The sequence below is a fragment of the Halichondria panicea genome, chromosome 15, assembly GCF_963675165.1.
Source record: "Halichondria panicea chromosome 15, odHalPani1.1, whole genome shotgun sequence".
NCBI classification, from domain to species: domain Eukaryota; kingdom Metazoa; phylum Porifera; class Demospongiae; order Suberitida; family Halichondriidae; genus Halichondria; species Halichondria panicea.
In genome coordinates, this window is record NC_087391.1 from 2,804,388 (window position 1) to 2,946,544 (window position 142,157).

The 142,157-nt window shown below is 41.4% G+C and overlaps 13 protein-coding genes and 1 long non-coding RNA gene across 28 annotated transcripts in view; 7 read left to right on the top strand and 7 right to left on the bottom strand.

The window, feature by feature from the left end:
- Positions 1–229: 229 nt before the first annotated feature.
- LOC135349040 (uncharacterized) lies at positions 230–2,642 on the top strand. The gene is made up of 4 exons (XM_064547488.1): positions 230–424; positions 555–770; positions 881–1,021; positions 2,322–2,642. Exons 1-4 carry the CDS (start codon positions 299–301, stop codon positions 2,460–2,462), a joined length of 624 nt encoding a protein of 207 aa, XP_064403558.1. The 5' UTR covers positions 230–298; the 3' UTR covers positions 2,463–2,642.
- A 9,041-nt stretch (positions 2,643–11,683) lies between these two features.
- On the bottom strand, positions 11,684–31,501 carry LOC135349039 (integrator complex subunit 7-like). The gene is made up of 24 exons (XM_064547487.1): positions 31,227–31,501; positions 28,637–28,766; positions 27,551–27,697; positions 27,319–27,372; positions 26,932–27,062; positions 26,266–26,348; positions 26,083–26,199; positions 25,837–25,959; positions 24,896–25,010; positions 22,866–23,062; positions 21,582–21,678; positions 20,614–20,741; positions 20,369–20,539; positions 20,239–20,286; positions 18,958–19,122; positions 18,676–18,825; positions 18,440–18,543; positions 15,019–15,090; positions 14,825–14,948; positions 14,731–14,772; positions 14,554–14,652; positions 12,238–12,346; positions 12,104–12,180; positions 11,684–12,044 (listed from the first exon to the last, which is right to left on the bottom strand). The coding sequence occupies exons 1-24, from the start codon at positions 31,291–31,293 to the stop codon at positions 11,772–11,774; spliced, it is 2,823 nt and encodes a 940-aa protein (XP_064403557.1). The 5' UTR covers positions 31,294–31,501; the 3' UTR covers positions 11,684–11,771.
- Positions 15,181–18,384, top strand: LOC135349038 (uncharacterized). Its single transcript, XM_064547486.1, has one exon. The coding sequence runs from the start codon at positions 15,237–15,239 to the stop codon at positions 18,303–18,305; it is 3,069 nt and encodes a 1,022-aa protein (XP_064403556.1). The 5' UTR covers positions 15,181–15,236; the 3' UTR covers positions 18,306–18,384.
- A 1,905-nt stretch (positions 31,502–33,406) lies between the features above and the next one.
- LOC135349041 (semaphorin-5B-like) lies at positions 33,407–35,974 on the bottom strand. The gene has a single exon (XM_064547490.1). The coding sequence runs from the start codon at positions 35,970–35,972 to the stop codon at positions 33,594–33,596; it is 2,379 nt and encodes a 792-aa protein (XP_064403560.1). The 5' UTR covers positions 35,973–35,974; the 3' UTR covers positions 33,407–33,593.
- A 90-nt stretch (positions 35,975–36,064) lies between these two features.
- LOC135349044 (dihydrolipoyllysine-residue succinyltransferase component of 2-oxoglutarate dehydrogenase complex, mitochondrial-like) lies at positions 36,065–47,794 on the top strand. Of its 2 annotated transcripts, none has more exons than XM_064547493.1 (13): positions 36,065–36,209; positions 36,341–36,404; positions 37,932–37,995; positions 42,226–42,359; positions 42,651–42,706; positions 43,302–43,566; positions 43,720–43,808; positions 43,960–44,057; positions 44,504–44,634; positions 44,930–44,997; positions 45,779–45,862; positions 46,997–47,164; positions 47,536–47,794. In XM_064547493.1, the coding sequence occupies exons 1-13, from the start codon at positions 36,171–36,173 to the stop codon at positions 47,668–47,670; spliced, it is 1,395 nt and encodes a 464-aa protein (XP_064403563.1). In that variant the 5' UTR covers positions 36,065–36,170; the 3' UTR covers positions 47,671–47,794. The 2 variants fall into 2 exon arrangements, with proteins under 2 accessions (XP_064403563.1, XP_064403562.1); XM_064547492.1 differs by having other exon boundaries at positions 36,066–36,209; positions 42,223–42,359.
- Positions 47,795–47,824: 30 nt separating this feature from the next.
- Positions 47,825–57,384, bottom strand: LOC135349043 (G-protein-signaling modulator 2-like). Its single transcript, XM_064547491.1, has 7 exons — positions 56,574–57,384; positions 52,609–52,696; positions 51,529–51,648; positions 51,321–51,440; positions 51,138–51,257; positions 48,141–49,066; positions 47,825–48,079 (listed from the first exon to the last, which is right to left on the bottom strand). Exons 1-7 carry the CDS (start codon positions 57,281–57,283, stop codon positions 48,043–48,045), a joined length of 2,121 nt encoding a protein of 706 aa, XP_064403561.1. The 5' UTR covers positions 57,284–57,384; the 3' UTR covers positions 47,825–48,042.
- A 919-nt stretch (positions 57,385–58,303) lies between these two features.
- LOC135349048 (aprataxin and PNK-like factor) lies at positions 58,304–73,858 on the top strand. 6 transcript variants are annotated; one of them, XM_064547501.1, is made up of 11 exons: positions 58,304–58,578; positions 67,822–67,936; positions 70,048–70,119; positions 70,208–70,371; positions 71,397–71,739; positions 71,796–71,983; positions 72,209–72,346; positions 72,439–72,497; positions 72,561–72,590; positions 73,456–73,554; positions 73,636–73,858. In XM_064547501.1, the coding sequence occupies exons 1-11, from the start codon at positions 58,496–58,498 to the stop codon at positions 73,752–73,754; spliced, it is 1,410 nt and encodes a 469-aa protein (XP_064403571.1). In that variant the 5' UTR covers positions 58,304–58,495; the 3' UTR covers positions 73,755–73,858. The 6 variants fall into 6 exon arrangements, with proteins under 6 accessions (XP_064403571.1, XP_064403576.1, XP_064403570.1 ...); XM_064547506.1 differs by lacking the exon at positions 58,304–58,578 and adding exons at positions 65,002–65,243; positions 69,671–69,927 and having other exon boundaries at positions 70,048–70,371; XM_064547500.1 differs by lacking the exon at positions 58,304–58,578 and adding an exon at positions 65,002–65,243.
- LOC135349045 (uncharacterized) lies at positions 59,379–64,951 on the bottom strand. 3 transcript variants are annotated; one of them, XM_064547495.1, is made up of 21 exons: positions 64,834–64,950; positions 62,717–64,395; positions 62,529–62,657; positions 62,375–62,440; positions 62,272–62,310; positions 62,124–62,198; positions 61,976–62,029; positions 61,840–61,881; positions 61,692–61,745; positions 61,552–61,644; positions 60,870–60,962; positions 60,754–60,801; positions 60,651–60,683; positions 60,448–60,540; positions 60,337–60,384; positions 60,235–60,273; positions 60,043–60,093; positions 59,913–59,954; positions 59,802–59,849; positions 59,703–59,744; positions 59,379–59,644 (listed from the first exon to the last, which is right to left on the bottom strand). In XM_064547495.1, the coding sequence occupies exons 2-21, from the start codon at positions 64,386–64,388 to the stop codon at positions 59,505–59,507; spliced, it is 2,901 nt and encodes a 966-aa protein (XP_064403565.1). In that variant the 5' UTR covers positions 64,389–64,395; positions 64,834–64,950; the 3' UTR covers positions 59,379–59,504. The 3 variants fall into 3 exon arrangements, 2 of the variants coding, with proteins under 2 accessions (XP_064403565.1, XP_064403564.1); XM_064547494.1 differs by having other exon boundaries at positions 61,964–62,029; XR_010398862.1 differs by having other exon boundaries at positions 59,594–59,644; positions 60,227–60,273; positions 61,964–62,029; positions 64,834–64,951.
- LOC135349049 (translin-associated protein X-like) lies at positions 66,836–67,669 on the bottom strand. The gene has a single exon (XM_064547507.1). The coding sequence runs from the start codon at positions 67,667–67,669 to the stop codon at positions 66,863–66,865; it is 807 nt and encodes a 268-aa protein (XP_064403577.1). The 3' UTR covers positions 66,836–66,862.
- LOC135349046 (kinesin-like protein KIF6) lies at positions 73,705–92,261 on the bottom strand. 4 transcript variants are annotated; one of them, XM_064547497.1, is made up of 26 exons: positions 92,117–92,261; positions 90,667–90,773; positions 84,992–85,066; positions 84,864–84,906; positions 84,456–84,560; positions 84,245–84,354; positions 84,112–84,194; positions 84,015–84,061; positions 82,472–82,590; positions 82,041–82,128; positions 81,898–81,977; positions 81,638–81,701; positions 81,490–81,576; positions 78,771–78,874; positions 78,549–78,654; positions 78,434–78,495; positions 78,014–78,345; positions 77,857–77,953; positions 77,621–77,676; positions 77,516–77,566; positions 77,378–77,459; positions 74,910–75,045; positions 74,624–74,847; positions 74,049–74,123; positions 73,896–73,994; positions 73,705–73,831 (listed from the first exon to the last, which is right to left on the bottom strand). In XM_064547497.1, exons 1-26 carry the CDS (start codon positions 92,174–92,176, stop codon positions 73,819–73,821), a joined length of 2,505 nt encoding a protein of 834 aa, XP_064403567.1. In that variant the 5' UTR covers positions 92,177–92,261; the 3' UTR covers positions 73,705–73,818. The 4 variants fall into 4 exon arrangements, with proteins under 4 accessions (XP_064403567.1, XP_064403566.1, XP_064403568.1 ...); XM_064547496.1 differs by having other exon boundaries at positions 92,108–92,211; XM_064547498.1 differs by lacking the exons at positions 74,624–74,847; positions 74,910–75,045 and having other exon boundaries at positions 92,108–92,214.
- A 23,249-nt stretch (positions 92,262–115,510) lies between these two features.
- Positions 115,511–115,990, top strand: LOC135349261 (uncharacterized). Its single transcript, XM_064547769.1, has one exon. The coding sequence runs from the start codon at positions 115,511–115,513 to the stop codon at positions 115,988–115,990; it is 480 nt and encodes a 159-aa protein (XP_064403839.1).
- A 3,096-nt stretch (positions 115,991–119,086) lies between these two features.
- Positions 119,087–135,748, bottom strand: LOC135349222 (calcineurin B homologous protein 1-like). 3 transcript variants are annotated; one of them, XM_064547727.1, is made up of 8 exons: positions 135,605–135,748; positions 135,469–135,541; positions 127,787–127,864; positions 122,514–122,638; positions 122,396–122,457; positions 119,541–119,582; positions 119,410–119,490; positions 119,087–119,214 (listed from the first exon to the last, which is right to left on the bottom strand). In XM_064547727.1, exons 1-8 carry the CDS (start codon positions 135,666–135,668, stop codon positions 119,158–119,160), a joined length of 582 nt encoding a protein of 193 aa, XP_064403797.1. In that variant the 5' UTR covers positions 135,669–135,748; the 3' UTR covers positions 119,087–119,157. The 3 variants fall into 3 exon arrangements, with proteins under 3 accessions (XP_064403797.1, XP_064403796.1, XP_064403798.1); XM_064547726.1 differs by having other exon boundaries at positions 127,787–127,867; XM_064547728.1 differs by lacking the exon at positions 127,787–127,864.
- LOC135349223 (uncharacterized) lies at positions 127,686–129,491 on the top strand. Its single transcript, XR_010398888.1, has 2 exons — positions 127,686–128,557; positions 128,996–129,491. It is a non-coding gene; the product is annotated as an uncharacterized LOC135349223 (long non-coding RNA).
- Positions 135,749–135,778: 30 nt separating the features above from the next.
- LOC135349119 (son of sevenless homolog 1-like) overlaps positions 135,779–142,157 on the top strand; it is a 44,409-nt gene continuing 38,030 nt past the window's right edge. For both annotated transcript variants that reach the window (XR_010398875.1, XM_064547606.1), the window contains exons 1-4: positions 135,779–135,890; positions 136,080–136,199; positions 140,554–140,817; positions 140,938–141,021. Coding sequence is in view for 1 of the 2 variants with exons in the window: in XM_064547606.1 (XP_064403676.1) it covers positions 136,110–136,199; positions 140,554–140,817; positions 140,938–141,021 (438 nt within the window). In the remaining variant the exon portion in view is untranslated. The remainder of the gene's footprint in view (positions 135,891–136,079; positions 136,200–140,553; positions 140,818–140,937; positions 141,022–142,157) is intronic.

Below are 142,157 nucleotides of genomic sequence, written 5' to 3' on the forward strand. Positions count from 1 at the left end.
AACTAGGCCTAGCCTACAGTTGTAATAGTTGGGCGTGGCTCAACCGTCGCTGACGGAAGGGACGGTCGGGCCACGCCCAACTACAGTTGTAGTAGCCTCGATTCCAGGTCGCTCTCATTTGAGTGAAAGGGCTGGGATCTAGGCTACAGTTGTAGCCGCTGCATTTATGGGCGTGGCACACAGATCTATTTCTCAGGGGGGTACAAGACACGGTATCGCGCCTTGATTTTGCCCCCGAGAATTGAAAATCTGGCCATATTGACATTAATTTTGTGTATAAAGATTTACTGTCCACAAAATGGATAACGTTTCTGGTGCTGTAGCTGGTGCTGCTGTAAAGTCGCTCATTCAGCCCCACCCTGGTACTGGAATTTTTAAATCCTGGCAGGGCATAGTAGAGATTGTTCTCAGAATTGTCAGTTTGGTAAGTACAAAGATATTATAGGCCTAAACATCATAATACTTTTTGTAGGAGTGTGCGGAGGTTTACTTATGAATCTTACTAGTCCTTGATTAATAGATGATGTGGGCCATAGCTTGTTTCTTTCTCTAAGGTTCTGCTGTTTCTCCTGTTCATTTGCTGTTGTGTGGTGTTGGGAAATCTGAATAGCACCTCTTTGAGTACGTCAGGGATTGCATCTTATCATGCTGCACCAGGTTGGCTCCTGTTTGTGGTCATAGTTACCATGGCAGTTGAGGGACTGATTCTTGCTAGCCGATTCCTTAACTTCGGATTTGTCACAAAGTTTAATACAATTTTCCATATTGTGGTAAGTAATTATCATTGTCAAGTTTGAATTAAAGTGGCGTAGAGTGGCCTGAGATCCTAGGTCATAATAAACTATCATTATAATTTACTATAATACTTTTTTTTCTACAGGACATTGTTATATGTTTTGTCACTGCGGTGGCAATATTTTGTGGCACTATTCCAAGTGCTGTGTATGCAGGACGGCTTAATGCTATTGGTGCTGCTGTTCCTGGTGCTGCTGCTGCTGGTGGAGCAATGGGTGGAGTTGCTGTAAGTCAATTATTTTACATACCGTTTACGGTACTCACCTGAAAATACGCCTCCCATTTTGCGTAGAACTCTTGCATCAAAATCATGGGCTTAAATACAGCTCACACACGTTATGAATAGTACCACAAGACATCCTGGTCCAGTGCAAGTAAAATGATACAAAAATGAACTACAAAACACATGTTCAAAGGGGAGACAAAGCATAAAGCTGATCAGTCTGTTCCGAAACATGCTGGAACATTAAGCTTGAAAGCTTTGTAGCTTTTTTTCTGAGCAGTCTTTTGTGCAACATAGAGCTTGAACATTGTAACGTCGATCTGTAGCTAGCTAAATGATGCTTCATTCTCGAGTTATGCTTAGTTTTGGTTACTTGGAATGCCATTGCAGCCTTTTCAGAAGAGTGCGTATCAAAACTTGTCCATAGAGTGTTCCTACTCTACTTAGTAGTTAGCTCTGCACTAGAACGCTAGCTATTGGTAGCCTCAAGAGTGAGAAAAAGAGACCTGCAGGGCTCTACTAATGCAGCAGCCATTCATTAACTATTGGCATCTTTTTTAGCATCAATCATGGTACCTATTCTTTGAGTTTCCTTGTGATTAACAGATTAGCCTGCACAACAAAATTAATGCAAAAATGTTCATCATGATAATCTGGTGTATCGACAATAGCTAGTACCTTTATGTTAATTATGTAGCTTTGACACATCCACCGAGGCATCAGCACCTACGGTCCTTTCATTGATTAATTATGGGACTCAGGGGGGCGTATTATTGAGCTAATACTTTAAATACCACATTTCCTGCTCTGGCTAGGAGCTTAAATACGAAAGGCATATTTTCCGGTGTCTACAAAAATGTACAGTATTTCGATTGAAATGCAAGTTTTCGCATGGATCTCAAACAAAAGGTAGGCAAATTATTAATGCATGCTTCGCAGGCAATTAAACGCATCAGGGCTTGTACAGTGTTGTTTGCAAATGATTACTACGCATTCAAAATATATAATATACGGTGTGTGCTTAAGAATAATTACACTGCTTACAATTTGAAAACATATTTACATTGAAAGTATTCAATATTGTATAAAAAACAAACCACGTGGCATGAGTGATGGGGTTTAATTCAAGCCGATCTGGATCTCAGTGAATTATTTGGGGGTTGAGAATATCCTGTTGTTAGCGAAAAGTGTCCAAGAGTAAATCAAGGGATTAACTGACAAGATTCAACCAGGAGTACAATGTACTCCTGATTCAACTAAAAGTCATTTATTAGCTCAAACTTCACGACATTGTTTATTGCAGGCGTTTGGTTTCTTCGCGATGATTGGCTTTGTTGGACTAGGTGTGTTCATGATACTCTCGATAGTACTGAAGTGGCCAAATGTTAACGGAAGCAATTATTCTGTGCCAGGAGCCACTGATGCCAGTTTCGAAGATGAATAGGTTTCGTAGTTATATAGTATAATAATTATACTATAGTTGGTTTTGATCCATGGGACAAACCTTACTTTTTGTGCGTGTACTGAACTCTATATATATACTTATAGTATTGAACCTAGGATGCAGAACTGTTGTTTTATGACTTAGATCATAGATTCATAATTTTATTTTTTTTACAAATTATCAACTAAAATGAGGCATAATTGTGCAGTAGGGTTGGCTCCAATACCAACAAATGACGCAAACAAGATAAGTCAATCCAGTGCTCAGTATATGGCATGTTGCATCACTGCCATGGCTACCATATATTGCACTGGATTATATGCACTTGCACTGTGTGTAAATGCAGTATCCATTTGGGACTTATGCCCCACCATCCCACCTAATAACTCATTTGGTTCCATTTATAGGCTACTACTTTTATAACTACTAGTGGGAAGAAAACCTAAAAATTTACTATGGAATTCAGCAAAACTAATGAACACACTAAATCCTTCAAAACACATGTCTTTTATTACGATTTATATGACCAGTCAGACGAGTTTAACGTCATTGGGCAACAAGTTAGTTATTGCAGGCACCCTCGTGCAACATGCCATATATTGCACTGGAGCAATATAATGCCCGAGGGCATTATGTCATCCAGTGCAATATATGGCATGTTGCACTCTGGCTGGGCAATAACTAATACATGCCATCAAAGAACCGAAGGCTTTATTAGTTAGCCAAAAAGGAGAAGTAGTGCTGTACCTCACTCAAACCCATACCATATTAACCAACCACCAACCCATCATTCTTGTTAGCATCAAGCCAACCCTACAATAATTATTATACCTTCCTCACGTTTTCACAAAACGTTTTTTTTTGTACTTGTTCGCACACTTATCCCCAGTGGTGTACTTTGTGCTTGATCGAATAGCAGAGAGTACAGAGCAGTATTAGTACGAAGCAGGAGCAGAGGAGGGGATGGAGCGTCTTATTATGCATAGTGTTGCAGATTCACTATTGTCTTAATCACATTTCATAATTGCTACATGTGTAGCTGATAATGCTGTGAATAATACAATGAATAATGTTAGCAGCACTTAATTAGCAGTTTGATATACTGATACTGTATAGCGGCAGAGGAGTATCCAAACTAGCAGTTGTAGTGTAGACCACGTTATGGAGGAGTATGCATACCATGTCACTATCAGACCCATCTTAAGTGGGTGCCTAGGTGTAGTGGTTAATTGTAGTTAAAAATGATATATCAGCACACACACTGTGGTTTGATGATAATACACAGCACTGACTACATGTGTGGGTGTTCATCTAGATGCATATTCAAATGACTTGAGGTGCAGAGTGTTGCTACACTACTTAAGTAAACCAATTAAGTAAGAGAATTAATGTACATCAGCAAAAGTACTGTAAAAGAATAGAGCATTTGTTCGGGAGAAGTGGAGATGTCGAGCCAGAGTAGCAAAGGCATGCATGGTCCTCATCCTATGTTAAATCCGTAACAGTGCTACAGATACTCTTTGAAAATCTAGGCACTTACTTAGGAGAAGTTCAAGCAAAGATACACATACATTTGTACATAATTATGAAGCTTGTGGGTAGATCATAATCATGATCAGCTTTGTTTTGTGGTTTAGTGGTGTGAGTACTCATGCACTTCAACATTCAACTTTGAATGATTCGAAAAGTACTGTACCTCCAGGTGAGCTAGGTTCCAGCCCACATTCATGGCTAACAGTTTACACAACTATATACAAGTGTTAGTGACGGATTCAGTCTTAGATTTAGAATGGAATGTGATGGGAGTTGGATACTCCAGTCCTCTTGATGTACTCCTGATAGCGGGTATATTTCGAGGGTATAAATGTTTGTGGTTTTCCCTGATCAAGCATCTACCGTGAACATTTATACCCCGAATTTAATATCGGCATGCATGCATGCTGCAGAATGGGCTGCTATTGCGCGTAAATATTAAATCTGCGGAAACCTTTCTAACGGTCATTCCGCGAAAATTTATACCCTCGAAATATACCCACTATATACGGTATAATTATGGCACGATTTACGATACAGAATCTGCGTAGTAAGACGCTCTATCGGACACGAGCACGTGCACTGCTTGTTGACAACAGGAGCACATAAAGAGAAGGAGCATCTAACTCTTACAGTTACTCAACTAACTGTTTAACTATGTAATAAGTTGTGTAGCACCACAAGCTAACAAACCCACAAGAGATATTATTGTGAACATTTCACATTTCTATTATGCCCTGAGGCGCGGTAAAGCTGACTGTGTTTAGGGAGCGTGCGGATTTTATATTAAAGTGGTAATACCCAGGTGGTCAATGATCGCTTAAATATTAGTACTCGAAACCTTTGCCCCCCCCCCCCTCTGAAAATTACCTGCCATATGGTACTTGGTTCTTAGGCCCACCCGCTTTGTTTTTTGACACTGATGGCTCCTTTTTATTACGATGGGCTTAATTTAAAGACGTCATCATAACAACTGGTTTCTAAAAAATAATGATTGTGCATGTAGGTGACTGATTGAGCTCCAAAAATGTTTCCTCGATCCCAGGCTGCACTTTCTTGAAAAGGGGAGGCCAGTGAAGGAGGCGGATATGTGGTTGCTAATGTTCAGCAACAAATTGTTATAGTGGGAATTGCTTAGCCGTGATATGGAAAACACCAACCATTGTCGGCGAGGCTTTGGCACAACATCAGTGGATCGATAGTTCATGGTTTAAAATAGTTTACGTAAGTACTCATTCACGCTGTTTCATTCAATTATCTCTATTTTAGGTACCTAATTTGGAACTCGGCAAATTTGTCAGCTATTAAATTGTTGTCAATTAAATTGTCTATCGTTCGGAAACACTTTACTTCCAGAGATAATAATTATTATTAAATTTTATAAATTATACATTAATTTTTTTATCACCCCCGTTTTCACCTAAATGATTTCCCACTTAACAATTATTTGGAAATAATGTTTTTGATGTGTTTGTAGCTTCTTCATTCACCTACACAATGCATGGTATCAGCACCATTTCTTAGAAATGTTCCCACCCTAAGATACTATTAAGTTTGTGAGATCCCTCCCAGAGACGGCATGCTGACAATCCAGTACCATCTCCAAGGCTACTGTATCATACTGGTTACTAGGGAGAATTAGGCTGTGTGTGTACAACTACTCAGGTATTCCACTCTCTAGATTACAGGCACTGTACTCTATTGCTGTACCCTAATCCTGGATATAACCACACAACAGACACAGTTAGTCAGGTGTTTTATAATTAAGCGTTCAATTGGAGACGGATCGGCCTGGGAACGAGGCTAGGTCACAACAAGTGTCTACGTAAAATTATAGTGGCACCTTCCATTACAACCTCAAGGCTATGCAATAATGCAGCTTTCTCCAAAACGACAACACTAATTAAAAATGCCTAATGGGCTTTGTGTTTGACGTACAGTACAGGCTATAATAATTATGTAACCAGTGTAGTAACATAGGTTTTGACACAGTTCGTTACTGATCTGTGAGTGAGTAGAGTCTATAGCTGGAACTCCTCATGGATCCGTAAATAAAAAGGGGAAAAGGAACACACAGTCATATACTACATGTAATTATAATACATGTAGAGTCATCTGTACAAGGGATCTGTTAATAATCTTCCTGACTGGGATCTAAATCTTCTGTATCTTCAAGAGTGGGCCCTGCTTGTTGACGCAATATTCGTGTCACCAGCTGCTGCCATTTCGCAAACAGCCACACTCCTACCCAAACTATCAGAGTCATATACAATGGCAGTGAGAGAAGTAGAAAGGCCTGGTGTGTGTGTGTGTTTATGCCTTGAAGGAAGGTATTTGCAATGGTGTTATTCTGCTAATAAATTATCATGCAGACGCATATTTAATGTGACACAGGGGCTACATAGCTAAAAGAAGATTCATAAGGTATACAATATTATTTACCCCAGTAGCCTGGCAGGATGACTCAATGCCAGAGTAGTCCACCGCAGGCAAAGGCAATTCGACTTGTAGCACTGGCCAAGTCGTTCCCCCGAACACAGCAAAGATGATACCCTCAATAAACACAGAGAGTGCGAACATTACATGGATCACAATGTCCTGGGAAAGTTATGGGAAAGTTATGGTGTAAAAATAGTGAACAAAACCAAAGTATCTGGAACGCATGTATAGTACATGTAATGAGACTGATGAGTGATCATATCATGTACCTATTTATCTACTAGCTACTACATTTTTTATATCACGTTGTTAAAAAAACAAGAGCGTAAAAGAAGACATACAGTCGGTCATATATAGAACCTCGAGCATAATTGGTAAGGGGTCGTCATGATAATTATAAAACACATAATTATAGTATGAAAATCCTCTTGTTTTATGCAATTAATATACAGGCAACTTGATCGCCCTCGTGCCTTAAAACAGTTGGTCTCATGCTAATGTTTTGTGTTCAAACACCAAAGGTTGCATTAGCAAAAATCATTAAATTAAGGTGGACATGAAATCAAAATTGGGCCTATTTCCTAGCACAGACCTCAACAATTTTGGGAGTCTTCATGCCAATAAATTCATTGGATATACATGTGTATTGTCGAAACACTCACAGTGATAAGAAAGATACCGATGTATTGATCCAGCACCTCCAAGTTCAAGAACCGTAGTGCAAGTATAATACCCTCATATATCATGCCTACAAAACAACCAAATATTACCCAGCCAGCTAGGCCATGGGTGCTGTCTCTAAGAGATAGAAGGTCAAGTACTGTTGCATTACTGGGATCCGTCGAGACTTTGTCAAAGGAAGTGTGTGTGGATGTAACAGCTGCACAGATAAACACTACAAAGCAAAGCACCTGTGTGTATGTATGAGGGAGACACGCAATAATACTCCGATGGTCATGCCATTATACACAAGAAGTAGTTTGCCCATAGATATAAGAGGGAGGGGGATTAGAAATGAAGCACATGCACACATTCACTTCTGTGTTATGCATGTCAGTTGATCTGTGTTTCACTTCCAGAACCTCCGAGAAAAATGTTACTAATATCATTCATATCTCCCCAATTCACCATGTGATTCTTTAGGACTGCATGTGCATCAAGCGCAGTCTATGTCACCAGTAACAGGGTATTGAAATAACAGTTGACCTTTTTTGTAGTAAACATTTCTGAAAAGCGTGCCTTATTTCCCTCCTCTACTTCAAAATCCTGTTGCCAAGGGTTCCATTGAACCTCCTCTGGGTACGGGCCTAGGTTTTAAACTAGCTACGGAGCTACATTTACATGCCAGTAGAACAGCCGCAGCAAGACAGTAGCAATAGGCCATAGTGAGCCCTGCAAAAAAGCAGCTTGGACGGCAAATTCTTGAGAGCAGTTCCGTATATACAGTTGAATATTCAAGAGTCACAATCATGATAGAGAATTGTGGAACTATATCAAGCCGAAACGATAATTATTGTGTATAATACAACATGCTTTTGAAGCTTTCATGCTAGTATGTAACATTGCCGGCTATGGACACTCAGTTATACAACTAGTACCTGAATGCAAATTTTAGGGGAGAAATTAGGGTCAGAGGGGGATATTCTCCCTTCCCTGGTTAATTACACACCTGTATACAAATCAGCAATTATTTTGTACCAAATACCTTATTGTGCAAGGTACATACTGTATAGCGGGTATATTGGGTTAGGGTTAGGCCAAGGGTATAAATGTTTGCGGTTTTCGCTGATTAAGCATGTACTGTAAACATACCCACGAATTTAATATCACATGCATGCATGCTGCCCAAGGGCAGCAACCTTTCTAACGGTCATTCCGTGAAAGTTTATATCATCAAAATATACCCGATATACGATATATAGAGATATCTACATACATAGAGATATCTGACGATGTTCATATATGAAGTACTACAGTGGCAATCCTTGCAGGACTATATGCCTGCAAGAAGTACATTCTATAGTCTACTGTACTTATTCGATTTAAGGCGATCCTCAAATTATGTGACACCCTCGATCTTAGGCAATTTTCTGAACTTTAAAAGTAGTGACTGCTGCGTTGACATTAATTTTTTCATTTATGTCACATCCTAAATGGATGTCAAATCATTGTTTCGATTCTAGGCTGCTAGAAACAATGTAATTTAAGCGGCCTATAATCGAGGATAATAGAGTAACCTCGACCTACCTCCAATTAGAAGCGACAACAGGAAACCATCATAATTTAACGACCTATGGCTGTATCGAATAAGTACGGTACAATAGAACCTCGAAAATTCAGAAAATGAACGTATCCCTTAAATGCGCATGTGCAGTGCAGCTGTTACTATGGAAACAGGCCTGCTTATCTTCTGCGCATGCGTGCAGACAACCATGTGGCACTGCTGTTTATCAATTAAGTGGGTGTATCAAGGCGTGGTTATCTATGCAGATTTCTAACCCCCGCCCTCTTCAATAATTCATAGTTGGGCATCATAAACTTAAAAGAAGTTACATCATCATTCTAATTATGTACAGTAGACTCTCGCTATTCTGGCTCTCTGAAATATATACGACCACCTCGATATACCGGCCATTATTTTGGTTTGGCACGGATTGCTAGCTAGATGTGTACTGCACAAAACTCACCCTGAAATGTGGCCACTCGCTATTCCATATACTGGCCAGTACTGGCTGCTAGGTTTTCAATGTATGTTTATTACGGCCGAATACGATGTTTGGGTGTGGTTTGGCAGATAAAATTGTTAATAAGAGCAGAATGATTCATTATCCTTCATTATCCTCGAGACAGAACCGCATTAGATTCGAGGTAAGGTCGTTTTTTTAGCCACGGCTATTATTTTTCTGAAATACAGCCACCTCGCTATTCCAGACAAGCTGCACTGTCCCAGATTAACGAGTCTACGTACTGTAATACATCTCTCTAATTTACAGATCGATGTATTACTCATTTAACCTTACCGTACCGTACCATCATTTACTTATAATCATCATTTACTTATAAACCTGGAACTCACAATAGTTACAGATCTCAGCACTATTTCCACAATTCCCTGCCAGAACTTGACTATAGCCAAACTGGGACTGGGAGACAACACATCTTTCATACGCTGCATGATGGAGTTGGCTTATAGTTAGTATAGTAGAACTATATCACTAGCTGGATCAACAGACAGCGCAGCAGATTAAATTATATGTTAAGTTGTAGCTAGCTGCTGATTTTGCAATTTTGTCAAATCCCGCCCCAATTATAGGCATACATACGTGTAAAGTAAACCACAATACCACAAAACAAGGAACAAAGTTTAAATTCTGAAGATTCTATAAACTTATCTTTATGTATATGTGGATATATAGATCTAGCTATACCTACAATATTCAGCATGAAGTACTATAGCTAGTTGGGTAACCAGGCTAATCCTTATCAAGTGGCGTATTATATGTACATGGCAGAGAATTGGAGACTGGTTCAGCATCAGGCGCAGGCTGTTTCTCAGTCAACAATTTTAAGATTGTTTTAAACGAACAGGCAGTGTATGTCGTAATCAAGCTACCCCTATAGCTAGAGCCCATACTTTCCACAAACATGACGAATATCTACTGGTCCATGCGATTACTTGCAGAAAATCCCGGTAGACTCTATGTACCTCAGTGAAATCAGAAAGATCGAAGCTCACTGGGGTAATTACTACAGAATATAGATTAAAGCTATACTCTGTATGATCAAGACAGCTTGAATGGACTGAATATTGGGGCTTCAAAATTTGAACTTTTGTGCCTATAGATGGAGATCTTACCAAGTTGTTGGTTTAGCTGTAAACTGTTAGATAAGTGGTTTTAAGTGGTTTTTTTTTTGCATTTTACAGTAATACTATTTGCCAAAACCTCACGTAAGCTACACCAAATAGCGTGAAAAACTGCAACAACAAAATCTGGTCTATAGAATCTTCTGTTCCAAAATTTAAACATTTCCTTGCTCTATAGTATTGTGGTTTACTTACGTAAACTGTCACACTTATTTCAAGTGGTTTTTTGCAATTTACTATATATTTGCCCCAAACATCCAAGTCAGCTGCAAAAGGCAATAGGTATATCACATAATTATTGCTCCGTAAAACTTAGATAACAAAAGAGAACAGCTGCAGCAAGATGGACCACAAAATACCTTTTTGCAAGGCATGCATGTTTAAAAATTATGCATGTGTGAAGATCGAGGCTAAAAGCAGAACTATACGAGAAGAAGTGAGTGGGAAGACCTGACAATTAAGCTCACATACAGCATTAATTAGCAGCAGTACTTTAGTTGCAAACTTGTTTCAGACGAGAATACTAGCTACATGTATACTGTAATAAGGGAGGAGGCGTTCATTAATACTCTCGGTACATGTATACCATTATTTTGATATGTCATATCCTGTGAGAATGAACTCATTCTTGCAGTATCAGCAGTACGTACCGTATAGCAGGTTCGCACCAACGAAAAAATAAAAAAATAAAAAAATAAAAAATAAATTTCATATTATTATAATTTTTGTACAGCTCAGGATAGTGACGTTGATTTCATTGCGGTAGAATAATTTTATTTTCGTATGATAATAATTATTATTATGCTCTTCAATACGAAAGATACGCCTTACGAAAATAAAGTAGGGATAGAAAAATGGAGCAACCGTATAAGAGAGAGCAACCTCATCACTATATAGATTCTTGTTTTCTCCCCTTACGTTTTATCATAGACTGAAGAGTTAACTCTTCAATCTATGGTTTTATTAAGAAAAAGCGGCCTGATGAAGCTACCGTAAGAGCATGACACTGTCTGGGATGCCTCTTAAAAAAACACCCATGGCCATCTAACCTGAGGATGGTGTAATAATTATAATTAATTATACACTATGGGTGAATTCAGAGGAGGTCTGACACGACTACCTCGTTGGGCTAAAATTGAGGTAATTATAGTAACACGCAACAATGACTTCACTGTTGAATTTTACACGTGACCAAGCCTAATCAAGGTACTCGTGTCGTACCTCCTCAGTGGCAAATAATAATCAGAGTCACCATACTATTGCACGATGACTCTTGCAGAAAGAATCGTAATAAATAACCCTTTGACCTGACAGACCTCTGTACTGATGGAACCAGCTTCCATGCTTGTTACAATTATTCTTCGCCCTCGCCATTGAATGATGATTGACATGAATTTGTTGGCAACTTAAAGTTGGATTATAGCCATGCATTTATATATCGATCAACTACAGTATCTAAGCAGTAAATTCAGTCAGTTGTTCCTTTGTGGTTGTTTAGAGTCTCCGCTGCCAGGTCTGGGAAGAAGGTTCTCCTTTGATTTTAGCTTCAAATTTTCTTCTGTGTTTACCACTACTGGCAGGGTCTCTTTGTGCCCAGTGTGCCACACAGTTCCATGATTGTCGAGCAGACTTGCCTCAATATGAACTACATAGTATCCAGGTAGGGGTAAAGCAAGTACAAACTGGGTTTGAAAATAGTCCTTCTCAACCGGCTCTGTAAGCTCTAACGTCTTAGGTTCTAGAGTCTGTAGACAAGATAAAGTAGTTCTGAAACAATTTTAGAAGCTCAATAGGATTCAGTTACCTTTGTATTATGAGACACAAGCTTTTCTACTTCTGGTTTCACTCTCACATGAACAGCACGCAATGACCTATACATTTCTAACAAAAAAACAGACTCTAAATGGTTATGTTGAGTTAGTATAACTATATACTCACTCTGTTTTCCAGCATGCTGGATGACTCCTTCCACCTTGAGTGTCAGATGAGTGTCCAAGATGAGCGAAATATGCTGTCCAGTGGGCGGAATGGGAGGAGATAGGGCCAACTGCAATTACGAAATTAGCGTAGAAACCTTTAGAGACGGGAACATTTTCGCAATTTTTTACGGATAAATTTTGTGCAATCTGCGATTTTTTTGCAGAATAAAATTATCAATGGTTCTCAAAAATTTGGCACACTGGTATAATACATAATTTGTTACTGAAAATTCATTGCATAAGTAGGGGCTACATTGTTACGTACATGAGATCCACGGAGTAATTACTAATCTTGAAAACTCATGCAGCAACAGCTATAGGCATGTCCGTAATCTTTCTACAAGAATCTCGAACAGCTTAAACTCTTATAGACCGTAACAGGCTGGTTACTAAAATTAACGAGACCACTGAAGCGCTAAACCCTCGGTTGTTGACATGAATATCAAAATCAATATAGATCCGAGGAATTTTATACAATAAATGCAGTAGTATGCCAAATGTACAGTATTAGTATGGAAGCTTGGGAGTAGGAGCAACTGGACGGAGGCATGCTGAAACTTTTGAGAACATTCATGTCTATGCTCAGTTAGCTTATAGGATCACAGCAAAGTCAGCAAAGAAGCCTCGAGTCTTAGACATGTAGCCAATGTGCAAGTTCAAGCTTTGATAACGAAGTTTTAATACTATTATTAGAGCACTAAAGTGCTAACCTTGGATGCTGACATGAATAAATAGATCTATAAAAAGCAGAGGAGTGTTCAGTTATACTAAAGAAGCAACAACCTACAATTCTACTTTCAACGGAGACCGGTAAAGGATCACTTCAGCTGCAAATAGATTTTTTATGTAGATCTACCTCGAATAAAGGTTGCGTGTAGAGGTAGCCACGTGAAAGTTCAAGCTTCTTAGCTTTTGCTCCCCTTTATACGACAAAGAAGCTTTAAGATTGAGATCTGCAACAACTATAATAACTTGTTGTGTGGAAGCTATCCATGCTGTAAACGCATTGCTATGGCATCCAGGTGAGTAGACTCACATAATTATGTCACATACAAATGAACAAACAAACCAACGGACTACTATACCCGTGGCCGCCCACGCACACCTCGGGTAATAACTTGTTGTATGGAGGCTATCCATGCTGTAAACGTAGTGCTATGGCAAGCCAGGTGAGCACTCACTAAACTCGAGTGTGAACACGTGCTATTTTAGCTACTGTGCATGCTCAAAGTTTTAATTTGGGGTGAGCGTATTTTCGAATCAAATACCCGCATGCAGTAGCAAAAGAGGAGAAGGGCGTATTTTCGTGAGGGTATGGTATTGACTTAAACCGTGCATGATTATGCCGCCCGATAAATTTGTGGATACTATACACTATACCTGTAAGTACCGTAAGACACCTACTTTACGCTATGTAAGTACTGTTAGACACTAGTTGATAAGATCTACATGGGAAGTACATGGGAAACGTCCATCAGAGGAGGTATACTATGTGACTTAGTATACATACAATTTACTTAGTATATATACCTAGTATCCTGTTGTCGTAATTGTATTGTAGTCAAGCCTCGAGGGCAAGGTTTGCGTATGTGCACTAGTGTCAAATGAGTATACCGTATTTACTTGATTAAACGCCCTCCTTGAATAAACGCCCATCTCGTTTAAACGCCCAGGGTAAAAGCTCTGTCTTTGTCAATAAACACCCATCTTAAATAATCGCCCATATATGGGGCGTGGCACTGTGGGTGGAGCTGAAATAGCACGTGGAACCCAGTTGCAAGCATGGCAGCATAGAATAATATTTCTTATTATGATGCGTCGATGGCAGAGAGACAGATACCGACACAGAGGGAACTCCTATGACTTAAATTTAAGCTGAGAAATAGATTGATGCTGCGACAGCAGCCCAAGAAGAGCACAATAACTGCTGCTGTGCAAGAGTTTTGGAGTAGACATAACAATAAACGCCCTCCTCGTTAAACACCCCCTCTAAAGACTGCGATCTGAAATAAACGCCTGGGCGTTTAATCAAGTAAATACAGTACATCCCTTACAGAATGTTTAAGTGCAAGTTTTTGTTTAAGTGCATATTAGACACTGTTTTGTCGGTGTCCATGCGATTCAGAAGCCCAAGGGCACTGCTTTAGTATCCTGAGCGTATAGACACCTCCAAAACGGTGTCTAACTAGTATATACCTGTATAGGTATCGTGAGTATAAACCACGATTTTAAGCCTCTGATGTTCAAGGTGGTAACATTTTGCTAGATCACTCACCTTGACCGTGGTCTGCTGTAATGAGACGAACATATACTGTGGTAGACAAACAGGCACACTAAGAAGCATTTGACAAAATTCCTTTAGCAAAGATGAGTGCTGTAGATCGAGAAGATAATCAAAATACACGTACTACTCACGTAACGTATTGATCTTCGATAAAAAATTAATAGTCACCTTTTCCCCAATCGGCAGTGATTGAATGGACTCTCCAGCTGACTGCATGCGTACAAGGAATGGACAGTACACTTTATTAATATAATTGGCTCACTTGAGCTCTCTGATAGACACTCCTGCAGATCTGCCCCAAGAGAAACTTGGTATTAAAATTGTCTGACATCTCAACAGGAGCAAGCACAGGGACACAGCCTGAGCTTGGAGTTGATGGTTTGGGGCTAAAATATTAATATTATGACGAAGCATTGCAAAATCTCTTAAACACAATATGGAGTGATGAGATCCCACCTTACTAATGGTCTGCGTGAGCATGTTATTGATGATATAATACTGGCCATTAGTAGACACGACTGCTGCAAGCTAGGGTTGTCAAGGAAACGTATGTACAAATCATGACATGCACACCAACAATTATACGTCCATATTTGGGAAAAGCCATACAACGATCTACACATACTGGTAATAATTACATGTATTATCATCATTAGTGCTCAAGAGACAATAAGATGATACACTACGCTTCAACTCTATTTCTAGTTGCAATAATTTCCATTCAAGCTAGCTGGGCAGTGAGAGTGTACACACACCTTCTACAACCAAAGGAGAACCCCGACTATGACAGATACAGAGTAATTCATCCCTCTCTGGAGGTGTTTGAACCTCTTCCCCAATTTGCAACTCTTCGAAATCTGCCATCGAGCCAGGCTTATTTGATAAATTACACACAAGCAATCGACAAGTATTGCCTCAATCCAAATACTACCCTTGGAGGAATACTCTGGCCAGTAAGCCCGAGTTTCATGTTTTCCGACAACTATAAAGATTTCATTGATTACATTAAAGAGAAGGGTTTGTACATTACAAGCGTGCATGGATTCAGTCCAGTAAGTGCAGGGTATAGACCTCCAAAAAGCGTGCTGGAGTACATGGAAGCAACACTAGGCAGCCACTGGTTTGGAATAGCGAATGGCGAACAAGATGGGCACTATTTTGGAGCCTTCATTAGAGAGGAGATGCCCCTCAACAACCCACCATTGGATCAGTATTTGAATTTCAGAGACTACTTTGACCGAATGGAGCACATACTTGGTCCAAGACTAACAACTCTTCTAAGCAGCACCTACCCTCATTATCAGTTAAAGACTGGGTTGTACACACTAGCAGGAGCAGAAACCTCACAGCATGGACCAAATGCACAACTAAGGTATTCGTTCATCAGAGGAGCAGGCAAGCAGTATGGAGTGATATGGTTTGGAAATGTCTCAATATACAATCGATTCGGACACAAGGTGTATAGTAAGAAGAAAAAAGCAAGTAAAACATCACACCAAACAACGAGGAAAATCAAGTTTTCGTGTGTGAATTATACATCAATGGAAGGATATGATGTTGACTCCTTCGGTGATCCATTTGGTCCAAGTTGTGGTACCTCACTAAATTTGATGAAGAGGCTCATGTATGCTCAGATGATGTATAACAGTGGATATGTAAGCTTTGAGGGAAACTGGTTCTATGAAAGTAATAAAGGAAATGATCTAAGCCCTATCGGATTGATACAGCACAATGCTTACAAGTGGGTTTCACAAAAGAAGGTGTCATTAGGCAAACATTTAGCTACAGTGGCAATCTACTTGGATTATTTTAATGGCTGGGCATCTCCACGACAAAATAAAGGAGTTATCTATCGAACTTGGATGAACTTACCGTACGTAAATGCTGATTATCTGACAGATGGCTTACTGAGATTACTGTATCCACACTATCAAGATTCATCATACTTTCATGATGAAACCGGAGTTAGCTCCCCTACACCATACGGTGACATAGTGGACGTGATTCTAACAGATGCACCTGTTTGGGTGCTGAAGGCGTATGATACTATTTTCGTGTCGAGTCAGCTAGCTGGAGGAGAAGAAATAGCGAGAAATTTATTTGACTATGTTCAAAGTGGTGGCAACTTAGTGATAACAGCAGGTAATCTTGCCACATTGCCTAGAGGATATTTCAATGTTTCAGTGACTGGTGGATTTAGGGTCATACAAGCAGGCGAAAAGGTCTACTTGCACTCACAGAAGCAGCCTATCACTGAGCGATATAATATGACAGTTCGCCATTTGGAATACACCCAAGGGGCTACAATTTTAGCGTGGTTAAAAGATAGTACGCCTTTGGCCATACAAATTAAGGATACAAGCGGAGGAACATTAGTTGTATTAGCAACTTCTTACGCAGTGTCTTCCACACAAACAAACAAGCCAGTCAGTGAAATTGATGAACCTATAACGACACCATTTCCACTACTAGACCATGCATCATTGATCTTACACAGTTCATTGAGCAATGCGAGTATTATAAAGAGTACCACTAAATTGAGCATTGTCACCAACTATGTTGACACCGACAAGCTATTGGTATTAGTTTCTAATCCTCTACTGGAGCAACAGCCTCTTAAATTTGTGGTGCAAAATGGAGAGATTATAAATGTAAAAGAGATAATCTTGGATCAGTCAGAGAAAGGGCAGATTGGATACTTACCAGATGGCTACGAAAATGCAGACATTGGTAAGAGTACCCCAACAACCATTGCCGGCGGTGATACTAGGCTGTTCCAAGTAACAACAACCCTAAAGATGACAGAAATTGACAAACCTAGTGTTAAGCCTAGACCAATAGGAATTGCACTCCATATTCGTCACATTAGGCTATCCCTTAGACGAGAGATTAATTCTCGGCCAACCTTCTTCCAACACTACGATTCTGTTGTAATCGACTATTCGTATTTGATCACCAAAGACGAGGAATTTCTGGTGAAAGAAAGAAACTGGATAGCAACTCAAAGAGTGAAAGTATACGTAGATGCAACACCGTCGCTTGACCTTTTCCCAACTCTTAGACTAACTAGTGATGCACCAGACTTGTACAATGAAAGTATGAGTTCATTTATTTCACTCCTGAAAAAGATGGCTATACTAGGGTCTCACGATCTTATCCTTTCTCTGCACATCTTTCCAGGAGACCAAAGCAAAGAGTCTACATTCGAGCAATTCAACACCACTCTACAGTTTCTACGTGAACTGGCCAAACCGCTAAATATCACATTGCACATTCTAGATACTCCAAAAAACCAGCTTGAGTTACTACCAATGAGCAGATGGCTGGAAACCTACAGCCTTAGTTCTATCAGCTTTGCACTGAGTACATCAGCACTACTTGCATTCACAGACTACAAGTACGACACAATACTTACCACAAGAACAAGCATGCTGTACATAAATGCTCCAGGCTGGGATTTGTTTGGACTGAAGTACACAAACAATGAGGCAATATCTAAAAATCAAACAACTGAATTAGAGATTAAACAACTCTTGAAACACATATGCTCTCTTGTCTGCTGTCCTTACGCTAAATCTCCGAAAACACAAACACTTGACAAGCTGGCTAAACAACAGAATCACATGTACAGAGGTACACAATGTAACAATGTTTTGCCGTTTGTGATGGACAGTGTCTATCTGAATCAAGATGAAGAATACAGTGACATACGAGCTGTAGAACAGCTTTTAGCACCACAGTAGCTCACATTATAATTATACGCACACACATAATTTTTGATTAACATTACCCATGTACATTTGTACGTACACGTAGTTTTGATACGTACATGTATATTAATAATATAATTACCATTACCCCATGTAGTTTTGGATACAGTGTAACATATTCGAGGGTGGAGGGATCGGCATCAAACAGAGTAGTGTAGAGTTTATCATACATCTGACTCAACAACTGGAACTGAGATACGCATTCTTGAAACTGTAGATAATAATAATACTGTGAGATAGGAATACCTCCATGTATCTAAATTAATATGCGCTGCAGTGTTGGTAACTATAACCAGATACTACAAGAACCAAACACATGCAGGTAACAATCAAAACATGTTACCTTCTTCTCAGTACTTCTACTAAGGTCACTGCTCGGAGGGGGCATGGTAGATAGGCTGACACAGGTGGCCAGCAATTGACTGTGGGTGCTCAGCCATGAGGCGTGCACAGAGAGGAACTGGACGCCAAACAAAGACGGAGGATCTGAAGCCTATATAGTTGGGTTGGGAATCAACACGAGCATAACAACGCAATAATTAAGTTAGGGAAATGAATTACTAATGCGCAGAAACAATACATGATGCGTCTACATTGATATAGTTTCACAACTTTGAGTATCTACCTTGAGGAACATGATGGCATTGTGCACCATAGAAGAAGACTGACAGAGAGAGGATATGAGGTCAGAGTAGGTTGCAGACTTTCTGGCTGCTGACAACACCAGAGACTGAGCCTCACAGAACTGACAAAGAGCGTTCAACCAATTGCGGTACTTCACTGCTGTCACCTAACAGTGTCAGTCAATCACAATAATAATTGATCATGCACGCGGCTACTCTATTTACAAGTGGGTTACCCCCACACATCGTCATGGCTAGGGAATTACCATGTTCCTTTACTTGGAATTATAAATTATGTTTAGTCACCCCAGGCAACTAAAAACTAAAGCAAAAATATTGGTACACATTATTAAGGGAAGAAACAAAGACACAAAAATAGGTGCACTAGGGTGATAATACTCTTGCATAACCTAATAATGTGCAAGGAGAAATGGGAGAAATGCATGGGCACAATTTTTTTTAATCACAACATTTTAGTTTAGTTTTCCGGAGGCTGTAACCACTTGACTTTAGCTAATTATAGTCACTAATTGGATTTCTCCAAACTTCTCTTGCAGACTACTCAAGCCTATTTTTTAGTTCAAAACGTTATTTTGCAGGGGAGGGGGGGGTCAATTTCACCAATTTTGCAGAGAACAATCAAAAGTCAGTGCTCTTGTACTATCCTTGATATCATGAGCAGCTTGTTATCGAGGTCAATGTACAGCTAGCTAGCTTTGCGACTGGTATCTCGATATTTTTTAGTTTAAAACGTTATTTTGCAGGGGGGGAGGGGGGTCAATTTCACCAATTTTGCAGAGAACAATCAAAAGTCAGTGCTCTTGTACTATCCTCGATATCATGAGCAGCTTGTTATCGAGGTCAATGTACAGCTAGCTAGCTTTGCGACTGGTATCTCGATAATTTTTAGTTTAAAACGTTATTTTGCAGGGGGGGGTCAATTTCACCAATTTTGCAGAGAACAATCAAAAGTCAGTGCTCTTGTACTATCCTCGATATCATGAGCAGCTTGTTATCGAGGTCAATGCACAGCTAGCTAGCTTTGCGACTGGTATCTCGATCTGCTTTTGAGCAAAATCGCCAAAAATAAAACTTGACCCCCCTGCCCTGCAAAATAACTTTTTAAACTAACCTACCGGTCTAAAAGTATAGGCTGCAAGAGAAGTTTGGAAATATCCAAATAGTGACCTTAATTAGCCAAGTTCAAGTGGTTCCAGCCTCCTCTGAGCTTCCGAATGACTTATAATATAGGCGTACCAAAGATTGTGTGATATTATTCTTACCAATTTTGAGAGCCTTGAGTAAATAGGCATGGATATTTCGTGGATACCCTGCAGTGATAAATTAGGAAGTTCAATTATAATCAAATTCAGACAAATGTTTACCATGAGCAGTGGTATTAGTTAGACGCACCATTATAGAGGCCTTCCTGGCAACCTTATAAGCTAGCCATAGTCGAGAAGGATGCTCCAAACCCCACAGGAGAGAGAGTAGTTTGGGGAGGACCAAGGACATATGCTCTTCCCTAGCTTCCTGGCTAAACTCACTGGCAAACAGTTGCACGAAGACTGCTGTCACTGGTACCTGCAATAGCCATGAACAGATAACTCTACTCTTTGTTGGTTGGGAAAAGAGATCACTACATGTGCGTGACATACCAGCATCTGCTGTGTATTAGCTGTGTTGTCCAGGTACTCCATCAGCTTTGGTATGATGTGCATCCACGCACCTGATGTAATAGTTGCTGTGGATACCAATGCCTGACAGACCACTGAGGCATGAACACCTGTAATGATAAAAAAACAAGTGTCACAGACTCGGAATGGAATGTACCTGTGTGTTATACTACGGACTCTGCAAGGAAAAATAATGAAACCTGAAACCACAGAAAGAGACATATATATCATTCCTTTCCAAGCTAGAAAGCAGCAACGTCATCAGCTGAAGTGCATTTCAGAGTGTAATATGGAGGACCAAGAGTGTTTTACATTGATAGCTGCTTAATTACTGTATTCTTGTTATCTATTTAGAGAACGTCAATAGTAATACCAAAGTTTGTTTTACAATGTTGTAAGAACCTAGCTATAGCAGCTACAATCCCAAACATCTACGATGCCAAAGTTACAAGCGCCTAAAGTCATAGTTTTCGGAGTGGATAAGGCCACAGTCAGTATGTTTAAAGGTAAAACTTGTACATGAAGTACCCGAGAAAAGAAGTCTGCTCAGTGCAAGTGTTTACTTTTAATACTGACTGCAGGGTCGTTTGGGATCGTTGCTCCTAAAAATGATACAATGAAAGCATTGACGGTGCTGATGCCTCGGTAGATGTGTCACAACTCACAACATAGCTGTCCCTAATTCACAGATATCATAATGTTCTTACAGTAATTTTGCTGCATGCAGGCTATATTATCTGTAATCACAAAGAGTGGGAAATGATTGTTGCTAAAAAGGGTGCCAAAAGTACAGTCTAAAATTAATGGCTGCATCAGTACTTGCAGCTCTCTTTTCACTCCTCTTTTCACTCTTGCAGCTACATGTACCAATAGCTAACGTTCTAGTGCAGAGCTAACTACTAAGTAGAGTTGCAACACTCTATGAACAATTTTTGCTATACGGTACATACCTAGTAGTAATGGTAGCAGGGAGAGCAGACAATCCAGTACAACTTGGCTGACGTCATGGTGAGCACCTGTGAGTCTAACCAAACTACTCAGCGCAACCTGCACATGCAAACGTCAAAAAGTGAGGGTGACAATTACAAAATAATTTGACAATTAAGGAAATTGTGAATGTAAGAGATGGACTTGCTTTTATAAGTGCATACGAACTTAATTGTTTCTGTCTGAGATCAAAACAATAACCTTGTGTATCTGAAGCACTCATGATAATCCCTACACCACATACTAGACAACAAAAGGCACATTGTATACGGGTTTCAAAACAGAAAAGCAATCAGGCTGGTACACAGTGTAATTTGCAAATAATTATACTAGTGCTATTCATCTGTATCTGACTACCATTCAAACAAAAGCTCATCATTTGACACTTCATGCTAACGAATTTGCTGTCCTCAATACCCTAAACACATTTTGAGCCCGTAGTACCCAGAGGAGGGAGGACACGATTAACCTTAGCTCTAATTAGCTAATTATCGCGACCTTTTAATTACATTCTTTGAACGATTCATCTTTTCTTTCTTTATAACCTCTACATATTGGGACACACAGAACAGTACTGTAGTATGAGTGACAGGCAATTCTTGCAGGCACAGAGCAAACCATACAAATAAAGGGGTGCTAGAAGCTGAGACTGTTAGTGTCATTGATGTTCTTCATGTTGGAGACACTCTGAACTAAACAATTCCATGTTGCAGCTTTATCACAGAGACAGGAGTGCCTGGGGTGCTTCTCACAGGGATCTTGGAGACAGGAGTGCCTGGGGTGCTCCTCATAGGGATCCTGTCTCCAGGATCAAGAGTGCTTCTCACAGAGAAGATCAGAGTGCCTGGGATGCTTCTCACAGGGATCTTAGAGATAGGAGTACTTGAGGTGCTTCTTATAGGGGTCCTATTACTTTCAGGTCCTGACAACTTGGCCATAGGGGTACCTCCAGTAGGAGAAAAGGCTTACGTTGCTCTAGCTCTTGTGTCCAATATGTAGAGGTTATAAAGAAAGAAAAGATGAATCGTTCAAAGAATGTAATTAAAAGGTCGCGATAATTAGCTAATTAGAGCTAAGGTTAATCGTGTCCTCCCTCCTCTGCGTAGTACCTATACCCTTAATATCACACGCAAACTTTTCTGATTGAGAGATGACATATAATTATGATCAAACAAACAGAGTAAGTATTATTATTATAACACAAACATTTTAAATACACTGATTGGTAGACAAGCTGTAAAACCAACCTTAAAGAGACAGTGTTCTTTCAACTCTCTGAAATCAGTGAGCAAGCATACTTCCATTGTCATCTTTACAACCTCCACCACCTCTGCGCACTCACATACTCCTTTCTTGTGCATTGCCACAATGATATTGGTGACTACTCCAATAGAATAAATAGCTAGGGATGCGGACTGAGAGTAGGTGAATGGTAGCAGTTTATCTGTAAAAGGAAACAACACAAAAAATTTAATACCGTGAAGTAGAGAATGGCCAGTCAATACTAATGAAGGAATGAAATTTATTAGAAGAAAAGAGAAGTAGAGTGTGAGAGGTCAGTCATCATGCCTCGTGTAAGCGATCGCAAATTTGAGAAAACGCTTTTAATCCAGGTTGTAGCCGTTTGGAAACTGGGTGCAGAATGTCTTGGAGATGGCGGCTATACTTGGAGAAAATGCTCTTCGAGATCACTGTCACTCAAACAAAATGCGGTTTAATGCAATTTTCAAATGACTGCACGTGAATCTTTCGACTATCATACACAACAACTCAAGAAACTAGCTGTGCAGTCAGATTCTAGATATGATCTTTCCCTGCAGAGATAAATTATATACACATTTAAGTATAAACATAAGTAATTAAAAAGCTCTTCCAATTTATCCACACTACACAATTCGAACAGTACATGCATGTGGCTCCACAGTGCAGGTTTACAGAAACTCATTGGAATGCAATCGTACACATGTCTGCGGACTCCACTCACAAAATTATGAGTATAGTCACTGGCAAAAACAGTTTTTGTGTTTAACTGCAGACGGGGGAGTACATGCAGAATTATTAACCCAAAACAATCTACTCTAGGAGGTAAACATAGTAATCATTAGCAGTAGGGTTGAGTCGAAAACAGTAAAAATCCCCTTTCTGGATCTCACCCAAGACACAAGATAGAGTTAGTTTATACGTTTGTGATTCATTTGTGGCATTTGTGTGAAATATGAACTGAATCGAATATGTATGAAGAATTCATATTTAGGAACAAAAAACTACAAAAAAACAACATTTCGTCATCTTCTTCTCAGGTTCTTCAGTGAGATAATCTAGAGAACTGTAGGTCCACAGGAAAAAGTAATGACAGCTAGGATACTGTTAATGTTAATGTATGCCGTCTTGGGTACGCTGCCAACTAATCGCTTTCCAAAACTAGATTTGCTAGGTAGAAGCCAGTATAGTAGAGCAAGAAAAATGTATGTGTGATGCTATGTATGTGAGTGATGCTATGTATGCGAGTGCCTATCGTATCGCATAAATTTGTATCGCACTATTGGCCTTTATTCGAGGCCTGTACAATCCCCATTGAAATCGTGGCGTGAAATAAAAATCCGCATAACATTTTTGTAGCCTTTTTTTTTTATTATTGGCTAAAACGCAATATTTTATGCTTGAATAATTATTATAATTATTTCTAGCACTACAGTATACGGCACAAAATGCTTTTGATATTACAGTTGCGCAACACGAGGGGAAAACATTGTTTCATTTATGACCACTGCAAAACATTCAGAGCCCCCCTAAAACATCACTATTATGCTCCCTAGTGGTGCATGAGCATCATTTGGAAATGAAAAAGACATTTTGATTTAGCTAGATCGAGATACTTTGCCACGCTATGAGAACCTAGAATGCTTCTACAAATGTAGTAGAGTCTATTGCAGACAGCAGTGTTAGAAACACGTACAGCGCCTTAACAGATTTAACCGCGGCCGAACGCGGTAGCTAGCTTCCGTTTCCAATCCCAGACAACTCCCTAAGAGCACAAAAAAATTAATTACATGGTATAGACAATTAAACTCGTATGCTATAATTATGTGTTTTATATAGCGACGACCCTTTACCAAATTATGCCTCGAGGCTATACGCAACTGTGTAAAAAATATAACACAGAAGGGACTGTTGGACTATATAATTACACTCTTGTTACAGTGTACATTGACAACGTGATATAAAGTGTCATACAAAGGGAAGGAGTTTTAAGTCAGTGAATAAACTGCACACCAACCTTTAAGAAAAGTCATGTTGTGAACTGCAGCTGAGAGGGAAAGAATGTAGAGAGCATGTAGCCCTGATGACTTCTCCTTGTCTCTACCGGCCCTGTCCACAACAAGGTATAACCCCTGTGTTGTCAAAAGGTATGAATTTCAACTACGGTGATTGAAGATCTTAGCCGTCCATGCATGTAAAGGTAGCCCCGAAAAAATAGCATTATTTCGAGGCCACAGCAGAGAATAATACCGGTAATTTCCGAGGGTCAAAGTTTTCATAGTCATGCATACTCATAAGTGTTCATGTGACTATTTTCGTGGTTGTGACAGAAATACAATGAGTGAAAGTACTGAAAGGCCTATATATGTGTGGATGCACAGTACGTAACTATATATTGACTCTAATAATCAAGTTATAGAGTTAGAACACTAAGCTACATCTAGCTATATAGCGTGCCTGTTAGAGCTGTTTTTATCAACCGAGACAACAAATCAAGCAAAATTCACGCTGCACTGACCCAAGAAATGCACAATAGATCTGACATAATATTATATAACTTATAGTATCTATCTTGGGGAGCTACAATATACACTATTTAATAGTCACTGTAAACAAAGAGAAGGTTTTATTGTTTTGTAGAGTTTAATTAATACCTGCCCAACAGTGGTGCTAGCTACGTCAGTTGATCTATGAGCCCAGAATAATAGTAGTTGGGCCTGGGGTGGCCCTCCAGGCTCCTGGCTCAATCCTACTAGCTATAACAGAGCTGCGAGCCCCCCTCCCCCACTCCAATTCTAATCATCGTGGGTAAAAATATTCGTGCTCTGTACTTCAACTAAATACCCCCCGAAAATTACCGGCTATACGGTATACATATCTGGTAGTCACCGATCCTATGAACTAGAATTAACTATGTGTCGAATTCCACACATGACGTATTCGTACGTATACATGTACCTGTATCATGTTCTTAGACCAGATATGAGGGACCTGTGACACTAACTTGTTGAGCTGGGAGAGTGCTTTCTGTCGAATCACTTTCCTACTGTCGCCTTGAGCATAGTATAGCAGCAGTTTCACCTACATGGAGTACACGCAGACATGATTGTAACGATTCACCGATTTGTACATGATAAGCTGGAAGTAGCCATATACATGTAGTAAGCACGGTTAGCCCCATTAACTAAGAACCAGTGCTAGTACCTGGTCTGTACTGTGCACTAGTGTGTGTAACGTGAGGGTGGTAAGTGTCTGGAGGAGGGCAGAGACCAGTGAAAGAGACGGGTGGGAGAGCAACAGTCTGACACAAAGGTCGCGAACCTGGAACATTTTAAGCGCACGTAACATTGTTTGTACGCAAAGATAACCTCATCAGTGTTACCTCACCTGCGTAACTGTCTCTGTGTCATGATGCATCAGATCTAGTATTGGGATTAAATCGAGTTTCTTCTCGACAGGAGTTGTTAAACCTACGGAAGGTCATTGTCAATGCTAGACACTACGTAATGGATATAGAATGAGACTGAGTGTTTTACAGGCACAAGTACAAGGGCTATAATTATATGTTTTATATATCACAGCGAGCCATTACCGAATCATGCCTCGAGGGTACGTGACCGTGTAATAATAATAGCACGGAGTGTATTATATGACTTTTATTACATCATTGTAACCTTGACAACGTGCAATACACAGTTGAGCCTCGATTATCCAAACCCTGATCATTCGGCCAATTTAATGATATTCATAGCACATGCGCGTAAGTGTTAAATAGAAGCAGCAACGCTTCAGATTAGCCAACATATAACATTATGGCTGCTACCTTGTTCTGTCTTATGTCCAGACTAGTACATTTGTAAGAGATCTGGACATCCGTTTGCTGATTTTGCATGCAGAGGCTACTTGAATTAATGATGCGCGTGGCTCATTGAGAGTCATTCTGGTATCCGAATATTTCATTCGTCCAGATGAGGTGGGGACACCAGGTGTTCGGATAATCGAGACTCAACTGTACTGCTAGTTGTATCTTCCACTAAGAATTCGTCCACGTACCTTGTATCATAGTGGCAATCTTGTCGTAGACTCCAGCAGCGAATATCGCAGAGTGCTCACAGAGACAATGAGTGGCATATATGGCAGCACTGGCCTCTACCTGATCAGTGGACTCCAGTCCATGATGGATACTATACAGAGTGAAGCGTCGCATGTAACAGCACTTTCGCAACATTTTACCGTACTACAATGTTTTGTGAGTGAAAAACCTTCGCGAATGAGCCATATCTGCACACTTTCACAATCTGGTACAGGTTGTTGCACTATATAGCTTAATTAGCTTTGCACTTGCAGAGCTAGTATATATAGCTCGCAGAACATTTTTTAATACGATAATAATTAAAATACAGATTGTACAGACACAAAATATTAATGATATTTATGTACCTATGGTGGACATTTTTTTTGTCAGCGACAATGCTCGCAATACTTCCAAACACTCTGCAAAAGAATACATTACTCAGTAACATAATAAAAAAGTACACAAAAAGTTATAAAATCAAACAATCAATGCAAGAGTCATGATGTGATCTGCATAATTATAGCTATTTGGTATCATGGCTTTTGCATGTCTTCGTTCCAGTTGTGTGGATGCATGGTCAATCACATCACAGCTCACCTCATTGTAACAGCCCTGGCAATAGGGTCATTGCTATGAATGACGGAGTAGATGCGTCGGAGGAACTCATCCACACTTGTGATTTTGTTCAGGTGCTTCTCTGTTACTTGCAGTACTTTCAGGATGTTAAGGCGAAGAAAATTTATACTGCGTCAACGAAAGGGTATGTCATGAAATATTTGGTCCAGGTTGGGGAGGGCAAAACATTTCAGATAACGCCTGTAATATACTTTGGCCCTCCAGTTCATTACCAGTATATACATGCAGATGGTGGACTTATCAAAGTTTATTTTTCTGTTTTAGATAGCTACACGTGTCAAGATGAATCCCCAACTATTATAGATACATTGTAGAGATCCTGAACGTGCACTCGGTGTATGTGTAAAGCATTTACAGTCAATTGAATCAGCCGCACCTTGACAGTAGAGAGTCTATAAGCACTTATAGTCTGGCAAGGACAGAATTCCAACCCGACCAATCAGAAACAATCAGAGAGCTATAAGAAGCATGCGTTCTACGCATCTGGGAGGCATTTGGGAGGCATTTGGGACGCATTTACAGCTAGCACTAGTCATTCTAACTACCGCAGAAACTATATTATTAATTAGCGTATGCGCTAATCAAACGCAGAGCTCTATGTCGAGGATGCATTTATAATGCAGGCACAAGCCCTACCCAGTAACCAGCGAGACGAGGTGACTGCACTATAGGCCTGTGCGTGTTCCTTTAGCAACGATTCATACATGTAGCTGTTGGTTCCCTCAAAAACGCTTCTTGCATAATACATGTAATTGCATAATTCTTCTGGTTACCGTAGTGCTAGAAATATAATATGCGAGCATAAAATATTATGGTTTTGGCCAATTATAAGGCTACGAAAACGTTATCTCGATTAAACGCCACAATCTCAATGGGGATTGTACGGGCCTCAAATTAATGTGCAATACAAATTTATGATGGGCACTCGCATAAATAGCATTAGTTTGTATCATGCATACATTTCTAGAACTACGGCATGACACTGATGTAATGACCTTCAGACGAAAGTGCTCAGACGTTCTATTGTCAAGGTAAAGTAGTGTTTACCTGGTTCTGTACACTTCGGCCAGTTTCAGATAAGCAGCATTGATGAGGATAGGAAATGGAAACCGATCAATGAGGGACGGAAACTTGACTATGGCCTCGCACTGGTCACCCACACGACTGGAACGAAGACCTGAAAAGGCCAAAATAGCAGACTAGTCATATATAGAATCAGATCATACATAGATCTGTCGCTGGAAAAATGGTCCTGAAAATGGTTCAGGGACCGAAAATCACCCCCTGAAAATAAACCGTCCACTTTAATTGAGAATCTTTGTGGTTGCACTGGTTATTATGCCTCAGTGCGCATGCGCAAGCGAGGTATACGGTAGTGTGTTTGTGTGTGTGTGTGTGTGTGTGTGTGTGTGTGTGTAGACTATTTCAGCTGCTCAAGGATCAATGAAGTGCAAAGTAAGATTTTCTATAGGCTTCTAGTCATGTTTTTTTGGCAATATTAATTTTGTGGATTTGCAAATTAAAGCTTCGTTCTCGAGTTATGCCAAGTTTTGCTTACTTGGAATGCCATTGCAGCCTTTTCAGAAGAGTCCGTAGCAAAACTTGTTCACCGAGTGTTGCTACTCTACTTAGTAGTTAGCTCTGCACTAGAACGCTAGCTATTGGTAGCTGCAAGAGTGAGAAGAGAGCTGCAAGGCTCTGCTGACTTGCAGCCATTAATTTTAGACTTGAACTTTTGGCATCGATCGTTTTTAACAACAATCATGGTCGATCATTACCCACTATTTGAGTTTCCTAGTGATTGCAATGCAGCAAAATATTTTATGTTATGTAGCTTTGGCACCTCCACCGAGGCATCAGCACCCGTGGTGCTTTCATTACTAATAATGAAGTTCTTTATCTAGAGTTATGTTGGTAACCTAGGGTCCTCCCTCTCCACACCATAATTACATGCACAGGCAGCTACACTTGATCTGAATGAAGTAAATGCAGGGCCGTAGCCTATGGGAGTGATCAGTGCCAATACATGTACCTCCAACTCTTTTTAAATTAGTACTAAAATCATTTGCATGGTGAAGTACTTTTACGTACAAATGATAATTACGCTCTCATTTGAATGGTGAACTTCTACATACAAATAAAAAGCTCTATAATTATACAAATGAGTTACAAGTTTTTGGCACTGATCACCTCCCATAGTAGCCATGTACCAGCCTAGTTTTGACCTGACCACTTTTTTGACGAAATGGTCATCACTATAGTGTAAACACAAAATGGACAAAGGGGTGGGGCGGGGCAGCCCACATAAACTCCTTTTCAGCATGCGCAATTCTGAGAATCTATTGCTATGGCTGCCGCTGTGAACGTCAAGAGAGCAAGTCTTCCTGACCAGGCTCACCATCCAGCAGAGAAATCCGACAACCATTGGTACAGGGCGTGGCAGAGGAATTTTCAGCGCGTATTGCGCGCACGCATTTCTATTGTTCACCTGACCAATACAAAATTGATGGCTAGGGCCCTGGAATGTGCAATGGAGCATGTCAATACTTCTTCATTTAAAAAGCGTAATTCCTTGTCCTAAACTCATTAACCAGGCCTTCATACAGAAAAAATTGACAGGATGGGGCAAAAGTCATAAAAATTGGGGAGGGGGGGGCAAGCCGGATATCCGTGTGCTCAGGCATCTGGGGAGTCTAGGAAATTGTTGCTTTAGACTGTCTGATATCGCATCTGGTGCATTCTTAGGAACTGAGGTGTCAGTGTTAGAGTTAGGGTTTTTATGAAGGACAAATTGCAAAACAAAATGCCAGCAGCGACTATTTAATGAAGTTTCAAGGTGTTATACTACTACATTATGAGTCAGTTCTTAGATAGATAAAATAGCTGTCTATTCCTGTCGCTACTGCATCGGTAGAGGAAAGCTTTTTTTAGACGAAGCTCATCAAAGCCCGGCATCCTGAGCAACACTAACTTAATGAACATCGTCCTGAAATCGCTGCATTTACTTACAGAGAGTGAATTAGAGGAAATTGTGGATATTATGAAACAGAAAGAATAAAAGTTTATCCTGTGATTCACATTGTAATGAATAATAAGACAAGATCTTTGTTTACTTTGTGTGCCACAGGCCGTAACACCGACCTAATCCCAGGGGGGGGGCGCTTGCCCCCCTGTATATGAAGCCTTGCAAATTGCATGAGCTAGCATTGTATAGGATCACTTTTTAAAGGGCGAACCAATATAAAATTTAAGCCCCCTCAGCCTAGCTGGGTGTAGCCCGGCACCCATTCCCAACGGGTGGCCGGGGGACACACTTATGTAGGATTTGTACTGCTGTGTTATGCAATACTGCTCCGTAAGCATCATGAATAAAATTATAAACCGCAGAATGCTGCTCTGTTGCTTATGAATAAAATTATAAACCGCACGTCCGGTGTTGGGCTGCACTCCTCAGTGCAGCAGTACAAATCCTATATAAGCATGTCCCCCGGCCACCTACCCTCAGCCCTGGACAGAAATTTTTGGCAGACCCACAATTTTTATGACGGATCTACTATAGGGATCTACTATATAATTATAGTAGATTCTACAGTACTACAGCTCTCACACTGATTAATTCGACATTAATATGTTATACCTTTCTCCACTTCCATGAGTGCTACATTTGCCTCCTGTCTTGTATCGTTTGTCAGACCTTCAGACATTCTGATCTTTCAGGTATCTAACTTTTTGGTGCCTCAGATATAATATATGTACGTAGTCTACATATGCTTGCACCATAAGTACGTTACTACGTATCTCTGGGTACGTATATTGTACCAGATTGTACTATGCTTGCACAGTCGAGTCCATGTGTGAGGTGTTTTATATAGAATCATAGAAGTGAAGAGACAAGATCCACCAGCCCCGAATGTTTCTATTGGAACGTTGGGCCAAAAACCTGTTTTTAATCAGGGCTGGTGCGAGACTAAATTTAAAGAGCAAAAAACCTGACTGCTTTGTGCACTTCTTTATTACATGGATTTTTAATGTAGGAAGGTGAAATGTGAAATGCTGATTGCACATGACAGTTTGTAGAGGTACGTCTAGACTCGGACTCTACTGGAGATCTCATGTGTGCATGCGACGAATTAACTCAATTTTGCCTAATCGAGGTACTCGTGTCGGACCACCTCCTCTAGATCTGGTGCTCCCCTGATACCTGATTATGCACATGTAGATAGGACTACAGATCGAGGCCCTAAGGCTGTTGAGGAAGACTATTTTGCTGACTCTATAGACTCGTGGGTCATGCATGACAGCTGTTTTCAAAGCCTTATGCAATGTAGTGCCATTAATTGTCATCGTGAAATGACTTCATTGCATGTTTACTTTTTGCTCTTGAATTAGATCTATATCTTATATAATTATACATGTACGTAGAAAGGATCAGTAATGCAACATCGTTGCCATGGTTACTGTCATGTTGTGTATGTTACCTGTGACCCACTGCTCTTTTGAAAATGCAGCCTCCAATATACACACTTACAAAAGAAATTAAGCTTTTACTAAGGAGCATTTAAGGCAGCTTTCATGTACTTGCCACAGTGGCATGCATAATTATGAATTAGAATGACCTCATACCCCCAAATTCTCAGTATCACCAAGAGCTTTTGGTAAGGTTAGGTCACAGCCAATTAACGCAAATAGTAAATCATATCAAGTATATACATTTTGGGTGAAAAACGGTATTGTCAAGATATTATACAAGAAACCTTATAGTAGATCTGATCTACATGCACTTCAATTTTAATGCGGCTGTTTTTGTAAAAATCTGCCTTAACCTATACTGAGGTGTTACAAAAAGTGTAGTTTGCCCTTTGTTGCTGCATACTGCTAAGTTTCCATGTTCGTCTAGATATACGTTAGTGTTGGCAAGCTGACCATGACGAACATTTTTCATCATGAAAACCTAGACGCTGGTGGGATGCTGGGATGCATGCAACACAGTACATGCAAATAAGTGTGAAAATTGATATCACTGCTGTTCAAGTTAACTTTATCACATGAAAAAATGACCTCCTATATCTATAATTATACGGTATAATATTTGGAGTGCATGATGCAACACTCAGAAAATTATACAACCGCCTACGCTCCTAGACATCTAGCTATAGGTTAATGAAAGCACCACGGGTGCTGATGCCTCGGTGGAGGTGCCAAAGCTACATAAAATAAAACTACTATATTGTACTAATAGCTAGCTTCATGATGAACATCTATAATTTTGCTGCATGCAAATAGTGGGTAATTGAAGAAAACATGACTAGAAGCCTATAGAAACTCTTACTTGCACTTCATTGATCCTTGAGCAGCTGTAGTGGTCTACACACACACACACACAGACACACAAACACACCACCGTTACCTCGCTTGCGCATGCGCACCAAGGCATAATTAAGTGTATCATGAAGTATTTTGTCTCCTAGCTGATATTCCTCAAAACAAAATATTTCAAGACAGCCATAATATTTGGTCTGGGAAGAGGAGGACAGATACCGCCTTTAAATATTGGTTCCCCAGTGAAACTTGGTCCCCCAGCCTAAACAATAGACTGATGCTACAATTCTCATGTAGTGTGTCCCCTGACATCAGGGGACACACTACATGCAGACAGTGTTTGCCATGCATTTCTTCTGTTCCACAATTATTTCAGTGGAGTTGACCCCCCCCCCCCCCGGATAAAAATGTGTGACAAGTGTCACAGTATTTGTGTACTGGCTCAACGTACTTATCACTTTGCTAGTTAGACAGTGTTACCGTCACTGTATCATGAGGCTGTCTTGAAGGTTTATTTCTTTATGTCAATGATGTCATCGGAGCACATATATACATGTACAATAATACATGCGTGATTGTAATGGTTGTACATGTTACTTATCGGTATGATTCATAGCACTTGAGTTCAGGATAACAGAACGCATGTTTACAGTTAGCTGCTACAGTTAGTTAGTTGCTGTATACCCTACACATCAGAAATGGGTGAGTCCAATGGTGAGGATGGCTCGCTCGATAAACTGTTTTCCCTTAGCCAGGTTGTGGAGTCAGTTCTCCCTCGAGGAGCAGTGTAACCTGGGAATTTCTTTCGCCCAACGCCATTCGTAGTAGTGTGGCCAATAGACTTGTGTCCTCGATGTGGATGGCTGCTGCCTGCAACATTAAAACTTCTTAGAGGAGGAACAACATCACACTCGTCAAAAGCGTCATCTTCAGTTGAAACATACATGTTGATGTCTTTACTATTTTTGCGCTTGTGTGTATTTCCAGAAGGAGGTGGAGCAAGAGCAAGGGGAGTTGGTTTCAGTTGCAACGAAGGAATTTTTGAGGGAATCGTCGGAATGTAGCTAGGATTGTCTCTCATAGCAAGGTCTTTCTTTTGAATCTGTTTCTGAATGTCATCAGTGATTCGGTTGTTGACTTGTGTGATAGTGTTAGATCTAGCGTCTGCTTGACCAGAATGTCTGTGATGGTTTATGGAGTGTTTGTGCTTTTTTGGAGTTATGAACAACTTCAAGAAGAGAAAACACACAAAGGCACCAACTGGTATTCCTACAACAAAAGCTCCTATTGTAGCTCCGACTAGATCTGGAATTGAGATGGAACTATCAGACATGGCAGACAAGCTACCAACAGAGGTAGTAGATATTTCTCCAGGCTCTTCCTCATGATCTAATGTTGTGATCTGGCAAGAGGGTGTAAGTGGTGTAGTAGTGTCTGATCTTGAACCGCAAGTGTCAATGATACGACTCTCAATTGTCAGAACAGATTGAATAATGGTTAGAGGACTAGATGTTATCTTATTGGTGCACCTGTCTCCGTCCCAACCACAGTATGCATCTTTCGAGTCCAGGCATGCGAAGCAACTGTCATATTTAGAACAATCACCTAGTGATATTAGCATTACATGGTTATCTGTTGTTGCATACAGGAATCGAGTTTCATCGGAATTACGACGAATAGTGAGGTGTCCTAATGCACTTCCAAATCGATTTATCACATCTTCCTGTCTGTTTCCTTCATCATCAATCACTAGTTGATGAAGATCACCATTTTGAGTGGAATAGTACATAATAGTTTGAGTACTTTGATTGTAATTAATGATGTCAACGATAAGCTTGTCTAGTCTCTTTCCCGCGACTGTGTGGAGAGGTTGGGAGTCCATTGAAGTAACATCATTGAACACCAGCTGGTACTGGGAGGCATCAGAAATTGATCGTTGATTATCACCCTCTCCTGGACAAGAAAACGTGTCTGCAGTCACTCTTCTCCATGTCAGAGGATTTCCATCAGAAACCAAATATTGCCCATCCTCAAACACTTTTGTTAAACTCCCGGCAGAGTTGGGATCAAAATTAAACTTGCAGATTGCACTTCCACTTGGTGCGTTAACAGGTGAGGTGAACACTCCGTAGAGAAACTGTTGCCCATCAGGTTGTACCCAAAAAACAGTTGACTGCAGGTTGTCATAAGAATATGGTATTGTGCCTTGTGTTGCGAAAGAAGTGCAAGACATTCTCGCCTTCTGAAATGTAAGGAAAAAGTTGGTCGGGTAAATTGCTTCTGGGTTCATTCCATTGTCACTCTTACATATCCTGACTGCTCTTGAATAAACCACAGATTTTCCTTGATCAACTTCATAGGCACGCTCTCGCAAAAAAAAGTACACATGACTATCTGTCTCGTAAGATGAAACAAATGTTGGCTCGTGCAGCCAGCGCTGATCCGAACTAGGAACATTGACAAGAATTGTATTATCTCTTTGTAAAGGATTAGGGGCCATTCCTATGGTCTGGGAAGCAAATGCATTAAATCTTGTTCCAGAGAAGAATCGTTCACCACTAGTGAGTGTAGCAACAATTTGGGTGTTGTCAGAGTAAGGACTGAATCCATTGTCCACATTCTGAACATCAGTCATATATTCATAAACAGAAATGTTGGAAACGTTGTGTAGAGTGCATTTCGGTCTGAATGCATTTGTACCGCATACCAATATTCTATCACCTGCAGGTACCAACTGTATCAGCTTCACAAAGTTTTGGCATGATGAGGGATCGTTTCCAAGCTGCCCTGGAAGCTCAAACCCCACACAGTTTTCGTAGACGCTGGCCTTAGGAGTCAAATCAGCATACTCGTGTACTTGGAGCTCAAAACTTGTGGAAAATAGACTGTTTAAGGATCCCAACATCAGTTTATTGTGGATAATGGATACAGTATCAACAGGTCCTTGCAGTGAGCATATACGACCATAGGTTGTGTCCTGACAGGTAGGTGCACTGATTCCAGCTGAGTATGCGGAACTCAGTGCTAGATGTAGACAGAAGAGTAGAAACACAAAAACTTGCATCTTTAAAACCAAATCGCTTTTACTAACACAAAATTTTCATTGTGCAAGGAGACTGACATACCGGGTACTGTGCTGCGTTGCGACTTTTTACCACTGGAATGCTGGAATCTTCAATTTTTCACTCCCTAGGCCCTTTGTGATCTTGAAGCCTCGCCTGAAGCACCGCCTACAGAGCTGCACACTCGACACTATTTTAAGATGTTTGCTGTCAAACTACGCTCACTTTTTCTCCCCAAGGTACGGTAGATGTATAATTATTTTCACAAATATGTATTCAATCTATAGTTGAATTTATAGCGCAGAAGTGCAGCCAGGAATTTTGTAGCCCTAGTAAGGTGAAGTACTGACTGACAATGTAAATATTGCAGACATCGCTGGCAGGACCTTTAGTCAGAGGAAGGTTCCTACTAAGCAACAGTCAAGGCTCCAGCAGTAAGTATGGTATACTCTTAATTGATTGCATAGCTGTACAGGGCAGAGAGAGAGAATGTGTGTGGGAATCGTGGTGTGCTCCAATTAGAGTGGCACCTTAGGCATGCAGGGTGAAATGCACACCATGCAGAGGAGCGACACGAGTACCTCCATTAGGGTTAAAAGTCACATGCCACGTTAATGTTGAATTTTGCACGTGATCAAGCCTAATCGAGGTACTCGTGTCGCACCTCTGGGTACAAAAGAGAATGGTCAACCCATCAAATTTTACTCATTAATTATTCATGAGCTATGTTTTACGGAGTGCTCAAAGGCGGCCGTTTTCCTTGGGTTAGAGCGCCATATCTTATTTTGTGAGAGTTGCTTGGTCTTGAAAGCAAAAAAACGCTTCGTGGTGCTCTCCACTGCACAGAGCTAGAAGTTTTACTACTACAGTCTCTTGGTGATTACTCAGAGCTTCCACTGGAATATATTTTAAGGCTTGTCTTGATACTTGTCTTGATACTTGTCAGTCAGAATAAAACACCAATATGGTCGTCTTGGTATTGGTAGCCTGGAAAACGTAGCCAATCCGACCCTAATCTCCTCTCTGGCTACTCGAGGGGTTGTGGTCACCCACTGTGTCTGATTATGCTCTTTCACGTAGTATTTTTAATATGATGCCTGGCTCAATGGAGGAGTGGCCTGTGTGTGTGATGTGGCGTGGGCGTGAAGGGAAGTTAATCATTTCATTTCATGTATGTATGTGTGTGTGTGTCGAGGTACACTCAGTGCAGTAATATCTACCGACCGTTAGAAAAATGCTTCAAGATCCTCGTAGTATAACCTCAGTGAGGTTCTAGAGCAGCCAGTGAAACTATCGATGCCTATGGCCTTGTTGAGGTGAGAGAACACTGGCTGGGATCATAGCTAGATATAGAAGCTACCTCAAGCTAGAAAATAAAGCGCCTGAGGAAGAAGCTCTTGCGATGGACTAAAGTTCCTGGATTGGTAAGTCTAGAGTAGCCTCTGTAGTCTTGATAGCTTCAGTATAACTTTGTTTAGGCTAGTTAGTAAAGCAGCAGTGGACATCATGAGCCACCATTAAACTTGTAAACCTGTGTGCAGGTGAAAAAAACTTTTCCCAGGAAAAGGGCGTCTGCTGATTAGAACCTCGCAGATAAATTTCTTTAGATCCTGATTGAACCATGTCACTGTGAGAACATTGAGAACTCGTGTCTTTAGTCACTTTGTGCATTCATACTGTAAATTGTAACCAATTGCTAATTAGTGGGGATGGTCAGTTGCTTGGTAACGATGATGGTGTCGAGATACCCCTGTGGTCTGCGCTACCTGTCAGAAATAGTGACAAGTCATTTCAATGTATGATTCATGGTATAATTGGATTGTAAAACATCTTGTTTTCTTTAAAACGGATTAAACCACACCTACTCGTAGCATGTGCACCTCCCGTGCCAAGCTGCAACAGGAGATTTGATAGTTTATCTTATGTACCTCTTCTTAATTAGCTTTTATTTATTCCATCAGGATGTTGGATAGCAGCAAGGACTCTGACCACCACTTCACATTCTGTTCAAGTCCAATCTAAGAGGTACTTGACAAACTTGTTTGTGAGTGCATTCCACCTAAGTAGCCACGAATCCGGGCTGATTAAAGTACGGCCTGGTATCTATTGCATAGGTGATAGTGCACATGTGCAACTGAGTTCCCCAGAATCTGAGGATTTTGTTCACTAGTTTTTTCCGTAATAATGTCTCTTGTGAAGCGGCTTATGCCCTCTATTGTGTTGTTGAGAAGGCTAGCTTGCACACTAGTCTGAAGCCAAAAGAGGCTCTCATATACGTCCATGATGGTCGTATGGTCGGGAAGCACAAAGACTTTCCATAGCCTGTACAGGAACCAAGCTCGGACATCCTGACCATACGACCATTGTAGAGGTAGATGAGAGCCTCTCTTGGCTTTAGACTAGTGTGCAAGCCTTCTCGACAACGAAATAGAGGGCATAACCACAGCTAGCTAAGGTACAACGTAGATAGTAGATGGGCGTGGACGGGTCACGCCTATGTCAGTGTATGATTAAGCGCATGTGTAATATCACCCATGCAATAATACCGGCCTGGATTTGAGGTTGTATGTTTGTAGTGGCTAACTCGCATGGTAATTAACTCATTCATTATACAGTCATGTGAATGGTATGTCCGGACTGCACCCATTTGTCTAGACCAGGACTCACTCTTACCCATAAGATGCAGTAAATACTTATTTACTGCATTTGCATTTGCATTTGCATTTGCAGGCTCAAAAGATAGTAGACTAGTGTCTACTATCTTTTGCACTAGTCTACTATCTTTTGAGCCTGCAAATAGTAAAAATCGGTCATCAACTTAATTTTTGGAGGTCTTCCAGTCTGTACCTGCTGTTGTATACATTGTACTGTACAACCTCCATAAAACGAACACCATTGGGGAACAGCCTTTTGGCCGTTATAGAGACGTGGTCTTCCTTAGGAGGTTTCAATTGCCAGCTATGTATGCTCTCTGATTCATTTCTTGCTGCAAATGAATCTTGGGGCTGCTTCTTTAGTTCATACAAGCTTTGAAAAGGTTGAAGGGACAAGCTACGTACAGCTAAGTTTTCACAATTGTGCAAAATAATGCTATCTCAGCTGCTAATTCTGAGTGTGGCTGTCCATTCTGGGAGGTTATTTTCCATTGCTAAAGCTGATTGGGGGACTAGAAAGCTGCTCGTTATACAGAGTAGAGAGGTGGTCGGTCCTGAGAGGTTGCTTTACATTGAAGTCATTGTAGTTTCAATCTGGACCTGAGCACTTGGCCGTTATATAGCGTGTGGTTGCTCTTTGAAGGTGGTCATTAATGGAGGTTCCACTGTATTTGTACTTTAATTGCCCAGGGTAATCCTTAAAACCAGTAAGAGGTTGTACGAGTGGTGTACAATGCAATGCCAAGCATTTATACGAGCACTCATGCATGCATGTACTAATTTTCTGGATTCTGCTTTGTAATGGTACAGCGTGTGGTTGCTCTTTGGAGGTGGTCATTAATGAAGGTTCCACTGTATTTGTACTTTAATTGCCCAGGGTAATCCTTAAAACCAGTAGGAGGTTGTATGAGTGGTGTACAATGCAATGCCAAGCATTTATACGAGCACTCGTGCATGCATGTACTAATTTTCTGGATTCTGCTTTGTAATGGTACTCCCATGGGGTATTAAACAGGAATGCAATAACTTATACATTTGACTTCATTGGCTGAGAATGCACACTTTGAGGTTAATCCACACTTGCAGCATATAGTACTAATTGTTTTTTGGACGATCATTTGTACTAATTCGTTTACTTCATTACGTGCACTGCACTTCATGTGTCCCGGTAAATAGTTTCCGTGCGACAATTTTCGGCGAGGTCAACTTGCCCACCGGCATGAAAATAACGAATTTTTTACCCCACAAAAATTATTTGCTCTACTGTATAACGGCTATTATACATGTAAGCATCACATGTATATAATTATGTACACATGTTTTCTTGAGATTGATTCATAGATTTGCAAATAATTTGTAGCTTAATTCATTCTCGAGTTATAGCGCTAGTCATTAAAAGGATCCTAACCCTAACCCTAATACATGTAATTTGTCTACTGAACAATAACCATAGAATAATTTGTAATTTGCAGTTTCTTCAGAATCATTAGCAAAATCTGGCTTTGAGGTGAAGGGTTCAATGCTGCTGCTTCTGGTCGTGAAGCTTCCTACGTGAATGTGCGCGTGTTTATCTGAATGTGTGAAACATGTTTTTTACTTGCATCTGTTAGTTGTGAAAACCATGCGAGCATTTCTTTTCTTATCCTGGTAGCTACCAAATTAGCTAGTGATCTAGTGGGGGTAACATACATGTGCGATGAATAGAATGTCCATTGCATGATTTTCACTCCCTTTTATGATAGAAAATGCGCTATCATAATTCTGTCAACTATACATATACGCTTTTAGCTATGATGTGTCCGTTGGTCTGTATAGCCATACCACTTCTTGTCATTGTTTTCAATGGGATATTTGCAAACTCAATATATTTTTTGCTCTTGAGCCCTGTCCTGTACACCTTAAAAAAGCCTGCATTGAGGAAACTTACATCACTGGTGTTTGGCCTGCTCGGAAGTACTTCTTAATGTGCCTTTTATTGTGTGCTTAAGACAAGAAAGATCATTATTATGCTATACGTAGCAATTAAATGTTACTGTTACTGTGACAGTGTGATTGCGTAAAATAGCGATTGATCCTTCCCACATAAATTCAGTTTTAATGACGGATATGATATAACGTACTAACAATAAATTATTGGGTATAGCGTTTTAATTCAAAAGCTTGACATTTCTTGAGTTTCTGTAGTGGTGATAATGAGAGTGTCTGGCTTCAACTGAAACTGTACACCATTCCAGAGGCACTACCATTACCTCATATGTATCCAAGCAGTAGTGATAGCTCGATTTCTATACGTCTTATCTAATTAGAAGTGACTAATTGTTTACTGGTTGCTTGTACGATTTCTTCATAATACTGCAGCTTCGCTGTTTTGCTAGTGGTCAATTTAAGACCTGTTGTAATAAAAGTGTCCTTGTACACCTTCAATATACACAGTCATGTAATTGTACTACTAAAAGCACACTATATAATGTAATAACAGATTCTGCTGCCATCATTATCTGGCACAATATTTACAACTGTCTTGAGTGTGGTATTAAGTGATGTTGCCTATATAATTATAGTGTCACAGCTGTAGTGTGATCTCTATTTCGCTTTTTGTAATGTGGGCAGTGGCTCAGAAGTGCTTAACGTGGTGATGAAACTATTTAAAGAATTAAACCAAAGATCATGCAGATACATGTATTGTGTATTGGCTAATGTATGAACACCTGTAATGAATGCTCATTCTTGGTCATTACCACAATAATTATGGCTATAGCCTACATGTAAGTACGAACCATGCATGTAAATCTATACCTACACTCTACACAGTAAAGGATCACCAATGATGTGTACTACTGTACAATGTGTATAAACTACGAAGTCATGTAGTTGACACACACAATGTGTATGGGCGTTTGAGAAGGTTGGACACGTGCACTGCTTTTTGCTGAGCTGGTACTGTAACAGTTTATTGACGATTTTCTATGTGATTTTCCACGGTCATTGGAAATTGATGGCAGCATTTCTGTTACTCTCTGGTTACTCTCTGTCTACTGTGAATATAATTCACCAACCCAACCCCCAGCGATCCCCTCCATTCTGACGGCATAGAGTGTTTACTAGATTTTTGCCTGCCAGTGCGATGCAATTAAATTACATACAGCACTGCTGAACTATACTCTATACCCTATAGTCTACATGGTCAATATACAATATGCTAGTCAGGTGATATAAGTTCCAGAGGTGGCCATATCTTTTGCTTACAGTTGTTTAATATCTATGGTAACGTGAGCAAGAACCTTAGGAATACCACGTGAATGCATGATGATGCGTGTCCAATCTCTTCTGCATGAGTGTGCTAAGGAAGTGGTGCAATGCAATAATATTTTTAGTGAGTACGTGTGTAATGTATTCAGACTAGCAGAATATTTAACAGTTTTGTCTAATTGTCAAACCAGTTTGTTACAACAACTTCTCGCTGCAGTTACACTTACACTTAATTTGCACCACTCCTCACCAATCTGCACACAGCATACACAATTGAACGTATTTTCCTTGGTAATTGCAAACTAGGGTAAAGGCTCACATATGTATATACATTACCTTCTACACACAGCAGCTTCCCGTGCCAACCGTCGTCACGCTCAGTTCGGAAAATTTGGAATACTCCATGTCTCTGGTCTGACTACCAAATTGTCATCACCCCTCCCTTTGCGGAGTCCATAACGGAGGGAGACGTCAAATGGGAAAAAGGTAATGTGGTTCACTGGTGGTATTGCTATAGCATTTACAGTCCTGTACGTACAAAGTAACTAAGGGTGGATAACTAGTGTTTCAAAGTTTCCATGGCAGTATAACTATTGATCTTGCACCAACTGTAGCATAATTATGGTAATTGCCTTGCGACATATTATGTCTTCTTTGCCTATGGCTTTTTGCTTGGTAGTTTTGATTACATCGCGCAGCAAATAGAGAATGAAACGATTTGATGTTAGAAATGCGTAAATACAACTCCACTGCTGCTGCTCATGAATTTGCATACAGAGGTTGGTGACTCAGTGGCAGTGGATGAAGTTATTGCTGAGATTGAAACAGACAAAGTAAGTACGAACATTTTTTCATACCCATGTAGCGGTTGGTCTTTGTCAGTAATTTATACAACAAATAAATTATAGAACTCATTCCTCTGGGCTCAGTTGTTGTATCGACTGTCTGTTTATGGTAGTTCCTATCCAGTGGAGGTAATAATTGTCCCAGCTGTGCTCGTGATGTGTTTGTAGCGTCTGTGTTGTGCATTGTATGTTCTGCTATGGAATGGGGTACTGGTGATGCTGTGAGCAGTTTGGTTCACACAATAAATGTGTCATGATTATAAGCACTAATTTTGCAATTAATTTTGCACTCTATTTTAATTATGTTCTAATATGGGTAGTAGTCTCGCTGTACATGTAATTGGTGTTACAGTACTACATTGTCAAGTTGATTGGAGAGCTTCAAATGAGTACTCAGTGTGTACTCAGCGTAGTGTGTTATAGTAGCAACTCAGCACCAAAACATGTACTAACGTACGTAAGAGACAGTTACGGTGGTCTGGGCATTTTAATGTACATGTACATGTAGCTCAAATCTTTTTAAATCTTCAGTTTTTTGTACCCGTCCATTGGCTTGTTACATGTAAAATTCCGAATCACACAGACAGCAATCCCGGTGCTCTCCTCAGTGACTGGAGTGATAGAAGAGCTCTTTGTGCCAGACGGGGAAAAGGTGCTTGCCAACACTGAGCTGTGTAAGATCAAAATAAGTGAGACCTTAGGGGAGGCACCAGCTCTACAAACCACTACCCAGCAGCCCCCACCACCATTACAACCTTCACAATCTCCACTGCCTGCACCATCACAACCCGAGTTACCCACTCATGCTTCCATCCCGACTATTCTGCCACCTATACCACCATTGCCTAGTAAGAACTGGGTATAATACTGCATTGATTCTGATTTAGATTTGAAGCAGTCTCTTTCAAAAGGTGTGCATGTATGTAAGCGTGCTTTGAGTATTTGTGTTGCCGTCCATACGTGTACATGTATAATGTAGATTTCGAGAATGTTTCCCACAGACCAACCATTTGGTGAGGTTCCAAACCCACCGCCCCCAGCACCTAGAGCCAGTGCAGAGCTACACTCAAGCACTAGGAGTGAGAAAAGAGTAAGTGAATGATGATCTTAAAAAACAGTGGTAGCCTTTTTATTTTTGAGCCTATTTTCGACGTTTTGCAATTAACCGGCCTGTAGAAGTTGTTTTGGTGTAAGAGCAGTATTGATTGAGAGTGTGCAGTCCAGTATGAAAATTGTTTCAGGTGAAGATGTCTCGTATGAGGCACCGTATAGCACAAAGGCTGAAGGAGGCGCAAAACACCAACGCCATGCTCACCACCTTCAATGAAGTGGACATGAGGTTGGTACACTGTAAGCACAGTCTTTACGCCTTTTTGTGTAGTCTCCATACCTCTAGTTCTTATTTTTAATTCTCTTTATTTGTCATCTATTAGTCTGGAGCCTCAAACACGTTGTCAATTAAACTACTTACTTTTTTGCTCCTTGAAAAACTGCTGTGGTAGATTCACTTTAATTAGGTGTAAATACATGTACATGATGTGCGTATAAATCTCAGTGCTACATGCAGTATGGTTGCGGTCGAATGTGCATGCAATGTTGTGTATATGTAAATAACATCTATGTCGTGACGTCCACGTTGAAGGGAGAGCCAATGCTGTGTTAGGGTTACTGTTTTAAACCCTGTTGTGCAGATCAGAGTAGGTCTGGGGTAGGCGTCCCGTAGTAAGTTAACTGTGCCTGTATAGTCTATTCATTGCCAGTAATAGATCTGTTCCACACTCGCAGTAACGTTATTGAAATGAGAAATACACATAAGGAGGCATTTCTGAAGAAGCATGGAGTTAAACTCGGTTTCATGTCTCCCTTCATCAGAGCTGCCTGTTTCTCTCTCCAAGACCAGCCTATAGTCAATGCAGGCAAGTTCTCGAGACCCGTATCGACGTGAATCACCTTTATCAGTGGTGCAAAATTGTTGCATGGTTGCATGTATTATGCTTTGAAATTAAACTGTACAACACTGACTCATCTGCAGCCTTTCTAGTCATGTAAATATAGCCTGCGTTGAATTGCATTTTAGCCAGCTCCATAAATGTACCTTCCTCACTAGCCTCGCCACCATGCAGGCTGATTTTTTTCTAATGGAATGCTAAGAAAAATCGGCCTGTAGACGAGGCTATTAATGTCTCACCTCTGCTTTTCCCCTATTTGCAGTGATTGACGATGGAAACATCGTTTACAGGGATTACGTAGACATCAGTGTAGCAGTGGCTACTCCCAAGGTAGTCTCATGAATGTACTCCAGTATTTAATTTCCAATGCCACTCAGAACATAGATAGAAAAGGACAGGGAATGGAAACGAAAATGTTTGTAGGGTGTGGCTAAAACTACAAAATTTATAATCAGCATGCTCATTACCTGTCTTGACTGCCATACAATGTGCTGTACATAGAAATAGCGAAATTGATCACTATTCGATGTTGATTATGCTAAACCTAGCTCTAAAAGATTAAGCCACTCAACCACTAAAAAAATAAATATTATACTAGCCATTACTATGAAGTCGTGGGAGGTCAAGGCCCGTGGTGTGTCTACTAAAGCAGTTTGAAGGACTATACTATACTGCAATGTTTATGAACAGTACAGCTTATCCATAGCATGAAACCATCCTATATAGCACTTATACATAATAACCAAGTCAAGCAATGTCCTTTGCCGTTTTGGCTTCACAGCAAGGAAGAGAAAAGTTGACATGAGTAAGTCAACAAAAATGGAGTAAAGACAACGGACTTAGAGCTTGTCAGTGGTATAAACTTACTTCTCTAGAATACCTCCCAGCCCCTGAGTAATCCCTAGTGAATAGGAGAGCTAAATATAACCTCAGAACGGTCAACCGCGAAATATAATGCGGAGAGTTTCAACCGCACACACAGGGCGGCCCGGTCGTTTCCAATCCCCCCCTCCTTTTCTATCTATGCTCAGATAGTCAATGTCAGTATGATTTGCGTTTTGTGCATACAATGGTGTAACAAACTATTATTTCAGCATTGTTTGAATCACAGGGTCTTGTGGTACCTGTGCTGAGAAATGTTGGGACAATGAACTACGCTGACATTGAAATTGGAGTAAATGAACTAGGACTCAAGGTAAGTAAACAATATTATTATAGTGGAGCCTTCGAGCAGTAGACACAAGGTTTTCTTGAATAATGCAATATTCCATAACCGATTCAAAAGCGTGTCCTTTCCTACGTTAATGTGCACCACTTACTAGAATATTTTGGTATAAAAATCAAATTCCTGAAAGAAGTCTTGACCATTGTCGGAAGCTCCACTGTACTTTTTCACGACAGAAACAATCAGCTTAAGTGTGTTTATTAACCCTACAGGATTGGTTGATTAGCAAGTAAATGCATATATATACAAATACATTATACACGCCATGTAAGCTATCCGGTTTAGAAGCCTTTCTCAAATGAATACTAGTTATTACCTTTGATGTATCTGGCTTCACTGTGCAATATGCCATATATTTGCAAAGGGACTTAATCTAAATGTACTTATCACATAGCAATTGTTACGTACGCTGTGCCTGCAAAATGGTGTGTGATGTGTACAACTGTATGTTAATGAAAGCACTGCGGGTGCTGATGCCTCGGTGGAGATATCAAAGCTACATAACATAAAGCTAAATTTACACACATTATAATATCATGATAAACGTTTTTGCATTTTGCTGTGCATGCAGAGGCAGAATCCAGAATCGCAGGGAAACTCGAAGAGAGGGTGATGATCGACCATGATTGTTATTAAAAACGATCGATGCCAAAAATCCAAGTCTAAATAAATGGCTGCATCAGCAGAGCCTTGCAGCTCTCTTCTCACTCTTGCAGCTACCAATAGCTAGCGTTCTAGTGCAGAGCTAACTATTAAGTGGAGCAGCAACACTCTGTGGACAAGTTATTCTACGCACTCTTCTGAAAAGGCTGCAATGACATTCCAAGTAAACAAGAGTAGGCATAACCATAGATAGTAACTATGGCATAACTCGAGAAAGAAGCGAATCCACAAATTAAAATCCAAGAAAGCATGACTAGAAGCCTATAGAAACTCTTACTTGCACTTCATTGATCCTTGAGCAGCTGTAGCAGTCTACACACACACACACAAACACACTACCGTATACCTCGCTTGCGCATGCGCACCAAGGCATAATTAGCATTCATTATAATATTATCGTACTCTTAAACTGTTGTGCATGCACTTGTGTTTGCTGTGTAGGCTCGTGATGGTACACTTGCCATAGAGGACATGGACGGAGGTACATTCACTATCAGCAATGGTGGAGTGTTTGGCTCCATGTTTGGGACGCCCATCATCAACCCCCCACAATCAGCCATATTGGGTATGCACGCTACCATACAGAGACCAGTGGCCATTAATGGCAAGGTGAGAGTAATTACATTAGCTACTCAACTGATTATGGCCAAGCTGTTGGTTTTTTTTAGTGTGCAACAAGTTGAAGTGGCTTGTTACACTGTTACAAAGGCAGTTACAGTATCTACACTATTCAGAGGGAAGGACTAGGTTAAAAACGGCAGATTTTTACTAGCACAACACTTCTTCTGTCTTTCAATTTTCTCTAGAATCACTTTTGATTATCGTTCCTGAAGCCTGCAAATCAAAATCACCAACTAACTTTTGAGCTCATCGAAGATACTGGAACTGTGCTGATACATTTTGAATTTTGCACAGCAGCTTTTGTTGCTGATTATTTTAGTGATACTTGACTTATTAAAACTCGCTATATCTGTGTACAGGTTGAGATCAGGCCTATGATGTACGTGGCACTAACGTATGACCATCGGTTGATTGATGGTAGAGAGGCTGTTCTCTTCCTGAAGAAGATCAAATCAGCTGTAGAAGACCCTCGTGTGATTTTGTTAGGCGTGTAGACACTTAACTATAAAAGTTTTGTTATTGTGTGTGCTGCAGAGTTCTAGTTAGTTATAAGGTGCCACTTTTACTTCGTTGTGTACTCAAGTTAGCAACAGCATCATTCCTTTAGTAATAAACTTGGAGGTCTCATGCCTACATGTGTAGAATTACCTAACAGTGTGACATTGAATAAAAACATGTCGTACAAAAAGTTCTAGTCTAATATTATATATACTACATGTATATATATATAAAAAAATTATAATTATTCTATTGATAATTGCTTTAAAAAAAGGTCAGCTTACAATAATAATAAAATTGATCTGCCAAGGAACAGAACCAGTTGTTTCATTGTTACCTTGTGTTTGAGACGTGATTGTGATGAGAAACTAAATTAGATGCGATTCCTTCGATTTTGTGGCAATTCTGTAAAAAAATACGAGTTAAAAACTATGGACTGTGCAATCTCCATAGGGTACAAACTTACGGTATCTCTTTGGCGGCAAGCATCCAGCCTTCCCAGTCCAGCAACACACTTAAGTCTACGGGCTCATTTTCACCAGAGGACTTGAGGAACTCCTTTACTCGTTGCAAGTTTAGTTTGTGCTGCTTATCTCCAAACTCCCAATACAGCTTTAGCGATCCTTTCTTGTATGCCTCCTCTTCCAGGTCACCAGACCCGCCCTCTGGCCATTCTTGGATCTGATGGTGGTCTGACATATATCCTCGATTGAAGTGGCCGTCATCCCCACTTTGATCAAATGTACTTATTGGGATATCGGAGGATGACTGTGTGCTGTACTGATCCTCTGGGCCTGTGTAGGACTGCTGGGAGAGAGAGTGGTTGGAGATTTTACCAGATACCTGGGACAAGCTGAACTGCTCAATGATAACAATGTCGGCTGATTTTGGAGGTGTGGTTATCACATGAGTTGGTGTTTGTGTAGGCTCAGACTGCGTATCAAAGTGGTCCACGGATGGTGGGAGCTTTAGATTGACATGACTGGCATCCTCATTACTGCTCTGACTGGCTGGACGTTGGATGCTAGTATCCATTGATACTCTTCGCAGCTTGGGGGATGAGTTGGGCTCCCCCGTAGAAGCGTTTACACTGTCTTTTTTTGACCACTTTCCAACGATAGCTCCCTTGCCTTTATTTCTCTCATCCTCCCTCACAGTAGCTAATGCTTGAGACTTCTTGGCAGCCTCAGCTAATGTCTGGGAGCTAATCTCAGGAGCAGTCATATTTCTCTGCTTCTTTTTCTTCCCTTTGAGTTTCTTCCATGTACCTTTGAGGCCAGCACTCCCGGTTTTGGATCTTTCTGTCTCTTTTAGTTGGTTTATCAGCTCTAGTCGTGTCGTGGTTTCAGTTGCTTCTGCTCTCTGCTTCAGTTTCTTTTGAACAGAAATTAGCTGAGGGTATAGAGGAGAAACACTTGTACAAATGTACATGTACATGTATAAGGATGGTCAACTGCCAGCCCTCGGTATACCTTGTAACTCACTTTTACAACGAGTGTTCAAGCACCCACGGGCCTAAAATTTATGGCTCATGGCATGTTTTGTTTCGCTCAAAAGTGTTAGAGTGTTAGAACAAAAGAGGATCGAAGCAAAGGTAATGATGACGGAAGTTTAGTATAATTTATTATAATTATTATGCATGGTTTAATTTGCAGCTTGAAGCTAGGTCCCTGCCTGAAAACTACTTTGTGATCAGCACCTTTGTAGCACACTTAGCTAGCTAGCCAACATGTTTTAATTGCTGATGCACTTTCGTGCTTACCAATAAAACCTACACTTAGCTAGCCAACGTGTTGTAATGTTGGGTGCACTCGCTATGCTCGAGCATTACATAACCTCGAGCATTATTGCATCACCCTCGTGCACATGTACAATAAAACACTTACTGCTAGCTAAGTGTGATTTAAATGTTACATAGAGTACGTAGAAGAGGGATTGGAAACGAAAGTACCATGCATCCGTGTATCTCTGCGGTTTTAATCGAGGCTTACCTTTAACACGGCTTAATTTTAGGATAATTATATCTATATAGTTTGGAACATGACACAGTTTCACAGAGCTAAAATTAAAATTTTGTTGATTACAGTAGTTGTAGAGTTTACGGAGTAAATTTGCCTTCAGTATTTTCAAAAGTGCATACCCTGCTGCAGAGGACACAAAATGTGTCTGCTGTTGTTTGTTTCTGGTTCATATCCACGCTCTGATACAACCAATCCAGGCTATTTAATAATCTGCTGCACAGCTCTGTTTACAGCTCCAAGCGTATGGGGTGCGGTTTGCGTATAGTGGGTATATTTTGAGGGTATAAACTTTCGTGGATTGATCGTTACAAAGGTTGTCGCGGAATAGCAGCATTTCTGCAGCATGCATGCATGCGATATTAAATTCGTGGGTATAAAATGTTCGCGGTACATGCTTGATCAGCGAAAACTGCAAACATTAATTTTATACCCTCAAAATATACACGCTATACGATATACAGAATTATAGCACAATGTTTTGGTAGTACCAATTATGAGTTTTAGATAATTATAGCATGAGAATCCTCGTGTTGTGTGCAATATATATACTAGCCCCGAATCCAGGCCGATTAAATAGGCCTGGGTAAGCAATATACAGGCACAAGCCCGAGGGCGAGTTGTATTATGTAGTACAACACGAGGCTATAAGTGTTTTATATATCAACGACCTTTACCGAACGATGTCTCGCGGCTACGTGACCGTGTAATAAAACAATAATTATAACACGGAAGGAGCTGTACGACTTTTACGACGCGCTTGTTACCTTGACAACGTGCTTAGTACGGTAACAACCAGAGTGCAATACAAATTATGTGAAATGGAGTAGTACATGTATGTATGGAAACTGAGAAGCAACTACATTTAATTATACAGGGAGATGAAAAGGACAGTGGTGCATGGTAAGACAGACTAGGACCACAGCAGAGCCAGCAAAGAAGCCTAGCTGGACTGCTACAAATTGGGTACCTGGCATGTACTGGGACTGGGGAGAGTTTGCAAAGAAGCTGTCCCTTGAAATTAAACAAATAGCGCTCCCACGTGGCTGTAATAACTAGTGTGCATGTGTATAATGAGGTGCCTCATAAGCAACTCCGAATACACACACACTGACCTGTGGCGCAACCATCAAGTTTGAGCTTTTCCCACACAAATTTGCGGTAGGGTTTCTGTTGGCAATTTGTATAACTACTCACGCCTTGGATTAAGGAATCTAGTACTGTTTATAAACCTGTGCCCTTGATTGATGTGTAGTATTTATGATTCGGGGCTAACCAACTCATGCATTTATACTAACTACCCTCAAGCTCCCTATAATTATATAATACATGTGCCACCAACACCATGGGCCCTTGCCATATAATTATGTTGACATAAACGGCACCTCACACAGATTTACATATATCTGTGTTTTCGATACCAATAATTATTGTTGTTGACTTACAGCCTCCAATGCTTCTCCAGCTTTTGCCAAGTTAGCTAGATATTCGTAGGTCCTGGCTAAGTTATTGAGTGCCAGTGCCTGCCCATACAGATTGTTTTCTCTTTTCATCAGCTCTAGCTCCTGTGTGTATGTTAATTAGTAGTCATATACATGGTTTCAGCCCCCCCCCTGATCATTCCATACCTTTTCAAAATGCTCCTGTGTTTGGTCAAGGTTGGCTAACATCTCATAGGTCATACCCATGTTATGGTGGATCACTCCCTCCCCCAGCTGATCTTCAAGCTCTCCAGCAATGGCTAGTCCCTGCACAGTAGTGGTAGTTTCCATATAGGCAGCATAGCTAACTATCTAGTGTCGTACTGTGCATACCAATGCCTATTTTATGACTCACCCTAATGTAACACTCGTTAGCCTTTTCCAGCTGAACCAGAGCTCTGAGGCAGTTTCCTATGCTGCAGTATGACCGTCCCTCCATACCCTTATCTGCAGTCTCAACCGATATCCTTAGTCGCTAGTGGATTAAGTATACAGGTTAATACTCGCACAAGACATTTAGCTGCATATCAGGTAAATTTAATGGGAAATTGAACTATAATTGGCAATTATTATTGCAAGCTAAAACATTGACGATTTTAAATTTTGTTGGGGCTGATTTTCTGCAGAAATTTCCCCAAATAGTCCTGCCCTCGAGGCTAAAACCACACAATTTGTGACATAATGATTTCATAGATTTTCAGGCGTACCTTGCTGGGGACAGACCGCGGTCACTCACATGCAAATTTCAGGTTGGTGACCCTCACCTTGATTCGATTTATCAGCTACATAAAAGCTAGTATATGGTACCTAATTTCTGGCTAAAGTCAAGAAACCATGTCCATGATCCTGTATCAGCTAGGCTTCTGTGTTGTTTGGTAGCTCAGCCTACTAATTGCACGGGTAATAGTACACATGCGCTTAATCATAACCCGACGTGGCCTATGGTAAAGCAGCTCAAGGCTTGAACACTATAGGCTATCTTGTCGTATGCATGGTCAGGATGCGGTATTATTTTTCATGCTAGTATAAATGTACGTTCGCTGTCGAGATCTCTACATATCTAGTGCTTTTATGGCCATATTCTTACTCATTTTCAAGTTTATACGTTCCTGAGCCTCTCTTAGTGTTTCTAAAGCTAACGGTAACTAATTTGCATACTTATTCTATACATGTATCACCCTGACGATTTCCCATGCAGATGATTATAATTATTGATATATATACATGTATATATCACCCTGGAGTGCTGAAAGTACAGTATTACCCAATAATGTGCAGTGTGTATTGAATCACACAGAAATGTTATAATAGCTAGTAAATGCAGAAGTAAAACATTCGTATTATAACATTGCTCGTTAGATTGATTTTGTGCCTCAACATTAGTTTTATGGTGGCCAGTGCCAGGTGCTTTTTTAGATAATTGAATCCTCCTCACCTGCTCATAGTGGTCAATGGCTTTGTCTGTGTCCTGCAGCAGCTCGTACACATAACCCAGGCTGCCATGAGTCCGTGCTTCGGCTGACCTACAAAGACAATTATTGCAAGGCAATTAATGTTACTCATTTTCAATCTGTTGAGGCAGGTGTACAAAACTGCATACGGGTGTTTGTGTACGTATATATGCGCATTACTTGAGTAACTATTACACCTATACTCGACTATGAATTGAATGCTGAGTATAACGAGTACTACAAGCTGCACTGTGCTAATGCCTCTCGCCATGTTTTGCTTTTGCTTAAAAACTATTAGAGTGTTATAGAAGAGGTAATTATGGTTTGCTTTGTGTATATAATTATAATGTTACATTATTATTGTTAATACACAATTGATGAATTGAATTCCACATACCGTATAGCGCGAAATTTTCGTATATTTCGTGGAATGGCCTCTAAAAGTATTTCGTTGCACAATATTTGCGGAATGACTGCTTACCGGAACCCACTCCTTTAATCTTTGCAACGTTATAGCTAATTAAAGAACAATTTTCGTGGACTTAATTTTCGTGTAGGATTGCTAACCCACGAAATCCGCGCTATACGGTAGTAGAGGAGCTTAATTGCAACAGAAGCCTATCTGATGGGTTGATGAATGATCTTCAAGGACAGAAAGCAACTGCATGTTATTGTAGATTTACAATGTAGAAGCTTATGCATGTCAATAAACAAAATGGGGGGGGTTCAGAGAAATAGTTGTGTATCTACATGGTAGCATTGCAGTGTTTGGTGGCTTACCAATGAAAATAGTGAAAAGAAGAAGAGAAATTGTATTCTGTCTCAAAATCTCACACAAATGGGATTGAATGCGCATGCGCAGAAAAAAGGGGTGTATCCGCAATAGGTTAAAGTTTGCAATGGCTGCTGCAACTCTAGTACTATAGGCAGTACAGCTTTGCAGCTCTTTTCTGACTCTTGTAGCTAACAAAAAGCTAGCTTTAGTGCAAGGCTAACTCGAATAGAAACTTTGTGCGAACAGATGATGCTACGAAAGATTCTGAAGAGACTGCAACAGCCTTCACTGTAAGTAAAATTAGCCATAACCCATAACTAGAGAACAAAGCTTTAGTTTGCAAATCCACGAATCAAAAATCCAAGAGAACGTGGCTAGAAGCCTATAGAAGCTGTTAGTACTCGTCGCATTGCAACCGTCAAGCAGTTACAGCTGGAATACACACACACAGTCAGTTATCCCTCGTGCGGCTACGCCTCGAGGCATAATGAAAGTACCGCGGGTGCTGATGCCTCAGTGGATGTGTCAAAGCTACATAACATATAAAGCTACTAGCTATTGCTAATACACACTATAAATGATCAACCATGATTGATGGCCAAAATGATGAAAGTCGAAAAGCTAAATTTAATGGCTGCATCAGTAGAGCCTTAAAAGTTCTCTTCTCACTCTCGCAGCTACCAATAGCTAGCGTTCTAGTGCAGAGCTAACTACTAAGTTGAGTAGGAACACTCCCCTAACTACTAAGTTGAGTAGGAATACTCCATGGACAAGTTTTGCTAGGCACCTGAGGTAATAACATTCCTAGTAAGCAAAACTAGGCATAACTCGAGATTGAAGAGTATTTTGCAAATTCATGAATTGAAATCCAAAGAAAATATGACTATAAGCTTACAGAAACTCTTCATTGATCCTTGAGCAGCCACTCCTTTTTCTCTGATTGGACGAGGACGGGAGAAAAAGGACCGGTGACTCTGGGATACAGCTTTTGTCTCTACCAGAATTTAGTCTTACCACGTGATCCAAACATTGCGTAAAGTAGTAGAATTGCATAGCCTGCAACAGGTGCTTGCGGGTGTCTTAGCTACAGATTGAGAATGGATGCTAGTGCTGAAGATTGGATGAAGTAATAACGACATCAGGCATTCAGCTAGGATAATATAGTCATTTTAAGAGACCAGCAAGATGCAGGTTTTTGTACTCGAATTGAATCCAATTATGCGAAGGATATAAGTGAAACTTCAGGGCTAATTTTGTACAGTGCATGGTAGCTATATAGCAGGTGACATCCATCTGGAAGACTCTCTGGGCATGCTGTTACCAAGGGCGTATAAAAGAAGAGAGGGCTTGTCTGCATGATCATGCTGAGAGAATGTGAGACAAAAATGAGGTCAACTTTCGTTCTAGTTCCTGGTCGTAAAATGAACTGTAAAATGAACTATAGATCCAGTTAGGGTTGTCTGCTTGCCTTGCTTACTCACTTTCTAGCTAGCTTACGAGTCAGCTCTCATCACAGAGACATCCGGTTACTGGGTGGGGCTAAAAAATTACTGCATAATAGGCGTATTCTAGAATATAAGCGTATAGAGCTCTGCTATTGACCCATGAGCGCATGCGCTAATAATCCAGTTTCTACAGTATTACGTCATAGCATTCCTGAGATACACAAGCTGTATCCCAGAGTCACCAGTCCTTTTTCTCCCGCCTCCGTCCAATCAGAGAAAAAGGAGTGGCTTGCGAGTCTACACACACACACACACACACACACACACTACTGTATACGTTGCTTGCGCATGCGCTCCGAGCATAATTAGTATAGCATAGACAGACTATACATAAAAACACAGCGAGGGAAAGCAACTTTAATAAACAGGAACATCTGTATTTTCATGTGCGCAAGGGTCAAATACAACTAATGGTATAGAGACGTGCGATAGCTTTGTGACACATTGATCACATTACACTGTCATTAAGGTACCATTTCACAGACATATCACATACGTACTATATGGAAACAACAAATTAGTTACCATTCTGAATGATCAATTATCACACAAAGATGCCCATGCACTTTGTCCTATACTATAAATGTACTAACTTCCTAATTACAGTACATTAAAATAATGTGAACTACATGTACGTGCATGCTGATATTTACATCTGAAAGCTTACACACATGCCTGTGGTTTACATCGCTTGGTAAATTCTGTAGTGGCAACCACGAGAAACACCACTCACAATTACTGTATATTGAGTTTCGAATGGGTAGTATCATTTACGAGTACAGCCTGATTTTATTTCCATGCAACTATTGAACTGCATGCATACGCAATGCTTTCTTCTTTGCAAATATTTCACTTGAGATCTTACGCAAAGACTTGCAATTCGCCATTTAAAAATCTTGTATTCGAAACCCGTAATATTATGGTACCTCTTAACGATTCTGTTTGCTATCACAAATCATTACCATGTGTAACTAGTTAGAGCAGTTGAATTGCTAATCACTCGGCAGTTGTATATATATAATTCTCACAACCAGAGTGTTGTACAAATTATGTGACAAAAATAGTAGTATAATTATTTCAATGAACATGGAAACCTAGCAGCAACTAATAAAATGAAACTAGAAACTATAATTATACAGAGGAAAATCAGATCAGAACGCATGTATGGACATGCACAAGACTAGGATGATCATAGCAGAGTCAACAAAAGCCTTGAGTCTTCACCATGAAAACAAATAGTGCTTCACATGGCTGTATGGTCTAAAACCCCATTTTAAAAGCTACAAACCAAAGTCAATTAAGTGCCTTAGCTTTGCTCGTTTTTATTCAACACATGCTCTATAATATTATCTTGTTGCGTTGAGGCTATCCATGTTGTAAACGCGCGCTATAGCATTCAGGTGAGCAGACTCAGAAAACACAGACATACAGACAAACCAACCAATGAACTACTATGATAATCACTCATGGTTGCCTAAGTGCCTCGGGTTATAATTAACACGCATCTTTGACTTAAAATTGCAGGCCTACTATATCATTTGTCACACAAGTGGGAATGTACAAACACAAGATCACTCCTACTAAGGTCAATACTTAGTGTATTCATTGGAAACTCCTCCAAAGGATTCACTTACCCCACTTACCCTATGAATAATAATTTTACACTTACTTGTTTTGTGTTTCTCGGACATATTCAAGATGTTTCAAGAAATATTCCTCTGCCTTCAACAGGTGCTCCTTGGCCTCAGGTGACTGATTTAGTTTCTTTTCTCTTTGCAGTTTAAGGCGTCCAAGCGTAAGGTGGAGATCGCCGAGATTGTGGTGAGCTTTGGATCTAGAGCGATTGTCTTCAATTTTTTCGCTGATGTCTAGATATCGCTCATAGCAGAGCTTAGCTCTTTGCAAATAACCTGTTTTGCGATTGGCTATGCCCAAATTGCAGTAAGCCTGAGCTTGATTCCTCTCATCTCCAAGCTCGTTACAAATGGCTAGATCATGCTGGTGGCAAAGAGCAGCTTTCTCATAGTCTCCCAAATAGAAGTGTGCATTGCCAAGCAAGCTCCATAGCACACTAAGCAGCTGGAGATCATCTGTACCCAATTCTAATGCAGACTCGAGTAGCGGTATGGCTTGTTTGTGGTCTCCCTGTTTAGTGAGCCTCTCTCCCTCTATGGCTAACTCCTGACAGGTTGGCAAGTCTCTCGTCCCGCCGCCAATTTCAGAGTCAGCACAGGACGCAAAGCTCATCATAGAGATGCCATCAGCAGCAAGATCTCTCGGATCTATACCATCCAGTAGAAACGAGAGACTGGCCTTCGTGACACTCGGTTTGGCACGTTCCAGCCCAGTGAAATCTTCCGAATCACTCATGGTAGTCATAATAATTATCAATATTAAAGAAGCCTTTTCTAGATCTAGATTATATCTAGGTCCAACACCCACACGTACACTTAACTTACTCAAGCCAATAATTATGGGCGTGGCGATTTTTTTGCATTTTACATTCATGAATCATGGCAGCCGCCTCTGTTTAGACTCGCAAGCCGTCACTGTTGCAGGAGAACAGTTCGCCTGCAACAGTGACGGCTTGCGAGTCTACCTCTGTTTACGTTTACATAGTATCGCTGTGGTCTATCTCTGCTCTGCCCTTAGTCTCGCGAGCAGACTTGCCTAGAGGGAACTAAGACCTGGATCTCTGCTTCTGAGCAAAATGGGCAAAAATAAATGACCACTTCTGAAAAAGAGTGATAAGACTTCTTAGTTTTTGCTCGCTGGTCAGCAAAATTGATTTTAAGGGTGCATATACATTTTATGTTGTCATAATTTTGGAGACATTTCACCGTCATCTTTTGGTGTAGGCCTACTGTATTAAACATCAAATTACACTATATAGAAGTCCTCTAAAGATAATAATTATGGTTTGATGTTTACGTACAATATCATGCAGATCTCAACCACGCAGAATGGAACCATAGATTGAGTACTCTATCTATGATGGAACTGTGCTACTTGTATGTATGTTAGTATGTACATCTTTGGCAGTGTCGAACATGTGTGTGCGCATATACTCAAACTATGCCAGCATATATCAGTGGCGTGTACAATGGGGGGCTTTGGGGGCTTGAGCACCCCTCTGTCCTCCCAGACAACCATGCAACTAATCCTATCACAGTGGCGTAGGAAGCACGGGTGCTCAGGGTGCTGGAGCACCCCCTTATCTCAAGCTGCCTTACCTATTTGCTCCATGAAGTTCAGAACAGCTAGCTAGAAGTCGAGCTAGTAGCTATTAGTTATACTAAGCTAGCTATACTAGCATAGTTACGTACACAGAAGAAAGGTCAGCTAGATGAACCACATTGTAGATATCCTTAGGCCACTCCAAGTGACACTCTCTGAAGTTTTTCTAATTGCATGCGGGCGGGCGGCTTTTCTCATTATGTCATTATCAATTTCACCTTATGAATCTCATTATTTTGCAAATGAATATCATTATCACACTATTTTGTACCACATGGACCATTATGCGCATGCGTAGTAGAAATAATGGGATAGAAATCCAATAATGAGATAGAAATCCAAGAATAAAATCTGATGCGGGCGGTGGACCAGAAACCAGAGTATCACTTGGAGTGGCCTTATAAAGAGCAAGCACATTGTCAATCTGCAACAAGCAAGTACGTAGTCTCCTCTCATTTTTGACATCAATGGTAGTAAGTTTCCATGAACAGCTACTAAAGAGGGTAGCTAGACTATAGATCAAGTGTAATTGGATCCTAAAATAGACATGCTGTAGTTAGAACGTTCGTTTTAATCACTGCAAAGATTGAAACATTCCTCCGAAGTACAATGACACAATGCAATCTTTTTTTATTGTATATTCATACCCACTTAACAGATTTTATAGATTTAAAGTAGAGTAATCAATCGAATATCGGGCGGCACCTATTTCCGGACACGGCCACGCCTAACTAGAGAACAGCTGTGATCATTTATTGCCAGCAGTACATAGCAGGGGCCCCTACTAACCTGGACACAAAATTTCGAGTCGTATCATTAGTCGTAGTAGAAGCAAGAGCTCTTGAAACGCAAAATACGGACATACACATGATCATCCAATCTGTTGTATTCTCGTTTAGCCACTGCAGAGACCTCTTGTAAAGAGCAAACAGAACGATAAGTATACCTAAAGAAAGATAGACTACTGTGCTATACAAACAGCATCTAAACAAAACTCTTGGTGCTATACAAATTACACAGTTCAAGTAATCGTTGTAGTGATGGTTAAAGTGCGGACATCTTCTCTTCCATTGCTGCCTCCCTGATCACACTACCTCAGCAGATCAATTTCAAACACATGGATGGATTAAAGTTAGCTGATGAACATGTGCATGTGAAGGGCTCTGTACTGGACCTTTAGCTTGCTTTGAAATTTGTGAGTTACACTTACTTGGTTGTAATGTTTTTGTACACAGTGTGTAGACTCTACCAATCATACCAAACATCACATGACTAATGAAAAACACATGACTAATGAAAAATTATAAAACTAATGAACAGTTATATAACACAATACTGCAAAATGATTCACAAAAAAATAGATCTAACAGCATTCAAAACGGATTTCTTTGGCATTTTCTATAACAATTCCCACACATTCACAGTGATACCATTGCCCACAATTGTCACACTTCACCCAATCACCACTATCAGCATTAGTGCACCTACGGCTGATGCACAGACCTACACAAGAAACATTAACTTTAATGACAATGGGTGCATACAAGTGTGAAGGGAATACCTTGACTGCTCACAACACCAGTTTTAGTAACCTTCTGCGAGACTGAAATATGGAGCAATATCAAGTTTCTAATATATACGTTACTTTCTCACAACTTACTAGTCTTCCTTGGACGCCCAACATTGTGCTTGTTGATAGCCACAGACTCTGAGAGAAAATGATTTGTATAACTGTAGAGCTCAATGTCATGAGTGTGTGTGTGTGTAATACCTCGAGTGTTCATAGGACAAAGTGGAGAAACCCTCCGCAGCACTAATTTTAAGAAAACAAATATAAAGGTGTATACATGTAAAACTTATAAGTAAGTGTGTACTACTATTCTAAATTAACTGTAGCTTACCAGTTCTCGTTGCATTACCAGCAGTACTACAGTGTGTAACTGACACAGGCTCTGCAAAGATCATAAATTTACATTATGTACAATAACCAGACAGTAAGCACATGACGTGAGGCTAGGTGCAGACAGTGTGGTGCATATTTACCTCCATTATTGAGACAAAAATGGAACAGTGTATACAACTTACTGGTTTACCTTCAACTTCCTGTGATCTTGACCCACTATTCTCAGCTCCTAAATAAATTAATTAGACGTTAATTTTCAAAGCCACAATGTCTGCATGTATTTTTTAAACACCTTGACTATTCCCGGTTACTGTAACGGGTGGAGTAACCTTCCGGGAGACTAAAGAGAAGCAAAATGAAAAGTTATAAGTTTGTCCCCTCACAGCATATTTATACAACATACCCGTTTTCTTCGGGCGGCCAACAGGGCCTTTCTTGCTGTCTGGACCTTGACTGATGAGCCTGCCATTTTTCTTCGCAGTAGCTGACACAGGCTCTGTGACAATTAACGCATTTATAATTAACTACTACATGTCTGTAGGTTGGATCATGCTACACCAAGTAGCGATCATGAACCATTTAGTGCCTAATGATGGTATAATATACCTTCAACTTCCTGTGATCCAGTATTCTCAGCTCCTAAATAAATAAACGAGACACCTTAATAATTATTTCCAAAGCCACAATGTCTGCATGTATTTTTAAACACCTTGACTGTTCACAGTTGCTGTAACAGGTAGAGTAACCTTCCGGGAGACTAAAAAGAAGCAAAATGAAAGTTTATAAGTTTGTCCCACAGGCTTACAGCATAATTATACAACATACCAGTTTTCCTTGGGCACCTAACAGGGCGTTTCTTGCTGTCTGGACCTTGACTGATGAGACTGCCATTTTTCTTCGCAGCAGCTGACACAGGCTCTGTGACAATTATAAAACATGAAGGTCACCTACATGTATGCATTTAATTGGATCGCACAGTGTAATAATAACGTTAACTATTGGATCGTAATAATAACGCAACCATTGGATCGTAATAATAACGCAACCATTGGATTGTAATAATAACGTATAAACTATTGTATCATAATAAAGTTATTAATATGCAAATAGTTATTATTATGATCCAGTAAAGGTTACTATTATGATCCAATAGTTAACATTATTATTACACTGTACGATCCATATACACGTACATGTAGCTAGTACATGTGATCATGCTATACAAGTACATGTAGCGATTATGTACCATTAAATTTTAGTGCCTAATGGTTACATGTAAGTACAAATCAAATGTACATATACCCTCAACTCTTGACCCACTATTCTCAGCTCCTAAATAAATTAATTAGACGTTAATTTTCAAAGCCACAACGTCTGCATGTATTTTTTAAACACCTTGACTATTTACAGTTATTTTAATGGGTGGAGTAACCTTCTGGGAGACTACGCAAAAATGAAATTTATAAGTTTGTCCCCTCACAGTAAAATTATACAAAACATACTGTACCAGTTTTCCGTGGGTGCCCAAGAGGGGGAAGCTTCTTGTTGGACACAGACTCTGTACTGTTCACAGGACCAGGTGGTGAAACTTTCTGCGAGACTAAAATGGCGCAAAATGAACTTTCCAAAAACTACCCAATAATTTACCAGTTTTCCTTGAACTCCTAAGAGTATATTTACAGCTCTTTACTGATAACGGATCTGTGTGAATCATGTTGGCTTATCATGTATGCAACTGTACCTGTATATGGTACATGTATGCACACTCATTCACATATTCATGTGTGAGATATACCTTGACTGTTCCCAGGAACAGGTGGAGTAACTTCCTGTGAGCCTGAAATAAAAAAGTTTCTAATAAACATACTGTATAAATTAATTATGTAACTTTGTACAATTATAGTACAGCAAACATTTACATTGTAGCTCACCAGCTCTCGGCAGACAACTGCCAGTAGTATCAGGCACAGACTCTGTTTCACGATCTGAACAAAGCAGCATGTTATTATAGGGTACACAACTGTATTACAGAGTGAAAATCAAACACGCTGTATCATGAGTACATATTATATTCTTTACCTGGTCCAATAGATTCATCTCCTGAATAGCACCAACTATCAAAAAGGGCATCCACAATAGGATCACAATAATCATCTACAGTAATAAAAAAAACCAGTCATTATTGTGTTCGCAAATCCAATACAGCACATATAATATGTACATGTACCTGGTCCGAACGATCTTCTACCTTCTGAATCATCAGCATCTTCAAAAGCAGGAAACAAATATTACGTAAAGTGTATAATGAAGTGTATTGTACATGTAAGTACCTGGTTGAGGAGACACTTCTAAATCCGACTCACGCTCGTCAGTTTGTTTGTTACAGGTACCACCAGCTACATGTATGAAACAAAAATGTGTGTACAGTACGTGTACACTCTAGAGAACGAATGTAACGTTCCACATGTAACACACAAAACCCACCTTGTGGATGATACATTTCAAGCCATAGTTTATACCTTCCCTTTGGTGCAAGATCATAGCCTTCAAGCAGCCTCGTTTCAAAACGGTCCCACTCGTTGTCGGTGAAGACAACATCACTCTCAGGAACAGCTGCATAAATAATTATAAGCTATAATTATACGACCAAACATAACAGTACTTTGACTCACAGTTAGTCGATTCTTTGGGCAACCTTGCGGGTGTGAGAGTTCGCTTCTGTTTCTGTTTCTTTGCTTCTTGCTTCTGAAGTCTCTTCTGCTGAGCTTGTTTCTTCTTAAGTTCCTTCTCAAGCTTCATTTGTTCCTTTTGGTTAATAATCTTCAGATTTTCAGAACTTGTTAGCACCCGTCCACTGCCAACTGGCTTAGCTTGTTGGGTGTGCAACTCAGGCACCGTCACTGCAGAAAGACATTTCGTAACAGCAGTCTGTCGTAGAACACAGCTGTTTTTAGCAGGACTCTTAGCAGGGGAGTCACCATCAGAAGAGTCTGTTTCTTCAACACTTGCATCATGTAGATGTATAGATCTTGATGGACTGCAGTTGTAGAGTGGTATGAAATTAAGGCCTGTTTCCTGTGCCAAGCTTGAAACCCGATCCTTAAAATCAGCAACAGGTAGCCTAATTGCCTCTCGATTAAAAGGGACTATGCCTGTGCATCGAAATCCACTTATGGCATTAGCTGGGGTCATTGATGCAAACCATGCTTTGTTGAACAGCCGAGAAAACTCGTATCGGGTCACCATTTTTCCACCACTTTGTGCCATATAACTATGACATTCCTTCCTCCAGGCACGCCCAAAACAGCCCTTATCAAGGGGTTGTGTTAAATGCGTTGTATTCGGCGGGAGACAGAAGAGTATTACCTGCTCCGAAGCTGCAAGTCTCACAGTACTCGGCTGGTAATGGGTAGAATGGCCATCCATTATTAACAACACAGGACGCACTGGAGATGCATTAGGCAAAAATTGGCACTTAAACCAGTCTTCAAACAACACACTATCAATCCATCCATTTTTTGATGTTCCATACCTAGTTCCTGGTACTTCTCCATAAGTCCAAGCTGTTTTAATGTTCATTCTGTCAAATATAATCATAGGAGGAATGATTTGACCTGTTGCACTGACAGCTGAAACACATGTAAGCTGTGCTTTATTTCCGGTTGAGATTTTTATTGGGTGTTTTACACCTCTGACAGTGATGATTTTTGGAGGTGCAGGGTCGAGGGGCATGCCTGTTTCGTCCATGTTGTAGATTTGGGATGGGCAATCGAGTAAATCATTCTCTGTCAGCGTCTGCTCCAACAAGTCATAATAGCAAGAAATTACTTGGGGAGAACTTGCTACAGCCCTTGAGTATGATAATGGCTCTGCAGCACGTACAGCTAGTTCACCATGCCTCTTCTTAAACGAGGTCCACCACCCATCAGTGACTACGGCAGTTCGAAGTCCTTTTGTTTGAACAATGTTACGAACCAGTGCCAAAACTTCCTGTTTGGATTTTGCATAGCCCATTGATGCACAACCACAGAGAAAACTAACAAGTTCATTCTCTTCCTCATCAGTGAGGAGCTTTGGTGGGCCACTTCTCGCCCCAAACTTAACTCGTCCACTGACGCGATCCTGAAGAGTTGACTTAGGTACTCCATATGCCTCGGCAGCATCTCGTACTGAGAGCCCATCTTCAATATGTGCTAAGTATGCTTTATAGAGGGTACTTTCAGTCCATGACTTGTAAGAGGTTGGTCGTTTCGCAACTGTGGGTATATAAGACGATCGCGGTGGCGAGAGAGTAAAAGTTCTTCGTGCGACAAACACACGGTCATTCAAGCTGAGCTGAGCCATCAAACAACTGCAAACAACAAAAATATGCATATTAAAAACCAAAGGAATACTTTGTATCCTGTGCCTTATACCCACAACAGCAGGTTCTTGCAATTAGCCTACCACAGGTAAAGTGGCTGGGCATGAGACTATGTACGTTTAAATGTATGTGCAGAATAGCTAGCACTATATTTCTATTCAAGGGGCATACTTTTACACACGTGCCTGGCCTTAGGTGTGCTGGCATGCCAATCACATGCCCCTTTACAGGCTAAACTACACATATGGCCTATTACAAAGCTCTAGGCTTGAATTTGAAATTATATTCTCCGTTCCAATGCCTAAGAGCTCTGGTAGCTCAGTAGTAAGAGCATCTGACTATTATTCAGAAAGTCTCAGGTTCATGTAACAGTTTAATCATACACACTGTGTACAAAAACATTACAACCAAGTAAGTGTAACTCACAAATTTCAAAGCAAGCTAAAGGTCCAGTACAGAGCCCTTCACGTACATGCACACGTTCATCAGCTAACTTTAATCCATCCACGTGTTTGAAATTGATCTGCTGAGGTAGTGTGATCAGGGAGGCAGCAATGGAAGAGAAGATGTCCGCACTTTAACCTTCACTACAACGATTACTTGAACTGTGTAATTTGTATAGCACCAAGAGTTTTGTTTAGATGCTGTTTGTATAGCACAGTAGTCTATCTTTCTTTAGGTATACTTATCGTTCTGTTTGCTCTTTACAAGAGGTCTCTGCAGTGGCTAAACGAGAATACAACAGATTGGATGATCATGTGTATGTCCGTATTTTGCGTTTCAAGAGCTCTTGCTTCTACTACGACTAATGATACGACTCGAAATTTTGTGTCCAGGTTAGTAGGGGCCCCTGCTATGTACTGCTGGCAATAAATGATCACAGCTGTTCTCTAGTTAGGCGTGGCCGTGTCCGGAAATAGGTGCCGCCCGATATTCGATTGATTACTCTATATAGCAGAACAATTAATCCAGGTAAACTCATGCATGTAGATCTAGAATTAATTATTTAAATTTTGATACTGATAATTTTATACCAAATTTGCTCAGAATTAATCTCCGGGAATATAGAGTGCCAAAATTTTCCTGGGACTAGCCCCCGGACCCCCAGATTTGTAAAGCACCCCCTTACAAAAACATCTTCCTACTCCTCTGTATCACTCAGTAGCTAGCTAGCTAACTGTGCAGCTCCAGAGATACATGCAGCTCTATCTCACGGTTACAAGTAATGACCACGCCTAATTGAGCATGCGCAATCAGCATTGCCATTGCCATTCCAATGTTGTTATGTAATGCATAATAGCTGATCAAGATCCTCTGCACTCTCCCAGTCACCTCTTGCTCCACTGAGAGATACTGCGAAGCAATGACTAACACTAGAATGACTGGACATCCCCATTGCAGTGATTGACCAGTTTGCTAGGATGTACCCCAGGAGAATAGTGCATGGAGATCCTACAAGATAACTGACTCATAATTATGTCTTATTATCACACTATGCATGTATTAGATCCCATTTGAATGTATTTAGCAGGGAACTATGAGCTATAGTACCGGTACTATAGATTCTGGGCTACAAACCACAACATTATACATTTTGATACACATAAAATTATTGTAGCTAGATGCTTTGTGTAGTAACATAGTAACAGAACTAGAATGGAAGAGAGAAGCTCTAGAGTATTTTTGGCTTTGTTCGAGAGTAGTAGGAGCCGCTCGTTTCTTGGGCAGTGTGCTGTACTTTTTTGCTGCAAGGCTGCATGGGGGAGGAGCTGAATGTATGAAAGACGCGCTGCAATAAATGCGGGGGCATAAAATCGCGCGTGCTATGCACGCAGCCCCATTTTTTTCTGTGCTCTTGAGCACCCTCCTGCTTCAATCTCTAGAAACGCCCCTGTATATTATTATAACTTCCACTGTCACTATTATTTCATAATGGTTGGGTCATAATGTACCCAGACTACCCAAATGCACTATAGGGGTTGGTAGATTATCAGAGGAGGTTGGAAGGAAGTTGAGATCACGTGCAATTAAAGCTATATAATTATGTGCTGAGTCGGCGCTATTTTTGTGTCTAGTCAGCAGTTTCACAGTAGCTACTGGTCATCAAGGACATGGGCAGTCAGACTTCTTCCTCACTCTAAGCTGTACAACATTGATCACTGCACCTGCTTCTGATTTAAAATCTCTACTAAGATTTCTCCTAGCCAAAGTACTAGATCTAAGGAGATAAAGATTCTCTTCCTGGATTGAACAGGAGTCTGGCATGTAGGTGATCCTCTGGATCTTTTACTGCTCATCTCTAGCTCTTGATATCTTATGTATAACTAAACTGCTGACTAGACTCAAAAATAGCGCCGACTCAGCACATTTCTAGTTAGATTTCCAGTATAATCATCAGTAACGCACGCTCACCCTACAATGTGTTGAATTATATCACAACGACGTGATTATTAAGTCATAAAGAGTAATCATCAACGTTGTTATCAGTATCAGTGGCAATAGCACGTACTAACAAATGTTCAGGTATTTCTGAACCTCGAATCTTCAGTGTATAGCAAACCCTCTCAACCTTCATAAGACTGCTCTTGAGCACACTGGTTTTTCTGCCCATTTCCTTACCAATCGACCTCAATGACAGAAACCCACTGTACGTTGCCCTCATGAATGTTAGCATATTGAATGGGAGCTCTCTATCACCACAACCAACAGCATTAATACACAGACGCATAAGTTCTCCAGTCAAGTCTGCAATGCCCAACACATAGTCCACAGGGTCTAAGGGAAGACATAGTATAGCCTCTTCTGAACCCAATTGTGCACCAGTAGGTTCACACAAAAAACTCTCTTGTTGAACTTTAAATGTTAGATAGGATTGAACTTCCTCCATTGTAACTAGGCGTCTCTTGCTCAAGAAAGTAAGAAAAGCAATTGCTTCAATGAACTCTTGCAGTCCAGGTGAAAAGGCAGTATGATGTTTTCTTGGGTCTTTTTTTTCATTTTCAAGTATTATACCTTGAAGAAGACATAAAATTTCACTTGATATTTTTTTTCTTGCTTCTGAAAGAATTCTTCCCTTTAACGCTTCATTTCCTGATATTCGATGAAGTGCAAATATGACCCTTTTGCTTTGAATGGTACAGTCTCTGCTTAACTTCACCAATCTCTCATGCTTGTCATACTTAAAATCTAACTCGTGTTGAAACTCCAAAAAAATTTCCTTGTACGGAGATGAAGGGATCTTATCTTCTTCACATTGGCACATTGTTTCAGGTTCATGCAGCTAGCCTAGCCCTAGCCTAGCCCTGCTCGACCTCTGTTTGACCTTTAAGACTTGTAGTCTAATTAACTCTGATCTTTGGTGGGTGTGTCTTTTTTTAGCTTCTGACATGATCTCTACATTTAATAAACTTGCAGATCTCAGTTTAGACTGAACATGGTCGTGGTGGTTTGTCTTCAGAGGAAGAACAGTGGTGAAGAACTGCCTGTTCCTGAAGGCGAAACAGCTGTGGGGAGAGGACCGTTCTTTAAGGTACTTACACTTTCACTGCATTATGTATAATAAAACCTCGATCGATTTAAGGCTACATTCGAGCTCAGGGCAATTTCTGACCTCTAAAACTAACGACAACTGCGATGACAAATTTTTTAAATGTTACGCCCTAAATGAGAGCCATACCCTAGCTTCGATTATTGCTGATCATGTGATCTACAGCCAGTACTTTAAATGATTATTGCACAGCAGTGAGTTGTTATTGCACACCTTTTTTCATTGTGATTCATCTTATTGCCATCTTAAAACTTAAATCAAGGTCTCACTGTAAATGTGCCACATGCAGTCGTAGTCTTGCGAGCAAGGTGTATTGTTGGGGGAACATTTTGGCAAGGGCTACGAAATCAGTGCAATAGTGAGTGACCAGACGTTTTTCCACCAATAGTACGGTCACAATAATAGGTCACACTCGTGAGAGCACAATTTTAAACTGCTCTGACTGTTGGCCGGGAAGTCTATCTTATCAAATGTACATACTAACTGCTTGCAAAGTCATGAATCCTTATCTTAAGTGACTGCATGAGCATAATTATTATACATGTACAATATGCTTTGCCAACTAAAATTGATCAGAGAAGGTAACGACATCCGTGACGCGCAGGAAGTGTTTGAACCTCACATACGTTATTATCAGGTCAATTTTTCTTCGCGTGTTACCTGCCAAAAAGAAGCACTGTGTTATTTATATCTGCCAGAGAAGACTGATTCGTGCAGGTTACTATCAGCTTATGGTAATTTAACCGTTTGCTCATGAATATTCTTATACATGTAATGAAACTATAAATGCCATATGATAGTTTTATAAGTTAGCCTTGCACTAAAGCGCTAGCTTTTTGTTAGTCAGAAATGAGCTCTTAAAGCAGCTAGCTATTAGTATAGCTATTTTATGAACCTGACCTCTTTGCAGATACCCTTATTCCTGTGGATGTAATGCATATGCGCGCTCATCCCCACGTTGTGAGTGAATCCAGATCCTAGCTGGCAGAATAACTTTTTCTTGAGGTTCTGGTAAGCCATAAAACACGACAATGATACCATACAATAGATGCATGTACACAAGTTTTTTCTTCTCAGCCATAGATATACACTTTCTGTTGTTGCAATCAACATTACATACCATTACAACATCATTATATACAAAGCGAACTATCTCTTCACCTCTTCTACATGTAATAGTTTTTGAGCGAAAGCAAAATATGGCGAGAGGCATTAGCACAGCGAAGCCTTGCAGCACTCGTTCTAAATCTTCAAAACATCTTCCAGTGGATGCTTTAAGCGATCATCAAGTTACTAGAAACTATAATTTATAGTAGTCATTTTAAACTTCCAAAAACATAGCTCTCTATTCTTGCTCTTATTACGATGCTTTTCTTACCATTCTGGAGGGTGGCTCGAAGCCTTTTTTTCTTTCCAGGCCAAGAAACTCTCACAATAATTATGTAGACTAACTCTACTTAAAATGACAGTCAGAGCCAAGGAAAACAGCTTCTTGTGAGCTTTCAGTAGCCTCTTTTCAAAATATCTCCTCGAGCCGCCCTGCATATTATAGTGAGACTGTACTTAAGCTATGTAGTAAAAGTGTATATTTGAGCCATGAAATGACTACTGCATTATTTAAGCTAGCTGGACTTCCAGCTCATTCTAGTTGCTTACGGTCACTAGCTTATGAATAATTAACGAGCAAACAGTTTCCGTAATCAACCATCGTTTCAGCTTTAGAATCTTCAGGAGGGATGACTGGAGTTGCCATGAGTATCACTTCGTTTGATGTGCTATTGAACTTTGACCCGGACTTATAATAAGGAATGTGGTGCATCACGCCTCGCAGATATCGTACCTACTCAGGGCATTAACACAACAATTTGAAATACTGGAATCTATCGCTAAGGAGTGCAGCTCTACTCTTGATAGGATTGACACTAAGCACGTGACCAACCGTCAGAATGGCTTTGGTTGGGCGAGCGTAGCAGGTAGCTAACAGTCAATCGTGCATAGTGCCTAGACAACAGTCACACCATAATAGTTACAGCTGGAAACATTTTAAAGTACCCTAAAAAGTGATATTTATACGCACATTTTTGGTGTCACAGGTGACTGATAAGCGAGTATCTCGACTTCATGCTACTTTGAGGCTTGAAGATGGAAAACTGGCCTTATGTCCGGTACTTAATTGTCAATACGTACTGTTGTAGCAGTGAGTTTGGGAAAGCATGTCACATATACTACATAGTACGTGCTTATAACATGCAGAAACACAAGAATCCATGTTTTTTCAAGGGGCCTGAAGAGACGTCCTACAAGGTGCTGCCGAAAGATAATTGGAAAGAACTAGTTCATGGAGACAGTTTCTCCTTGCTTCCTGATGACCTTGTGTTCTCAGTTGTATACAGGGAGAAAAGCAAAAAAGAGGAAAGGTATACCTGCATGCTCTGCATGTAATTTGTCTAGAGATTGCTTCGGAAGGTACAGAAAAACTTGCATGTACATTGTTAGACCAATATTTTTATATTATTATAATAGTAGAAATGGGTATGAGGTATCTAATGTGTTATAGTGTCCCAAATCCCGAGGGATGAGGGACACTATAACCATATAGATACCTCATGCACATAGTCTATAACTGATTTAGATCCCAAAACCTATTGGCTACTAGAAATGCTATAGCTTAGCAACAGTCAACCTATATAAACGCCAACCTAGCAACTGCATCATTTCTTTTGAAATGTCCGAAGCCATCTTTGCGTCTCTGCTAAGAATAGTTCGAGTCTGGCCTGTTCCACCGTAATGTAATGGACGAATGTATATAATTCTAGCTCCACCCACAAAACCGAAACATCCAGCTTCTCCCCCCAGCTTTGCAACCAGGAAGCGAGCCGTTCCTACTGCAAGCAAGCCCAGAAAATGAGCGACAAAATCAAACGAAGAGACCTAAGCTAGAATCCATGCAGCGCTTCTCTAGTAAGTGAAGCCCAACTAACCAAGCTGTCTATAAAGCCTTTTGTTCTTAAGAAGACAGAAGATGCAACTGTGGTCTCTTAATTAGAAACTTCCATTGCTGGTTGCAGAACAGAAACAGGACCAACTGGAGAAGTGTCCTGAAAATCTACGATACCCAGAAACTCTACTATATTGGCTTGCAGTGTTTTTAGTCGAGACCAGGAAGGTCAGTAGAAATCCTACCCTCCAATTACTACACATAAAATATTATTATGTCAGGCCTCGATCATAATTTGATACATGCAAAGTGTTGATGCACAGAGGTGTCCAAACTTTTTTGCCAAGAAACAATGACGATTTTGTCACTCTTCAGAATCATTAGTTATTACAGTCATGCATCGTAAATAATTTATAATGTTGTACTTTGTAGCCCAGAGCAATCTATAGTAGTACTGGTATCTATAGCCTTGCTAAATACACTCAAATGGGATCTAAACTTCAGGATAGCAGTGATTCAGGATGACAAAATCCTAACAGTTGGAGACTCCACTGACTTCCTTGATGCACTGTTCACAACGGATGATCACAAGACGACAGTTTCAGGTTACCCTTCACACAAGCCAATAATCACTGACAGCAAAGACGATCACAACTATGAAACGAATTTAACTGTTGAAGTCTCGTCCCAGCATGGCAGTACGGGTAAAAGCAGGATTCTTCCCAGCTGGCTGTCAGGGCATAATGTTACGTCTCAAGAGTGCGTTAGAAAAAAAGCCGATAGAAAAGTTCGTCCTAGAATTACGGTTAAAAAGAATAATGAGGATAATTCCTCACCTCCAATTAAGGTATTTGTTTGTCATAATCATGTAATTCTGTACTTTGTACCTTTGTGGCGCCCCAGAAATTTGCCAGAACCGCTACTAATCCATCATCTATGATCGATGATCCATCTATCTACAAAGAGGAATGTAAACCTGAGGAGATTGTGGTAACAAGTAGTGTGCTCCCAAGGAAAGTCTCCAAGGAGGCTAAAAAGAAAGGTGTTTCTAAACCTGTTCCAGTTTGTCCATATGGAGCTACCTGCTACAGGTATTGGCATTGTTGTATTTATAAAGTAATAGTGATAATTACTTCTTGGTATCACCTCTGCCATGACAATGTAATAGGCTCCAAAGCCAGGCGCTTATCTTGAATAGTGCTAGCTGGCTGCTACAATTATACTGACTTCAACAAACCACACCATTCAAACTAAATCCTATGAGAACACAAAAAATGCATTGAAGACGCATTGATGCTTGCTTTCCCCTTCTCCAGGAAGAACCCAGTCCACTTTCGACAGTTCTCCCACGACGTTTCTGCAAGCTTAACGTCGGCCATTGTGGACAATGTCAGTAGTGATGATGAAAAGGAATATCACAAGCCCATCTGTCCCTTCGGCAAAGAATGCTACAGGTCAGCACTAGCTTGTAATCTACCACACACACACAGAGGCATGATACTGTTTACACGCTCAAGTGTCTGTATGGTTATACGGATTGTCGCAGGAAAAACTCAGTACACAGGCAAGAGTACACACACTCAGACCAAATGCCAAAGAGTAAGAGTGCGTGTTTTGTATATAATTATGTCTTGGTTAATTATTAATAACTTTTACATGTGATGACAGAGAAGAAAGAAAATAGACGCAGCAAGAAAGGTATAGTTACTTGGAATTACAATGTTACAGTAGTACTATAGTGGGGAGGGGGGCAGGGCCGCAGGGGTGAACCCCCCCAATGTTGTAGAATAATGACTAGACATCATCATCACATACCGTATTACAAGAATGTTTTGCAACCACATCAAACATTTGCGAATTTTGATCAATTCTACACACGATCCTTGCCAGAATGCAATATAGTTAGATCGCAAAGGGTCAAATTTTCTGCTGATTTGGCTCATTTGCAAAGGTTTTTCACTCACAAAATATTCTAGTAATACGGTAATTGACTATACATGTAATAAAGTAGAATCTAGCTGCTGTCTATGGTGTGTAACTACAGTGATGCACTAGCATACGAACGTGGGCATGGCCATGCTTGTGGCGCGCACCTAATTTTTAATCCTAGATGAAACCCCGATGACTATAATTTTATTTAATTATTGATGAAGGAGCTATAATTATAGTCAAGTTATAATTATAGTTGTGGACCCCGGGAAATTTGTGGTCTGAGGTATAGGGAAAATTATTAATCTACTGAAGCTGAAGGATAGATGAACGGAAGACGTGCTGCAACGTCTGCTGAATACTTTTAGTCTAGAATTATATACTCCCTGCCTCTGCATCAGATCGTGTGCAGGTCAGGGAATTTATAATTGTTCGTGGCAAAAGAGGTGGAACATAATAGGCTGACCGTTTCTTTTTAGGTTGCTAACGAGTTACTCTCGTGTTATATTCCTGAAGCTACTCTACATCCTGTCAAATATTATGTTTCACCCTCTAAATTCGTTCTGTTCACCTATTATATAATTATAGCGGGTGGTTGCTCACTGATGTTATGCTATACACCTGATCGATGCAGGCAAGTGCAGTATACTAAGTGGAGAAAGTGATGATGATGGTGAACCTAACACGTATGACTACAATGACAGTTTCATCGACAACTCAGAAGAGGATGGAGGTACTGTACTGTACATACATACAACATGTAGTACCCTTTAAAAATATACTTTGCATGAATTGTTGTTAATTGTTGCTCTAGGTGATGTCAGCAGCTTTGGTAGTAACTCTGAGGATTCTGATTGGTCGCCTTGTGTAAAAATGACAGACAGTGAGAATGTTGAAGAACTGATATCGGAAACCAAATCAACAAAAAAATGAAATGAACTAAACTTAAGTTTTATTCATTGTATTTACCACATTACTGGGTCCATCATGTTCATCTCTATTGTAGTGCCCTGAATATGGCAGGCAAACAATTGCGATTTGTGTTATAATTATACAGATAAGGTTTACTAATACCTTTCCGGAATAAGCTTTTGTCGAGCCTTATAGAAAGCTAAAATGTCAGCATCAGCCTTAGGATCTCCAGTCAAGGGAATTGAGTCCCTAGTAACCGACCTACAGTAGTGTGAAAAGCCAGCAAACATACAAGTGTGTCTCAATTGTAAATACCTGAACTGGGAAGCAACCTTAATCTTGTCATGATCAAACAGCTGCCTTTGCTGAGTGAGAACATTGTCCATTTTACTGCAGCATGCATGATTGTGACAGTAAGTGAAAATACTGAATTTTGGTGATTATTAGTTTAACAATAAGTATTCATTGACGACTATCCATATGCAGGGTTCATCTAGTGGGGGGGGGGGGGGGGAACTAGACCCAACATTATATACCTAGATACGGTCTTTTGCTACATGTAGCTTTGCTAGAGGATGATTGGTCATCATCTAGTCTTATACAATCTCGCTTTTGTATATTAGTACATGTGGTTTCTAGTTTTCAAATCAGCATACCAAGTTACATGGAGTTGCCTGTCAATTAGCACATTGCCAGGAGTACATCGCTAATAGGCACCGATATAGGGGGGTGGTGACCGGAAGTGGGTGTTGCATCAACAATTTCACGCTAACGTGTCCTTCCTTTCAAGTTCCCCCCCAAACTTAAAATCCTAGCCTGACATGCATGCATGTGTTCGTGTTGTATAATTATAATTATCTCATAAGTAACTTTTAACTCATGTAACCTACGGTTCCTTAATAATTGTCCCAGAAACGGCATTTTCATAATCATTATTAATAGGGAGCATAGCAGCAATTAGCTGTTGTGTTTGTGTAGAGTGTGTCTTGCGCTGTGATGAGGGTCTTTTGTGTCTGGGTGCATCCCGTGATGCTGCCAAAGTAGTGGGCATGGGCGGTGTACTGGTTAAGGGTGGGGTACGCCAGGCAGACTTGACTGATGTTGAATTTTCGCCCTATAATTATCATATATAATGCAATTCCTAAGCAGCTAGAACAATACATTGTACGTTCCCACCTTTTGTTGCGCCGTTTGTTGGTCCCACCACTGCTCGAAGTCCCTCTGAACCTGTAGCTTAGCTTTCTCATGAAGGTGTTGAACGTGCTCTATCTCAGCTTTCAAGTCTCGCAACTGGCCATACATCATCTTGAAACTACGGTGAAACAATAAACGCAAGCTGCTAATGAGATTTTACACCACAACTAGTAATAGTCAAAAAGCACCAAAATTCGTCACGAAGTCCTTCACAAGGCTATATGTATGATGTAACGCCGTAACTAAATATTTATGTCGGATGATGATAATTATGGTAACATAATTATGACGTGTTGAGCTTTCTAGTCTCCCCCCTCAGCTTTAGAAAGTAAGCAACCTCCCAGAATGGACAGCCACACACAAAAATTATTTGCTGAGATAGCATTATTTCGTGAAAACCTAGCTGTAGCTCGTCCCTACAATGTTTTGACAGCTTGTATGTTTTGACAGCTTGTATGGGCAGTTAGCAAAGCTCCATGATTCATTGTAGCAGGAATGACTCATAGATCATACACGTGGTAATCGAAACCTCTCAATGAAGACCACCTCTCTAAAACGGCCAAAAGGCTATTCCTCCAATGGTGTCTGATTTGGAGGTTCCACTGTAGTTTCATTACGTCCCAATGAATACCAGAATAACGACTACCGTATAGCGGGAAATTTTGGTGGGGTACATTTTTAGAGGCAGAGCTGGAATAAACTTCCACGAGCCATATTTCACATGCAAGGCTATTGCTGAGTGTGGTTTCCTGGCATTGAAACGCGAATATTAAAACCCCCAACGAAAATTTCTGTTGAGGACTCTGGAGACAAAATTAATAGTGAAAATTTGCACCAGCGAACATTTCCCGCTATACGGTATATGCTTCATTCATCCCCCTCCCCTCAATGGTAGAGCTCTCTTGCGCAGGGAATCGTCGAAATGTTTTAGGATGAAAACACCGTAACAAATCACAACAAAACAGAAAACATAAAAGCTTGTGTGTCATAGTTATTACCGTATAACGCAAAATTTTCGAGGCACTTACATTTCGTGGAATCCCTTTTAAAAGCATTTCGTTGCACAATGTTCGTGGGATGACTGCTTACCGGAAGCCATGCCTTTAATCTTTGCACGTTACAGAAATAATTAAAGAAGGACTTAATTTTTGTGTTGGAAACAGCGAAAATTAAGCCTCTTGAAAATGTCGCGCTATACACGGTGACTGATAATGTACTTTCGAAAATCAAGCGCTATACGGTATAAACCTGAGGTGTGCATTTCTAGGTATGCCAAAGCACTGCATTTACAGCAGTATGGATAAAAGCGGGACAAAAACTAACAAGCAAACTGTGCAGTTGACTACAGTGTGACAACCAAGAATGCCTTTTTTTTTACATTGTTTGGTGCTGGTGCGTTCTTTGTAAGTAGCGGTGTTTACTGTGGATACCACCTGTTACAAGATAACTGCTTGAATGTGAGGACCGCCGAAAATACGTTAGGGATAGAACTGAGGGGTGAAACATGTGTTAGTTGTCTGAGAGAAAAAGGCCCAGCTGAGGCATGCAGAGATTCGGTCAAAGGAGGTCCGACACAATCACGTGATACATGTATTTACTTTTGCCACTGTGTTCAGCCATTTAGAACACAGAGAATTTAAGCAACAACTTTAGGCTTTTGCTACTTGTGTACAGTACTACATCTGCATTGGAAACAACTGCCTTCTGTACTGCACTTCTGTACTGCACAAATATTATAAACGAACTGCAGTACTAACCAACCACAGTACTACATCTGTCCTGAACTAAAGGGCGACTTGGATTCGAGACTAAGTACTCTTAATGGCGTAATTTCCTGTCCTACCTCCTCTGAGATTCGGTTACGGTGAACTCTAATTATTCATTGACAGGAAATGAAAATGCTTATTAATTTACATGCTTCTATCCTTAAGATTATTCATCAAGCCATCAGATAAAACATCTGTTCTAAAGCTTTTGAGCGAAACAAAACATGCCGAGAGGCATTAAGGTTACGATGCAGTGTTTGCTCATGAATTATTCCATTTTGTTTTTGTGTGAAAGGAAGACATTGTTTCTATTATTTTATGTGTCTATATATTTGCACTACTCTAGCTATTACAGCGCTTGCTAACTACCATATTTTTCTATTTCTACACTAGCCTCAATTCCAGGCCGCATTGAAGATGGCCTTGTAAAGGAGGCTACTTCTACACGAGCTAACTCGATGACTGTTCATTGTTTTGAAGAAATTGTTTCGAGCCGCCCTGCCCCTTTCCTCGTTTAAATAGATAATTGCCTTACTCAATATCTAGCATATAAAATGACGACTAGTGTATACAGTCAAGACAAGCTTGATTTACTACTGATGATTACTGCGTGGGGGCGAACACTGCATCGTAACCTTAAGCACCGCGGTGCTTGTAACGTTCATTAACACAAGTGATCCTCACTTTGACTTCTCCCTCTCTATGCTACACTTGAGCTCTTCCTCCTTTGGATCAGGGTCCTCTGTTGCAGAACCATCCGTCAGCCCTGGAATTGATCAAGGTATTTATAAAAACTACACACTCACCCTACATTGTAATTACCTTTAACACCACGAGAAATTCTCAGTTTTTCTGTTTTCCCTTTCAGTTTATCTACAAAGACAACACGGTACTAGAAAATAATGACTTGATTGATTTAATTCTTACTAATGATGAGTCTACAAGTGTTCACTCTCTCCCCCAAAGTTTTGGCTTCGGCATACCTGAGAAAAAACGATTAACTCAGACAGAAATAGCACAAACCTATTGTATACATGTGCAATAAGTCAATGGTATAAGTACTTCATAAATGCAACATTTAAGACGTAGCATATTGCTCCTATGCGCACATCATCCTAAAAACCGATTCACACAGGGTTAGGGCTACGCTATTTTAAACTTACTTCGTTTTGAGGACCTTCTTATGTTTATCCATTGCTCTCATGTCAGCGAAGTTTTTACGAAACGTATCGAACGCTTCCTGTCTGGCTTGAGACAACCCTGAAAAATCATGATTAAGAATACTTAAACAAAGGTACCTATACAAACAATTTAAATTACTTGTTTTCATAGCAGATCTCCATTCAAAGGACTCCTGACTCTGTCTAACAAACACATCTTGTTCTTTGGCATGGACTCCTGGTTCAAGTTGTACAGGGCCAATTGGATCAAGAATGGTACTAGATGGCCTCATTTGTTGACTACCAGACCTCTTGAGAGAAGCTTCTGCATCTGCTGTTTTACGTTTCTCTTGTTTCAGTATTTTGAGTAGAACACTGATCTCATCATCCCTTTGTCTGAGCAGGTCCCTGAGTCCCAGCAGCCCAGTGTTCGACACCACCACGTTTTGTTGTATCTCTGAATTTGGATCTTTAGAGGATGCACCGACTGGACTGAAAAGAAAGAGAGTTATCTAGACGTAACGTGTCTTAAACGCATTGATAATCACAATTATGATACACACATAATTATGTGTATTACCTAGCTGTTGAACCGTCGTCAACTACACCAGCACAGTCTTTTCTCGCCTTCAGGATCTCTGCCTAATATAGGTTGCACAAAGAGTTTATATGACTGCATGTGAATACAGACTGACCCTGAGTAGGCGGAAATATAGCTGTATCATCCTCATGTTTCCTGCCACTACCAGTTGACACTCAGGACTGGTGTCGTTAATAAACTGCTCCACAAGCTGTTTGCATCTGCATAATAATTATGGTGGGGATGCCCTCACAACATTACAGTCATTAGTACAAATGCATAAGACCTCTCTGAACTAAGACTTAGCAATCTGAACCCCCATTATGCAGCAACTTACTTCTCCTTCTCTTCATCGGTTACCTCGTCAGTCCTTTGCTCTCCTGTAGCCAGGGATAGCTCATCCTTGAGATCCTGGATCTCAGCCTTCAAACGAGCAACCATCTGCGACAACAGAAGTGTACACAGGTGTTGGCGTTACATTCGAGAAAAATCAGCCTGATGATGAGCTCACTATGCTGTTTATCAACAATTTTTAAATCAAGAGAGACTTAATTACATGTCTGGGAATACATGTACACCAGTGATATGTACTACCGTAATAACTCATAACCGGACAACAGAGAGCCATGTGACCAGAAGCTTGTAGAAGCTCTTACACTTGCACTTCATTGATTATTGAGCAGCTATGTATATAGCAGTTTACATACAAATTATACAAACACATGCAGACAGACACATACAAAAACACACTACATGCAGTATACCTTGCTTGCATGCGCAACCGAGGCATAATCAGACAGAAAACCACACTCATTTTCATAAACTGGCTAGCTACTGTGTTGACGGTTAATTGTCCACAAAAAGGCGTAATCAAACAGGAAACCACACTCATTTTTATGAACTGGCTAGCTACTGTGTTGACGGTTAATTGTCCACAAAAAGGCGTATGTCAGAGAGGATCACATCGATTCATCTGCGACTGCCTACGATTTTTGCATGACATGAAACATAATGTCTAATTCTGCAATGAAATCAGTAGAATGTGCAAGATCAGGGCTAGAAGGAAAGCCAGGAAACGTAGCTAGTGCATTAGTTGACTAGGTTCAAAGACAGGGCAAGAGTTTAGGACAGGTCAGAAGCTCACATGCAGCATTAGCATTAAAGAAGCTACGTGTACGTATAATATTACTATCGGACAGCAAAAAAAATTATTTTGGAAATTGTCCAGGTATAATTGGAACAGATTTTTATAGAGCATGCAAAGTGTCCGGAATAATTAGAACAAGCAAGCAGATGCATGCGAGCTAGCTAAGTTTAATAGAACAGGGTAGGACTGAATAGTTGCACTAGCTACTCAAAGCTATCTAACTGCAGCACTCTAAGTCTTTAATATTTGCCGTCTATGAATGGTAACTCAACTTCAGAGGAGGCTGGAACCACTTGACCTTAGCTAATTAAGGTCACTAATTGGATTTATCCAAACTTCTCTTGCAGACTACTTCAAGCCTAGTTTTTTAGTGTCTGTCAGTTTAAAACGTTATTTTTCAGGGGGGGTCAAATTTTATTTTCGCCAATTTTGCTCAGAAGCAGAGATACAAGTCTCAAAGCCAGCTATGCAGTGACCTCGAGAACAAGCCGCTCATGATATCGAGGCTAGTACAAGAGCAAGACTTTTGATAGAAACAGTTGAAATACAACCCGAGTACGGTAAAAATTAAAATATTCGCGAGCGCGAAATCATAACGCGGAGTGTTTCACCCGTTGACACAGGGCGGCCTGGTCGTTTCCAGTCCACTTCCTTTTCAATCTATGATATAATCCAGTGCATTATGCCATAATTATAATGCAGTGCGATATATGGTAGCCATGGCAGTGATGCAACATGCCATATACTAAGCACTGGATTGCTTTGATCTGCCCACTCACTGGGGAACAAAATAGCCATAACACAAACTCAAGAATGAAGCTCAAGAAAACAGTGGCTAGAACCTACCTATAAATTTACCAAAACTCAATAGTTGTACTAGCATTTAGAATTTACAGCTTGGAATACTGACAAACGACAGCATGCAAAAAAACAGTGGCTAGAACCTACCTATAAATTTACCAAAACTCACTAGTTGTACTAGCATTTAGAATTTACAGCTTGGAATACTGACAAACGACAGCATGCAAAAAAACAGTGGCTAGAACCTACCTATAAATTTACCAAAACTCAATAGTTGTACTAGCATTTAGAATTTACAGCTTGGAATACTGACAAACGACAGCATGCAAAAACAGCTTGTAATAATACTTTTGGCAGGCATTAAACCATGCATCAGAGTTTTCCTCACACAATTGGCACATTAAATTATGCCTACAGGTCGCAAATACCACAGATGTTGTTGGCTAATACCGTATAATCTGCGCATGCACCTATAGGGAAAAGAGCAGGCCTCTATGCGCCTATTATCCAGATGCGCTTACAGAGATTAACCACGCCCATGACGTTTCAATGAAGCAAATCTCTAGCTCGATCGTTTGTCTGCAAGAAGTCTATAGTCATATCTGACAGCAGTAACACAACTACCGGCAGTGAAAGAGACTTAACATCTATAAAGAAGTGTGGAGACCAAGTTGTTGAGCAGAGAACTGTGCAGAAAACCATGCGCCTTTTATCAAGCTCTTGGTCTGCTAACCAGTATGCGCTTATTAGTTAATGTGTGCTTATTAACCGGTATCTGACCAGAAGAATGCTGGTGATGGGTCTGGATACTAATTTAAACACAACGATCTAGACCCTATCCGCCAAAAGGCTACAAACGATCGTTGCCTTTTATACTAGTTCAGTTGGTATGTATACACTGAATGGGATTGCAGCTAGACGCTACATAGCTGTAGTATCCTGAGCAGTACTGCAGAGGAAGTGTACTACTAGTCCCCTTAAACAACTACGTGTAGTACAGGAACACATTGTTAAGTTGTTTTACTTATGCCTCGGTGAGCACGTCGCTGGTGTATAATAAAGCTGTAAAGGTGCGTGTGTCATGGCACCTCATAGTGGTTTACGTTACCAGCTTAGGGTCCAATTCTTTGTTGAGAGTGGCCTCATTCTTGACTAGAGCAACTCGCTGGGAAAACCGACATGTAGAGATTGTCTCCTGCATACGGACAAAATAAGCGACAGATGTAAGAGGTTGTTTCTTTGACCGAATCACTCACATGAATGTTTTTATTCTCGACAGAACAGGTAGCTATCATTGTAGTCATGCAGTTGCCGCCCAAACTGCAGAAAAGTTGAGAACACATACACACTGAGTACGTGGAAGTTGTTATAAATGTCTTAATTATGAGAATCCTATCTAGTGTTGGGACAAAAAGAGTTGTTCCACATAAAATCGTTTACAGCTCGTTTCCCTGAAGTCAAGTACAGCTATGGTTGAATACACACAGTTAAGTGGACAGAGGCAATAATAAAACACCTGTCTCTGAGGACTGAAGTCAACATTGAGTTCCGGTACGGGATGTGTGTTCTTGACTTCTCAGAGAGAGCAACAATAACCTGAGGCAAAATTATTACCATCACAATGCATAAAGCAAACTTGGACTGTCATACAAAACTAACCTGTTCCAGACAGAGCAGAGAAAGATTGATGTACTTGGCCTCGTTGAGCAGGGTTCCGCTTACTCCGGTCTTACCAACCCTCTCAGACCTGTAAGCAATGTGTATTCAGTGCATGTGCAGTGGCACAGAACATAATTATAAACTGACATCTGCATTTGATTTAAGTTGAGAAAGCCAATTGGAGGTTAATGTTGAAATCATGGTGTGGAGGGTCGCATTAAAAGAACATGCACTATACAAATAGTAATTGTTGACACAGCTGCTGCAACTTTTAAAATTCCGAAAACTGCCGAAGGTGTCACATGTTTGGAGGGTTACCTTACATCGAAAGTATACAGTATAAACTATAAGGGATGTAAATACTAATTTTGTCGTTCAATTGTAAGCAAAAAAATTATGTGTGCCATAAAGAGCCTGTGATGTACACTAACCCTGCTAAGTCAACCAGATGTAACTTAGACTTCTTCAGCATGTCTGATCCTGGCTCTCTTGACATGATGTGGATGGTAAAGATACAGTGAGACCGTGTAGAGGCCATATTCATTGGGGTCTGTGTATGTTTGTGAGTACACGCATACAGTAATACAGATAGTACATGTACCTCCATGACTGTCAATCGTAATTTTACAAAGGTAGGGACTGTATAATTATATTCCTTACGTTTCATGTCCCAATGGATTACTATCTACGGTAAAATTCATTAGGTAATTATGGTGCAAAAAGAGTGGGAAACAATCGACCATAATAGTTGCTAAAAAGAATGCTGGAGGTTCTAATAGACACACAAACACGCTACCGTATACCTCGCTGCGTATGTGCAACCGAGACGTAAATTACAACCGACTGCCTTTTAATAACAAAATTAATGTCTTGTGAATTGTAATTAGCAATTCAGTCCTAATCCGGGTTGTAGTTATTTGTAAACAAATGTCCTGTACATGTTTGTGCAATAAGAATCTGATCCTTGAGAAAATTACTCACTCGATAAATCATTTGAAATGCTGTGCTAATTTTCAATTATTTATCCATCCGGCATGTGAACTCTTCTTTTCATAGCACACATAATATTATAATTATACATGCAAATGAGAATCTAGCTATGCATGCAGCCAGTTTTCAGATCTGATGCTTTTTACAGACATACATGTATAAGAGTTAATTGTACTTGTTGCCCAGTGAGTGGGCAGATCAAAGCAATCCAGTGCTCTGCATATGGCATGTTGCAACACTACCATAGCAACCAGGGCATTATATGCATTTGCACTTTGTGTAGTGTAAATGCAGTCGATTTTGGGAAAGAAATCTGCTCTTGGAACTTATCCCCCCACTCTCCACCCTATACTGTGTATGCGTCGTATTATTGATGAGTCAGCAGGATATGCTTTATTTAGCCCACGCTCTCAACAACAACCCCGCAATAGCCACGCCCATTATTGGTTTCATTTCCGGTTTAGTGTGTGTTCCTGTTTAGTGGCACTACACACGCAGCTTTGCAACTCTTTTCTGACTATTGTACCTAACAAACAGCTAGCGTGTTAGTGCAAGCTAGACTACATGTACATGTAGCTCATAAGTTGAATAGAAAGTGTGTGAACAGATGATGTTATGAAAGATTCTGAAGATACTGCAACAGCCTTCACTGTGAGTCAAACTGGCCATAACTCGAGAAATAAGCTTTTAGTTTGCAAATTCACGAATCGAAATCCAAGAGAACGTGGCTAGAAACCTATAGAAGCTGTTAGTTTTCGTCGCATTGCAACTGTTGAGCAGTTACAGCTGGAATATACACACATGCCACACTGTCAACTTACCGTATCCCTCGTGCGGCTACGCCTCGAGGCATAATATAATTATTGTTAAAATACGTACCTCAAACCTTTACAAGCGCTGCCAATCCTAATAACTTAGGTGGTTGCCTGGTTGCCATACATGTAACACACATACTTTCACGAGCACAGCTAGTAGACACCATACCTCTGCCATTATTCTATTTGTGTCCCCGATGAACAGCCAGTTGAGAGCTACATGTTACAGCGAGATAAAGTAAGCTAAGTAGGTATTGAGGGCTCACATTCTTCTTCGTTGGTGACTGGGTGCATGGACAAATTCTTCATGTGGATAGTGCCTCCACCATCCTCTAACAGAGTAACTTTACTGTGAGATACAATGTAACAATTGTCATATCTATGCAGTACTTCACTAACGGCAAATTTTCCAATTTAGAAGCCTCGTGTTTAGGGTCCAGGAGGTCATAACCTTTGTCATTGTAGATTTCCAGGTAAGATATATGAGTGGTGAACATGGTATCTGGGGACTACGAGGATTGTCAACACACGGTATTATTATAATTATTACCATTAGGCATGGAATCATTCAGAATGATGTACGTGAAATCTAAGGTTTAACACCACTCACTTTCTGGAACTGTTGGAAGAGGTATGAGAGAGTTCTGGGGATAACTCCCCGTTCAGAGTATCTCTCTACACCACCAGTGACGGTAAATGTTTTACCAGAGCCAGTCTGCAGGTTGGAGGAAAAGCAGCATTGATATTAACACCCGATTGTTAAGGTTACAGTAAACTTTTAGCTCATTATACTTATTTGAGCTAAGTAGATCTATGTGAGCGTCCAGCTGAAACGCAGTAGCCATTTCATGGATATTTTAAGTTTACTGGATAGCTGGTACAGTCTATTGTAGCTGAACTATATGCAGGGCGGCTCTAGAGATAATAATTATGGATGTTAGAATCATGGCATTTATAGTTTTTATGAGCAAACGGTTTACCGTGACCTTAAAATAATAACAGAAATCAACTTACTTACTTGTCCATATGCAAATATGGTACCATTGTAGCCTTCTAAGCAGCTGTAGATTGTATGTGGGAAAAATCATCTAAAACTTTTTTTCAGTTATATCAAAATGTGAATCAAAATTAGAATACAGTGCTTACTTATCAGCGACTTCTCGAGCCACTTTTTCAAATATTTCATCCTGAGTGGTTGTTTGCTCAAACACCTTGTTGAACCTGGGAATGTACACACCCAAAATTATTCCAATCACTGAATATTCTTGTTTGCATTTGATATTATAGTGGACTCTCGTTAATCAGGTCACCATTGGCACCATGTAGTTTGACTGCAGTACGATTTTAAGTGGCCGCAGCTAATTGACGGTCATGCCCATAGGAAAGAGCTACAGAATGCCTCGGTGTGCCTCAAATGGCTAGCGGTCTGTCCAATTCGCATAGTAATCTATAAAAAAAAGGGTAATGCTTATAGCTAATAAAATAGAAGCACACCGATCTTGTCACTGTACCACATAGCTACATTGAAATAAAAGTGTGCTCAGCAAACCAAACAACTACTATACCCGCTGGTCGTGGCACCGCCTCAGATAATAATCTATAGACAAGGGTAATTTACAGTCATTCAAGTACTACAGTAGCCTCCTTCACAAGGCCTAAACAATTAGGCCTGCTACTGACTGCTTGCGCATGCGCAAAATTATTGGATAATATTCCCGTAATGTTTCCCTGAATTTTTACCCGAATTATATCCTGAATAACATATACAGACAAAGAATACTCTTCATAAAGTCAGACACAGAGCTATATAGCTAGCTAGCTAGAGACAGAGCTGTATTGGTTACAGCAGCAATTTCTTTCTGATAGAGTTGACTTTCACCAAGGTTAGTGTCAGATGGGCGTGGCCTATCCATATAGGCTATTGTCAGCCTTCCCCTCCGTTCAGAGGATTGTTATCCACACGGTTGCAGGCTGTGAGTCCTTTGTTAACATAGTAGGCTAAGGGTAGCTATTAGAATACTATCACACGGGCTACAATCACACTTCTATCCACGTTCTTCAATCCACTTCCGTTCGTTGTGACGTCATTGTTTTACTGAGCAAAATACAATGGTATCCGAATTACCCACTTTCTGGGTAATAGGTGGCGCATGCGCAAACAGTCGATACCAGGCCCTCTCTTAGCGGCCTGGAATCGAGGCTAGTACTACAGCTGTTTGCATAGACCTTGCAAAAATAATCAGCTCACTGCATTACCACAAAACCACAACACATGTTGCTATGCAAACAACATGCAGTCGCTATGCAAACAACATGAGCAATGATGGGTTCTAGAAGTGATGGGTTCTAGAAGTTGTATATCGGGTACTCCTTGAAAAGTACCTGCTATAAGGTGGTATCAAGCTTTTATCTACTCTTGGTGGTATGGAAACTCACGTAATTATGGTGAGGTTTGAAGAAGTTTCAGGCTGAAGTACCTTAAACACAGACAGATCACAAAATATTGTTTGGTGCTTATCTAGTAGAAAAATATGTTCGGACTTGATAGTCAAAACCGGTATACCGCAGTGAGCAAGTTAGTAGGTTCTTTAGCGTAACAATTTTTTGTACAGCACAAGTCTCAGCGTAAGGCGTTGGTAAACCATTCTCTACTTAAATCCTCCCGGTTCTATGAGTCTCCATAGTCTATTCTAGAAGACATGCACCATTGGTCACTTTTTATTTAGTCATGTGATGTGAATGTACCCAATACTATTATTTTGTTTGCATAGCAACATTGTATGGTGTAAGCAGTGAATGATTAATATTTTGCAAGGTCTATGCAAACAGCTGTATACAGTGGTTTTCCATACCTTTGCAGGCTATACTCCAAGAGCACTGCAACCACAATGTAGTGATTACCTGTCTGTGTTATTTTAGTCCACCCACACATCACAAAAATCAATGATGGGTAAACTAGAGCACTAAAGTGCAAACCCTCGGCTGGTGACGTGATAATAAAGAAACCAGAAGAGTGATAATGCAGTGCATGTAGCATGTATGACTAGCATGCGCTAGCACAGCAACTCAAGAGCAATAAAACTAAACTAACAACATACATGCATGAGACATGCACTATGGACTGGGATCACAGCAAAGAAGCCTGGAGTCTTAGACTAAGAGAAGTATGGCTCCTTCCAGGCTGGAGTACGTATAGGATCCAGAGTCAGTCAACAACCAGTCACAATTCTACTTTCTTGACAATTGTTCCTGGTACGGGATCACTTCAGCTGAAAATACATAATCAAGCCTTGACTACGTATTTTCAGCTGAAGTGATCCCGTACCTTGACTCAAGGCCACGTGGCAAGTTTAAGCTTCTTAGCTTTTGCTCGCTTTTACTCGACAAAGAAGCTTTAACATCAAAATCTGCCACTATTTAAACCAAGATATTGTTGTGTGAAGACTATCTATGCTGTAAATGCAGTGCTATCGCATCCAGGTGAGTAGATATACTCGTTACAAACAAACAAACAAACTAGAGCACTAAAGTGCAAACCCTCGGCTGGTGACATGATTATAAAGAAACCAGAAATATAATGCAGTCCATAATTATAGTGATGTTGTTATCATGTATGACTTGCACAGCAACTCAGGAGCAATAAAACTAAACCAGACTGGAGGCATGCTGAAACATTTGAGAACAGGTAGTGGTACTATAGATATATGCACTATGGATTAGGATCACAGTAAAGAAGCCTGGAGTCTCAGAGAAGTATGGCTCCAGGTTCTGCATGGAGTAGGATCCCAGTCAGCAGCAGGAGCTATAATTTAAGCTTCTACTTTAGTGACCCTGTTCCATCGTTCTTGGTACAGGATCACTTCAGTTATAAGTAACACATGTGCAAGTTCTGTTCAAGCTACATTTTGCTCGCTTTTATTAGACAAAGAAGCTTTAACACCGAAAGCTGCCACTATCAAAAGTACTAACTTGTTGTGTGGAGGCTACTCATGCTGTAAACGCAGTGCTAGAACATCCAGGTAAGCAGACCTAGTCACAAGCTTATTTAAGCTTCTTAGCTTTTGCTCGACAAAGAAGCTTTAACATCAAAATCTGCCACTATTTAAACCAAGATATTGTTATGTGAAGGCTACCTATGCTGCAAACGCAGCGCTATGGCATCCAGGTGAGTAGATATACTAGTGACAAACAGACAAACAAACAAACAAACAAACAAACCAACAGACTACTATACCCGTGGCCGCCCACGCGCCTCGGGTAACAAACAAACAGACAAACAGACAGACTACTATAACCCGTGGCCGCCCACGCGCCTCGGGTTAAATACTGGCTATTGCAGACTGTTCACACAACTCAAGGGGTTACTACTCTACTTTCACAGCACTCCTTCTATAATTATAATGCTTGAGGTCAACAAGCTGCTTTCGGAAATATCCAATTTTGAGCCTAGTAAATATAGGCCCTCCGCTCCCTATAGCTATACATACAAGTTTTAGCTCATATCATTTTGCCACAATGAACCAAGCAACAAGTTAGCTGAGCTACCATCAGAGCTACCATCACTTCAGTCAGACAAAATATGAGATACCTGGAACATTTAGCAGATTATTTGGCGAGTGAGCTATTAGAATTAGGCAATTTTTAATTTAACATCTTAGGCTACTACAGCAATTAGGTCCACTAATTTGGCAGTTTTGAAATTGCCAAATTAAAACCAGTTACAGTTTGCATTTTGCAGGCCATAGCAAGTATTTTTGTTGGCTTGTTACTAACAATCATAACAGAAGCCAACCAAAATACTATATTTACTACATTGTGGTTGCAGTGCTTTTGCAGTATAGCCTGCAAATTAAGGTACAACCTTTTTCACCTCACTTGAAATATACATTTTAAAAACAAAAAAAGAAAGGTACCACTAATTGACCTCAGGTATGTACATATAGTAATGGTCAGAGCTGGGAATGATTGATTGTGCAAGACCAAGTAATAATGGGGGAACCTGGCCGTACAAAATCCTATCATGAGGATCTGAGGTGGAGAATGGTATATGGCAAAGGCTTGTCAATTGCTGTACCATTAAGGAAGCAGTAGATAGATTGTTTGTTGCTGAAGCTACTGTTTGGAGGGTTGTTGATAGATTTCAACACACTGGAGATGTGTCTGCTAATAAAGCCAGCCCAAGGGAGTACTGTCTAGATGATCTCACGATAAACTAATCGTCATAGAGATGATTTGAAAAGCCGACTACCTGAAATTCAGATTACTGGTAGATCTACAAGTGCTGCCACATTATGCCGTGCACTTAAACGTCTATAGGATTCACTCTAAAGAAGGCTTAGATCTAGGTCTTGCACATCACTCTAAAGAAGGCTTAGATCTAGGTCTTGCACAATCTATCATTCATTAACAATTTGAAACTGTGAACATGCCCAGCTCTGACTATTACTATATGTACATACCTGAGGTCAATTAGTGGTACATTTCTTTTTTTATTTTTAAAATGTGTATTTCAAGTGAGGTGAAAAAGGTTGTAAGGAAAACCACTGAATGTAGCATTCAGTTGCTTGATCCACATTTAACTTATAACATATAAATTGCAAGAGTCTAAATGCAGCTGTAGCGCTTAACAAGACCACACTCATTTCCTCGACTCAATAATAGGCAGCATTAAGGTTACGGTATACTGTTTCACCCACGTGATTACACCGTGTATGAATAAAATGTTTGCGGTCACCACCAATCACGCACGCGTGCCTCGTCCCTTACAAGAAACAGGAACAGCTAGCTAGCTTTGTCACAGTAATAGTATAAGGGTATATACAAGGTAGAGACTGAGTAATTGGATTTATACAAGACATGCAAAGTAGTGGCAGTTGTGACCTTGTCTGGTGTGACTTCGTTATCAATACCGAGAAAGACATGCAAGTGGAAAGAATTCAAAGAGACCCATTGTGGTCGAACTCAAACTCAAGATATTCTATTCTCTTCTTTGCTTCTTGAACTAGCATGCCCTAGATACCACACAGGAGGTATTAGAGAACTATAGGCCTATAGGCTTCCTTTTTATACTTTTTTTTATAGTTGTAGGATCCTATTCATGTATCTTGCTCAGTCTACAAACTCTACATAAATTATGTGTCATAAATTATATGTTTGGCCTGGAAAGAAAAAAAAACGCTTCGAGCCGCCCTCTAGAATAGTAAGAAGCATCGTACAAGAACGAACACAGAGATAGAAGTGTTTTTGGAAGTTTAAAATGACTACTGGTTTGTAATGTTTCTAGCATTAAAGGCTTTTACTGGAAGATGTTTTGCTGGTCATACAGGATGATACACCAATATACCCCGGTAATTATTTATCATTTATAATTCTGCTTCAAACTTTTATCACGGCATTTATAGTTTCACAAAACTCATCATGTGAAGATATTAATTTTTGCTGGCGCTGTAATTAATTATAATGCAGCCTGAATCGAGGATACATAATTATATGCAAATCATCCTTGTGGGAACGGCTACTACTGTATAGCGGGTAATTTTCGTGGGGCAAAATATTCGTAGTTGGAGGTCTGACCACGAATATTTTACCCACGAATGAAGCGACCTTGCCTACCTTTACCTACAATCCATGCAGCAACCACGAAAATATTACCCACGAAATGTCTCAATATTGCTGAACCACGAATATTTTGTCCCCCGAAAATTACCCGCTATACGGTATTACTTTACATTCTAACACTCCAATAATTATGTTTTGGGGCTGTAGTTGTAAAAGGACAGAGCAGTGCCGTTTGTGGGGACTTGGGCCCAACTCAAAATTACCGGAAAGAAAATGTTTCCTTTTTGTTGTTGACATGGCCACTGGCTTCCGAGTGAGGGATAAAGAGGGACAGTTTGTAGAGGCTCTCCTCCTCAGCAACCTCAAACAGCTGTAGAGCAGTGGGTGGATAATTATATTAGATGTCTACATAATTATTATGCCAGATGGGAAACCTCCTTGATAGAAAAACACAAGGGGAACTGATGGCAGTATCTACACAGGCTCTCCTTTTTCTCTTTTCTGTTCTTTATCACAATCGTTCAATAAGATAAAATACTGTATTAATCGTTCAATGAAATAAAATACGGTATTAATTAGAGGAATAAAGAAAGAAATACATAGAGTTAAGAAAAAGGAGAGCCTGTATCGGGAAGTCGCGTGAGGGTAGAAGGGTGGTAGAAGGGTGAAAATGAGCGTGGGCATGCAGTGCTGGACTGCCCACGTACGTAAGATCCATGACTAATAAAACTTTGCCTGCAGCAAACTAGCTGGACATGGACTTGGAACTGGATTTGCAAGCACTAGCTAGCTATACTTTAGAGTAGATCTATATTGTGTTTAGATTCTATTCAGACTATCACCACCTATTTTTCTTGTGCCTTAGTAGCTTAGTCATCCAGCAGCCACCAGAGCTGTCCACGCTGGTTGAAGGTTCCCTGATCTGACTTGCAGCACAGCTTGGTGGTTGTGTCTCAGTACTTTATTATTAAACTTTGAATGCGTGGGAGAATCCCTTACGTCACGATTTGTGGGCTACATATCGCCTAGTCTCGCGAGCAGACTTGTCCGAGAGGGAACGTCTGGTCACTATTGCAGCAATTCCATGGCACTGAGGAATGTAGTCACGTGCAAGATAATTATTTGTTAATTAACCAAATTCACATGTAGACAAATATTTTCATTCGCAGCGAGCTAGCTCTTGCTTGGTCTGAGCTCTTTGTAATCGAGTTCCTTCGCAGCCAGGTATGATTCAACACTAAAAAATTAGCCTTTGCTAGAGTCAATAATCCTTCTTTTCACGTTCATTTTATGCGGAAAATACAAGTGATGTTACCGCCCACTATGACGTGGATAAATCTGATTGGCACTGCCAAAATTCTGGCAGGGGTCCACGGAATTGCTGCAATAGTCACCAGACGTTCCCTCCCTCCCACGTCTGTTCGCGAGACTACACATCGCCCACGTTTAAAAATCCTTGTGGATCACGCGATTTCCCACACCAGGCCTTACTTTTTCTTAACTGTACGCCCATTTCTTTCTTTGCTGCCTAGTTTTTTGCTAGGTACCTTTTCTGGATGAACAATGACAACAGCAAGAAAAAGTAAGGCCTGGGAACGAGGCTAGTAGAGATACAGGACCCCCCACACATTAGTCATACCACAGGCCCTTTGATGGCTGGTCATGTAGACACATGCAGAACTGTTTCTATACTGGGTTAACTACCTTTCTTACCCCGGCTGTCTTGTTAGAAGGCTTAATTCTAGCAAATATCTTGATGCCGTGTTTCACCATGGTGTTGCCTCGACTCTAGTTGGGCGGAGTCCAACTACCTCGACTCTAGGCCGCGAAGGAGAAAGGCGGTCTGGTATAACGGTACTTTGCATGCGCATGCGTGAAATAATCGACAGCATTTGTAGGTCTACATGTATGTACATGTAGCCTCATGAATCAGCCGGCCTTGGAGAGTTTAGCCTCCTTCACCGGCCTTGTAGCAGTAGTATAGTAGTGCGTGGCCTGTCAGCTTTCACTCCGTTTAGACGATCGTTGTTGCAGGCTTTTGTTAACGTAGCAGGCTAAGGGTAGCTATCAGAGAAAATGCTATCCGATGGGCTAGAAACCTTCAATCAATCGAACTTTCTATCTACTTCCTTCAATCCATTTCTGTTCGTTGTGATGTCATTATTTTACTGAGCATATTCGAGGCTAATACGATGTTATCCAAAGCCCCCAGATACTGGGGGGGGATATTAGCGCATGCGCAAGCATTCGATACAATCGAGATCCGACTTTAGTCTGAATTTTTTGGCCAGGTCGGAATTCCGACTTGTGACAAAATTAAAGAATGACAAGAAGCGTATGCAGTTTATAGCTAGCGCTAGTGAGCCTAACTGTGGCCAAGGAGAGCTATAGTAAGAATTGACTGTGCAACAAACAACGTTCTTGGAGCAAGTCAAACAAAAATTCATAGCTGCTAGTCAAGCGTTCGACGTAATTGAATTCTTCTGGTTGACCGATTTTAAAGTAGGTCTAGTCTACCGAGCTTGATAACCAACTAAGTGCTCAGCAAGTTTGACTGGCGTGGCTTGCTGCAGATGCAATCGCACAGGGCGCTGCAGAAGTGGTCGTCTTTGTCAGGGTTGTCGTCGTGTGTCAATACCCCGTCACCTGATGTCGCCTCTTCCATACAACCACAGAACAGCACAGAACAGTACAAGTACTCAGCCCTCGATGTTACCTACTTCCGTATCCTTGCCACAACCCCCAACTACTCAGGAGGATACAAGTTCCGCCCCTCCAGGCTTGTCATCAACGCATAGCAGCGACTTTCACCTGAGGTTCATACGATGCCCCCACGTTCATCAATTCTCTCAAGGCTGCCGAAGTGGTACATTGGAAGCTAAACCTCAAAACTGGGAAATATTCGCATCAAGGAATGCATCGCCACCATTTTCGCACCCATCCTGAAACCCTCTGCTAAATCCAACCACAGTACCTGACGCCTACGTACATGGCTAGATGGCAACCTGCAGGACCTACTTTTAGAAGGAAGAACAATTCAACAGAGAATTCCTACCAGACATCAGCAAGAAAAGTCAGAAAAACCTCCTTTGCTAACCTAATGTTTGAAGGTAAGCCATCCGCCTGCTAAAAGAAGGAGGTGTACTTCGCTTGGGGACCACATTGGGGAGAACCAGAGATGTGCTGTTCGAGAAACACCCTCCAGCTCAGCCCGCGTCTCCTGACTCTATAATCGGAGATGATCCACCCGACGAACAAATTGATGCCACCCTGCTGCTTTGAGAACTACGGGTGCAGCGGGCCTTGATGCCGCCTGCTGGAGAAGACTCTGCACGTCGGCTTCGAATGATCTGTGCCACTCCATCGCTATCTCAGTCTGATAGCCCTCTACTAGCATGTCGTCTAATAGCCCTCAATAAAAATCTGGGCGTACGCATTGGCAATCACTAGACAGGATGTACAGGAAACCACTGGTTCAGTACAACTCTGCGCTGGACAAATTTCGAGCTGCCGTACACGCAGCTATAACCCCCTCTTTGCTAACACTGGAGTGCAAATCACCATTCGTCCGGGCCTAATCGGACGTCACGTGACCTAGGGATCGGGGCTGCGGTTGGGAGTACTGAGTGTGGTTAAGATTATGGTCGTATGTTGATGCGGCTAAATAATTAGCCTGCTTGTCGTATAGTTATCACTTAAAGCATGCGCAATACCAGTGCATGCCAGCGGCATTCCTCGAACATTTAACTATAGTCGTAGTTAATGTATGTAGCACCATTGTAATTAAGCGTGTATGCGGATATTATAATCATTTGGTAGTACCAAGCCTAATCAGACATCATGTGACCCTCGGTCTTGATCCCGTGACCCCCGGTGTAATGTTAAGGTCAGTCATATACCAGGGATAGCGACACATAATCAGCATGAACGTTCGCTACTAGCGGAGAGTTTGAGTTAGTTATCAGACTGGGGTTGACGGGCCTTCAGGGTTCATATGTACTGTAACACTCTGCCACCTTCCCAGGTATGGGTCGATGAATCAGCAATTCCTGCAGGCAGCAGTTGTGGCCGCCCAATCCGAAAGCAGCCTGGGAAAGGCGGAGGGTATCTCGACTTTGGTACCGACACGGCTGTGTCATCCGCACCCCTGTGTACGGCCAGCACAGGGCAGAGCTGGGTTGGTTGAGCGCTGACAATGGATGGACAGTGGGACCGTTTTCTCCCCCCATACGAGAGTACTGGAGAAAAAAAAATTGGAAAACCTACCTCCCCGATCTTTGGCGACCTACAAGCACTCAAAGTAGGAGACATGGTAGTTCGATTCCCCACGAGGAGCTATCTAGGCCATGGCGTACCGTGTGCCCGACGTGACTGTAGTGAAGATGTATTTCCCTGCGATCCAGATCAGAGTATGTCCCTGTCCAGTAGAGTTTCCACCTGGATATTATTTGCAAGCAACACAGGAGAGGTGTGTACTGGCCGGGCTGAACTCACTGGACCGGAGTTGGGTGAAGAATTGAAAACGGACATACTCGAGCCGAACTGTGACCCAGATAACGTGGCTGGCCCACGATAATTCCATGGTGCTTGGATACTTGGCATTCGCCTTGCAGGAATTCTTCTGGGGGTTGCGTGGATTTCTATTTGGAAAAGTCCTTGTTCTAGACTGAAGGCCAGGTGAAACTCTTCCAACAGCTTGCCAGCCAGTTCCACACAAGGTTTGCCAATGATGGTTTGAGTAATTACAATTTGACACTACCTGAGTTACTCCCACGGCTTGACCAGCTCCATTTGTGTTCGATAAAACTACATTCGCCAACCTTCTGTCATCGGATTGAACTAGGGTTGCTTCACTGTGTACACCAGTCGATTTCTCTAGTCGAGACAGGTTGTCATCTGCTGATTGCTTAAGGGCAGGAGATTATTGCTCTAACTAAAACCACGGTCACCTGTGGCACACTGCTCCGGCGACCCTCTTGATGGATGCCCAGCTGTCTACATACCCCTTCACAACATCTTGGGGTAGTCAGCCTTGTGCAGGTCTTTCAACAACTCGCCCCAGTGGCTGGGAATTTCAAGCTGACGAGCAACTGTGCTCCAGACGAGGGATTGTCAACCGCTTGATTGGAGCAATCTTTGTTATACCAAGCAGATTTGAGCAAACCGTGTAGCTGCATGTAGACAGTGAGGTTGAAACGTTTTGTCATGTTTTTGAGACAGGAGTGGTCTCTTGGATGCCACCCACTTTGATAGAGAACGAGTAGGGGGTGGACCAACTGCGTTCCATTGGATTCCAGGTTCGCATTCGATTTGGCATATTTCAATTCAGCGGGCAAGTCTTCGATGACATGGTTCACTGGAAGTCACTTCCAAGTTGCCGCTGTAATTCTATTGCTCCAGTCACCCATCGTCGACAGTAGTGTGTCGCGTGATCGATGGCATTTTGTTTTACCGACAAGAAACACCAAATGTGACTACATACGAATCTGTGTACAGAGTAGCACATCAATGAGAGGAGGGTTACTTGGACCTGTGGGCCCAATGTGAAGACAGTTGAGACACAGACTGTACCACAGCCAGCTAAGGAAGTGACTTGAATTGAGGGGGAGACATAATTATACAGGATGCCTTTGGCCATTCGATCATGGTCTACTTCAGCTCAAGTAGCGAGGTAATGAAGGGTTCATGACCCATCGCTCGTAATGCTGCTGTACGGTGTAGCCATTTTTCTGACATGGGCTTGATGGATAATGGACTTTAGGGAGGCGTGTGAGACAATCTTTTTTTTACAGATTTGGCTGCACAATCTGATCATTCTGATCATCATGTCTGGACGTGGCAACGGACTTGGAAAGGGATTATGGTCAAGGCAATTAACATTTTAGAGAAGCCTATTAATTTTAGCTACTATTTAGCTCACAGTGTAGTGACTCATGAACCACTTTTTTACTCTTTTCTTTTTACTATTACTAAAACCTAGGATTGGAAACACACGGATTTCTTGTGGCGTTGCACCGGAAACAAACAGGGCCTAGTTATAGCTTTCTCTGGATTACAATTATAGTAGCTACTAGTTTCTTTACTGTTGCATTGAAGAATTACAGATCCTCAACAAACCTTAACTATATAGTACTAGGAAAATTTAATATTATAATTATAGATTCACACAAGAAATAATTGTTAAGTCTGACGACGTTTAGGTAGTGGTCACTACGCAAAAGAATTGATGAAGAGTGTCCTCTTGGCAGATCGCTATTTACGGGTATTTCAAAAACTATAAAGGTTAGCAAGGAAAATATGTTCTTACTGCATATGGATCATTAAAGGGGAAGGTACCATGAAAAAATAAAATATACAGTACTATTATCTGGTGAAAAGTTTTCACAAGACTCGTTGGAAAATTATTTCAGACAACAGAGGACTCGTGGTAGGAGTGAAAGAGAGGTCGTTCAAAATGCAAATATGCAATGGCAATTCGCGCCCAGCAGCTTGACCGTTATCAGAGGCCGATGGATAAGGTTGCACTACCCAAAGCCAAACGTAAACGTATACCAAATCCGTAATTATTAAGTGCACAACGTCAGTATGAATAATTTTGTTTTATGTTATGATTGAAGTGGGCATGGTTACAGAATGATTAACCTCCTTAGACCAGTGGACTTCTTCGTTGTTTTCTTCTCGTTTGTTTTAATAAACTTCCATCACCAAGTGAGAAGCCTCTGACAGTCACTAATAAATTGACGATCTCTTTCAAAAGTCCTCCGGTGAATTTATAAATGCACATTCGCGTCACTGCTGATATACTGTTAATCACACGCTTAAGCTTTTGCTAGGTGAGGTAAGATGAGCTGTCTTGCAATAGTGTCTATTAACTTTCTCCATCCATACCACCTTGGTGTAATCAAAAAGATCACGTCACCGCAACGCTTACACTTCTTAAGCAGGGAATGAGGTATAAAGCAACATCCATTTGACTGCTTGTCGGAGTAGTTAATACACTGGTACAATTTGTTGAGTGATTATCGTGCTTATACTGAGTTATTCGTGGAGAATCAACATCCAAGCAGGATTCTGCAAGTACTGATTGCACTCCTCACAGTTTCGAATCTTTGCAACATTGTTATGTAATCATGGATTGTAGCAGATTTGAAAAGTCTCAGTATAGAGGGGTATGATTTTACATTGAATCTGCAGTGGAGCCTTGAAAACTATCCGCGTTACGCTAAGCACATTTTTGCCGGGTAACTAACTGACCACACCCAGTAAAAAGAGACTGAACATGTAACGTGTAAGTGTGCTAGGGTTGCACGGACTAAATCACTGGGTGAAGAAATAGGTATTGTTGTGATGGCCTCGATTAAACCGCAGCGTAGAATACCAACCGTTTCCTATCCTTCAATCTATGGTATAGCATCATTTAATGGATTGTAGCAGATTTGAAAAGCCTCAGTATAGCTAGCGCCGTGAAGAAAAGAGATCTAAGTCATACTCAAGTAGAAGTAGTTGGTCTACCCAATAGAACAGTGTGTCTATGATGGTTATTCTAAGGGAAATACAAGGACATCTTCTGATGATGAGGTACATACATGCCTATGGGATGACAAGACAAAAAATGGTGCTAAACAACAAAATGATCGAGCTGTTGCGTGGATGAAACACGGAGGGATTGTATGCAGAAATTTGGATACAGAATTGCTTTGGCATTGACAGCGAATCTCACTAGAAGGTGTCAACTGGCGCTGATACATTCCAGAACTTTATCACTAACTGTGGTGTCTAATCCAAATTGGACTATCTTGAAAATCGTCTGTTGTCCTGCTCCAACACAAGTAGATGGCAAGTGTTTAACTCGGTGCTAAGCTGAGTCCTATACTACTGTCACTACTGTAAAGATGTGACACTAATTAGAACACTAACAATTGATGTACTATTATATCCATGAATGATTTGTGTGGGTGTATGCATGCCTTACTAATCATGTCATTTAACCATGCGTCATGTTGGCGCATGGCAGAGTTCTTGCTTGTGCAATATAAGACAGTTTTACAGTGGAGGTCCTGCCGAGACAATCCATTGTGATCGGGACCCAAGACTAGTGAGAGAAACTTTAGAAAACCTCCACTAAACTTTACTGTCGTCGAGCTGTGCTGAGAAGTGATGTCGGGACACGAGGAGGGGATGCTGACTCCTGCCGTGGAGCAAGTCGTGGTAGAGCTACCCGAGGACTTCTCCTGGGCCAGACCCCTATCGCTGACTTCAAGGAAGATAACTGGACCCCTAGTCAAGGCCATCGCTACTGCCGTAGGACTGCCCGACACTGGTTCCAAGGAGGAGACTCAGACTCCAAGAGAAGGGCCGTAATGTACAGGTCTCTATAACCGATTCTGAGGGAGACTCAAGTGTGCTGTGCTTGCAGTTGATTGCTGCACAAGGTATATTTCTGCAGGTGGGCCTGAAGAAGGTCGAAGAAATGGGAACTGAGGAGTCTGATGAGTTTGAGACCGAGGGGAGTGACCTTGGAGATGGGCGGAGCGAGAGCAAGACCCGGCTGTGTTGCTGGCCCAAGAGCTAGAGCTATCTAAAGAAGAGGTTTCTCAGAGGAGTAGGAAGATGTTTTTGTAAGGGGATGCTTTACAAATCTGGGGGTCCGGGGGCTTGTCCCCGGAAAATTTTGGCATTCTACATTCCCGGAGATTAATTCTGAACAAATTTGGTATAAAATTATCAGTATCAAAATTTATTCTACGTGAGTTTACCTGGATTAAATTTTCTGCTATATACTAGAATCTATTAAGTGGGTATGAATATACCAATAAAAAAAGATTGCATTGTGTCATTGTACTTCGGAGGAATGTTTCAATCTTCGCAGTGAGGAAAACGAACGTTCGGCAGTTAGACAGCATGTCTATTTTAGGATCCAATTAAACTTGATCTATAGTGTAGCTACCCTCTTTAGTAGCTGTTCATGGAAACTTACCATTGATGTCAAAAATGAGAGGAGATTTGCTAGCGCTTGTTAATGTTGCATTCGCAATGTGCTTTCTCTTTATAAGAGATATCTACGTGTGGTTCATCTAGCTGACCTTTGTACTGTGTACGTAACTATGCTAGTATAGCTAGCCACTAGCTCGACTTCTAGCTAGCTAGCTAGCTGCTATATCAAGCTAGCTAGCTGTTCTGAACTTCATGGAACAAGTAGGTAAGGTAGCTTGAGATAAGGGGGTGCTCCAGCACCCTGAGCACCCGTGCTTCCTACGCCACTGTTTCTCGGTTGACCGAGACTGTAGATAGCCTAAATGATAATGTTGTGAGATTGAATGTTCGTGTAAATGAATTGTGGCAAACTAATTGTTCGTTTGCAAGGGACTGCAGTAGCGGAAAAAGATGACGAAATCCTTGAGCTCAAGCGTAAACTCGCAGCCGCACAATCCGCTCGAACCCCGCTACGACCAGAATCGGTAATTTCAACTCCAGAATCGGTAAATTCAACTCCCACTTCACTATCAAGCTCGCTACGACCTGTGGCACCGATATTTGTACCAGACTCCCTGAGACCAGTACCTAGATGAGGCAAAGCGCCTCCTGTTGATTCATTCTCAGGCGAGGACGAGTGCATGAGATTTGAGGACTGGCTACCTACTTTAGTCCGGGCCTCGACGTGGAATGGCTGGAGAGAAGATGATACGCTCATCCAGCTAGCAGGGCACCTTCGAGGGCGTGCTCTGCAAGAATGGAACCTCGTACCAGTTTGTGAGAGAGGCTCGTATGAGGGGGAGGTAAGTGCCCTACAAGAGAGGCTAGATCCTGCTATTAGCAGTCCAGGACTTCCGTCACGCTGCCCAGAAGGACGGAGAACCAGTAGCAGACTTCCTCCGTAGGTTAGAACGCTGTTTCCAGGTAGCCTACGGACGAGACGGATTAGAAGAGACTAGAACCACCTTGTTATACAGCCAGATGCAGGAAGGACTGTCAGCAGCTGTTTCAGGGGCGGGCTCCTATCAGGCTTTGTGTCTGGCCTCCAAGAATGAGGAACGTCGCCTAGCTGAGCTCACCAAACGCCTACAGTACGGGAAGGCAGCCACGCCTTCAGCCCCACCCTATTCCAGTACTACTGCTGAAAACAATTTCCTAGTTCAAGCTTTAAACCCAAGGGGAAGCTAACCTGTTTTAACTGTGGACCAAGTCTGAAAGTAGGGGCAAATTCCAGAACAAATATTTCGGTCGCAGTACCAAGCGAGTCTCTAGCGAAGAAACCCCTAGCCAGCCTCCAGAGGACACAAGTGACCCGCTAGAATACCTCCTGTCCGGCAGTGAAGATGAGGATGAAGACCGAGTGAACACTATACAGCTAGAAGATTCCGGCAGTGTCCCTAAGTGCGTACCGCAGGGAGTCCCAGTGATTGACACTGGTGCCGACCTATCCATAATGGGGGGAGAGTTGTTTAAAACTGTAGCTGTAGCTGCTAAACTCCGGAAGAAAGACCTGCACAAGGCTGATAAGACTCCCAAAACATACGATGGGAAAACCTTCAAACTCCATGGCCGCCTAGACCTGGCTATAGAGTTCGTTAGTAAGATCCTGACTACCCCCGTGTACTTGAAGATGGACTCCCCTGAAAGATTGCTATTGTCAGAAGGGGTATGTAGACAGCTGGGCATCGTACAGTACCATCAAGATGTACGCCCAGTTAGTAAGGGTCGTCTGGACAGTGTGCCACAGGTGACCGTGGCTTTAGTTAAGAGCATTAATCTCCTGCCCCATCAGAGCATTGTTGCTCAACAACCTGCCTCGTTGAGGAAACCCCAGGACTAGAGAAATTGACTGGTGTACAGTGTGAAGCGACCCTAGTGCAATCCGATGATGGAGGGTTGGCGAATGTAGTGTTATCGAACACAAATGGCTACTCGTGTTGTGTGAGAGCTGGTCAAGCCGTAGGAGTAACCCAGGTAGTGTCCCTAGTCGAGCCTGCCTCTGACGATGTCCAATTGCCCCTAGACGACCCAGCTACAGACGATCCAGCTAATGTGTATGTCGTCATGTCACAATCGGAGAGAGGCCAGTACTCAAAGAATCTGTTGGTAAACCTTCGCTTCTTAGTGTGGAGCAGGCTGGCAAGCTACACGAGTTGTTGGAAGAGTTTCACCTGGCCTTCAGTCTAGAAGAAGATGAACAAGGAGAGACTGACCTTGTTGAAATGGAAATGCACACCGGAGATGCAACCCCCAGAAGAGTTCCTGCAAGGCGAATGCCACTTACCGTCCGCCAGGAAGTATCCAAGCACTTGAAGAAGATGCAGGAGTAGGGAGTTATCCAGAGCCCGATCGTGATGGTACGCAAGAAAGACGTGGATTACAGGCAGTTGAACGCGGTAACGAAATTGGACACATTCCCATTGCCCCGAGTAGATGACGTACTCGACCAGCTAGGGGACGCACGGTTCTTTACTACCCTCGATTTGGCAAGTGGTTACTGGCAAATCCGTGTCGCCCCAGGATCTCAAGAGAAGACGGCATTCGTTGTTCCCCATGGCCTGTATGAGTTTCGTGTCATGCCATTTGGCCTGTCTAATGCCCCAGCGGTATTCCAACGGTTGATGCAGAGAGTGTTGATGGGACTCAACCCTGAGGATGGACAAGCCTTTGCATCGACGATATTCTTATCTATTCGAGGAGTCTAGAAGAGCACATTACCCACCTTCGATTGGTGCTTGAGAGGATTAAGGCTGCGGGACTGAAACTCAAACTATCTAAGTGTGCGTTTGTTCGCCAAGAAGTCGAGTACTTAGGCCATGTTCTTACCCCTGAAGGCCTAAAGACCAACCACAAACTCGTCGAGAGTGTGGCTGACTTCCCTACAGTTTTTGGAACTGTGTTCCTATTATAGGAGGTTCATAAATCGATTCTCAACAATCGCACAACCTCTACACCAACTCACCAGGAAAGATATTGCGTTTACCTGGTCAGAAGAATGTCAGACGTCTTTCACAACTCTCAAGCAGCACCTCACAAGTACACCGGTGTTAGCTCTTGACAAAGCGTTTGTGGTGGAGACAGATGCAAGCATCAAAGGCCTAGGAGCTGTCCTATCTCAACTTTAGGACGATGGACTGTGCCACCCAGTGGCCTATGCAAGTCGCTCTCTAACAGCGGCAGAACGTAATTATGGAATTACTGAACTAGAGACTCTAGCAGTCGTTTGGGCACTCGCTCACTACCACAGCTACCTTTATGGCCAAGAAGTCACCGTGTACACGGACCACTCAGCAGTGAAGGCCGTCCTCCTTACGCCAAATCCAAGTGGGAAGCACGCTCGGTGGTAGACCAAGGTATACGGCTCTGGCATCCGGGACTTGAAAATTGTGCATCGCTCAGGCAAGAGTAATGCTAATGCCGACTCTCTGTCGCGCAGCCCGGTATCTCAAGCACCACAAGAAGAAGCAGAGTGTCAAGTTGCGGCGATTTCCTCTCGGGCAGTCATGTGCGTGACATTTCTTCCTTGTTACGGTCGGAGTTGTCTTCACCCAAACAGACTATCTCCTTCCTGGAAGAGCAGATGAAAGACCCGTGGCTACAGAAGCTTTTCCAATACCTCATCGAGGCATGCAAGGAGAGTTCTACTGCAGAGCTCTCTCTTCACCGTGTACAATGGTATGCTACAATACACTGATAGTAAGAAGACTCAACTGAGAGTAGTGGTACCAGCTCACCTTGTGCGCAGTGTGATCGATCTGTGCCCATGTGGCGGGCACTTCTCGGCTGCTAGGACTCACAAAGTTCTCTCTACCAAGTGGTGGTGGGAGAAGATGTACAGCACGACTGTGAGAGCATGCCCGGAGTGTGCAGTTGTCTCGGGGACTGGACGACATCGACCTCCACCTCTCGTCCCAATCCCGACCCTTTCAGATAGTGGGAGTTGACGTGATGGATTTGCCGATAACCACCCAAGGCAACAAACATGTAGTTGTCTTCCAGGACTACCTAACGAAGTGGCCTATGGTTTACCCTCTTCCAGACCAAAAGGCCTACCGAATAGCCAGACTCTTGGTGGATGAGATCATCCTGTTTTACGGTGTACCTGAGAATCTCCTGTCAGACAGAGGAACTAACCTGTTGTCGTCTCTCATGAAAGACCTCTGTCAGATGTGAACACTACAGCCTATCACCCGGCCTGTGATGGAATGGTCGAGCGCTTCAATAGAACACTCAAAGCAATGCTTCGTAAGCACGCTGCACGATTTGGTGGACAGTGGGACCGTTTTCAATACACCGCACGAGAGTACTGGAGAGAAACCCTCGTTTCTGCTGTTTGGGACTGACCTTCGTTCACCCACTGAAGCGTCCTACTTGCCTCCTAGTGAACTGGAGTGGACAGTGCCTGAAGACTACAGGGAGGAAGTGGTGACCACGCTCTCTTCTGCCCGATCTTTGGCGGTGGAATCCATCAAGAAGGCTCAGTCCACCTACAAACACTATTACGATATCAAGACGGAGCAACAGAATCTGAAAGTGGGATACTTGATGGTAGTTCGTTTCCCACACGAGGAACAGGGAAAATTGCGAAGGCCGTGGCACGGGCCGTACCGTGTGGTTTCTCGGGACGACCCCGACGTAACCGTGGTCAAGATGTATTTCCCTCAGGAGCTGGCTATCCAAATACATCAGACCTGAGTATGTCCCTGTCCAGTGGGATTTCCACCTGGGTATTATTGGTACGGTCGAAAACAACACTCCTCAGGCCCCACCGAGTTGGGTAGAGGACGTGCTCGAGAGATGTCTACCGGCCGAACTGGAGGCTGAACCCATTGACAGCACGGAGCAGCCCGGGCTGGAGTCGACTGAAGAATCGAAAGAATTGAATGAAGAAGTGGAAACGGACGTACTCGAGCCAAACTGTAATACGGGCGTACTCGAGCCGAACTGTGATATGGACGTACTCGAGCCGAATTGTGATACATGGGCATCCGACTCCGAAGTGGACAGTGAACGATCCACGACGCTAGTAGTAGCACCCCCACCTGAAATGGAACGTAATGTGAAATCTAAGTACTCTTTACGAAGTAGAGTGAAGCCCCCTGAGAGGTTATGTCGCTCTAATTAAGGAGGGGGTGATGTAAAGATGTGACACTAACTAGAACACTAACAATTGATGTACTATTATATCCATGAATGATTTGTGTGGGTGTATGCATGATCATGTCATTTAACCATGCGTCATGTTGGCGCATGGCAGTTATTAATGAGTTCTTGCTCGTGTAATATAAGACAGTTTTACACTACCGTGGAAACTGGCGCATGCTAGCAGAGCTTATATTCGAGAATGCGCCCAGTCATTGCCCCACCCAGCAACCGGAAGCAACCGGATGTCTCTATGATGAGACCAAGCTGGCTAGAAAGTGAGCAAGCAAGCAACCCTCTATATTTATGTTCATTTACATAATTATTAAATTCTATTGACGGATTCTATAGGTAACAGCATGCCCAGAGAGTCCTTACAGATGTATCATGCACTGTACAAGCAAACAAAATTAATTGTAAAATTTTACGCTTATAGTCGAGTAAGGCCAGTTTCTATGGTAACTATTGTCCAAAGCAGGCCACGCATGGCTCTCTAATAATTATAGGTGTGCTAGGCCATAGGTAAAGGTCTCTAGCTAGAAGGTGAGCTTTTACTAGAACTAGTGAAGGTGTATCGTACTCTCAGGTTAATCGTACTCTTTTACTCTCCTTTTAATCGTACTGTCCACTAATCGTACTGTCCACTATAGCGAAGGTCAATCGGACTGTCCACTAGCGAAGGTTGCTGCAACACAGCTAAATGATTAGAGCATTGCACGTTCCTTATATGGAGTTGTAGTAAAAACCACAGATCCTACTAGCAGCAAGGAATTTTTCGTCTTGTCCTAGCTTCTTACCCTAGTTGCCTCAAGGCAATGAAGTTATGGCAGAGCAAGTAGGCTACTATAATGGCAATAAGCGAGACTAAGAATATTGCTTTGTGGTGTGAAGGGAGACCTATCAGTACACCAGCAATCATCTTAAACATGCTGATCCAGACATTATATATGACCGGCTCACCGCTCACCCAACCCAACAATGCAATAGCCATTGCACTGAAACATTCCGAGACACCAACTTCCAATGAAAACTGCTCAGCTTAGAGCAGATCGTGTCATCATAGTGTATAGCACTGATTTGACATCACAATACATTATTACACATTACATGCTGGCTTGAAAAAAAGTAGTTACTGCTTCTGATATGACACATGGCTAGAATTTTTAGCATGATCTGTGGTTTTTACTACAACTCCTAAAAACAACTCCATATAAGGAACGCGCAATCATTTAGCTGTGTTTCAGCAAAGTCTAGCCGGCCCAGAGAGTACGATTGACCTTCGCTAGTAGACAGTACGACTTCGCTAGTAGAGAGTGGGCAGTACGATTAACCTTTGCTAGTGAGTACGATACACCTTCGCTAGTGGAGAGTTCTAGTAAAAGCTCACCTTCTAGCTAGAGACCACTTATGGGGTGCTGACCTTATATTTGACCTTTGCTACACACAGCTAGGTGCTATCTCCTGCTTACAACACTAGATGACTCATCACTAGTTAAGCTGCATGGTTGTACGTTGATTTGTTGTAGTTTATAAAATTCCATGTTCTACCTTCAGATTGAAGTAGCCTGACTGTTAGATCAACGTACATGTAGAGATACAAACAACAGAAAGCTTAACCTACTATAGGCTAGTGTTGTGCCTGCTGTCCAAAGCAAGCCTCTTTAGTGGTCAAAAACTCCCCTACGTACCTAGGTAGCTTTTACTAGACACGAAAGTACTGCCCACTAGCGAAGATCACTTGTACTCTCCACTAGCGAAGGTTAATCGTACTGTCCACTATCAATCGTACTAGCGCGCGAAGGTCAACTAGGTCAATCGTCAATCGTACTCTCTCTGGGCCACCATAACTTACACACGTTTGGCGGGCCCGGATGTTTTATCGAGGCCACTTCCATTTCCAATCTGGTAAAATGTACTTAACAAAGTCTGATATCATTATTCTTGGAATTTTGTGCACTTCCTGCCAACTCTGACTTCCCGCCACATGAAGGGTATGGGCCGAGTTGTTTCTAGCTAGACCGACAACTAGGTGATTGTATCTGGGTGTAGTTAGGAACCAAAAAACAAGGAACGACACACCTGGGCCAGCCCTACCTACTAGTTTGTAGTCCATCACAAAGGGCAGTGAGTGAAAGCAAGAGATCCATGGAAAAGGCCTGTTCTGCAATGACAATGTATACGTACTTGCAGTAGCGCTAAATTACGGTATTAAACTTATACGGGAGAATCTCTGCTTTGGTCCAGATACAATCAAAACTTTAAAAAAATCGACCGAGGCTAGTATGAGATATGATTGGCTATAATTATTACATGTATAGTGCTTAGTCCAACTTAAAGTCAATCGCAGCAGCATTAGTACCTGACATCCCGAACAATCGTCACTGCTATATAATTTTATATAATTTGTTGGGGATTTCGATGCTAAAGCACGTAGATCTGGTATTTATTAAACAAACTCTGAACCCCAACAACACAGTGGAGAATTCGTGTATAACATTGATGAGGCAATCTCCAAATTTTCCTCAAAATATTGTTCTCCACAAAACATCCACAAAACACAAACATAATATAGTGAAAGGCAGTGGGTTACAATCAGCTTTGTTTTCACTCACCCACTAAATGTATGGAACAGGTAGTTTGCATGTAGTGCAATGTTGCGATGAAGGGTGTGGCCAAGGTAGGATTGGTACCATCCGTATGTTTTGAATAATTCATGAGAATTGCAGTTCTGCTGCGGCACTTTTTTATAGGAATCTAGCTGATTATATTTTCTTCGTTTCCAATTGACACCTACTATCAAGGGGCAGATTCCCGGGCTGTTATGAGGAGAGCCTGTAAAACATCTCCAATCCCTATCTATGGTCACACTATGGTCACACTATGTCTGTAGGTACTATTACCACAATATTATATCTAGAAAGTTTGGAGTCAGATTCAGAAAGGGCTAGCTTGCTTCCAAGTAAAGTACATTACATTATACAAAAGTACATTAAAAAAAAAAAAGAACGTTTTTTAAGGATTTTTAATTGCGTTTTATTATTAATTATTTAGCGTTAATGACAAATTCGATAAATTAATTGGTACTCGTTTAGGGATTGGAAACGAAAAATTATGCAACACACCGCGTTAGAGGGTGTGGCTAAAACTACAAAGGATTATATTTATAGTCAGCATGCTCATTACCGGTCTTGCTGACATACAATGTGCTGTACATAGAAATGGTGAAATTGACCACTTTTAATGTTGATTATTCTAAAAAGTAAAGAGAATCTAAGCAACGCAGCCTCTTACTATGAAGTCGTGGGAGGTCAAGGCCCGTGGTGTCTCTAAAAGTATAGTTATCCATAGCATGAAACCAGCACTTAGATACCAAAAGTCAAGCAATGTCACAGCAGGGAAAGAGAAAAGTTGACATGGAGTATAATGTAAACTTACTTCTCTAGAGTACCTCCCAGCTCCTGAGTGATCGCTAGTGGATATAGAAGAGCTAGAAACAGTCAACCTAAGTACGGTAAAAACTAAAATATTCACGAGCGGGAAATCATAATGCGGAGTGTTTCACCTGTTGACACAGGGCGGCCTGGTCGTTTCCAAATCGCTTTCCTGTTCTATCTATTATAAGGTATGTCGAATTCAGAGGCAAATACTTCGCATTCTGATACGCACAGACAAGAGTGCCGACCAAGAGTGCCGACCAAGTTGGCAACCAGTCTTTGCAGGAGCTCGTCAATATAAACCGTGAACACCACCCTGACGTACACCATTCGAAACATCAAAATTCCAGCGATTCTTGTTCCCTGTACCCAGCACTGTGGCAATGAGCATCTTAAACAGGGTAGTAGGTTAACTCTTTGCTGGCATCCATTAGTATTGCATAATTCAGTGACATAATTCAGTGACGTTAAAAGGTTAGGAGGAGAATACACGCCAGGACGTCTAAGCGCAGAAAAAAGACAGCAGGGATGGCGCAATGACAGATCCGTCAGATTTATTACGGCCAATGTCAGAAACCGAGGCCACCTCGAACATTCCAGATTCGCTGCAGTTCAACGAAAGCACTCACTGATCTCCTTTGTCACCATTCACAATTGGGGAATTGCACCGAGACTCGCTTAGTTATTGGCCGACAGAAGTGCTGACAATGTACAATGTACAATTCTATATTTCTAGCTAGAACATTGTCTGTCTGAATCTTTATGCCTCGAGGCACGAGGGATACGGTAAGCTGACTGTGCGTGTATTCCAGCTGTAACTGCTAACTAACAGGCACGTTCGCTTGGATTTTGATTTGTGGATTAGCAAGCAAAGCTTCGTTTTCGAGTTATGGTTAGTTTGACTCAGTCTCTTCAGAATCTATCTTTCATAGCATCATCTGTTCGCACACACTTTAGTGCAGGGTAAAGAACGAGAGTTACAAAGTACCAACGTGGCCGGCTATCAAATGGAGCTGAATTTCGAACTGAAGATGCAAAGCAAAGCGTTCTCTTGCTGCTACAGCGCTAGCAGACATCTGCAGCAGGAGCAGGCAGGTGCTACTAGTCGTTCACTTGTACTCTCTCTCTCTACGTACCTTCTCGTTTTGCAAATGAATGTGCACTGGTGGTCACACCCTAGACAGACACACGAACAACTGTTCACCAGTAAATATTCCTAAACAAGTTATCAAAGCTATTGAGGGGTAGATTTATCACTACTCTCTCAGTAACAGCATGAGAGTGCTGGTGGAAAAATCGTTTGACTTTGTCGAAGGAGAATTAGACTGTGTATAATTATTATATACATGATTGATGCTACATGTCGTAGCTTTGGCTAGTTAGTTAAAGTTCATTAATATAATCCAGTAACAAAGAACTCACAATTCACAACCACATGGCTAAGTACACAAATCATGTGAGGATAAAATATAGATAATGATTGGTAATACGTACAAAGTATAAAGAGTCCAAATTCCTAAGTATCAATTCAAGTTACTACATTTCTTTTCCCCTTTGTTCACCAGGTTGGTTCATACCGAGTCACCGTTGTGCGAGGGTAAATCTTAGGTTCAATCGGTATCGAGGGTGTACCTGAGGGTGTAACGTCCATGGCATGGTGACCGGCTCCGTTGAGGTTAGTTCTGGGTCACTCCCAACTATTGGTTCTTGAGACTCCATTGGTTCAGTAATGTCCGGTAGTTCCACAGATCTTATTCGTACTTGATCCTTGGTGGCAACGTTGTTCTTGTCCGTTCGTTAGTTCAACCTTGTACGACACTGGTCCGGCTTTCTCCACGATTATCCCAGGTAACCATTTCGCTCCTGCATGATAATTCCTTACAAAGACACAGTCGGACTCCTTGAATTCTCTGGATCTAGCGTGGTAATTGTGTTTGGCCTTCTGCGACCACTGTTTCCTTTCAACTCTGTCGGCTGTGTGTGGCTTGAGGACGTCTAATCTCGAACGAGGTCTCCTTCCTAACAGCATCTCCGATGGGGACAGTGCAGTAGTTGTCTGGGGGGTGACGTCGAGCTCGCACTGATCCATCAGTTGTTTTTTGAGCCCCTTCTTGACTATCTGGACAGCTATTTCGGCCAAGCCATTGGATGCGGGCGCCGAAGTGAGATGCCAGGAACTCTTCAAATTCAGCACTCACAAAACAGGTGCCATTGTCTGTCACCACGGTTTCAGGCAGACTAAACTGGGCAAACAGGGGACGTAGCTCAGCTAACACGGCGGCAGATATGTCGAGGAGGCTGTACAGAAAGCCTCTATCCACTTTGAGTGGGCATCGATCAGTACAAGATACATCTTTCCGTTTACGGGACCGGCGTAATCCAGGTGGAGTCGAGACCAGGGACGGGAGGGCCAACTCCATGGCTGTAGTGGTGCTTGTGGTGGGGTTGCCTTGTGTACCTGGCATTCAGGGCATTGGCGAACTGTGACTTCGATGTCCGTGGTAATGTCTGGCCACCACACATACATTCTAGCCAATGCTTTCATCCGAGACATTCCTCTCGAAAATCACTAGGAATAACGACTCGGGCCCCCCACAAGATGCATCCTTCAAAGAGTGAGAGTTCTGTTCTCTGTGTGAACAGTGGAGACTCCTTGTCGGGCCAACCCTGTTCTAGATACTGCAATGTTTGGGCCAATATGGTGTCCCGCTGAGACTGGGGAGTTAGCCAGGTGTTCCGTCAAGAGTACTAATTCGGGAGGAGTATTGGTCACCGCTGCTTCTACGGCCAGGGGTAGTCGACTAAGGGCATCAGCATTTGCATGGGCGGTACGGAATTTGAGGGTGTATTCGAACATTGATAAAAAACAGACCACCTTCGGATTCGGGCGGGCGCTTGTGGGGAGGTTGACTTAGTAGTCGGGTTGGTGATCCTCGAAATGATTCCCAAAAAGATAAAACTTCTATATGCCAAAAATCAGGGATAGTCCCTCCTTCTCCACTCGGCATGGGCAACAGGTTCGATAACGCCTTCTGCCACTAGTCTGCCAAGTTCTTCCACTTTAGGCCTCATAGCGTATGGGAGGGCCCTTGCCTTGCAATATCGTGGCTTTGCTGTAGGGTCCACCTCGATCCTAGCTTTGCGTCCTCTGAAAGTGCCCAGACCATCGCGAAACACCTCCTCGTATCTGTCCATACTGGGCATATAGTGAATCTTGCCCCAATCAAGTTGGATTAAGACATCCAATCTCGACCAAAAAGGGTCGGTCCCTCCCCCTTCACTACTAAGAGCTCCCCATACTTGACTCGCACATCTACACTACCCACCACAGGCAGAGGCTCTTGAGAGTACGTTTTCAGTTTAGTTGTCGAGGGTTCCAAAATCTAAATTGGGGTTGAGACATAATGGACCTAGAGGCTCCTGTATCAATTTCCATAGGTAAACTACAATCATCTAATACCATTCTGACCTTTAACGGCTTCTTGGGGAATTTGACTGCTAGTATGTAGTTTTTGAAATCTTTCTCGGATTCATCTGAGTCTTCACATAATTATTCTTCCCACCGATCTCGCCTCTTGTTTAGTCTTGCTGCGACACAACGTCCTTTTTTTCCGGCAATTGTTACAGGTAACCTCTTTGAACCTACAGTTTGTGTCTGGCACTGCCACACCGGTAACACCCTCCAGAGTGGGGTTCTCTTCGTTTACCCTCAGTGTTCCTAGCCTGATAGCTGGTCTGGAGTTGGTCTTGTTTAATCGTCATGCTCGAGTGTTTGTCCGTGGGGCCTCGCATCTCGCTGAGGTTCCCTTCAGATCCTTGAGCTATCGCCAGTGCTCGCTCGTACGTCAAATCCCTCTCTCCCAACAGTTTCTTTTGGATGCCTTCACTGTTCACCCCACTTACGAGTCGGTCTCGTATCATTTTGTTGATCCAAAATTGCAGAATTCAGGTTACGTAAGCTGCGACAGACTCGCCGGCCTGTCGACATCTTGAGTTGAAACGAAATCGTTGTACCACTTCCGATGGTGGTGGGCTATAATGGCTGGAGAGGGTTTGGGCCAATTCCTCGAAAGTCTTGGTAGCTCGGGCGATAGCAAGCTCCTTATTAGTTTGTAGGGTGCTGGTCCGATCACAGATAAGAACGTTGACCGTCGTTTGGCCGCGTTCGCGTCGCCCATTGGCTTCGAAAAAATGTTCTAGTCGTTCGACATACTGGGGCCAATCTTCTAGTTCTGGATCGAACGCGTCTACCTTCCCCAAAGAGTCCTGCCATCTGTTTCCCGTCCTCGTCGCCAATAAACTGTTGTAGCTTTGGCTAGTTAGTTATAGTTCATTAATATAATCAGAGAAGGGGATATGAAACTAGATCACGTGAGCTTATGTGCTCAATGTAAAACAGAGTAAAAGTTTAGGCACTCCGCGTTGCTATAAAAATGGCGGTTTAATTTGTAAATAAAACAAAACAGGACTCACGTGAAGTATTGTGATCATATAATTGACTAGCCACAGATTGTATTAAAATATATTTGGTGGCAGCGAGGATAAAAAGACCGTTCGACTCTGCGGAGACTTTCGGGTTACGTTGGATCGGTATCCGGTACCGAAAGTGGAAGACCTGTTCGCTACCCTGAAACAAGGACGACTCTTCACTAAGCTGGACCTCCGTCATGCGTATCAGCAATTTGTGGGAAAAGAGCACTCGTAGCTCGAACGACCTGAACTGTAAGGATCTAGATTGTGTGTAGGCGTATAGGTATATATTTATGATTTGTGCCATGTGCTGTTAAGTATCTCCATTTTATTCCTTTTTGTTAAAGCTGAGCTGTTGTTCTAAATTCTGTTGCTATCGCTATTATAAACTGACTGGCTGCGCCAACAGGTTATGGGCCCAGGATGGCAACAGAAATGAAGACTGCCGCTATTGTCTACTCAACGTGGAAGGTTCAGTGTCGTATGGCTCTAGTACGAGAAGGACGACTGAAGAAGAAGCAGAGGCTGACCGCCGTTCGAAGTTCCTAGCTCGACGTGACCGTGCACTTGCGACGATAGTGCTAGGTATGGATCTCTACGTTATTGGAGACCCCGTGGTTGTTTGGACGAAATTGCAGAATCAGTTTCAAAAGAAGACATGGGCCAATAAGTTGGCTCTGAGACGAAGACTGCACTCTCTACAGCTGAAAGACGGAGCACCTGTCCAAGATCACATCAAGTCCATATGACAGAACTGTTTAATGAACTGGCGATTGAGGAGGACCGTGTGGTGTATTTGTTGGCTAGTTTGCCGGTGTTCCCAAGATGGAGGTTGTTGCATTCCGAGAGGGAGCAGAAAGACAAATCGAGTATTGATTTTAGCGAAAAGCAGCTAAGTTTAAAGGTCGAAGTCTAACAGTAAGGTGCTGTCTGGAGCGTGCTAAGGACGAGGGATCTGGAAACACGAAGAAAGAAGAAGTGTTGCTAACTAGTCATGTGTTGGGTGTGAGTAAACCTGCACAACACTGGATTGTAGCTACCTGCCATATATGTAATTTCAAGGAACGGATTTTAACTGTGTACAACAACCACAACAAGTGGGATGATCGTAAACTGGGTACAGGTGTTGTTAAACTCAAACTGAAACTACCTGGCGGAAAGACCAAAACTGGAAGACTAAGTAATGTTCTCTATGTACATGAACTGGCGTACAACTTGCTAAGGGTTACAGAGGTTGGAAAAGAGGTCATGTTTGATGAGATGCAAGGTCAGATACTAAATGAAGAAGGAGAACTCATTGCTGTGGCTTTTAAGACAGGAAGTCTGTACTACTTGAATTGTGAACCATTATCGGATAACCCTCTACTACCAATCCAGCCAAAGTGAACTTATGGCATAGGTGAAGGAAACTCGCGTACCCTGGCCAAAGATGGATTGGTGAATGGTTTTGATTATGACGTTTCGAAGAACATTGATTTTTGTGAACCTTCCATAGAAGCGCTTTTCCTGGAACTGGTCCACTAGGTCTCATCCACAGTGACGTCTGTGGTAAAATCGACTCGCCCTCACTTGGTGGTGCAGAGTACTTCGTGACCTTGATAAAACACACTATGTCTGGATCTATATGCTGAAAAACAAGCATGAGGTGTTTGAAACATTTAAGTGTTGGCTGGCCACAAAGTGAAGACCTTCAGAACGGACAATGGAGGGGAGTACATGTCTACTGAGTTTGAAAACTACCTGAAAAGCGAAGGAATTAAACATGAGTATACCATTCCAAAGACCCCGGAGCAAAATGGCGTTTCCGAAAGAATGAATAGGACCCTTGTGGAAGCTGTACGGTCTATGCTCGCTGACTCCAAGCTACCACATCGATTCTGGGCTGCAGCTTATCTACAGCGTCCTATCTCCTCAACAGAAGTCCTACAAAGACTTTGGGTGACGAAACACCCTTCGAAGCCTGGGTTGGTAAGAAACCCTATGTGAAGCATCTTAAAGCATTTGGGTGTGTTGCATATTCGCATGTTCCCAAGGATCAACGGAAGAAGCTCGATTCCAAAGCAAAGAAATGCATTTTCCTTGGTTATGCTGAAGGCTACCGTCTGTACGATATGGGCACCTCAAAAATTATTCACAGTCGTGATGTTGTGAATCCTCAAGAGGAATCGACCCTGAGCAGGAGGAGAATCAAATCGTTCAAGTTGAGAGCTTTCCCGACGAGATGGAAGAAGACTCAAACCAGGAACCACCACAAGATGACTCTACAGAAGCTGACTCTACTGAAGAAGTCGAAACAGAAACTCAAATACCTCGAAGGACGTCGAGCAGGGAAATCAAACGCCCTGACTATTATGGAGTAAGACTCTACACTGTCCCTGAACTGCCAGAAACTGTCGCAGATGCTCCTGACAAGACGAAGTGGGAAGATGGATTCAATCCATTCCAATGACGTCTGGGATCTTGTCAAGTTACCCAAACCCGTTGGTAACAAATGGGTATTTAAACGGAAAACTGGTGCTGATGGAAACATTGAAAGATACAAAGCTCGCTTAGTTGTCTTTTCACAAAGACATGGTTTGGATTACGACGAAACATTTAGTCCGGTCATTCGATTTGAACCTGTTCGTAGCCTGGTTGCTATTTCTGTTCAGAAAGGTCTCAAGTTAATCAATTAGATGTCACTGCAGCGTTCCTCAATGGTTACCTTGAAGAGGAAGTATACATGAAGCAACCAGAAGGTTTCGTTGTGGAAGGCAAGGAACATTTAGTTTGTAAACTGAAGCACAGCCTGTACGGTTTGAAACAAAGCCCCAGATGTTGGAACTATGTTCTCGACTCTCATCTTTGTCCAATCTGCTAATGATCCGTGTATTTACACTGCATCTGAAGGAGTCTATGTCGACGACATTGTGATCGCTGGAGAAAGCTCTGAGAGAATCACAGAAGTAAAGAAAGCTCTATCAGAGAAATTCGATGTGAAAGATCTCGGGGAACTTAACTACTTTCTCGGTGTACAAGTGGTTCAAGACCACACAGATGGTAAAGTTTGGATAGTACCTTTACGGAATCAGTTCTCAGGAAGTATGGTATGGAAGAGGCCAAATCAATTAAGACTCCAGTCAATGTTAATTCGAAGTTGGTGAAAGCATCCGAAGAATCCGAGTCTGCTGATCAAGGTTTATACCAGTCCGCAGTGGGCAGCCTGCTCTATCTGTCCTCTAGAACACGACCTGATATTGTCAATAGTGCTGCTCGTTTCTGTTCAAATCCGACCAAAGAGCATAGGACAGCTGTGAAGCGTATTTTCAGATACCTCAGAGGAACTACCCAGTTTGGTCTACTGCATGTACTGTATGCCAAAGGAGAATACAGTGATCTGATAGGATACTCTGATGCTGACTGGGCAGGTGATTGTAATGACTACAAGTCGACTACTGGCTATATGTTTCAGATTGGAGGCACAGCAGTAACCTGGAAAAGTAAGAAGCAATCCTGTGTTGCTCTATCCACGGCAGAAGCGGCTCTTGCGAGTACAGCTCAAGAAGCCACCTCTAATCTGTCCGTCTGAACCAATTCTGTTGCAGAGTATTAGATGCTAGAGATAGCAGAGTAAGATCTATTAACACAATTTGCAGAGCAGAATACAAAAAGAATAAATAGTGAGACTTTATAGTACAAAACAGAAAAGCTAAAAATAACTTTCTATTCTTGACAAGTGTACATCATAACACCTATGTAATGCATTCTAAACACTGTTCTTGTTCTATCCTGTTCTATCATGTTCTAACATGTTCTATCAAGTTCCAACACGTTCTATCAAGTTCCAACACTCCTCCTCACTTGCTCAAGAATGAGACAGATAGAGAAACAATTCTAGCCATCTTCCTCAACAATTCGAAAGTACCACATGACAGTCCTTTGGTTAACATATCAGTGACAACAAATACTCCTCAAATACTCCTTCTGCATAGTAGTTAGGTCTGTGTCAGATTCTCTGAGATCTACGAGGTTCTGTCTCAGTGACCACTTGATATCAGGCATGGTCTCTTCAGCACCAATTTCCTCCAAAACACCACCATCATCGACAATCTCAAAATAACCAACAGGCTCAACATCACGACATAAGTTCATTAAACTTCACGTCTCGACTGTAAAATACCTTGCTTCGGTCAGGGTCAAATAACTGATAGCCTTTTCAACTAGCGAACTCCCGAACTATTAGACCGCTCGTTACAACAGTGCCAACAACAACAACCAACAAATCGGCTGCACTCACTCCACTAGCACAACTGTAACACTGGGCAACTATAGCACTGGGCAACTATGACACTGGGCAACTATGACACTGGGCCCATAACCTGTTGCAGAGTATTAGATGCTAGAGATAGCGGTCTATTAACACAATTTGCAGAGCAGAATACAAAAAGAATAAATAGTGAGACTTCAAAACAGAAAAGCTAAAAAAAACTTTCTATTCTTGACAAGTGTACATCATAACACCTATGTAATGCATTCTAAACACTGTTCTTGTTCTATCCTGTTCGATCATGTTCTAACATAGTTCTATCAAGTTCCAACACGTTCTATCAAGTTCCAACAAATTCGAGGATAACCAATCTGCATGGCTAAGAATCCGCAGTTTCACGGAAGGTCGAAACATATAAACATAAAGTTTCATTTTGTTCGTGAACAAGTTGGTAGTATTGTTCGACGGAAGATATGTTAGCCGATATTAGCCGATATACTTACGAAAGGTGTAAGTTGTGTGAAATTTGAACGACTCACCAAGATGTGGGGAATGAGCAATCGACCCTCGAGTGAGAAGGAGTGTGGGAAAAGAGCACTCGTAGCCTGAACTGTAAGGATCTAGAACATTCTAGATTGGCGTATAGGTATATATTTATGATTTGTGCCATGTGCTGTTAGTATCTCCATTTTATTCCTTTTTGAGCTGAGCTGTTGTTCTAAATTCTGTTGCTATCGCTATTATAAACTGACTGGCTGCGCCAACACAATTGCCCCTGGATGAAGCGTCGTGGTCAACACGGATTGTTCCAATATACTAGGCTCCCGTTCGGAATCTCATCAGCCCCGGCTATTTTCCAGAGAGAAATGGAACACTTATTCAGCGGGATTGCAGGAGTAGTAGTGTACCTCGATGACATATTGGTGACTGGGGAAGATGACTGGGGAAACCCACCTGGAAGAACGTCTGTCAGAGGCCAACCTACGAGTGAAAAAGGAAAAATGTCGCATCCTCTGTTGTGTTCTTGGGCCACAAGATTGATGCTGATGGCCTACACCCTCTGCAAGACGGGCATACTTCTTTGTGGGACTGTAGCAGAAAGTTTTCATAAGATGGTTCAGTGATGAGTTTTAATGTTAGCCATGTATTCTATGTACTTGTGCCCGTGCTAGATCGCTCTGATGCTGAAAGATTTTTAGTGTACAATTTTGCAAAATTTTGCTCCAGGACAAGTACAAGAGGTCAAAAAAGTGGAAGTGACTGCTCTTATCCGTCTCAGTTTGTTGCTCATGAACTGCGCTGGAAATATTACACAATGTTTTTGTCCCAGAGCCAGAGTGTTTGTCAACTGGGCTAGCTGGTCTTACCAATCAGACTTCCTTCGATGCACAGCTAGGTAATTATTAGTCGGGCGCCGCCGCCCTCTACCGTTGCCCGGAAGGAGGTCGGGAATCAAGCCTATCCAAAGTTTTGTTCTGTTGTTGGAAATCCAACAATTCCACCAGCTCCAATCAGATTGCAGTATCTCAAGGGGAGTGATCACACCCACTCAACTGTACCACGTGTGAATTTTGCACACGTTGGATTGACTGAGAGGCGAGGCCAACACCCACTTTAATAAATGATATTTGGTTAGCACCCACATAGAATGAATGATATTCATGATACTATTGCGTAACAGGCCAGAACAAAACTGTGGATAGGCTTGATTCCCGACCTCCTTCAAGGAGGGCGGCGGCGCTCGACTAGGTAATTATCGCGACCTTTTAATGATTCGCCTTTTTTTCTTTATAACCTCTACATATTGAACACAAGATTAAGAGCTAGAGCAGCATATATCATCCTACTGCTATGGCCAAGTTGCCAGAACCTGAAGGTAATAGGACTCCTACAAGAAGCACTTGAAGTACAAGATCCCTGTGAGAAGCAGCCCAAGCACTCTAATCTTGTCTCAGCACTCCTGATCATGTCTACAGGATCCCTATGAGGACTGGAGCACCCCAGGTACTCTGTCTCCAAAATCGCTGTGATAAGCACCCCAGTCTCTGTGATAAAGCTGGAACATTAGTTCAGAGCGTCTCTAATCATGAAGAACATCAATGACACTCACCCTTTAATTCTATAGTTTGCTCTGTGTGCCTGTTACTCATACTACAGTACTGTTCTGTGTGTCCCAATAATTATGTAGAGGTTATAAAGAATGAAAAGACGAATCGTTCAAAGATAAAAGGTCGCGATAATTAGCTCATTATTAGTCGTGTCTTAAATGTTTTCACTTGAGCTAGACCACACCCATTTTATCTAAAATGTCCATGTACTAGCTGTAGCACCATGCAGCTGGGCTGAACGAAACCAAAAAACAATTACAGTAGATGATACGTTCTACCTTCTTCACACCTCTATACATACTACCATGGCTGCACTATGATATCATCAACTGAAAACATCTGGATAAAAATCAGGTTACTACATAATTGCAATTACTAGATTTAAGTCTGCGAAAATCGGATACTCATTTTGTCATCCAGGTCCAACTGCTCCAGGCACTGCAAAAACACAATACAGTGTTTTGGGTTAAGGTAGGTGACAATTTTGCATTTGCGAATGAGAAAAGAAATGAGAGTACATCGTACTTGCAGATACAAGCTTAATTATGCACTTACCACCAGCCTCGAGATCAAACATTACAGGCATTGGCTACACTATCAAGCCTACACAATTACAACACCACCATCACTGACCCTAGTGAATTCCCCCATGTCTATGAGATTGTCCTCATTCTCGTCCGCCTCCTTCATTGTCCTCCGTACTATGGAGTTCAACTGTGGTTTATGATGTAATCAACAAGTTCTGGGTAATAATTATGGCTCACCTGATCCTTTGGTATGTGCAGTCCTACCATTGCCGATAACACCTAAAATTTGAGGAAGTATATAATTACCGTATTCTACCGAGATTACGCCCACCCTAATTGCATGCTACAAAGCAGCTACAGGTGGGATGGGCTTAATTTCGAAAACAGTATCAAAATTAAGCCCACCTAGGTGTTTGCCTCGAAATTATGCCCACTCATCAAGCTTTTCTGTCTGCCTGCCAATTCTTGAAATACAACAATGGTAATGCATGGATAAAGTAGCTAGGTATATATACAAGTCTGCATCAAAACTTGATCTTCAACACAGATTCAAAGAAGATTGTCCTTGTGTCTTATACTTGCAATAATTATAGCTATATTCAGAGCTAACCAGCTTACAGAAGAAACTGCTAAATCTTTTCTTGACAACTGCTCACTTGGTGGGCGTATTCTCGAGGAAAATATGCCGGGGTGGGGGGGGGGAGGGGGGGGGAGGGGGGGGAGGGGGGCGTAATCTCGGTAGAGCTTCTGACGGGTGTAATGCTAACCAACTCAAAACGCAAGTGATTGGCTTGAAGAAAGCAGCTAAGTGCTCCCCTAGTGAAAAGCTGCAGCTTGAACTTAGAATTGGAAAGAGAACGTATAACAGTGACGGAAGCTTTGTCTGTTTCGATCTAGATTAATAATCTGCCACGTGGCATAAGTAGCCCCACCCACAAATAATAATTATTGCTGGGATTCAGAATTGAAGCAGCTAGCAGCTAGCAGCTGAGTTTAGTATGGCTAGCTGCTGATAACTTCCTCAGAGTGGCGCAGCGCCAGTTTACCACGCTTTAGGGAGAACCCTGCATGTTATGCTCTTGCATACATATCTTTGTTGCATTTTGACCTCTGACATCAAAGGAAACACTGTGCCAATATCTGCCATATGGCACAGTTCAGATGGTGAACTGTGCCCAGAGGAGGCTGGACACGTGTCATCTGTAGTCATCAATAGTCTCATAAATACGCTTAAAACCGAGCCTTTTCGATCCAGCTGAGTCAGCACTTTACCTAACTAATCCCTGTCTATCTCTCTTGTATTATATCTCCTGTTAGTTTATGAGTCGTAGTACCGTATAGCGGGTAATTTTCGTGGGGTAAAATATCCGTTATTTTCGTGGGCAAGCTGACCTCCATGAAATGTTAACGTAGGCGTGGCTTACCGGAACGTAGTGCAGCTATGAGACTGGCCTCCTTCACAAGGCTTGGCCTGCTATTGACTGTTTGCACATGCGAAAAATTATTGGATGATTTCCCCGTAATGTTACCCGAAAAATATCCTGAGTATTAACACCTACAGAAAAAGAGGAGTCATACACAGAGCTATACAGCCTCCATTATTTTTAGCATTTTAATGTAAAAACATACAAAAGAAAGGAAATGTACCAATTATTCAATTAACACAGAGATACAAAAGAAAGGGGATTGGAAACGACCGCCCACGCCCTATGTAAAAGGACTGACATCCGGTGAAGCACTCCGTGTAATTATTGCGCTCGCAAATAATTACATGGAAAAGTTTTGTATCCCTGGTTTCTAGCTCTCCTATCCACTAGAGATCACTCAGGGCCTGGGAGATACTTGAGAGAAGTAAGCTTATACCACTGACAAGCTCTAAGTCCGTTGTCTTTACTCTGTTTCCAATTTTTTTGAGTTTAGCTTGAATTACTCTATGTCAACTTTTCTCTGTCCCTCCTGTGAAGTCAAAACAGCAAAGGACATTGCTTGACTTGGTTATTATGTATCTAAGTGCTACATAGAATGGCTTCATGCTATAAATAAGCTGTACTGTTCATAAACGTTTGCAGTATAGTCCTTCAAACTGCTTTAGTATACTTTTAGACACGCCACGGGCCTGTCCCTCCTACGACTTCATAGTAAAGGCTATTTCTTCTTGCATAGCATTTATTTGTCTAGTAATAGTGGCTGCATGGCTTAGTCGACTTTTTAGAGCTAAATTCTCTTTACTTTTTAGAAAAATCAACATTAAAAATGATCAATTTCACTGTTTCTATGTACAGCACATTGTAGAGCAGTCAAGACTGGTAATGAGCATGCTGACTATAAATATAATCCTTTGTAGTTTTAGCCACGCCCTATAACACGGAATGCTTCACGCAAAAATTTCGTAAAAATTTCGTTTCCAATCCCCTTTCTTTTGTATCTCTGATTAACATAGACACAAAATTAATAAGCAGGATCTATAGGCAAAACATCATAATTATTATGGCTAGGGCAGTGCTTCTTAAAAGGCACAGACCAATTAGTTTTCAAGCTCTAGAGCACCACAGTCAATTCTGGACCTCACTTTCAATAAAGCACAGGACACGTGTAGCCTTTTTATACACAATTCTAAGGTCTCAAGAGACTATATATTATCTAACTAAAAGTGATATTACTTCATTTCGCGAACGTAATTGTGCCGGAAAATATAGATGGTTGTGCACACACCCAGAGGAAATCAATGTGAAATGATCACGTGAGTTACTCCCGTCTCCAATCCCTCTATTCCTGGGTATACAGAGGAGGTAACGCATTAATTCATCATCGAAGTTTTACATGTGTGTACGCAATTAAAGTTTTTGCTGTTTGTGTAGTACTCTGGGTGCTTTTGCACATAGGCAAAACAATCGTTTTTTGTGCATGTGAGCCAGCTTGCAATATATTGAACAGCATACACATACTGCAAACTGGAATTGTAGCAAATGGTACATGCTGATATACATGTATGTATAAACAATAATTATTAATAACTACGAAACCATAGCATGTATAGTACGCAACAGGAACAGAAACATCAAATGTGGCCTCTAACTGTACATGTAACTCACATGTTGTAAATCTTCTTTTGATATCTTTCCATCTCTATCCGTATCATAAACTTTAAATACAACTGAAGGAAATCAATAATTATTATAATTATTTTGATTTACATATCTTAGCACTTACAGTCGAGTTTCATGTCTCTAGTGTTGAGACCACCCTCCTGGGCACGAGGAGACTTTTTGAATCGAGCCAGGGTCCTGACAAACTGGCGGAAGTTAATTGTCTCTATTGAGCTCTTGCCATTTCTCCTGCACCGATACCATAATTATGCATTCTGGTGATTCGGATGCTCACAAGCTACAAAGTAGCTACATGTGGGATGGGCTTAATTTCGAAAACGGTAGTTTTTTCTGGAAATTAAGCTCATGCGGAGTATTTGTATAAAATTATGTCTGTAACTGATGTGGGTTGGGCTCCCCCCGGGGGGCGCTTTAAGGCAATAAAGAAGTGGCCAAGTTTGAATGAAGTGAATATGAAACATTCTGCTCTCTATTTTGCCAAACCACACCCAAAACGTTATATCCATCCGACCGTAATAAATGTATAAAAACACATTGAAAACCTAGTTTGGTGCCAGCCAGTACTGGCCAGTATACGGAATAGAGAGTGCTTCCTATACTTTAGTGACCCTTTTCCATTGTTCCTGCTACAGGATCACTTCAGCTGTAAATACATACCTCGAATAAACGACGCCTGTAAACTAGAGGCCAACGTGTAAGTTCAAGATTCTTAGCTTTTGCTCGCTTTTATTCGACAACGAGGCTTTAACATCGGAAGCTGCCACTATTAAAAGTACTAACTTTATAACTAGAGCACTAAAGTGCAAACCCTCGGCTGGTGACATGATTATAAAGAAACCAGAAATATATTGCAGTGCATAATTATAGTGATGTTGTTATCACGTATGACTTGCACAGCAACTCAGGAGCAATAAAACTAAACCAGACTGGAGGCATGCTGAAACATTTGAGAACAGGTAGACTGGTAGTGGTACTAAAGATATATGCACTGTGGATTATAGGAGAAGCCTGGAGTCTCAGAGAAGTATGGCTCCAGGTCCTGCATGGAGTAGGATCCCAGTCAGCTAAAGCAGCAGGAGCTATTATTCAAGCTTCTACTTTAGTGACCCTGTTCCATCGTTCTTGGTACAGGATCACTTCAGTTATAAGTAACGCATGTGCAAGTTCTGTTCAAGCTACATTTTGCTCGCTTTTATTAGACAACGAAGCTTTAACACCGAAAGCTGCCACTATCAAAAGTACTAACTTGTTGTGTGGAGTCTACTCATGCTATAAACGCAGTGCTAGAACATCCAGGTAAGCAGACCTAGTCACAAGCTTGTTCAAGCTTCTTAGCTTTTGCTCGACAAAGAAGCTTTAACATAAAAATCTGCCACTACTTAAACCAAGATATTGTTGTGTGAAGGCTATCCATGCTGTAAATGCAGTGCTGTGGCATCCCAGGTGAGTAGATATACCTGTGACAAACAAACAGACAAACAAACAAACTAGAGCACTAAAGTGCAAACCCTCGGCTGGTACATGGTGACATGATTAAAAAGAAACCAGAAATATAATGCAGTGCATATAGTGATGTTGTTATCACGTATGACTTGCACAGCAACTCAGGAGCAATAAAACTAAACCAGACTGGAGGCATGCTGAAACATTTGAGAACAGGTAGTGGTACTATAGATATATGCACTGTGGATTAGGATCACAGTAAAGAAGCCTGGAGTCTCAGAGAAGTATGGCTCCAGGTTCTGCATGGAGTAGGATCCCAGTCAGCAGCAGGAGCTATAATTCAAGCTTCTACTTTAGTGACCCTGTTCCATTGTTCCTGGTATATACAGCTTTCTACTTTAGTGATCCTGTTCCATCGTTCTTGGTACAGGATCACTTCAGTTATAAGTAACGCATGTGCAAGTTCTGTTCAAGCTACATTTTGCTCGACAAAGAAGCTTTAACACCGAAAGCTGCCACTATCAAAAGTACTAACTTATTGTGTGGAGGCTACTCATGCTGTAAACGCAGTGCTAGAGCATCCAGGTAAGCAGACCTAGTCACACCTAGTCACAAGCTTATTCAAGCTTCTTAGCTTTTGCTCGACAAAGAAGCTTTAACAGCAAAATCTGCCACTATTTAAATCAAGATATTGTTGTGTGAAGGCTATCCATGCTGTAAATGCAGTGCTGTGGCATCCAGGTGAGTAGATATACCTGTGACAAACAAACAAACCAACAGACTACTATACTCGTGGCCGCCCACGCGCCTCGGGTAACTAGAGCACTAAAGTGCAAACCCTCGGCTGGTGACGTGATAATAAAGAAACCAGAAGAGTGATAATGCAGTGCATGTAGCATGTATGACTAGCAGAGCACAACAACTCAAGAGCAATAAAACTAAACTAACTAGAGCACTAAAATGCAAACCCTCGGCTGGTGACATGATTATAAAGAAACCATATAATGCAGTGCATTGCCATAATTATAGTGATGTTGTTATCATCATCATGCATGCATGACTTGCACAGTAACTCAGGAGCAATAAAACTAAACCAGACTGGAGGCATGCTGAAACATTTGACAACAGGTAGTAGTACTATAGATATATGCACTGTGGATTAGGATCACAGCAAAGAAGCCTGGAGTCTCAGAGAAGTATGGCTCCAGGTCCTGCATGGATCCCAGTCAGCTAAAGCAAGCTTTCTACTTTAGTGACCCTGTTCCATTGTTCCCGGTATATACAGTTTTCTACTTTAGTGACCCTGTTCCATTGTTTCTGGACCTGGTACAGGATCACTTCAGTTATAAGTAACGCATGTGCAAGTTCTGTTCAAGCTACATTTTGCTCGCTTTTATTAGACAACGAAGCTTTAACACCGAAAGCTGCCAGTATTAGAAGTACTGACTTGTTGTGTGGAGGCTACTTATGCTGTAAACGCAGTGCTAGAGCATCCAGGTAAGCAGACCCAGTCACAAGCTTGTTCAAGCTTCTTAGCTTTTGCTCGACAAAGAAGCTTTAACATCACAATCTGTCACTATTTAAACCAAGATATTGTTGTGTGAAGGCTATCCATGCTGTAAATGCAGTGCTGTGGCATCCAGGTGAGTAGATATACCTGTGACAAACAAACAGACAAACAAACAAACTAGAGCACTAAAGTGCAAACCCTCGGCTGGTGACATGATTATAAAGAAACCAGAAATATAATGCAGTGCATATAGTGATGAACTCAGGAGCAATAAAACTAAACCAGACTGGAGGCATGCTGAAACATTTGAGAACAGGTAGTGGTACTATAGATATATGCACTGTGGATTAGGATCACAGTAAAGAAGCCTGGAGTCTCAGAGAAGTATGGCTCCAGGTTCTGCATGGAGTAGGATCCCAGTCAGCAGCAGGAGCTATATTCAAGCTTCTACTTTAGTGACCCTCTTCCATTGTTCCTGGTATATACAGCTTTCTACTTTAGTGACCCTGTTCCATCGTTCTTGGTACAGGATCACTTCAGTTATAAGTAACGCATGTGCAAGTTCTGTTCAAGCTACATTTTGCTCGCTTTTATTAGACAAAGAAGCTTTAACACCGAAAGCTGCCACTATCTAAAGTACTAACTTGTTGTGTGGAGGCTACTCATGCTGTAAACGCAGTGCTAGAACATCCAGGTAAGCAGACCTAGTCACAAGCTTATTCAAGCTTCTTAGCTTTTGCTCGACAAAGAAGCTTTAACATCAAAATCTGCCACTATTTAAACCAAGATATTGTTATGTGAAGGCTACCTATGCTGCAAACGCAGCGCTATGGCATCCAGGTGAGTAGATATACTAGTGACAAACAGACAAACAAACAAACAAACAAACAAACCAACAGACTACTATACCCGTGGCCGCCCACGCGCGCCTCGGGTAACAAACCAACAGACTACTATACCCGTGGCCGCCCACGCGCCTCGGGTAACAACGTACGTGCATGCATGAGACATGCACTATGGACTGGGATCACAGCAAAGAAGCCTGGAGTCTTAGACTAAGAGAAGTATGGCTCCTTCCAGGCTGGGTACGTATAGGATCCAGAGTCAGTCAACAACCAGTCACAATTCTACTTTCTTGACAATTGTTCTTGGTACGGGATCACTTCAGCTGAAAATACATAATCAAGCCTTGACTACGTATTTTCAGCTGAAGTGATCCCGTACCTTGACTCAAGGCCACGTGGCAAGTTTTAGCTTCTTAGCTTCTTTTGCTCGCTTTTACTCGACAAAGAAGCTTTAACATCAAAATCTGCCACTATTTAAACCAAGATATTGTTGTGTGAAGACTACCTATGCTGCAAACGCAGTGCTACGGCATCCAGGTGAGTAGATATACTCGTTACAAACAAACAAACGTTTGTAACAAACAGACAAACAGACAGACTACTATAACCCGTGGCCGCCCACGCACCTCGGGTTAACTAGAGCACTAAAGTGCAATACCTCGGCTGGTGACATGATAATAGAAGAGTGATAATGCAGTGCATGTAGCATGTATGAGCAACTCAAAAGCAATAAAACTAAACCAGACTGGAGGCATGCTGAAACTTTGAGTGCTAGTGGTACATGGTATGCATGTCACATTAGACATGTACTGTGGACTAGACTGGGATCACAGCAAAGAAGCCTGGAGTGTTAGACTTAGAGAGGTATGGCTCCTGCCAGGCTGGAGTATAGGATCCAGAGTCAGCCAACAACCGGTTAACCAGTCACAGTTTTAGCTTTCTACTAAAATTATATCAATTGTTCCTGGTGCGGATCACTTCAGCTGCAACTACGTAATCAAGGCCACGTGAGAAGAAGTAGCTAGTTATATAGCTGCTTCAAGCTTCTTAGCTTTTGCTCGACAATGAAGCTTTAACATCAAAATCTGCCACTATTTAAACCAAGATATTGTTGTGTGAAGGCTATCCATGCTGTAAACGCAGTGCTGTGGCATCCAGGTGAGTAGAAAAGCCAATCACAAACAAACAAACAAACAAACAGACAGACTACTATACCCGTGGCCGCCCACGCGCGCCTCGGGTAATTAATTGTTATGTGGAGGTTACCCATGCTGTAAACGCAGTGCTATAGAATCCAGGTAAGCACACCTAGTCACAAGCTTCTTAGCTTTTACTCGTTTTTATTTGACAACGAAGGTTTAACATCAAAATCTGCCACTATTAAAACTAATACATTGTGTGAATTAAGACTATCCATGCTGTAAACGAAGTGCTGTGGCATCCAGGTGAGTAGACTCACATACTAATATTACAAACAGACAGACAAACACAAACAAACCAACGAACTACTATGCCCATGGCCGCCCACGCATGCCTCGGGTAATAAGATACTTGACCTGTGAACATAATGTAACTTACTCATCTGTGAAGAATGCTTCAATAATGCGTGTTCCGAGTGGGTTAACTGCCAGCTCTGGTATTAACATCATATCTTCCCTACTGCGAGAACAAAACATGAAACATACAATCACTTTGTACCCTAAACAACTATTGTCAGAAGCACAGATGATAATTATTGCCATTATCGTAAGACGACCTTAGAAAATAATGAAAAGTCAATAAATTATTAATAGCTGCTGCATGAAACAGTACAGCTTTGTGACTCTTTTCTCACTCTTGCAGCTAGCTACTATAAGTACACTCTACGGACAAGTTTTTCTACGTACGTATACACTATTCTGAAATATGACACTGCAAGTAAGCAATTAAAACTAACGTTCTGATTAGCTATAAGCACCACAACCTAATTGGAAATTGGCCTTACAAAAATGTAGTGCCCCGCCACATAAAGGTACCGTGAATGCGGTCTGCACATGTGCTGCTCTTGTTGTATGCACGCAAACTGCTCTTATCATAGATGTAGGAGAGAGGGATTGGAAACGGAAGTAGATTTCAATGTACTTCACATATGACCTCGATAAACATCCGCGCCTCGCTTAATGAGGGCTAATGTATTCCCCAGGAACTTCGCGGGTAACTGAGATTATTGCAAATCTAGGATTTTATGAGTTGTCACTAGTATTCTGTCAAGTTTTCCAGTATCCAGTGCAACTGTGCTTTATATAGATAGTGAATAACCATTGTTCAAGCTCTATTTACCGTTGCAACTATCTTCTTCATTGAATTTAGGTAAGTTTAATCTTGTATTGTACACATTTATCCCTTTTTCTCTGAAATGATTAATGTTTAGGTCGTATACTTCAATATGCTTGTTGGTAAATCATGTGGTATCACCCCAAGCCAAAGAAAATTAGTCATACATCAGCTGGTAGAATTTAGTGCTAGAAAAAAGTTAAATTAAAGAGCACCACTAAAGATCCCTTTTTTGGGAATACGCTAAGCGTTACAGAAATTTTAATTTTAGGCATACATTCCCTTATGATTGGTAATCACCCCAAGAGCATTAGTTTTGGATCAGGTGGATGTATAGCTTTTGTGTGCATGAATGTGTAGTCACCTATTTTTACCTCATAATTGTTATTGGCCCGGTAGTAGATTGTGGTGAAGGGCCTGTAGGCCCGAGATATTTAACTACTACAAATGCTGTTTCATCTATATTTTATATAGCAATACCTCGCAAGCCAAAACTTACTGAGTACGCTGAAGAAAAGAAGACAGAAGAATACCCCTCCTCTCTACACCCCTACACGTCACCGCCCTCGTAAATGTTATCGGCTGTTCCGGCTATATATACACCCTTGTATACCTCACCAGCTTCTCTCCATCTAAGACTGTCTGATTAGAGTGCTAAACTAATCATAATTATAGCTGTATAATAATCATTTTTATCGTGTAAGTTTTTGTTAATGTTGTTCGGTTTGATCCCACTCGTTTTACACTTAGAAAGCAACTGGCAGTGCTGTGGAGTGTTTTTGCTGTCTCCAAGTGTATGTAATTATACTTAATGAATTGGAAATTGAAATGTACGCTCACCAGCCTAGTATATATATATATAGTACAATTGATTCATCAAAAGTGAAAACAATAAATTATTATTAAGAAAGTTACATGGTGTATTATGTATCTTGTCGTATGAATGATCATGGTTATTGCCTCAAACTAGTGGACTTCTTGATGGTTTTCTTTTTCATTTAATTAAGTTGGCAGCAAAAGAGAAGCCTCTGAGTGTCACAAATACATTCACAATTTCAGGGAACTAAGCATCCTCTGATGATTTTATATCTACTGTGAAACAAGTATCCAATACCACTAGCTCTGCACATTCTCCTTACTATTACCATGTACCACCAATGCACTGTTGTGTTGATTGTGTCTCTTTCCCTCTTCTTTCACCGCTTATGCAATGAGTTTTCCTCATTTTGAGGCAAGAAAAGAAGACAAGAAAGCGAGGCGCGGATGTTTTCCGAGGCCCACTTCCGTTTCCAATCCCTCTCTCCTACATCTATGCTCTTATATAGTGCGGCATGTATGCCACACACATGTATGTATGTAAAATTTCATTTTGTGTGGGATATAACAAATGTTCCAATGTTCCTCTGTCAGTTGGTGTAACACTCTCTACCTTATTAAGATTCTCTATCTACTTGTGTGCCATGTACGACGGGCATGGTTCAGGTACTTACATTTACTGTCCTACAGTCCTTAATTAATTATCTGTGGCTATAGTGGCAATACATTCACCGATTTCAAGTGCTAAATCAAGTCGGTGGGCACGTGAAATCAATCAATGGACTGGACTCTGTCAAGGGAATCGTTTCAACTACATGTACATGTATTACAGTAAAGAAACTTCCAAACTGTTTGTCAAACCAAGCAATTTCTCGTAAAGGCTACAATGCGATGGAAGTAAAGACATAACTCTGTCAATGTAGTTGTGGGTGGGGCTCAATCTTTGCGATCTTAACCAGTTGGGTCAAGCACTACTCCTCTTTCATTAACTCGATCCGACTTAATTATAGTTGAGTTAAGTATAATTATATAATCACACCGATAAATTCCATCTCCACCGAGGCATCAGCACCTGCGGTGCTTTCATTTTACCAGCACTTTAGATGGCAAAGCGAGCTTTCTTGTTAGCATCATGCAGCCTTCACTAGGAAAACTGGTTGTTTGTGGGAATTGCTCTCTTCACCCAGAAACTGAAACCCCTGTAGCGAGATTGGATACCAACTAGCTAGCTCCCTTTCTGCTCTTGCTACTACTAAACCACCAGTCCATTGATTGACTTCACGTGCCCACCGACAGTATGATACTGCGTAAGTCACCAAGCGCTGCAAAGGCTCTTCTAAATTGATCCCACTATGTTTTAACACAGTGGGCTTCATCCACTATTAATGCCACAAGCTTCGAGCATATCTCTGGAGCACATCTCTATATATCAAGCATTGTTCATAATGTTCTCCAGAGTTATAAATACTAACTGCACTACTCCATCAAGCTTGTTGCTTATTGGTCGAGTTGTGCCTCTCCTACAAATTCTGCTTTCAACCGCTCCGAGTAAATTTAGAACTTCGATCAACCATGATGAGAAATGACAAAGGGCTTATATATACAACAAAACAATACTTCCAGACGAATCTGGATGTGGCACGTATTAATCTGTTATAATCAGCATTCAAAAATTAATCTGCATTCATTACTTATTACCTTTCAGTTTGTCAAAGACAAGTGGCAGAACAGCATATAATTATGATAGATTTTCCAGGAAGTGATACAAATAATTTTGTCATGGCCTTCAACTAACTTGAGGACAGCTTCCAACAGTTTATCTTTGATTCCTAGTTGTCGGGCACTGTCAGATAGCTTCCATCTCTATTTCTTCACACTGCAAACGCATGCACACCCCCGTAGTATTGTTGTGTTTGCGGTTACCGCAAACATGTCACAACTAACCACTCGCTGAGTCAGCTAAAACGAGTTCTACATTGGAACTTGACCAGGCATTCTTTCGAACGGCTGGTCTCGAGGCTAACCAACTAAATGTTGTGTGGAACACACATTTGGCAAGGGGGCAATTGCCCCCCCCCCCTTTTTTTTCTGGATCTCTACTACCAGTCTCAGCTCTAGCTAGGCAGGCTAGCTACGTTCTTTGTGTCTCTATTGGTGAATTACAGTTACATGCATGTGCAAACAAATATGGGTGGGGCATTCAGGGTTCTGCCCAGGAATTTTGAGAGGTGGTCAAAAATGATGGGGGAAAATTCGCCCATGCAGGGGGTGTGTACGGGAAGGGGGACACAAATTTGAACATGCATGACTTGTGTTGTAAGCCATGTAAGTATACAGCTGAAATAATTATATATGTACATAGTTGTACTTGCATCAGTACAGTATGGTGCTATACTTCATCACAGGGTCATGATCAGTATACTTGGAAGTATTAACTGCATGCACCCAGTTGCATGCTCACTCTCTAGCTTGTATTTCCCTTAGCAGGTGGTCCAACTCCTTGGTTTAAGGCAGAGTATAGCTAGCTAGCTAGCTGCAGTACTCCTCGAACTCAACAGAGCCATGCTGCAGCTTCAAATTAATTGTTCTGGTCATGTGCAGTAGAGTTCAATTAATAGTTAGCTCTATATAAGGCACATCAAGACAGTAAAACTGGTAAGCGAAGACTAGCCAGTACTTATAGAATGTAAAGCAGTGGTCGGAAGGCTAAGTGGTGGTCGCAGCTTACCTAAACGACCACTGTAGGCAGAACCCTGGGCATTGTAAAATGGGTGGGTATGATTGCATGCTCACATTTGGCCACAAATAGGGTTTCATACAGAGGGGTGGGAGCCCTGGGATTTCCCTCCTGGAAATATGAAAAATTAAAATGATGTCATACCAAATTGTACAGTGATTCAGATATGATTATTCCAGTTAAGAAAAAGCGTCTTACATGTATAGCGGGTAATTTTCGTGGGGTAAAATATTGGTTATTTTCGTGGGCAAGCTGACCTCCACGAATTTTAACGAAGGCGTGGCTTACCAGAACGTAGTGCAGGCAACGAGTCACGAAAACCACCGTTTTTTGCAACTTGAATATTTTAACCCGCGAAACTTACCCGTTATACGGTATCCATTTGATCTAGCACATGGTACAGTTCAGACGGGAGATTACATACAATGTACACAAAATGCATGTATACATGCAATTATTATTATGATACCCTTTGAAATTTAAATCTTACAACCCCTATAAGCAGTGCATGTACATAGTGGGACCATAGGCTTTGTGTACACACACTAGAGGTCAATTTGAGTACCTTTTCTGTTTTGCTTAAAACATTTTTTTGCCTGGTGAGGTGAAGGTGTACAATGCAGTAAGAACGGGTGTCTCTATATATTCACTGGACTGGACCACTCGACTGGACTACTGTTCTCTAAGATTTTTCGACAAAATTACAGTAGATATACTATAGTATAGCTATAGTACAAAAACCTCCAATTAATTGCACCTTTATTAAACAAACATTCTGCCAAATTTTCTCCGGGGGAAATACCCCCGGACCCCCAAATTTTCACCAGCGTATGGCCGTCGTCATTCCCCCCCTTGGCTAAAAATCCTGTATGAAACCCTAATTATAGAGTTGATGCTGGTATAATGGGACGGTGGGTATTATGAGACACTTTATTCATTACCTGCTCATAGGTTACAACTACATGCCAACAGCTGGTGCATAGAATAGCTTTACATTTACATTTTACCGGATGGAATAGGCTGCTAGCAGAGGCTGCTAGCTTGGACTTTACTATTGGGAGGGGCTAGTTTTACTTGGAACGTGAGCCTGGTTATTAGACCATGTGGAATCATATCTGAATTGCATGATAATTATAAAGAGAACACACTTGATTGTAAGTAATTTTGAATATTATATCTTAGATGGCAGCTAAACGCAAGCAGTGGAGTAGAGTAAGCATGGAAACTGCTGTGTCTCAAGTACAAAATGAGGGAATGTTGCTAAGAGAAGCATCCAGAATGTACAATGTTCCCCTGGAGACGCTTAGGAGAAGGGTCAATGGAAGTGTAGCAATCGATTGTCGACCTGGGCCGAAAACTGTGTTAACTAAGGACGAAGAGACAAAACTGGCCAAATACTTGCTTAAGATGTGTGAAATGGGGTTTGGAATAACCCATGGGTTTGGCGTACTCTATTGTCGAGAAAAGCCAGCGGTCACACCCTTTCCAAAATGGAAGTGCCGGAAGAGCTTGGTTCGAGGGGTTTATGAGACGAAGGCCCACTCTAACAGTTAGATCTCCTCAGGCATTATCATATTGTTGAGCTATTTCTGCTAACAAAGAAACTATTAACGACCTCTTTGGAAAACTAGGGTCTCTTTATAATCTGGTATCAAAGCCTATGCAAATATACAATTGTGATGAAACCGGAGTAACAATTGTTTTTAAGCCACATAGAGTCATTGCGGAATTGGGTAGGAGACATGTGTATGCTGTTTCTTTTGCTGAAAGAGGGAAGACACACACTATTCTCTCTTGTGTCTCAGCAACAGGATTTGTAGTGCCCCCAATGATGATATACCCACGAAAAACATGTGTGCCTGATAAACTAAAAGAAGGAGCATTCTCTAACACCCTGTTTAAAGGCAGTGAGAGCGGCTGGGTCAATTCCGTGCTATTTTGTGAATGGTTTGAATTTTTTTAAGCAGCATACCTCCAATTCGTCCGGTTTTGCTAATACAAGATGGCCATAGCTCTCATACTTCCATTGAATTGATTGAGATGGCCCGTGCAAATGGAGTGTGCCTGCTATGTTTGCCAGCCCATACCTCGCACATTCTCCAGCCTCTAGATATTGGGGTTTTCAAATCGTTTAAATCAAGTTTCAATAAGGCTTGTGGTAACTACATGAAGCAAAATCCTGGAAGAGTTATCACTACTGATATTCTGGCCTCGATGGTGGGAGAAGCATATACAACAGGTTTCACTCCATTGAATATTTTGAGCGGCTTTAAAAAAGACAGGAATTTTTATCCTTTTAATCCAAGCTCTGTGGATGATAGGCAACTGGCACCATCTATTGCCCTCTCGAGAAAAGCAGACGGCCCACCCCTTCAAAAGGAAGACGATAATGAACAGCTGCTGCTTTTTTATCCTGAAAGAGAAAAGTGCTTTGCACGACGATTTGAAGAAGGTTATGACATTCAAGACACGGAATACATTGCGTGGATTAAAATTAATCACCCAGAACGCTGCTTAAGTAATGTCAGTAGCTCAAGTATGCCTGCTGCTTCAACCAACAGTAGTGGGACGTGTACAACTAATTCCAAATCCCCCGACTCTGAAGCTAAAGCATCTTGCAATGACCTCAGTGACATTCTTTCCCTGCCTAAACCTAAGGAGACACCAGGGCAGGGCGGAGAAGAAAGACTGGCATCAATAAAAAAACCGTTTGTGTCACAGATGCTGCCCACAAAGAGAAGAAAGAAAACGAACTGCAAAAGCTTGAAAGAAAACAACTCCGTGAGAAGAAAATAGCCGAAAAAAAAATACTTAAAAATCAAAAAAAGGAACAAAAAGCCAAACAAACAAAACATCAGGGCAAAGGTGTAGAAAGCCTTGTGGAAGGACTCACTCTAGACAGAGATGCAACTAGAGAAGATGCTGCTGAACATGATACAGAATATACAGAAGACACAAGAGATGATGCAATTTGTCCAACGTGTGGTAAAGTATATTCTGAGGATTCAGATTTATGGGTCTGTTGTGACAAATGTGTACGTTGGTATGACTTTAAATATGCACGAAGTTGAGAAGCAGGAGTCGTCTCCCGGACAGTTATGTTTGTGATTTATGTAAATAACTAAAATAATGTTCGTCCCTTAATTAGAACGTCTGTCCCTAAATGCCCACTGATGGCACTATTCATATTTGTAAAAATTGTGTGTAAAGTAATAGATTATCTTAAATATTCTGTTATGGTTTTTGATACATAATTATGTGTATATCTTTTTGTGCTAAAAATTTTAGGTGAAAGCAACTAAGTATAGTGGAGTTATTGTCTCATAACCGCCGCGGTTACTCTATGCAATACAGGTATTGGATAAATCGTTTCCCCTCTGACAAGAGTACTCACATTAGGTATCCTTTGCTTCTCTTATCCAGGTGGGCAAACCTTGAGTACAAACGCCTTATTTGACTCTCCGAAACTGCATGGAGTTGCATGAAAAATGTTTGAACAGATAGCTAGCAGTTTACACAAAGTTACTTACATCCAGTTTCATCGTGAATCTGCTGATAATCGTCTTCAGTCAAGAAAGTATTCACATTTCCCATTATTGTTCAAGGCCAAGCTAGCTACAGTAGCTACGTACCTGGATGACGTATTTGAGTGTCCAGACACAGAGTTCCATACCGGAAGTAAACAATGATTCGCACGTGATGAACTTTAATCTCATATGACGTCCCACCCATCTGTACCCCAAAGTGAAGTAAAGTGAAGGTAGTTTTAATGGTTGATCCTGACGTCAATGAATCACTGGACTACTATTAAAGAAGGTTTGGCAAGCCAATAGGTTCTAATCTAGAACTTCAGAGCCTTTAACAGTATCCATCTATATAATTAAGGCTTAGATCTACGTCTGTTTAGCCTAGCCTAGCCAGTACATTATAACAGCTGTAGTTCCTGTAGTTTTATAATCATGCTTTTTGACTCCAGTAGTTTATAATCATGCTTTTTGTCCCCAGTTTTTAGTGCGAGCAAGTGTGTATACTACTATGAGTTCGAGTGTGATCGGAGCTTATGATTTTCTAAATGCCGAAAACAACACGAAGTGGAGTGGCTGGCTACAACCAGGTCTCCGTAAGGTATGTTCTGCTGTGCTTACTTGGTGGATTGATAGGGCAAGAAGTCACATTTGATCATAGATATGGGATAGGAAATGGAGCACGTGTGCACAATCACTTCTGTGTAATGCCAGAAGTTGATCCGTGTTTTGCCTCCAGACACCCCGCCAACCCAGCGGGAAATATTATTACTATCATTCACAGCTCCCCACTGGGACTCTTAGTCCTGTGCCGAGCATCCACGCCTATTGTGCATCATATAGAAGCGTTGTGTATCTCACCAAGAGCTTGAAAGCTTTCAAAAGCAGTTTTTTGAGTGTTGTATTATCATTTCGGCTCTATCTATAGCTAGTGGCTTTGTGTACCTTCTACGAGGAAAGGCTGTGACTACAGCACAAAATATTAATGATTCCCTTTTTCTTAAATAAATGGGCATTGTATGCAAGTAAAATCAAAGCCACTTGGCCTTAGGTTGGTTATTTTTGTCTTAGTTAGCTGGTTTTGAAAAGGAGACTCGTTGTGTACCCATTTAGAAAGTTATATCAATGATTGAATGTATCTTTGTATAATATTCATTGATAGTTGGTTGATTCATTGTGTCGGCACAGTAATTTACGACAGAACTTTTCTTCATTTCCATAATTCTCTATCATGTCTGTGACGTAGCCTCCTTCACTGGCCTCCCCCGAAGAGAAGGCCTGCTACTGACTGCTTGCGCATGCGCTTGGATATTTTCCCTGTAAAATGTCCTTTGTTTGAATTTGTCACGAAAATATTCTGACAAAGTATTGAAAGTCATACACATAGCTATTATATAGCTAGCTAGCTAGAGACAGAGCTGTAGGTTTGTTGTACAGCTATTTTCTTTCTGGTAGAATCAGTAGCAGTAGTATATAGTAGACTTTTAACCAAGTTAGTATTTGATGGACGTGGCCTGTCCATATAGGCTCTTGTCAGCTTTTACTCCGTTCAGACGATTGTCATCTACACTGTTGCTGGCTGTGAGTCTTTTGTTAACATAGCAGGCTAAGGGTAGCTATCAGACTACTACCAGATGGGCTAGAAACCTTCAATGGAACCTTCTATCTACTTCCTTTAATCCACTTCCGTTTGTTGTGACATCATTGTTTTACTGACTATAAACGTTGTTATCCGGATCCGCCAGATACCGGCAAAATATTAGCACATGCGCAAGCAGTCGATACCAGGCCCACTCTTCGAGGAAGTGCGGCCTGGGATCGAGGCTAGTCTGTGACTGTACTGGAATACTCAAGGGTACAGACAGAACTCTTCTCATTGTCGTCCAAGCTGCTTTTACTGCTTGGAGGGGTCTCACCAACTATTGCTGCTACCTTGTTGTGACTGTTTCACTAGCCATTGCTAATACATGTAGCTAGTTTATAGCGTAGTACTAGCTAGAAGCATTGGCTGGAGGAAATTAAGAAAAAAACTTCGACCAAAACGCGGATCGTCAATGCCATCCCTTTCCCTTCTTAGAATTATCTATGACCAAAATTAGATAGAAACCACTGAAAATAGGTTTTCTATTCACTGAACGACTGGATTGACCTTTGTCCTTGATTATGAGGTTATTAGATGTACTAAAGTAACGAGTGTTGCAAGCGTGCGCTTGCTAATGCCTCTCGCAATGTTTTTGCTTTCGCTCAAAAGTATTAGAGTGTTATAGAAGAGGTAAATAATTTGCAATGTAAAGGATCACTTAAGCTGCAAATGTGTAGTTCTACCTTGAATAAAGGTCGCGAGTAGAGATAGCCAATGTGCAAGTTCAAGCTTCTTAGCTTTTTCTCTGCTTTTATACAGCAACGAAGCTTTAATGTCGAAATCTGTCACAATTAAAACTAATAACTAGTTGTGTGGAGGCTACATCCATTCTGTAAACGCAGTGCTATGGCATCCAGGTGAGTAGCCTCGATTCCAGGCCGCGAAGAGAAAGCGGCCTGGTATACATTGTATGCGCATGCGCATGCGCGTACATAAGTCATTACCCCAAAAAGGGGGTAATCCGTGTATTTGTGGATACTCAGGAACACATCATGCCTTTCCTATAACATCTGTAGCCTTACAGTGTAGGGTATCGTTAAGTAGAGACTTGACTTAGTACAATAAAGGGCGTGCTCTACTTGGCTTGATACAATAAAGGGTGTAAGAACACAGCCATCTTTGCATAATACTTCTATGTAACGGACTGTAACTTCAGAATACAAATAATATACGGTACTGACTGGGTCCCCTGATGAAGCTGTGGTAATATGGACCAGGTAAGTCTTCTGCTACTAAATCTTGCCTTTATGTTCGACAAGAAGTCATTGCTGAAGATAAAGAAGCTAATGAGTACTCCTGAAAGCTTTTATTAAGCTTTAACTCGACACTCAGAAACTTATTCACTCAAGATCTACTGATGTATTTAAGAGTCCACCACTCTTCCTAAGCTGGCAGCTCTACATGTAGCTGTCTGAAAGCTGCCATTGTGGTCACATTGTCATACGTATTCTTCATTTTTGTAACTTTGTCTGGTTTTTACAATTTGTATGATGAAATTGTTGTCAATTATTTCGCGCATGCACATACAAGGTATACCAGGCCGCCTTTCGCACAAGGTATACCAGGCCGCCTTTCTCTTTGCGGCCTGGAATCGAGGCTACCAGGTGGTAGATCGACTCACATGTCACACACAGACAAACAAACTAGAGCACTAAAGTGCAAACCCTCGGCTGGTGACTTGATTATAAAGAAACCAGAAGAGTGATATAATGCAGTGCATATAGTGATGTTGTTATCATGATGACTTGCACAGCAATAAACTAAACCAGACTAACGCATGCTGAGAACAGGTAGTGGTACTATAGGTATATGCACTGTGGATTAGGATCACAGCAAAGAAGCCTGGAATCTCAGAGAAGTATGGCTCCAGGTCCTGCATGGAGTAGGATGCCAGTCAGCTAAAGCAGCAGGAGCTAAGCTTTCTACTTTAGTGACCCTGTTCCATTGCTCCTGGTACGTACAGGCAGTTATAAGTAACGCATGTGCCAAGTTCTGTTCAAGCTACATTTTGCTCGCTTTTATTAGACAACGAAGCTTTAACACCGAAAGCTACCACTATTAGAAGCACTAACTTGTTGTGTGGAGGCTACCCACGCTGTAAACGCAGTGCTAGAGTATCCAGGTTAGCCTCGAGACCAGCCGTTCGTTATCTGAAAGAACGCCTGGTCAAGTTCCAATGTAGCACTCGTTCTAGTGGTCTAGGAATTTCTTGGACCGGTAATTGCCCGCACAAGGTGTATTACCCATGAATATCATTATGATGCTATAAAACGCTGACTCAGCTAGACAAGTTGCACATTAGAACTTGACCAGGCGTTCAACGAACGGCTGGTCTCGAGGCTATATCCAGGTACCGTAAGCGTTCTAATTATAGAACCAGCCTCGGTGAGGACGCCCTCTTTATAACGCCCATATACTACCAATTTTTTTGCACATTATTTCTAGAAAAATAAAATACTTGTTCTCTAAATTAGAACGATACGGTAAGCAGACCCACTGTCACAAGCTTCTTAGCTTTTCTCGTTTTTATTTGACAACGAAGGTTTAACATCAAATTCTACCACTAATAACTTGTTATGTGAAGGCTATCCATGCTGTAAACGCAGTGCTGTGGCATCCAGGTGAATAGATTCACCTATCACAAACAAACAAACCAAACAACTACTATAACCCGTGGCTGCCCACGCTCCTCGGGTTAACACTAGCTACTATACCTGTGGCTGCCCACGTGCGCCTCGGGTAATAAATAGTACCTTAAAGTGACATATTTTCACAGGTAGATTTGAGATTTGTTATGTACGTGCATGTATGTATGTCACGCTCAGGATTATCGTGCTTCAGGAATCCGGAATTTGTTCAGGATTATCACGCTTCAGGAATCCGGAATTGGGTGTGGCTACACATTCGGTTAATGTTTAATACCTCCAAACTGATCTACTATTGGCATAATTATGCAGAGAATAAAAGCTACGCAGTAGCTGGAGAAGCTAGCTTAGGCTGTAGCTGTCTCATATGAACAAAGCCAACACGACACTACTCTTGGAAAGAGTTCTTGAGAGACTAATTCTAACCAAAAATGAATATTTTTTTGCTATTTCATAATTATATCCTAATCTCATTCTCTATAATTATTCTCTAGCAAGTCTACTTTTCTCCTTCTCTCTCCTAAAATTGTACAACTCTGCGCGAGGCTAATCATACATGTGTGTATATAATTGTCTCCATTTGGCAAATATCCATTGAGTCATCGTATTTCTCAAGGCTTTGAAACAATGCATGCATAATAATCTCTGATGCGTTATGCAACATGTAGATCCAGAAGCAAGTTCAGCCTCGCCTGGAAATTAATGATGATGCACTCGCTTATCTAGAACGCATGGTCTTCAGACTCCTTGCTCAGATGTGTGCCTCTCAGCCACATACACTCGCTGATGTTGAGTCGTATGTTCAGAAAAATTTTGCCACTCCCATTGATACTTGGGCACTGAGTGATGCCAAGATGTTGATGGAAAGAGCTCAAAAAAAGAAAGTGTTGTTTGTGTTCCCAGTGGACAAGATGTTTCCTCAACTGCAGAAAGTAAGTTTGCATTGGGTCACATTGTTTGTAAATTCTTGGTTAGAATTGTTTTCTATACACAAGTATTTCAGATGCATATCCCTGAATTGCATATCCCTGAATTATTTAATTTACCTGTAGGAAGTGTTTGGTTACAAGATAGAGCTGAATTTGGTTCAGTTTATCATGGCTATTTTGGACTATGTCTCTGCTGACATACTTAAGGTAAGGTCGCTCCTGTTGTATGAATTAGTTACATATGTACAAAACAAATACGTGTACGTGTGTTTTGTGCATCGAGGCATAGCTGCACGAAGAATACTTAAAAAAAGCTGACTGTGTGTGTATGTACTGTGTGTATGCACTGTATGTCTATCAGCTAGTAATCGCTCAACGGTTGCATTGTGACGAAAACTAACAGCTTCAATTAATTCACTTTCTCTAGGACATGATGCGGGCCATTATTGGGTCATTATTGGGACATCGTAACCACACATACATGTGTATGGCAATTCCGTGTATAGTGAACCATTATGTCAGAATTAAAAAATCTTAGTACACGTACGTCAATAAAAAATACATCACTTTGGGGCTGAATGCATGTAGTTTTTCAATATTTAGTTTTTCGTTGTCTAGGCTACAGGGTGATTTGTGGTTAAGATTACAAGGGTGACTGTAGATACCAAGCATTAATTAGCCCAATTATAATAATATGTAGTTTAATGTAGTTAACGAGGGAATACACTAACCGCGGCCTTACCTCGAAGTACACCATCATAGAGGCGTGGCTTCCGGTAACATGTATACCTACCGCATGCGCATCCAGTAGCATCCTGATTCCACGTGCTAAAGTACAGCTGCTGTCAGCGAGCCACAGACAAATTGGCTGCTTAAATTTTATGTATGGCTGATTATCTCAAGCTTAGCCTCTTCTCCAACCCTCCCTCTCCTTGATTGGCCCCACTGCGCTCTCTCAAGAACAGATAAAGGAAGCATCATCATGTACATGGAGCGCTCCTTTCTGTAAGCCCAGCCCAGGACTTGCCACATGTGGCTTACACTCAGCTCAACTTTAGGAAGCATGGTGCTCGCTAGCCCAGACGACAGGCCACTCAGGTACCCACACGCACAGTCCCGCCCAGGGCTCGTCCACACACAAGGAAGCCCAGCCCAGGACTTGCCACATGTGGCTTACACTCAGCTCAACTTTAGGAAGCATGGTGCTCGCTAGCCCAGACGACAGGCCACTCAGGTACCCACACGCACAGTCCCGCCCAGGGCTCGTCCACACACAAGGAAGCCCCGCCCATGGCCTGCCCACACATACACATGTACACAGCCGCTGCGATATACACACATGT

Bases quoted from the DNA above. Each gene is read 5' to 3' on its own strand.
- LOC135349040 (XM_064547488.1), top strand. From the start codon at position 299: ATGGATAACGTTTCTGGTGCTGTAGCTGGTGCTGCTGTAAAGTCGCTC. The intron at 425-554 runs GTAAGTACAAAG...TCTTTCTCTAAG, and splicing joins TTCTCAGAATTGTCAGTTTG to GTTCTGCTGTTTCTCCTGTT. The intron at 1,022-2,321 runs GTAAGTCAATTA...TGTTTATTGCAG, and splicing joins GAGCAATGGGTGGAGTTGCT to GCGTTTGGTTTCTTCGCGAT.
- LOC135349038 (XM_064547486.1), top strand. From the start codon at position 15,237: ATGATACACTACGCTTCAACTCTATTTCTAGTTGCAATAATTTCCATT.
- LOC135349039 (XM_064547487.1), bottom strand. From the start codon at position 31,293: ATGTCTGAAGGTCTGACAAACGATACAAGACAGGAGGCAAATGTAGCA. The intron at 25,960-26,082 runs GTACTAGCACTG...TACTCCATGTAG, and splicing joins TAGTGCACAGTACAGACCAG to GTGAAACTGCTGCTATACTA. The intron at 20,287-20,368 runs GTGCGTCTAACT...TTATCACTGCAG, and splicing joins CCAGGAAGGCCTCTATAATG to GGTATCCACGAAATATCCAT.
- LOC135349041 (XM_064547490.1), bottom strand. From the start codon at position 35,972: ATGCAAGTTTTTGTGTTTCTACTCTTCTGTCTACATCTAGCACTGAGT.
- LOC135349044 (XM_064547492.1), top strand. From the start codon at position 36,171: ATGTTTGCTGTCAAACTACGCTCACTTTTTCTCCCCAAG. The intron at 37,996-42,222 runs GTACTTGACAAA...TTCTACACACAG, and splicing joins GTTCAAGTCCAATCTAAGAG to CAGCTTCCCGTGCCAACCGT. The intron at 42,707-43,301 runs GTAAGTACGAAC...CGAATCACACAG, and splicing joins CTGAGATTGAAACAGACAAA to ACAGCAATCCCGGTGCTCTC.
- LOC135349043 (XM_064547491.1), bottom strand. From the start codon at position 57,283: ATGACTACCATGAGTGATTCGGAAGATTTCACTGGGCTGGAACGTGCC. The intron at 49,067-51,137 runs GTAAGTCAACAA...CTATACCCTCAG, and splicing joins CTGGAGAAGCATTGGAGGCT to CTAATTTCTGTTCAAAAGAA. The intron at 48,080-48,140 runs GTAAGTTTGTAC...ATTTTTTTACAG, and splicing joins CTTGCCGCCAAAGAGATACC to AATTGCCACAAAATCGAAGG.
- LOC135349045 (XM_064547494.1), bottom strand. From the start codon at position 64,388: ATGGCTCAGCTCAGCTTGAATGACCGTGTGTTTGTCGCACGAAGAACT. The intron at 62,311-62,374 runs GTACTTACATGT...CTGCTTTTGAAG, and splicing joins AGAAGTGTCTCCTCAACCAG to ATGCTGATGATTCAGAAGGT. The intron at 60,802-60,869 runs GTATGTTGTATA...GCTTCTTTTTAG, and splicing joins TAGGTGCCCAAGGAAAACTG to TCTCCCGGAAGGTTACTCTA.
- LOC135349048 (XM_064547500.1), top strand. From the start codon at position 65,158: ATGATCATGTGTATGTCCGTATTTTGCGTTTCAAGAGCTCTTGCTTCT. The intron at 71,984-72,208 runs GTATTGGCATTG...CCCCTTCTCCAG, and splicing joins TATGGAGCTACCTGCTACAG to GAAGAACCCAGTCCACTTTC. The intron at 72,591-73,455 runs GTATAGTTACTT...TGATCGATGCAG, and splicing joins AAATAGACGCAGCAAGAAAG to GCAAGTGCAGTATACTAAGT.
- LOC135349049 (XM_064547507.1), bottom strand. From the start codon at position 67,669: ATGTGCCAATGTGAAGAAGATAAGATCCCTTCATCTCCGTACAAGGAA.
- LOC135349046 (XM_064547496.1), bottom strand. From the start codon at position 92,176: ATGGTGAAACACGGCATCAAGATATTTGCTAGAATTAAGCCTTCTAAC. The intron at 81,978-82,040 runs GTTAGTTTTGTA...ATTTTGCCTCAG, and splicing joins CTCTGCTCTGTCTGGAACAG to GTTATTGTTGCTCTCTCTGA. The intron at 81,702-81,897 runs GTGTTTTATTAT...ACTTTTCTGCAG, and splicing joins ACTTCAGTCCTCAGAGACAG to TTTGGGCGGCAACTGCATGA.
- LOC135349261 (XM_064547769.1), top strand. From the start codon at position 115,511: ATGGAAGAGGCCAAATCAATTAAGACTCCAGTCAATGTTAATTCGAAG.
- LOC135349222 (XM_064547726.1), bottom strand. From the start codon at position 135,668: ATGGGAAATGTGAATACTTTCTTGACTGAAGACGATTATCAGCAGATT. The intron at 135,542-135,604 runs GTAAGTAACTTT...AACTCCATGCAG, and splicing joins GATTCACGATGAAACTGGAT to TTTCGGAGAGTCAAATAAGG. The intron at 119,215-119,409 runs GTCAGTGATGGT...GTGTTTTTGCAG, and splicing joins ACATGGGGGAATTCACTAGG to TGCCTGGAGCAGTTGGACCT.